We start from the raw sequence: 144,179 nt of genomic DNA on the forward strand, positions 1-144,179 counted from the left end.
GAGGATCGTCTGAAGGCTCTGGGTCTGTACTCGCTGGAATTTAGAAGGATGAGGGGGGATCTCATTTGAACTTTTCAAATGTTGAAAAACCAAGACAGAGTAGATATGGAAAGGCTGTTTCCCATGGTGGGGGAGTCTAGTACAAGAGGGCACAGCCTCAGGATAGAGGGGTGTCCATTTAAAACAGATGCAAGGGTAGTGAATTTGTGGAATTTGTTACCACAGGCAGCTGTGGAGGCCAGGTCATTGACCATAAGGTATAGATGCGGAAGTAGGCCATTCAGCCCATTGAATCTGCTCTGCCAATCATGGGCTGATCCAATTCTTCCAGTCATCCCCACTCTCCTGCCTTCTCCCCATACCCCTTGATGTCCTGGCTAATCAAGAACCTATCTATCTTTGTCTTAAATGCACCCAATGACATGGCCTCCACAACCATCACTGGTATTTAAGGCAGAGATTGAAAGGTGTTTGAGCGGCCACGGTACCAAAGTTTACGGGAAGAAGGCCAGGAAGTGGGGCTGAGGAGGGGGAAATAATAGGATTAGCCATAACTGAATGGTGGAGCAGACTCGATGGGCTAAATGGCCTAATTCTGCTCCTATGTTATATAGTCTTATGGCTTGTCATGTGAAGAGTATTTGATGGCTCTGGGTCTGTATTCACAGTAATTCAGAAGAATGGGAGGTGACCAAATTGAGACCTATTGAATGGAAAAAGATCTTGCTAGAATGGATGTGGAGAGGATGTTGCCTATGCTGGGGGAGTCTAGGACCAGAGGACACAGCGTCAGAATAGAGGGGCGTACTTTTAGAATGGAGTTAAGGAGGAATTCCTTCAGCCAGAGGGTGGTGAATCTGTGGAATTCATTGCCACAGGAAGCTGTGGAGGACAAGTCTTTATGTATTTTTAAGAAACATAGAAAACCTACAGCACAATACAGGCCCCTCGGCCCACAAAGCTGTGCTGAACATGTCTTTACCTTAGAACTACCTTAGCTTGCCTATAGCCCTCTATTTTTCTAAGCTCCATGCATCCATCCAGGAGTCTCTTAAAAGACCCCATCGTTTCCGCCTCCACCACCGCCGCCGGCAGCCCATTCCACACACTCACCACTCTCTGCGTAAAAAACTTACCCCTGACATCTCCTCTGTACCTACTTCCAAGCACCTTAAAACTATGCCCTCTTGTGCTAGCCATTTCAGTCCTGGGAAAAAGCCTCTGACTATCCACATGATCAATGCCTCTCATTATCTTGTACACCTCTATCAAGTCACCTTTCATCCTCTGTCGCTGCAACGAGAAAAGGCCGAGTTCACTCAACTTATTATCCTAAGGCATCCTCCCCAATCCAGGCAATATCCTTGTAAATCTTCTCTACACCCTTTCTCTGGTTTCCACGTCCTTCCTGTAGTGAGGCGACTAGAAATGAGTGCGGTACTCCAAGTGGGGTCTGACCAGGGTCCTATATAGCTGCAACATTATCTCTCGGCTCTTAAACTCAATCCCATGGTTAATGAAGGCCAGTGCTTCGTATGTCTTTTTAACCACAGAGTCAACCTGCATAGCCGTTTTGAGTGTTCTATGGACTCAGACCCCAAGATCCTCCACACTGTCAAGAGTCTTACCATTAATACTATATTTTGCCATCATATTTGACCTACCAAAATGAACCACCTCACACTTATCTGGGTTGAACTCCATCTGCCACTTCTCAGCCCAGATTTGCATCCTATCAATGTCCCACTGTAACCTCTGACAGCCCTCCACACTATCCACAACACCTCCAACCTTTGTGTCATCAGCAAACTTACTAACCCATCCCTCCACTTCCTATCCAGGTCATTTCTGAATCCACAAAGCAAGGTCTAGTTCTGGATCCACAAAGTAAGGACCCCTTGGATCCCATGCCTCCTTACTTTCTCAATAAGCCTTGCATGGGGAACCTTATCACATCCCTTGATAAAATCCATATACACTAAATCCACGGCTCTACCTTCATCAACGTGTTTAGTCACATCCTCAAAAAAATTCAATCAGGCTCATAAGGCATGACCTTCCTTTATAACCATATAACAATTACAGCACGGAAACAGGCCATCTCAGCCCTCCTAGTCTGTGCTGAACTCTTACTCTCACCTAGTCCCACCGACCTGCACTCAGCCCATAACCCTCCATTCCTTTCCTGTCCATATAGCTATCCAATTTAACTTTAAATGACAACATCGAACCTGCCTCAACCACTTCTGCTGGAAGCTCGTTCCACACAGCTACCACTCTCTGAGTAAAGAAATTCTCCCTCATGTTACTCCTAAACTTTTGCCCTTTAACTCTCAACTCATGTCCTCCTGTTTGCATCTCCCCCACTCTCAATGGGAAAAAGTCTATCCATATCAACTCTATCTATCCCCCTAATAATTTTAAACACCTCTATCAAGTCCCCCCTCAACCTTCTACGCTCCAAAGAATAAAGACCCAACTTGTTCAACCTTTCTCTGTAACTTAGATGAAACCCAGGTAACGTTCTAATAAATCTTCTCTGTACTCTCTCAATTTTGTTCACATCTTTCCTATAACTTGGTGACCAGAACTGTACACAATACTCCAAATTTGGCCTTAGCAATGCCTTGTACAAGTTCAATATTACATCCCAACTCCTATACTCAATGCTCTGATTTATAAAGGCCAGCATACCAAAAGCTTTCTTCACCACCCTATCCACATGAGATTCCACCTTCAGGGAACTATGCACCATTATTCCTAGATCCCTCTGTTCCATTGCATTCTTCAATGCCCTACCATTTACCATGTATGTCATATTTTGATTAGTCCTACCAAAATGTAGCACCTCACATTTATCAGCATTAAACTCCATCTGCCATCTTTCAGCCCACTCTTCTAACTGGCCTAAATCTCTCTGCAAGCTTTGAAAACCTACTTCATTATATCTGCATACTTATTAATCCAATTTACCACTCCATCATCCAGATCATTAGTATATATTACAAACAACATTGGACCCAGTACAGATCCCTGAGGCACACCACCAGCCACCGACCTCCAATCTGACAAACTGTTATCCACCACTACTCTCTGGCCATTGCTGAATCCATTTTACTACTTCAATATTAATATCTAACGATTGAACCTTCCTAACTAACCTTCTGTGTGGAACCTTGTCAAAGGCCTTACTGAAGTCCATATAGACAACATCCACCACTTTACCCTCATCAACTTTCCTAGTAACCTCTTCAAAAAATTCAATAAGATTTGTCAAACATGACCTCCCACGCACAAATCCATGTTGGCTGTTCCTAATCAGACCCTGCCTATCCAGATAATTATATATACCAGCTCTAAGAATCCTTTCCATCAATTTCCCACCACTGACATCAAACTCACAGGATGATAATTGATAGGTTTACTCTCAGAACCCTTTTTAAACAATGGAACAACATGAGCAATACGCCAATCCTCCGGCACCATCCCTGTTTCTAATGACATTTAAAATATTTCTGTCAGAGCCCCTGCTATTTCCACACTAACTTCCCTCAAGGTCCTAGGGAATATCCTTTCAGGACCTGGAGACTTATAGTCATAGTCATAGTCATACTTTATTGATCCCAGGGGAAATTGGTTTTCGTTACAGTTGCATCATAAATAATTAAATAGTAATATGTAAATTATGCCAGGAAATAAGTCCAGGTCCAGCCTATTGGCTCAGGGTGTCTGACCCTCCAAGGGAGGAGTTGTAAAGTTTGATGGCCACAGGCAGGAATGACTTCCTATGACGCTCTGTGTTGCATCTTGGTGGAATGAGTCTCTGGCTGAATGTACTCCTGTGCCCAACCAGTACATTATGTAGTGGATGGGGACATTGTCCAAAATGGCATGCAACTTGGACAGCATCCTCTTTTCAGACACCACCGTGAGAGAGTCCAGTTCCATCCCCACAACATCACTGGCCTTACGAATGAATTTGTTGATTCTGTTGGTGTCTGCTACCCTCAGCCCTCTGCCCCAGCACACAACAGCAAACATGATCGCACTGCCCACTACAGACTCGTAGAACATCCTCAGCATCGTCCGGCAGATGTTAAAGGACCTCAGTCTCCTCAGGAAATAGAGATGGCTCTGACCCTTCTTGTAGACAGCCTCAGTGTTCTTTGACCAGTCCAGTTGATTGTCAATTCGTATCCCCAGGTATTTGTAATCCTCCACCATGTCCACACTGACCACCTGGATGGAAACAGGGGTCACCGGTACCTTAGCTCTCCTCAGGTCTACCACCAGCTCCTTATATCCCTTAAAAGCGCCAGTACTTCCTCTTCTTTAATCGTCATAGTTTCCATAACTACCCTACTTGTTTCCCTGACCTTACACAATTCAATATCCTTCTCCTTAGTGAATTCCAAAGAAAAGAAATTGTTCAAAATCTCACCCATCTCTTTTGGCTCCGCACATAGCCATCCACTCTGATTCTCTAAGGGACCAATTTTATCCCTCACTATTCTTTTGCTATTAATATAACTGTAGAACCTCTTTGGATTTATTTTCACCTTACTTGCAAAAGCAACCTCATATCTTCTTTTAGCTTTTCTAATTTCTTTCTTAAGATTCTTTTTACATTCTTTATATTCCTTGAGCACCTCATTTACTCCAAGCTGCCTATATTTATTGTAGATCTCCCTCTTTTTCCAAAGCAAGTTTCCAATATCCCTTGAAAACCATGGCTCTCTCAAACTTCTAACCTTTCCTTTCAACCTAACAGGAACATAAAGATTCTGTGCCCTCAAAATTTCACCTTTAAATGACCTCCATTTCTCTATTATATCCTTCCCATAAAACAAATTGTCCCAATCCACTTCTAAATCCTTTCACATCTCCTCAAAGTTAGCCATTCTCCAGTCAAAACTCTCAACCCTGGGTCCAGTCCATAGAAACCATAGAAAAACTACAGCACGGAAAAAGGCCTTTTGGCCCTTCTTGGCTGTGCCGAACCATTTTCTGCCTAGTCCCACTGACCTGCACATGGACCATATCCCTCCATACACCTCCCATCCATGTATCTGTCCAATTTATTCTCAAATGTTAAAAAAGAACCCACATTTACCACCTTGTCTGGCAGCTCATTCCACACTCCCACCACTCTCTGTGTGAAGAAGCCCCCCCTAATGTTCCCTTTAAACTCTTCCCCCCCTCACCCTTAACCCATGTCCTCTGTTTTTTTTCTCCCCTTGCCTCAGTGGAAAAAGCCTGCTTGCATTCACTCTGTCTATACCCATCATAATTTTATATACCTCTATCAAATCTCCCCTCATTCTTCTACGCTCCAGGGAATAAAGTCCTAACCTATTCAACCTTTCTCTGTAACTGAGTTTCTCAAGTCCCGGCAACGTCCTTGTAAATCTTTTCTGCACTCTTTCAACCTTATTAATATCCTTCCTGTAATTTGGTGACCAAAACTGTGGACGCAGTCCAGAGACCCAGATGGTAGTTTGCCTCCCTGGTGCCAGGGTCCGGGATATTTCTGATCGCGTCCAAGATATCTTGAAGTGGGAGGGTGAGGAGCCAGAGGTCGTGGTACATATAGGTACCAATGACATAGGTAGGAAAAGGGAAGAGGTTCTGAAAGGAGAATGTAGGGAGTTAGGAAGGGAGTTGAGAAAAGGGACTGTGAAGGTAGTAATCTCGGAATTACTGCCTGTGCCACGCGACAGTGACAGTAGGGCTGCAATGAGCTGGAGGATAAATGCATGGCTGAGGAATTGGAGCAGGGGGCAGGGATTCAAGTTTTTGGATCATTGGGACCTCTTTTGGCGCAGGTGTGACCTGTACAAAAAGGACGGGTTACACTTGAATCCTAGGGGGACCAATATCCTGGCGGGGAGATTTGCGGGGGCTACTGAGGTGACATTAAACTAGAATGGTTAGGGGGTGGGAATCAAATTAAAGAGACTAGGAGAGAGGAGGTTAGTTCACAACAGGGGGATGGGAACCAGTGCAGAGAGACAGAGGGGTGTAAGATGAGGGTAGAAGCAAAAAGTAGTAAGGTGAAAAGTAAAAGTGGCAGGCCGGCAAATCCAGGGCAAAAATCAAAAAGGGTCACTTTTCAACATAATTGTATAAAGGCTAAGAGTGTTGTAAAAGAGCACCTGAAGGCTTTGTGTGTCAATGCAAGGAGCATTTGTAACAAGGTGAATGAATTAAAAGTGCAGATTGTTATTAATGAATATGATATAGTTGGGATCACAGAGACATGGCTCCAGGGTGACCAAGGATGAGAGCTCAACATTCAGGGATATTCAATATTCAGGAGGGGTAGACATGAAAGAAAAGGAGGAGGGGTAGCATTGCTGGTTAGAGAGGAGATTAACGCAATAGAAAGGAAGGGCATTAGCTGGGAGGATGTGGAATCGATACGGGTAGAGCTGCATAACACTAAGGGGCAGAAAATGCTGGTGGGAGTTGTGTACAGGCCACCTAACAGTCGTAGTGAGGTTGGGGATGGTATTAAACAGGAAATTAGAAATGTGTGCAATAAAGGAACAGCAGTTATAATGGGTGACTTCAATCTACATATAGATTGGGTGAACCAAATTGGTAAGGGTGCTGAGGAAGAGGATTTCTTGGAATGTATGCGGGATGGTTTTTTGAACCAACATGTCGTGGAACCAACTAGAGAGCAGGCCATTCTAGATTGGGTATTGGCCAATGAGGAAGGGTTAATTAGCAATCTTGTCATGAGAGGCCCCTTGGGTAAGAGTGACCATAATATGGTGGAATTCTTCATCAAGATGGAGAGTGACATAGTTAATTCAGAAACAAAGGTTCTGAACTTAAAGAAGGGTAACTTTGAAGGTATGAGACGTGAATTAGCTAAGATAGACTAGCAAATGACACTTAAAGGATTGACGGTGGATATGCAATGGCAAGCATTTAAAGATCGCATGGATGAACTACAACAATTGTTCATCCCAGTTTGGCAAAAGAATAAATCAAGGAAGGTAGTGCACCCATGGCTGACAAGGGAAATTAGGGATAGTATCAATTCCAAAGAAGAAGTATACAAATTAGCCAGAAAAAGTGGCTCACCTGAGGACTGGGAGAAATTCAGAGTTCAGTAGAGGAGGACAAAGGGCTTAATTAGGAAGGGGAAAAAAGATTATGAGAGTAAACTGGCAGGGAACATAAAATCTGACTGTAAAGCTTTTATAGATCTGTGAAAAGAAAAAGATTGGTTAAGACAAATGTAGGTCCCCTACAGACAGAAACAGGTGAACTGATTATGGGGAGCAATGACATAGCAGACCAATTGAATAACTACTTTGGTTCTGTCTTCACTAAGGAGGACATAGATAATCTTCTGGAAATAGTAGGGGACAGAGGGTCCAGTGAGATGGAGGAACTGAGGGAAATACATGTTAGTAGGGAAGTGGTGTTAGGTAAATTGAAGGGATTAAAGGCAGATAAATCCCCAGGGCCAGATGGATCTGCATCCCAGAGTGCTTAAGGAAGTAGCCCAAGAAATAGTGGATGCATTAGTGATAATTTTTCAAAACTGTTTAGATTCTGGACTAGTTCCTGAGGATTGGAGGGTGGCTAATGTAACCCCACTTTTTAAAAAAGGAGGGAGAGAGAAACCAGGGAATTATAGACCGGTTAGCCTAACATCGGTGGTGGGGAAACTGCTAGAGTCAGTTATCAAAGATGTGATAACAGCACATTTGGGAAGCAGTGAAATCATCGGACAAAGTCAGCATGGATTTGTGAAAGGAAAATCATGTCTGACGAATCTCATAGAATTTTTTGAGGATGTAACTAGTAGAGTGGATAGGGGAGAACCAGTGGATGTGGTATATTTGGATTTTCAAAAGGCTTTTGACAAGGTCCCACACAGGAGATTAGTGTGCAAACTTAAAGCACACGGTATTGAGGGTAAGGTATTGATGTGGGTAGAGAATTGGTTGGCAGACAGGAAGCAAAGAGTGTGAATAAGCGGGACCTTTTCAGAATGGCAGGCAGTGACTAGTGGGGTACCGCAAGGCTCAGTGCTGGGACCCCAGTTGTTTACAATATATATTAATGACTTGGATGAGGGAATTAAATGCAGCATCTCCAAGTTTGCGGATGACACGAAGCTGGGTGGCAGTGTTAGCTGTGAGGAGGGTGCTAAGAGGATGCAGGGTGACTTGGATAGGTTAGGTGAGAGGGCAAATTTATGGCAGATGCAATTTAATGTGGATAAATGTGAAGTTATCCACTTTGGTGGCAAAAACAGGAAAACAGATTATTATCTGAATGGTGGCCGATTAGGAAAAGGAGAGGTGCAACGAGACCTGGGTGTCATTATACACCAGTCATTGAAAGTGGGCATGTAGGTACAGCCATAGAGGGAGTACAAAGAAGGTTCACCAGATTGATTCCTGGGATGGCAGGACTTTCATATGATGAAAGACTGGATGAACTAGGCTTATACTCGTTGGAATTTAGAAGATTGAGTGAGGATCTGATTGAAACGTATAAAATCCTAAAGGGATTGGACAGGCTAGATGCAGGAAGATTGTTCCCGATGTTGGGGAAGTCCAGAACGAGGGGTCACAGTTTGAGGATTAAGGGGAAGCCTTTTAGGACCGAGATTAGGAAAAACTTCTTCACACAGAGAATGGTGAATCTGTGGAATTCTCTGCCACAGGAAACAGTTGAGGCCAGTTCATTGGCTATATTTAAGAGGGAGTTAGATATGGCCCTTGTGGCTAAAGGGATCAGGGGGTATGGAGGGAAGGCTGGTACAGGGTTCTGAGTTGGATGATCAGCCATGATCATACTGAATGGTGGTGCAGGCTCGAAGGGCCAAATGGCCTACTCCTGCACCTATTTTCTATGTTTCTATGTTTCTAATAAGTCCCTGTCTATCCAAATGCTTGTAGATTCTGTCTCTTAGTATTCCCTCCAATAACTTACCCACTACTGATGCCAAACTTACCGGCCTATAATTTCCCGGATTACTTTTCGATCCTTTTTTAAACAATGGAATAACATAAGCCACTCTCCAATCTTCCAGCACCTTACCTGTAGACACCGACATTTTAAATATATCTGCCAGGGCCCCTGCAATTTCAACACTAGTATCCTTCAAGGTCCAAGGGAACACCCTGTCAGGTCCCAGGGATTTATCCACTTTAATTTTCCTCAAGACAGCAAGCACCTCCTCCCCTTCAATCTGTACAGTTTCCATGATCTCACTACTTGTTTCCCTTAATTCCATAGACTTCATGCCAGTTTCCTTAGTAAATACAGACACAAAAAACCCATTTAAGATCTCCCCCATTTCCTTTGGTTCTGCACATAGCCGACCACTCTGATCTTCAGGAGGACCAATTTTATCCCTTACAATCCTTTTGCTCTTAATATACCTGTAAAAGCTCTTTGGATTATCCTTCACTTTGACTGCCAAGGCAACCTCATGTCTTCTTTTAGCCCTCCTGATTTCTTTCTTAAGTATTTTCTTGCACTTCTTATACTCCTCAAGCACCTTATTTACTCCCTGTTTCCTATACATGTCATGCAACTCCCTCTTCTTATCAGAGTTGCAATATGTGAGTTTGTGTATATGTGTGTGTATATGTGTGAGGTATATCTGTGTAGGTATATATGTGTGTGGTGGCGTGTGAGGTATATGTGAGTGTGTCTGTATATGTGTGAGGTATATGTGTGTGCTGTGTACTTATATGTGGGTGTGGTGGAGTGTGAGGTATATGTGAGTGCGTGTATATGTGTGAGGTATATCTGTGTAGGTATATTTAGGTGAGTCGGGGCCAGGTAATCCCAGCATTGTTTTTATTTTGGATGCTGCTGCTTTGAGCGGATGTTGGGCGAAGATTCGCCGTCTCCTCATTCGCTAACGTGGGGAGCTGAGGACAGTTAGTTCCCCTCTCAGAGGCCGGACAGAACGGTGTCCGCCTCCCGGCCGGTTACACAGTAGGTGTAAAGGCGACGCTGTGTCCGGCCTCGGACAGCAGCTGTTGCCTGTCTCTCTCGCACCGCACAGTTGCTCTGCCTGTCGGGACACGAATATCTCCGCCCGCCTCCCTGTCACCACTTGTGCCGTCAATCAGTGCGCTTCGGGGGCCCCGACCAGCCTGTCATCTGTCAGTTCCTCGGTGTCCCGGCAGCGACAGGTTGGTCGGCAGAGTTAGTCCAGCGGCTCTCTGCCTCTCTGCGCTCCTGCCCCGCACCGGGATGTGCCCAGAAGCTCTCCTCGTCCTCTCCGCGCTGGCAGCCCTCCTCCAGGTAAAAGTGTCCGTCTCTGCCTCTGGCAACTCACACAAAGTTGGTGCGGGGACTCGCCGGGTCAGCTAGAACCAAACTAACAGTTTCAGCTGGAACTCTTGGCCTGAAACGTCTACTGCCCGTTCTCTTCCGTAGATACTGCCGAGGGTGTGTGTGCGTATGGGGTTTTGTGTGAGTGTGTGTATGCGTTTGTGTGTGTATAGGTGTGTGAGTGTGCAATGTTGTGAGTGTGAGTGTGGGTGGTGAGTTTGGGCTTGTGAGTGTGAGTTTGGAATTGTGGGTGTGGGTGGTGAGTTTGGGGTTGTGAGTGTAAGTGTGGGTGGTGTGTTTGGGCTTGTGAGTGTGAGTTTGGAGTTATGAGTGTGGGAGGTGTGCTTGGAGTTGTGAGTGTGGGTGGTGTGTTTGGGCTTGTGAGTGTGAGTGTGGGTGGTGTGTTTGGGCTTGTGAGTGTGAGTTTGGAGTTGTGAGTGTGGGTGGTGAGTTTGGGCTTGTGAGTGTGAATTTGGAGTTGTGAGTGTGGGAGGTGTGCTTGGAGTTGTGAGTGTGGGTGGTGAGTTTGGGCTTGTGAGTGTGAGTTTGGAGTTATGAGTGTAAGTCTGGGTGGTGAGTTTGGGCTTGTGAGTGTGAGTTTGAAGGTGTGAGTGTAGATGGTGTGTTTGGGCTTGTGAGTGTGAGTTTGGAGTTGTGATTGTGAGTGTGGGTAGTGAGTTTGGGCTTGTGAATGTGAGTTTGGAGTTGTGAGTGTGGGTGGTGAGTTTGGGCTTGTGAGTGTGAGTTTGGAGTTGTGAGTGTGCATTTGGGTGGTGTATTTGGGTTTGTGAGTGTGAGTGTTGGGTTGTGAGTGTGGGGTTGTGAGTGTGAGTGGTGAGTTTACACTTGGCCCCTCCATGCATTGGACAGTAAAGTTCCCAAGAAGATGTGGCAGGGTCCTGCCAAAGGGTCTCAACCGGAAACATCGACTAGACTCTTTTCCATATATGCTGCCTGGCCTCTGCTGAGTTCCTCCAGCATTTTGTGTGTGTTGCTCGGATTTCCAGAATCTGCAGATCTTTTCTTGTCTGAGATGTGGCAGGGATTGCTGACCTCTGATTTCCACACTCCCCACCCACACTCCACATCCCCACACTCCACTTCCCACATCCCCACATTCCCACATCCCACATCCCCACACCTCACACCCCCACACCCCACATCCCCACTTCCCACACCTCACATCCCACAACACACACACCACACCCCCACACCCCACATTCCCACCCACACCCCACATCCCCACACTCCACTCCCCACATCCCCACATCCCGCATCCCCACATCCCACACCCCACATCCCACACCCCACATCCCCACCTCCCACACCCCACATCCCGCATCCCCACATCCCACATCCCACACCCCGCATCCCCACACCCCACATCCCACACCCCAACACACACCCCACATCCCACATCCCGCAGCCCCACACCCCACATCCCACACCCCGCATCCCCACACCCCACATCCCCACATCCCACACCCCAACACACACCCCACATCCCACATCCCGCAGCCCCACACCCCACATCCCGCAGCCCCACACCCCACACCCCGCGTCCCCACACCCCACACCTCGCATCCCCACACCCCACATCCCACACCCCACATCCCACACCCCACATCCCACATCCCACACCCCGCATCCCCACACCCCGCATCCCCACTCCCCGCATCCCCACACCCCACACACCACATCCCACACCCCACACCCCCACACCCCAACTCCACATCCCCACACCCCACACCCCACATCCCACATCCCCACACCCCATATCCCACATCCCCACACCCCACATCCCACACCCCACATTCCCACCCATACTCCACATCCCCACACCTCACCCATTCTCCCCTCCCTCTCTCCCTACCCCCATACCTCACCCCCACACCCCACCGACTCTCCCCATATCCCCACCTCACAAGGCCACCCACGCCAATGCTCACCTGACAAGTACAATATCTGCTCTGATCTCTCGGTTGTTGTGTTTCCCCGCACAGAGCTGCCTGTCTAGTTCAGCTGCTGAGGTGACCCATGGGTGCTGTCCTGCTGCGGTGTGAGCATGTCCCATGGGTGCAGTCCTGCTGCGGAGTGAGGGTGACCCATGGGTGCTGTCGTGTTGCGGTGTGAGGGTGACCCATGGGTGCTGTTCTGCGGTGTGAGGGTGACCCCTGGGTGCTGTGCTGTTATGGGGTAGGGGTGGTGGGAGGTGGTACTGTGTTCCCCAGGGATAGGGGTGGTGGGAGAGGGTGTCTGTGTTCCATGTTTCCTAGGGGTAGGGGTGGTGGGAGAGGGTGTCTGTGTTCCATGTTCCCCAGGGGTAGAGGTGGTGGGAGGGTGTGCTGTGTTCTGTGTTCCCCAGGGGTAGGGGTGGTGGGAGAGAGTGTCTGTGTTCCATGTTCCCCAGGGGTGGAGCTGGTGGGAGAGGGTGTCTGTGTTCCATGTTCCCCAAGGGTAGGGCTGGTGGGAGGGGTGTCTGTGTACTGTGTTCCCCAGGGGTAGGGCTGGTGGGAGGGTGTGCTGTGTTCTGTGTTCCCCAGGGGTAGGGGTGGTGGGAGGGGGTGCTGTGTTCAGTGTTCTGCGTTGTCCAGGGGTTAGGGGTTGGGGAAGGAGTGTACCCTCTTGCTCAGGGACAGGTGGGTGTGCTGGGACTTTGTGTCTCCCAGCCCCAACTGAGACCAGAGGAACAAACAGCAGATGTTTATCCGTGGTTTTCCATGAATACGTTGTGTTGGCGCGTGGCCAAGTGGTTAAGGCATTGATCTAGTGATCTGAAGGTCGTTGGTTCGAGCCTTGGCTGAGGCAGCATGTTGTGTCCTTGAAGAAGGCACACTTTGGGCTCACTATGAGACTGAGAGGGCTGTGCAGGGCAGACTGAGGTGAGATACAATGTGGGTGTCTGTGATCTGTGGGTCACTGCTCTCGCTCAGGGACTGGACGGCCGCTCCCGAAACCAAGCGTCACTTACCAGGAGAAGCAGTCCGAGCGCTTCCTGAGTCTACGAGGAGAGCTCTTTTCACAACCTCTGCACTCCGCACCAGCCCGCCACTCCCACTGGCTGTGACACCCTGCCCTGAGGGTCCCTGAGGTGACATTCAGCTCCCTGGTGAATCTGAGCCTCAGGACCACTCCCACCTCCTCATCACGCACCCTGTAACTCAGCTGCCCAGGAACTTGGAGCAGGGCATGAAGACATGGGAAATAGGGCAGGAGAGACGTGACCCCTCAATCCTGCTCCACCATTGATGAGGCACAGGGTTGTTTCTTAAATCCGCTTCACTGCTCGTTTGTGGGAATTTCTCTGTCCCTGCCCTGAGCACAATCGGACGGGGACTCACCTCCCGAGTAAGGAAATCCCTGCTTAGCTCACTCCGGAGCAGCCAATTCTTCAGGTTGAGCCGTGACTGCAGGATCCCTCAGATCCCGGAGGTTTACTGCGGTTGGGTCCCATCAACAGTTGCAGGTGAAAGTGATTTACTGGTTGTGTTTCATGAAGTTTCTCCTACCCTCTAGACCCGTTGTGCTCCATTATTTTGGAACTCTGTGTCTTAAATGAAGGCAATCCAGAATATTTGTGCAGTTTACACAGACACCCCCTCCCATCACCCTTACTTCTGGACCGTATTTGCTTTGCCCAATCGATCAGTGATACAAAGTTCCTGTGCATCACTCCATTACCTCTGACTTTATGCTAAGGCCTACATGACAGGGACCATCTGTCAGCCTCTACACGGCTTCCACCACTGTCACTGTCCCGGACATTGCTGATACTGACTCCATCTTCATTCTCTGAGCATTAATCACTCACCCCTCCCTTTCTATCAGGCCAGGAGGTTTGAGGGGCCAACCTGTGTGATCGGTTGAATGGTGCCACTCATTGAGACAGGATTAGAGGTGGAGCATACGAGCAGAATTTGCTCTATCTAGTCAGTCTAGATAGGCCATTCCATCATGGCTGATTTATTATCCCTCTCAAGCCTATTCTTTTGCCTTCTCCCTGTTACCTTTGACGTACTGACTAATCAAGAACCTATCAACCTCTGTTTTATACTCTATTCTTGGTTGGTGCAACTGTAACGAAACCCAATTTCCCTGGGGATCAATAAAGTATGACTATCTGTCTATGTTTCTATCTGAGTACACCAATCTCTTGGCCTCTACAGCTGTCTGTGGCAATGAATTCCACAGATTCAGCAGCCTCTATCTAAAGAAATTCCTCCTCATCCCTGTTCTAAGTGGACATCGCTCTGAAGCTGTGCCCTCTGGTTCTAGACTCTCCAGCTATAGGAAGCTTCTATTGCATGCAGGCCTTTCGATATTTGATAGGTTTCAATGGTAAATATTGCCCAGGGGTAGGGGTGGTGGGAGCCCCTCCCATCCTCTCCATGGCCAACGTCCTCCCTCAACACGGATCAGGCCAATCTCAGCGGCAGATCCCTGGGTACAGAATGTTCACAGTGAGTAAACTCAGCCCTCTTTGAACTACAAGTCACGCTGTTCCAACACCCTTCCTCGCCATTCTACCACACTCGACACAGCCACAGCCCTCACCCCACACCACACACACTGCCAACAGCCCAGCCTGCCAAACATTGCACATTGATTTCACACACGATTCTTTACCCCTCAAAGCTACACCCACTCACCACAGTCCAACACCGCCTCCCTTCACCCTTATACCCACTCACTTCCTAACCAACCCTGCATTCCTCACATCACACCACCCAGACACACCACATCCCCTCTCCCCACCGTCCCCTCTTTCCACCCGACACTCCACCGTCCCCTCTCCCCACATCCCCACCGTCCCCTCTCCCCACATCCCCACCGTCCTCTCTCCCCACATCCCACCGTCCTCACCCCACATCCCACCGTCCTCACCCCACATCCCACCGTCCTCACCCCACATCCCCACTGTCCCCTCCCCACATCCCCACCATCCCCTCTCCCCACATCCCAACCGTCCCCTCTCCCCACATCCCCACTGTCCTCACCCCACGTCCCCACCGTCCTCACCGCACGTCCCCACCATCCCGACTCCCCACGTTCCCACCATTCCGTCTCCCCACGTCCCCATCGTCCCCTCACCCCACGTCCCCACCGTTCCGTCTCCCCACATCCCCACGTCCCGTCTCCCCACATCCCCACGTCCCATCTCCCCACATCCCCACCATCCCCTCTCCCCACATCCCAACCATCCCCTCTCCCCACATCCCACCGTCCCCTCACCCCACATCCCCACTGTCCTCACCCCACATCCCCACTGTCCTCACCCCACATCCCCCCGTCCTCTCTCCCCACACCCCCACCGTCCTCTCTCCCCACACCCCCACCGTCCTCTCTCCTCACACCCCCACCGTCCCCTCACTGCACATCTCACCGTTCCATCTCCCCACATCCCCACTGTCCTCTCTCCCCACATCCCCACTGTCCTCTCTCCCCACATCCCCACTGTCCCCTCACTGCACATCCCACTGTCCTCTCTCCCACACCCCTACCGTCCCCTCACCCCACGTCCCCACCATCCCGTCTCCCCACAGCCCCACTGTCCTCTCTCCCCACACCCCCCACCGTCCTCACCCCACGTCCCCACCATCCCCTCACCGCACATCCCACCGTCCCGTCTCCCCACATCCCCACTGTCCTCTCTCCCCACACCCCCACCGTCCTCTCTCCCCACACCCCCACCATCCTCGTCCCATCTCCCCACATCCCCACTGTCCTCTCTCCCCACATCCCCACCGTTCTCTCTCCCCACATCCCCATTGTCCCCTCACTGCACATCCCACTGTCCTCTCTCCCCACACCCCTACCGTCCCCTCACCCCACGTCCCCACCGTCCCGTCTCCCCACGTCCCCACCGTCCCATCTCCCCACATCCTCACCGTCCCCTCTCCCCACATCCCAATCGTCCCGTCTCCCCACATCCCCACTGTCCCCTCTCCCCACACCCCCACCGTCCTCTCTCCCCACATCCCCACCATCCCCTCACCGCACATCCCCACCGTCCTCTCTTTCCACATCCCCACCGTCCCCTCACCGCACATCCCACTGTCCTCTCTCCCCACACCCCCACTGTCCTCTCTCCCCACACCCCCACCGTCCCCTCACCGCACATCCCACCGTCCCGTCTCCCCACATCCCCACTGTCCTCTCTCCCCACACCCCCACCGTCCTCTCTCCCCACATCCCCACGTCCCCTCACCGCACATCCCACCGTCCCATCTCCCCACATCCCCACTGTCCTCTCTCCCCACACCCCCACCGTCCTCTCTCCCCACATCCCCACGTCCCCTCACCGCACATCCCACCGTCCTCTCTCCCCATACCCCCAATGTCCTCTTTCCCCACACCCCCACTGTCCTCTCTCCCCACACCCCCACCGTCCTCTCTCCCCACACCCCCACCGTCCTCTCTCCCCACATCCCTACCGTCCCCTCACCCCACATCCCTACCGTCCCCTCACCCCATGTCCCCACCGTCCCGTCTCCCCACGTCCCCACCGTCCCCTCTCCCCACGTCCCAACCATCCCGTCTCCCCACATCCCCACCGTCCCCTCTCCCCACACCCCCACCGTCCTCCCTCCCCACTCCCCCCTCCACCTTTCAGATCCCATCTCCTCCCCTCACCTTCTTGTCTGACTGTCACAGTTTCCATTCTCTACCTGGACTGGGTCTTCCTCACGTTCTCTGTCAGCTCCTCACCTTCACCAACTCCTGTCATCTCTCCAACCCATGGACGAGGCTCTGAATGTATCATGGGGCAGAGATATCAGACCTCTGGAATGTCACCTCATAATTTCCATGTGCTGGTTCTCAGTGGACAGATGTTACCTATGGGACAGATGTTCCTCCAAGGGCAGATGTTACCTATGGGACAGATGTTCCTGCAAGGGCGGGTGTTACCTATGGGACAGATGTTTCTCAGGGGACAGATGTTCCTCCAAGGGCTGCTTGGTTGCAGGCAGTCATCCACTGTTTCTGTTAGACAAATTTCTCTCCCTGTAACATTCCCACCTTTCCCTGTGTGGACTCAGAGATGACAACCTGTGGGAATTGGCCTAAATTGAATTTCTAAAAATACAGAACTCTCATCAAAATTGTTATTGAGGCTAATTTTGAAACATTTATTAGATCACAATGTTCTGATCAAAGCTGCAAAATCACCTGATGAGACCACATTCTGACCTTCACACGATCATCTCCCTGGGCTGTCCCTGAGCTCCTCAGTACCACAATCTCCACAACTGATACTGACTTGTACCGAGGGTATGTCTATCATTCCACACACTGACACCTCCTCGTACCGAGGTAACTCACTGAGAGTCCACCCTCCCTCAGTACCACACTCCACACACTCTGGAGTCGAAGCAGTTAGCTGCCTTGAGTCCCGTGGAATTGGCAGCCGCCCAGCAAGACGATCCCCGTATGGGTGCTATTGGGTCATCTGTTGCTAAACAGGATATGGCCCAAGCTGAAAAGTTGAAACACCCTACTATACCCCCACTGATGAGGGATATGGGACAAACTGGAGTTGAGGAACCATGTTTTAGACTAGGATGCGTCTCTTACAGACAGGCCTCAGCTACCCCAGTTGGTTTTACTTGAGAAGCATCGGAGAATTGTGTTAAAGTTACTTCATGATGATTCACGTCCTTTGGTGTTTGACAGGACCTGCAGATTGGCCTGAGATCGGTTCTATTGGCCCCGAATGAAGCTTGAGGCTGAACAGTACTGTAAGTCGTGCATCCAATGTATTGCGAGGAAGGCGCTGCCCATGAGTGATACTCCATTATCTCATTTACAGAGTGCAGGACCACTTGATTTAGTGTGTATGGATTTCCTTTCCATAAGCCTGGGGGGTGACCTCCCAGGGGAATGCCACAGAGACCAGGTTACTGCGTACTGAGCATGGGTCCTTGGTGCAGAAGGGAAAGAGGGAGAAGAGGGGAGTGGTATTGAAAAGGACTCAATAGTCAGAGGAGCAGACAGATTCTGTGGACATGGACGGAACACCCGAATAGTATATCGACTCCCAGAAGTCAGTATCAGCCAAGTCTCAGAACGCATCCACAGCATTTTGGAGAGGGAAGGAGAGCAGCCAGAAGTCTTGATACATACTGGTACCAATGACATAGGAAAGAAAAACAAAGATATTCTGAAGAGAGAATTTAGAGAGCAAGGTAGGAAGCTGAGAAGCAGGAGCTCCAGGGCAGTATTTCTGGATTGCTGCCTGTGCCATGTGCCGGTGAGGGTAGAAACAGGACGAGCTGGCAGATGAATGTGTGGCTGAGAAGCTGGTGCAGAGGGCAGGGCTTCAGATTTTTGGATCATTGGAATCTCTTCTGGGAGAGGCATGACCTGTGCAAAAGTGATGGGTTGCACCTGAACCTGAGGGGGACCAATATTCTCACGGGCAGGTTTGTTAGAGCTGTTGGGGAGGGCTTAAATTAATTTGGCAGGGGGTGGGAATCTGAGTGAAGGGTCTCAGGATAGGACAGATGATAAAAAAGCAAAGATAGCATGCAGTCAGACTGTCAGGAAGGGCAGGCAGATGATAGGACAAAATTGCAGCCAGCAGGGTGAGTATCAGTGACAATGTATCGGAGGGATAGGAAGGTAGACAGAGGGGTTGCCATGGCTCTGTTGGTAAAGAACGGCATCAAATCATTGCAACCATGTGACATAGAATTGGAAAATGTTGAATCCTTGCGGGTTGAGTTAAGAAACAGCAAGGTTAAAGGACCCTGATGGCAAAAATATACTGGCCTCCAAACATTAGTGAGGGTGTGGACGGCAGATTACAACAGGAAATTAAAAAGGACAATGTTATGATAGTCATGGGCGATTTAAACATGCAGGTCCATTGGGAAAATTAGGTTGGTAATGAATCTCAAGAGAGTGAGTTTGTTAAATGCCTGTGAGATGGCTTTTGAGAGCAGCTTGTTGTTGAGCCAACAGCTATACTGGATTGGGTGTTATGTAATGAACTGAAGTCAATTAGAGAGCTTAAAGTAGAGGAACCCTTAGAAGATAGTGATCACAAAATGACTGAGTTCAACTTGAAATTTGATAGGGAGAAAATGAAGTCTGACATTTCAGTGGAGTACGGGAAATTACAGTGGTATGAGAGAGGAACTGGCCAAAGTAAACTGGAAGGAGCTGCCGGCAGGGATGACAGCAGAGCAGCAATAGCGTGAGTTTCTGGGGAAAACGAAGAAGGCGCAGGACATACGTATATCCTCAGGGCCTGACAATGTGTTCCCTTGCACCCTGTGGGGAATATATACCCAGAGTCTGATGTGTTCCCTCGGACCCTGTGAGGACTATATACCCAGAGTCTGATGTGTTCCCTCGGACCCTGTGGGGAATATATACCAGAGTCTGATGTGTTCCCTCGGACCCTGTGGGGAATATATACCCAGAGTCTGATGTGTTCCCTCGGATCCTGTGGGGAATATATACCCAGAGTCTGATGTGTTCTCTGGGACCCTGTGGGGAATATATACCCAGAGTCTGATGTGTTCTCTGGGACCCTGTGGGGAATATATACCCAGAGTCTGATGTGTTCCCTCAGACCCTGTGGGGAATAAATCCCCAGAGTCTGATGTGTTCCCTCGGACCCTGTGGGGAATAAATCCCCAGAGTCTGATGTGTTCCCTCGGACCCTGTGGGGAATAAATCCCCAGAGTCTGATGTGTTCCCTCGGACTCTGAGGGGATTGAGTATATGTGGACTCTTGCGTACTGAGAACAATTTTGGGCTCCTTAACCAAGATGAGATGCTCTGGCATTGAAGAGGAGGTTCACAAGGATGATTCTGTGAATGAAACAGTTATCATATGAGGAAGGTTTGATGGCTCTGGGTCTGTGCTTGCTGGAAATTAGAAGGATGGGGGGGATGTCATTGAAATCTTTCAAATGTTGAAAACCCTAGATAAAGTAGATGTGAAAAGAATGTTCCCAATAGTGGGGGAGTCTAGGACAAGATGTCACAGCCTCAGGGTAGAGGGGCGTCCATTTAAAACAGTGATGCGGTGACATTTCTTTAGCCAGAGGTTGGTGAATTTGTGGAATTTGTTGCCACGTGCTGCTGTGGAGGTCAGGTTTTTGGGTGTATTTAAAGTGGAGATTTGATCAGTTCTTGATTGTACACTGCATCAAAGGTTACCGGGAGAAGGCCAGGGAGTGGGGCTGAGGAGGAGAAAATGGATCAGCCATGATGAAATGGCGGAGCAGACTCGATGGGCCAAATGGCCTAATTCTGCTCCTATATCTCATGGTCTTATGGTCTAATTATTACCTCGGATCTGATGCAGCACAAATAAAAAACACAATAAGATAAAGAACACAATAATAAGCATAATCCCACAAGAAACATACAAATACATAAGGTAGCTTATGTACACATATTGACTGTATTGTCCATAAAGAGACTGGGCACAGGAGTGTCTGGACATAAGGTGACTGACAGGAAATGATAAAGTAGTGTGTCTACGTTGAGTGAGGGTCTTCAGTGAGAGGTACAATGATGGTCGCAGTGAGAAGAGGCTATGCCCTGGATGGGTTCATTAAATAGTGACAGATAAAAGTCTCAGGAAAGAGGCTCGGATGTAATTATCTGACACTTTGGGAGGCAGTGGACACGGGCCAGGCTAATCTGATTTTAATTTCTATGTCCCAGCTGGGAGCTGCTCCCAGAATGGTGCCCAGTCACAGTGACAGATTGAAGTTCAAGGGAGCTGATGCAGCTGGCGAAGCTTTGCCGAGATTATCGAAAGCTTGAACCACACCTCTGGTCACTCATGTGGGATGCTAGAGGTTTACAGGCAGCTCGACCTTTCATCTCGTCTCTGTCTTTGGTGGGCGACTGTTGTTTATATCCGGTAAATCTCTGGTCCGGTCGGACGTCACCTCACGACAGAATCCAGGCCAAGAGTTCACCATCAAAATTGAAGGGACTGCCTATTTGAGGCTGAGGTGAATGAAATGTTCCCATTAGCTTCGGAAGCCTTTGGAACTCTCTGCTCTGTGAGCAGAGGCGGCCGACGTGGGCAGATCTCAGTGAACAGTCAGACCAGCCTTGGAGCTGCTGTGAATCCCCATCAATTGCCTCAGACTAACCCAAATACCCCACCCTATGAGCTGATGGAGTCAGGGGTTGCAGCACTAGAACAGCACCCTTGACCATCCAGCCCTTTTTTCACAACACTGTAAAAGTTTATTTACAACACATAGGCGCAAGACAATCAATATTTACAAGACAGTAGTTACACACAAATCACTACACGATTACTACCGTCTAGACGGCGGGGGATCACCGCTCACGGAAGTACCCTAATGTGCCCGCCGGGACCGCGCGGTCTCTCTCCAAGGACTTACCGGGCACGGTCGTATCCTCGGAAAGGGGGCAGGCAGTCGGCCAGGGCAGCGCCCTCCACCTTCCGCCGTCCATACCCGTGAATAGCCATCTTGGCCAGGTCCGGGACCAAGCCCACCACGTCCGGCCCCCCTTCCGAACTGGTAGATGAGGAGCGCGGTACTAAAGTGCAGCCGGAACGTCAGCAGCAGCCTGAGGGACTGCAACCCCTCACTTCCCGTGTACGCGGGGTTCACGTTCTCCTCCCGCCCGCAGGCGTGTCAGTGAACCTGCTCAGGAACCTGTTGTACGGTCGTCGTGGCTATCCCTCGAGGTCGAGGATGATGGTCTTCGTTCTGAAGAAGTGGCCCACAGAGTGAAGAAGCCTGTGCGTGTATTTGTTTAACGTGTACTTGATGTTGCACTCCAAGAAGCACACGATACTTCACAAATCAGCCAAATGATTCCAATGGCATGGACACCACAACGATGGGAGCTGATGGATTTGTTGCAGCCTTCATCCGCCTTCACAGCTGTTAAGTTCGAAGTAACTTCGTCTGCCTGTTCCACCGTTGAGGTCTTGGTTGGATTGTTCTTTGTCAGGGACCTCACCCTCGACCTTACCGCCATGGGCGACCCTACCAGGAGCATAGCTCCAGACGGCATTGCTCTCAGGATCACAGGACCACACAAGCTTCTCCACCACGACAAGGTGACAATCCACGGAGAAGTGTTGTACGGTACTGCCCGATGCAACACCTTCCACCCCAGGCCCCAATGTACAGGGGAAGCGCCCCCGCATAAAGGGACTTGCACTGGGCTCCTCCTCCGCTGCCAGATGGTAAGGCAAACCGCCAGGGTGAATCTGGCCGGCAGGCGAAGACGAGGAAGTGGAAGGTGTGCAAGAAACGCCTAGGAGGGACACGGAATGTCACGGAGCCATCGAGCCCTCACTCACACCAACCGTATGTTAATTCCACTCTGTTCCCCGGCCCATTATCCATGCTCTCAGCTCTGCTTCCAGATTCTGCCAATCGCCCACACTTGGGAGAACTGTCCCACTAATCTTTACGTAGTTGGGATCTGGCGGGAAACCCCACGGTTTGAGGGGGAATCTGTAGATTCTGTATAAACAATGCCGGAGGTTGGGATCGAACCCGCGTCTCTGCACTGCTGAGTTGCTGGGGAAGATCTTTCACCGGCCACCAGAAGTTAGAAGAAGGATTGGGGGGGGGGGGGAGTCTCGCACAGCTGATGAGCGGATAGAGCTCAGAGCTCTCCACAGCGTCGGGAATGGCACAGCTATACTGACAAGACTTCACAGCTGCCAGATGGTTGAAAGTTGTTTGGAGCTGTCAAGAGATTGGGCATTATTCAACCCATTCTACAGCACTTTAACTCACCCTCTGTCGTATTCTCTCTCTCTCTCTCTCTCTCTCTCTCTCTCTCTCTCTCTCTCTCGCTCTCTCGCTCTCTCGCTCTCTCGCTCTCTCGCTCTCTCGCTCTCTCGCTCTCTCCCTCTCTCTATCTCTATCTCTATCTCTATCTCTATCTCTCTCCCCTCTCTCTCTCTCTCTCTCTCTCTCTCTCTCTCTCTCTCTATATATATATATATATATATATCACTGTCTCTCTCTCTCTCTTTCTCTCTCTCTCTATCTATCTCTATCTCTCTCTGTCTCTCTCTCTCTATATATCTCTATCTCTCTCTTCCCCCTCTAGCTATCTCTATCTCTATCTCTCCCTATCTCTATCTCTCTCTATCTATCTCTATCTCTCTAAATCACTCTGTCTATCTATCTCCATCACTATCTCTATCTCTGTCTCCCTCTCTATCTCTCTCTTTCTCACTCTCGCTCTCACCAACACTTTCTCATTCAGATGTTTCCTATCTCTCTCACCCATAGCCCCCTCCCTTGCTCCCTACATCTCTCCCTCACTCACCCACACCCCCACTTCCTGGATTAACTTGGCAGCTGTTATCCCCTTACCTCATACAGAGGGGAGTTTTGTTGACTGGCTGTTATTTAAGGGGATATTTGTCAGTGTCCTTGCAGGAAAAGTACTGCAGGACTGTTCATGGATGAGACAGACATGTTAATGACCTGTTCAGAATTAGATAACTTAAGACTGCTTGGAATTTCAGGGAAAAACTTCAGAATATTTAACCTGGGAGCAGCTGCCAATTTTCAGCTGCTGGCTGGCCTTCCAAATTCATCTCATCCCAGGGAGAATTGAAGAATTTCAATCCCAACTGTCTGCCAGCAGTCCCTTCATTTCATTCTCAATTCTTACAGAGATCTGGGACCGTCTCCACCTACCTGTCCCCAAACCAACACATTTCCCTCCCCCTCCCCCTCCCCCTCCCCCGTAGCCTCATTCTGCATATACCCTCCGCTCCTGTCCCTCACTCACTGCTGGTGTCCCAAAGAGGTTCCAGAGGCTGACAGGTGAGGAGACTCGGCCTGGAGTGATTTCTGGTATTAAACCCGTAAGGCATAGGAGCAGAATTAGGCCATTCAGCCCATTGAGTCTGCTACACCATTCCATCATTGCTGATCCCAGATGATCCCAGATCCCACTCAACCCCATACACCTGCATCCTTTGATACCCTGACCGATCAGGAAACTATCAACTTCCGACTTAAATATACCCACGGACTGGGCCTCCACTGCAGTCTGTAGCAGAGTATTCCACAGATTCACTACTCTCTGGCTGAAAAAACAATTCCTTCTTACCTCTGTTCTAAAGGGTCACCCCTCGATTTTGAGGCTGTGCCCTCTAGTTCTGGATACCCCCACCATAGGAAACATTCTTTCCACATCCACCCTATCTGGTCCTTTCAGCATCCGGTAGGTTTCAATGAAAACCCACCACAATCCTCTAAACTTCAGTTCTAAATTTACACCACACGCTGCACCCGCAAAGCTAACAGCATTGTGAAGGACCCCAGGCACCCCTCATACAAACTCTTCTCCCTCCTGCCGTCTGGCAAAAGGCACCGAAGCATTCGGGCTCTCACGACCAGACTGTGTAACAGTTTCTTCCCCCAAGCCACCAGACTCCTTAATACCCAGAGTCTAGACTGACATCTACATCATTTATTATTATATTGTAATTTGTCCTCTACTGTGCCTATTGTCTTGTTTATTAATTATTGTCCTGCCCTGCACTGTTTTGTGCACTTTATGCAGTCCTATGCAGGTCTGTAGTCTAGTGCAGTTTTTTAAAACATAAACACGAGGAATTCTGCAGATGCTGGAAATTCAAGCAACACACATCAAAGTTGCCGGTGAACGCAGCAGGTCAGGCAGCATCTCTAGAATGAGGTATAGTCGACGTTTCGGGCCGTCGACTGCACCTCTTCCTAGAGATGCTGCCTGGCCTGCTGCGTTCACCGGCAACTTTGATGTGTGTTGAGTGCAGTTTTTATGTTGTTTTACATAGTCCAGTGTAGCCTTGCGCTGTCTCACATAGTCTAGTGTAGTTCTGTGTTGTTTCCTGCAGCACCAGGGTCCTGGAGGATCCTTGTTTTGTTTTTACTGTGTACTGCACCAGCAGCTTATGGTCGAAATGACAGTAAACTTGACTTGACTGGCGTACAGGCCCAAAGTTGCCAAATGCTCCTCATATGTTAACCCCTTCATTCCTGGAATCATCCTCATGAACCTCCTCTGGGCTCTTTCCAATGACAACACATCCTTTCTGAAATATGGGGCACAAAACTGTTGACAATACTCCAAGTGCAGCCTGACTAGTGACTTATAAAGGCTCAGCATTATCTCCTTGCTTTTATATTCTATTTCCCTTGAAATAAATGCTAACATTGCATTTGCCTTCTTTACTATAGACTTAACCTGTAAATTAACCTTCTGGGAGCCTTGCACGAGTCCCTCTGCACCTCTGATGTTTGAACCTTCTCCCCATTTAGATAATAGTCCACATTATTGTTCCTTTTACCAAAATACATCATTGTACATTTCCCAACACTGTATTCCATCTGCCATTTTTTGCCCATTCTTCTGATTTGTCCAAGTCCTGCTGCAATCACATTACTTCCTCAGCACTACCTACCCCTCTCTTCTTAAAGTGTGGTGTAACATTTGCAATTTTCCAGTCCTCTGCGACCATAAATAAAGCAATAGAGTGTGCAATAAAGAAAGGGAAACTAGATTATGAAAATAAACTAGTACAATATATAAAAATGGATAGTAAAAGTTTTTTATAAAGCAGAAAAGTGTGGCTAAAGTGAATGTAGGTCCCTTGGAGGACGAGAAGGGGGAATTAATATTGGGGAATGAAGAAATGGCTGAGGCTTTGAATGTCTATTTTGTGTCGGTCTTTACAGTGGAGGACACGTCTATCATGCTAAAGAGAGATGTTATGGATGTGATGGGAGGTGAGGACTTCAATACAATAGCTATCATTAAAGAGGTAATGCTGAGCAAACTTGTGGGCCCGAAGATAGACAAGTCCCCTGGTCCTGATGGAATGCATCCCAGGGTACTGAAAGGTATGGCAGAGGTTATAGTTGAGGCTTTGATGTTAATTTACCAAAATTCTCTGGACTCTGGGCAGATCCCGGTAGATTGGAAGATGGCAAATGTCACGTCACTGTTTAAAAAAGGATGTAGGCAAAAGGCAGATAACCATAGGGTGGTTAGTTTAACATCTGTAGTTGGGAAAATGCTTGAAGCTGTCATTAAAGAAGAAATAGTGAGGCATCTGGAAAGAAATGGATCCATCAGGCAGACGCAGCGTGGATTCAGCAAAGGGAGGTCCTGTTTAACAAACTTACTGGAGTTCTTTGAGGATATAATGAGCACAGTGGATAGAGGGGAATGCATAAAAGACTTATCCATAAGATAAGGATGCATAGAGTTGGGGGAGATATATTAGTATGGATAGAGGATTGGTAAACCAATAGAAAGCAGAAAGTTGGGATACATGGGTGTTTTTCTGGTTGGCAGTCAGTGGTGAGCGATGTGCTGCAGGGGTTGATGCTGGGCCCGCAAATGTTCACGATTTACATTAACAATCTGGAAGAGGGGACCGAGTGTAGTGTATCTAAGTTTATTGATGATACTAAATTGAGTGGAAAAGCAAATTGTTCAGAAGATACAGAGAGTCTGCAGAGAGATATAGATAGGTTAAGTGAGTGGGCAAGGGTCTGGCAGATGGAGTACAATGTTGGTAAATGTGAGGTCATCCAGTTTGGAAGGAAAAATGAAAGAGCAGATTATTATTTAAATGGTAAAAAATTGCAGCATGCTGCTGTGCAGAGGGACATGGGAGGCTTGTGCATGAATCACTGAAGGTTGGTTTGCAGGTGCAGCAGGCTATCAAGAAGGCAAATGGAATGTTGGCCTTCCTAGAGGGGTTGAATGTAAGAGCAGGGAGGTTATTCTGTAACTGTACAGGGTACTGGTGAGGCCGCACCTAGAGTACTGTGTGCAGTTCTGGTCTCCTTACTTGAGGAGGGATGTACTGGCTTTGGAGGCGGTGCAGAGGAGGTTCACTAGGTTGATTCCAGAGATGAGGGATTTAGACTATGAGGAGAGGTTGAGTCGCCTGGGTCTGTACTCGCTGGAATTCAGAAGAATGAGAGGAGATATTTTAGAGACATAATAAAATTATGAAAGGGATAGATAAGATAGAGGCAGGAAAGTTGTTTCCACTGGTAGGTGAGACTAGAACTAGGAGACATGGCTTCATGGTTCAGAGGAGTAGTTTTAGGACGGAGATGAGGAGGAACTGCTTTTCCCAGAGAGTGGTGAATCTGTGGAATTCTCTGCCCTAGGAAGCAGTGGAGGCCACCTCAGGAAATATATTTAAGACAAGGTTGGATAGATTTTTGCACAGTAGAGAATTAAAGGTTAAGGGGGAAAGCATGTAGGTGGTGGTGAGTCCATGGCCAGATCAGCCGTGATCTTATTGAACAGTGGAGCAGGCTCGATAGGCCAGATGGCTGACTCCTGCTCCTATTTCTAATGTTTTTATGACCATACCAGAATCAAGTGATTCTTGAAAGATCATGACCAATGCATCCATTATCTCTCCAGCAGCCTCTCTCAGGACTCTGGGATGTTGTCCATCTGGACTAGTGCTTTTCCCTCTCAAACTGCAGTATGAATTCAGACATATTATCATCACTGCCTTCTAAGGGTTCCTTTCCGTTCAGCTCCCTAATAAGATCTGGGTTATTACACAACATTGAATCTAAGATGGCCTTTCACCGAGTAGGCTCAAGCACAAGCTGCTCTAAAACGCCATCTCATAGGCATTCAACAAATTCCCTCTCTTGCCATCCAACATCAGCCTCATTTTCCCAATCCTCTTACATATTGAAGTCCCAGAGGCCTGGACTAGCAATCCAGAGAAAGGAGTTCCGATCTCACCTTAACATGTAGGAACCGGAATTAGAAATAATATGGAAAGCTGTGGTGGTGATGAAAAAAGTGCCAGATTACTGTAAAACCCATTTGGTTCACAACTTTGCTGCGGGGAAGGAAATCAGCCCATGGACAGTGTGTAACTCTGGAATCTGGGCAACATTGGAGTATTGTGAGCAGTTTTGGGCCCCTTATCTAAGAAAAGATATGCTGGCATTGGAGAGGGGAGGTTTACAAGGATGATTCCAGGAATAAAAGCGTTAACATATGAGAGCGTTTGATGACTCTGGGCCTCTACTCACTGGAGCTTCAAAAAATGGTGGGGGGGGGGGGGTGGGATCAATCTCATTGAAACTGATTGAATGTTGAAAGGACTCAATGGAGTGGATGTGGAGAGGACGTTTCCTTTGGTGGAGGAGTCTAGGACCAGAGGGCACATCCTCAGAATAGTGCAGCCTTTCTCAACTTTTTTGCCCTGCAGAAACCCTTGAAATAATTTTCAGATCTCAGGGAACCCCTGCATAAAAATTATTATATCTAGAGCTCACGGTACGTTAGCATGATCAGTAAGTTGTAGATATAATAATCCAAAAATAGTTGTCAATGCTCTTTTGAGTAGAGAATAAATTTTTAGCCAACCTTTCTTGGAAAAAAAAGGGCAGGTAGTTAAGTTTAGCTTACCTTTCTTGAAATCTCTTTCTTTCCCTTTCATAAATTTTAAAAACTCAGCAGGTAAACATAATAAATTTCTCAATTCTGGGTCAAACCTGAGATAAGCACACACAAATTTCACCTTCAACTGAAATGAGATAATTTCTATCCTTGCTTGTTAAACAAGAAAAAGCTTGCTCACACATGTAAGAAGTTGAAAATTGCAGCAAAATGTCCATTGCTTTCCTATGAATGGTAGGATACTCTTCTTTCACAGAAATTCAGAACCTGTCCAGGGGCAGGTCAGTAAATCTCATCTTGAGTGCACGAGCAGAGTGCAGCTCACTAAGTTCTTCCTCTTCTCTTAAAGTCAAGTTCTCAGGCTGAGCAGAAGATTCAGAGAAAGGGTCCCTCACCCAGTTATACACTTGTGTTGAAAGGAAGAAAAAAATACTGTTCAGTTTTGTTCTGCAGATCTTCCAGGAGGTTTTTCAATAAGACTTGAGACCTTCTGATCCTTCCTCACTCTCAAGCCCAAGCAGCAGAGGAAACATTTCAAGATTTCCTCTTGCAACATGATTTTTCCAAAGATTCAACTTCCCTTTAAATCCAAGAATCTTGTCACTTGAAGTCAAACCATTTTCTCTAGGGCCTTGCAGAAGTTTGTTCAACTGGTTCATATGATGAAAAATGTCTGTTTAAGTAGGCTGGATTCTGCAGCCATTCTTCATCTTCAAAGCACTTAGCAAACTATGGCTTACTATTTTCTTGAAAGTTCTCCAGCAGTTCACCTTTCAGCTCAAAAACCCTGTTGAGAACTCTTCCTCTGCTAAGCCACTGGATTTCTGTATGTAGTAGAAGATAGGTGTCCAGATTTTCACACGGGGTTTTAAACATTCTCCAGTGAACTGGTCTTAAAGCTACTAAATTGCTTGCTTCCTGTATCCTTTTACCGACTGTGACTTTATTTTCAAAAGCTTTAATCTGTTTGTTTTGAGATTCCAATAGTCCAATTTCCCTCCAATTTTCCACGACATTAGTAGTTTGTTTGCCCCCATAAGTCAGTCGGCAGGGCGTAAGGAGGATTTGGGGGAGGTAATTCGTTGCTTGGAGTACTGCAACAGGAGCGTTCCCGCGCTGGTCCAACAGAAAATTTGAAGAAGTTTTTCGATGTGAGTTCTTGATTGGAGTACCGCGCAGAGCAACAGTAGCATTTTCATGCAGGTCCGACAAAGATTTTTGATGGGAAATGCAGCCTCCATAAAAGAGAGGTACCACCTAGCGGAGCAGTCATCGTGGGAGTGGTCGTCATCGGAGTAGTCTGAGGCAGAGTAGAAAGGCTTTGGTTCAGCAGGGCTTCAGCAAAAACAGGCGGAGTCTAGGTAGGTTCATTCCTTATTACTTATTTAACTCTAGAGAGAATAGGGGTATGTCTGCACAGCCAGTGTTCTGTTCTGAGTGTCAGATTTGGAATTTCCAGGAGACTCCCAGCCTCGCTGATGGCCACATCTGCGCCAGGTGCATCGAGATGCAGCTCCTTAGAGACCGAGTTAGAGAACTGGAGATGCAGCTTGATGACCTTCGGCTTGTTCGAGAAAGTGAAGCAGTGATCGACAGGAGCTACAGGGAGGTAGTCACCCCGATGGCTACAGGAGACAGACAAATGGGTGACTGTCAGGAGAGGGAAGGGGGAACGTCAGATAGTGGAGAGCACCCCATGGCCGTCCCACTCAACAAAAAGTACTCCATTTTGAGTACTGTTGGGGGGGGGGGTGACCTACCTGGGGGAAACAACAGTAGCCATGCCTTTGGCACTGAGTCCGGCCCTGTCGCTCAGAAGGATAGGGAAAGGAAGAGGATGGCAGCAGTGATAGGGGACTCTATAGTCAGGGGGACAGATAGGTGATTCTGTGGATGCAAAAAGGAAACATGGATGGTAGCCAGGGCCCGCGATGTTTCTGAATGCACCACAATATCCTGAAAAGGGTGGGTGAGCAGCCAGAAGTCATGGTACATAGTGGTACCAATGACATAGGTAGGAAAAGGGAGGAGGTCCTGAAAAAGATGACAGGAAGTTAGGAAGGAAGTTGAGAAGCAGGACCTCAAGGGTAGTAATCTCAGGATTGCTGCCTGTGCCATGCGACAGTGAGGATAGAAATAGAGTGAGGTGGTGGATAAGTATGTGGCTGAAGAATTGGAGCAGGGGGCAGGGATTCAGGTTTCTGGATAGTTGGGACCTCCTCTGAGGCAGGTGGGACCTGCACAAAAGGGACAGGTTGCATTTGAATCCAAGGGGGACCAATATCCTTGTGGGCAGGTTTACTGGAGCTGTTGGAGTGGTTCAAAGTAATATGGCAGGGGGATGGGAACCAGTATAAGGGAGCTGAGGATGAACCAGCAGGTTTACAATTAGATGATGGGTGTGACATGAATGTAAGGAAGGACAAGCCAATGACTGGGTACAAATGAAAACAGAGCAAAGTTAAATTTTCCCACAGAGGCAGAATTCAAAAGGGTAAAGAATGCAGGATTGAAGGTGCTCTATTTAAATGCATATACATTCGGAGTAAGGTGGGTGAACTTGTGGCACAATTAGAGATTAGCCGATATGACATTGTAGGCATCACTGAGGAGGCCATAGTTGGCGTAGGCAGTGGTGTGGCTCTGTTGGCAAGAGGTGAAATTACATCTTTAGAAAGATGTGACATAGGGTCAGAGAATGTTGAATCTCTGTGGGTGGAGTTAAGAAACTGCAAGGGTAAAATAATCATTATGGAAACCATGTGTAGCCCTCCAAATAGTAGCTAAGTTGTGGGGTTGAGATTGCAAAGGGAGCTGGAAAAGGAATGTAATAAGGGTAATGTCACAATTGTAATGGGGGACTTCAATATGCAAGAGGGTTGGGAAAATCGGGCTGGTGTTGGATCGCAAGAGAGGGAAGTTGTTGAATGCCTACAAGGTGACTTTTTAGAGCAGCTTCTGCTTGAGCCTACTCAGGGAAAGACTACCTTAGACTGGGTATAATAACCCAGATCTTGTTAGGGAGCTTAACCTAAAGGAACCCTGAGAAGCCAGTGATCATAATATGACTGAATTCATACAGCAGTTTGAGAGGGAGAAGCATAACTCACATAATGGAATAAAGGGAATCACAGTGGCACGAGAGAGGAGCTTGCCCAGGTGAACTGGTCCCACAGAACATTCTGTTCTCAAATGACAGGGATAGGCAACCGTGGCTGACAAGGGAAGTTAAGGACTGCATAAAAGCCAAGGAAAGGCATATAAGGTGGCAAAAGTGAATGGGGAGTGGATGATTGGGCAGCTTTTAAAATCCAACATATGGCAACACAAAAAAAGCTATAAAAAGGGAAAGGATGAAATATGAGAGCAAATAGTCAATAATATAAAGCAGGATACTCAAAGTTTTTTCAGTTGTATAAAGAGTAAAAGAGAGGTGAGAGTTGATATTGGACCACTGGAAAATGATGCTGGTGAGGTAGTAATGGGGGACAAAGAAATGGCAGATGAACTTAATGAGTACTTTGCATCAGTCTTCACTGTGGAAGACACTAGCAGTGTGCCACAGGTCCGTGAGTGTCAGGGACCAGGAGTGAGTGCCATTGATATTACAAAGGAAAAATGCTAGGCAAGCTCAAATGTCTGAAGGTGGTTAAGTCACCTGAACTAAATCCCAGAGTCCTGAGAGAGGTTGCTGAAGAGATAATGGATGCATTGGTCATGATCTTTCAAAAATCACTTGATTCTGGTATGGTTCTGGAGGTTTGAAAGATTGTGAATGTCACTCCACTCTTTAAGAATGCAGAAAGGCAAAAGAAAGGAAATCGTAGGCCACTTAGCCCAACCTCAGTGTCTGGGAAAGCATTGAGGTCTACTATTAAGGATGATGTTTCAAGGTACTTGGAGACTAATGATAAGTCAAAATCAACATGGTTTCTGTAAAGGGAAATCTTGCCTGACAAATCTGTTAAGAGTTTTTCGAGGAAGTAACAAGCAGGGTGGACCAAGGAGAGAGGGTGGATATCATTTACTTGGATTTTCAGAAGGTATTTGATAAGCTGCCACACATGAGGCTGCTTAACAAGATAAAGTCCTATGGCATTACAGAAAAGATACTGACATGGATAGAGGAATGGCTGACAGGCAGGAGGCAGTGAGTGGGAATAAAAGGGACCTTTTCTGGTTGGCTGGTGGTGTTCCTCAGGGTGAGTATTGGGACTGCTGCTTTTCACATTGTTCGTCAAAGATTTAGATAATGAAATTGATGGCTTTGTGGCAAAGTTTGCGGATGATACGAAGATAGGTGGAGGGGCAGGTCGTGCTGAGGAAGCAATGCAATCGCAGCAGGACTCAGACAAATTGGAAGAATGGACAAAAAAAGTGGCAGATGAAATACAGAGTTGGGAAATGTGTGATAATGCATTTTGGTAAAAGGAACAATAGTGTGGACTATTAACTAAATGGGGAGAAGGTTCAAACATCAAATGTGCAGAGGGACTCGTGCAAAACTCCTAGAAGGTTAATTTACAGGTTGAGTCTGTGGTAAAGAAAGCAAATGCAATGTTGGCATTTATTTCAAGGGGAATAGAATCTAAAAACAAGGAGTCAATGCTGAGCCTTTATAAGACACTAATCTGGCTGCACTTGGAGTACTTTCAACAGTTTTGGGCCCCATATCTCAGAAAGGGTATGTTGTCATTGGAGAGAGTCCAGAGGAGGTTCACAAGGATGATTCTGGGAATGAAGGGGTTAACATATGAGGAGCGTTTGGCAGCTTTGGGCCTGAACTCACTGGAATTAGGAAGAATGTTGGGGAGGGGCGTGCGAGGATCTCATTGAAACCTACCAAATGTCGAAAGGACTAGATAAGATGGATGTGGAGAGGATGTTTCCCATGGTGGGGGTATTCAGAATTAGAGGGCACAGCCTCAAAACTGAGGGCTGTTTATAACACAGGTAAAGAGGGTTTTTTATATCCAGAGAGTAGTGAATCTGTGGAATCCTCTGCCACAGACTGCAGTGGAGGCCAAGTCCGTGGGCATATTTAAGGTGGAAGTTGATCATTTCCTGATCGGTCAGGGCATCAAAGGACATGGTGAGAAGGCAGGTGTACGGGGTTGAGTGAGATCTGGGATCAGCCATGATGGAATGGTGGAGCAGACTCGATGGACTGAATGGCCTAATTCTGCTCCTATGTCTTATGGTTTTATGGTGTTATGGGAGGGAGAGGCTGATGTCACAGGCCATGTTGGGCAAATCCAGTCACTACTCTGAAAATGCACTTCACGCTCCTCATCAGCCTACTGACCTCCCCTCTGTGTAATCAGCACTGACCAATTATCAACAACCTCCCCTATCTCATGTCAAAACCTGTGAATGGACACAAGGAAATAAGCACAGCCCTACTGCACACTGCCACAATTGCTGTTAGATTTCCTAATGGGGCCACTCAGTCACTGCCCACCACTGCAAATGCTGGTGTTGCACCTTGCGTGAGTTCAAAAATGATGTTCGTTTCAAATCAGGATCTCTCGCGGAACCCTGGTTGAGAAACCCTGGAATTGAGGGACGTTGATTTATAACAGAGATGAGGAGGAGTTACCTTAGGCAGACAGCAGTGAATCTGTGAAATTCATTTCCACATGGCTGTGGAGGCTGAGTCATTGAGTATATTTAAAGCGGAGTTTGATAATATCTGGATTAGTCAGGATGTCAAAGGTTGCGGGGAGAAGGCTGGAGAATGAGCTTGAGAGGAAAATAACCCAGCAACAATAGAATGGAGGAACAGATTTAATGGGTTGAATAAACTAATTCTGCTCCAATGCCTTATGGTTTAAGGTGCCTGAGGAACTCACGGGTCAGACAGCGTCTGTAGAGGGTCCATTTGGTCCAAATGCCCTACTTAAAACTTTATATCCATATACTTGTCCAAATATGATATGAGTGTGGCCTCTTCACGACAGTGGAAGAGGCCATGGATGGACATATTGGAAAGGGAATGGGAAGTGGAATTAAAATGGGTGGCCACTGGGAGGGGATGGTGTAATGGGGAAGGGGTGTGAGGGAGAGTGTGCAACAGGGAGGAGGATGACTGGGGAGGGGATGATGTGATGGGGAAGGGGTTGCGAGGGGTATGGGGAGGGTGTGAGGGGTATGAGGGAAGGGTGTGATGGGTATGAGGGGAGTGTGTGAGGGTAGTGGGTGTGACCAGGTGGGGGATGACTGGGGAGGGGATGATGGGATGGGGAAGGGGTTATGAGGGGTATGAGGGGAGGGTGTGAGGGGTATGAGGGGAGGGTTGCGAGTGATATGAATGGAGGGTGTGAGCGTAGTGGGTGCGACATGGAGGGGGGTGACTGGGGAGGGGACGATGTGATGGGGAAGGGGTTATGAGGGGTATGAGGGAAGGGTGTGATGGGTACTGGGTATGACCAGGTGGGGGATAACTGGGGAGGGGATGATGGGATTGGGAAGGGGGTACGAGGGGTATGGGTGTGACAGGGAGGGGATGTGAGGGATGGGCTGGATCAATGAGGGTGGGGGAAGGTGGTGAGGAAGTGGGGAAGTCAGTGTATGGGTTACGGGTCCCACTTCAAGTGTATGGTTCATCTATAGGGTGAACTGGCAAGTGCCCCGGAGCCTGAAGTAGCTATGACACCCATCCTGTACCCTTGGAGGCAGAAGGTCGTAGCAGAGGGACTAGCAAGGGTTCGACGGGCCTGGGTCATCCCTCCCATCGCCGTCTCCGAGAACAGCAGGAAGATCCCATTCCAGCTGGTGCAGGTGCGCAAAATGGAATTAGGGTCCTGGGATCCCCATCAATTCTGGGACAACTCTCCCTCCCCCACCTGGTGCCTGTGGGATGCAGAATCCAATCCAGGGTCCACACTGGGTGCCTGGGTGATTCCAGACACCTTGACAGTGATCTCCAGGTATCAACCCAACATTGCTCCTTTGCCAGCAAGTGGGACGAGTGTAACCTGGTAGCAGAGTCAGCGTGGAGGAGTTGGCCAAGGAGTCTGTCTATTACTAGGCAGTGGCTGGGACATTCCTGGCCCTCAGTTACAGACTCTTGGACAGGCTGCTGTCTGCAAAGGCTTGAACCCCCACCCAGCAAGAGACTCGCACCTGGGCAGGGTCTGTGCCGAGGACGGAGTGGGGACCTGGGCAGGGTCTGTGCCGAGGACGGAGTGGGGATGGATGGGGTGCAGGAGACTCGCACCTGGGCAGGGTCTGTGCCGAGGACGGAGTGGGGATGGATGGGGTGCAGGGGGAGCAGCACCTGGGCAGGGTCTGTGCCGAGGACGGAGTGGGGATGGATGGGGTGCAGGGGGAGCAACACCTGGGCAGGGTCTGTGCCGAGGACAGAGTGGGGATGGAGGGGTGCAGGGGGAGCAGCACCGTGTATGAAGACGGGCCTGGGCCACACTGCCCTGTTGGTCATCGGGCAGTGTCTGATGTCACAACAGCAGGGAAATGCTGGAGTTGCCAGAGAAACAAGGCATTATCAATGCTGAATGATTCTATTTGATTTGCCAACAGATTAAATCAGACAAGCTTTCCAGCAAAGTGATCTACAGTATTAAAGGGCCAGGGGTGGATGAGGAGCCCAGGGGAATCTTCACCATTGAGCCAGACACAGGACTGGTCCTTTTGACCACAGTGCTCGACCGGGAGGAGAAGAGCAGCTACAAGGTAGGGGATGTGAGCGGGTGACTGAGAGAGCAGTCTGTCTGCAGACTGGATGTAATAGTGCTCGTCTATTTCACACAGATCAAAGCTTATGCTGTGGGTGAGACGGGAGCCCCTCTGGAAGATCCCACTGATCTGGAGATCATTGTCATCGACCAGAATGATAACCGGCCCATCTTTGACCAGCAGTACTTTATTGGACATGTGCTCGAGGGATCCGCTCCAGGTCAGTAATGGGGAACTGGTGATCACATAATGAGCGAGTTAAACTGCCTTCATTGGACGGGAAGTTCAGAAAAAGGATTGGGACACAATGGTATAGCTGTGAGACCTTACGTGGAGTACAGTGTGCAGGTCTGGTTGCCATGCCATAGGGAGGATGTGACTAAACTAGAACAGGTGCTGAAAAGCCTCACGAGGATGTTACTGGGACCAGAGGGCTTGGGTTATAAGGAGAGGCTGGGAATGTTTTCCCTGGAGAGAAGGATTATAGAGGATTGTAAAATCATGAGGGGCGGAGATAAGGTGAGATAAAGTTCAGAGTAAATTTATTAACAGAGTACGTATATGTCACCGTATATAACTCTGAGATTCATCTTCTTGTAGACATTCACAATAAATACAGAGAAACAATAATAGTGAATAAATAAGCAATTAATATCAATAGGATGAGATGAAGTGTCCTTGAAGATGAGTCCATTGGTTGTGGGAACAGTTCAGTGATGGGGTGAGTGAAGTTATCCCCTTTGATTCTGGAGCCTGATGATTGAGGAGTGGGTCCTGCTGGCAGCAGTGAGAAGAGAGTGTGGTCTGCGTGATGGAGGGGCCTTGATGATGGATGCTGCTCTCCTGCATTCAGTGTAGGTGTATGCAGTGGTGGGGATGGATTTACCTGTGATGGACTGGGCTGTATCCATTACTCTTTGCAGGTGTAACCCGCTCAGCATGCTTGTATGTCAACTTGGCTCGATAGCTGACTCGGCTAACAGCCATGTGACTGAGCGATGAAAAGGCTTCTGTTCATAAGCAATATACGTCTAGGGTCAGTGTGATTTAGTGTTCAACCAAACAGGTACGTTGGGATGTTCTGATTAACGGAACCACGATTTGAGCAAATGCTTTATAAATACTGCCCATACACAAATACTGGTTGGCAAGAAATAACAGACTGCACACTGCATAAAAATTATAAAGAAAATTATTTCAAATTTCAGCTTTATCACACAGTTATCAAGAGAAAGAAAAGAAAAAAATTAGAAGGCCCCATTACAGTTAAACCAGTCTAAATGACCGGTGGAGCTCATCTCTTCCAGAAGCTGAGTATAACCATTACTCACAGCTCTGAATTCTCATCACCAAACACCAGTAGAGCTTCCCACCTTGGACTCCTTCATCTTGTGAAGCACTCCTTGCAATTTTTTTCTTCCCGTTGGATCAGATCCTACAGGCATCTCTCCCGATCTTCTCGGCATCTCCCACCAAAAGACTGTGAACCCCAGAAGTGTCCATCAGAAATCTCTCTCTGCTCAGCTGTCTCTAGAACCTGATCATAGTGCCACCATTCTGAATGGCTGACACATTATTCCTAAGCTGAGTAACTTACCCTTAGTCAAAACCAAAACATTCTCCCTGCAGGGGACACTGCTTTTACAGAAAACTTCGAAAGGAAATACCCCACAGCATAGCAGCAGAAATCTTAGCCAGGGCATTACACTCCCCCCCCCCGCCCCACCACCACCAAAAATAGGCATGTCCTCATGACTTTGAAATTTATTAAACCGTTATTAATAACACAGTATTCAAATTAATTTTGTGATTTCAGGACCCCCAATCTATTCGTAAATGGCAGTAATATATCTCGCTTTTGAGATAGACACAGCACTCCCCAGTGTGTCACGTGCCAGCCTATCTGGGGGTTTCCTGATTCTCTGAGAGCTTATTATCTCACCTTCAGCTTCTTCAGCCTCAGGCACTCCTTGTGACTCATCCTGTCTACTTGGGGATGCCTCCCCCTGTCTGTTACTCCAGTGACCCAGGTCCTCCTGTCATCTGACTGAGCTCAGCTTCATCTAGTTTCCCCTCACTGTCTATCATCACATCTGCCTGCCAACTGGTAGTCTTCTCCTTTACATCTGGGAGATTCAGGAATCTCTTCATCGAGTCTTGGGGAGTTTGCATTAGGTAACACACGCCACATCCCAATTTCTTCTTCCTCTGAGTCTGTACGGTATTCAATAAAGTTACTTCGAACTCAATGGCTGTGAAGACGGATGAAGGCTGCAACAAATCCATCAGCTCCCATCGTTGTGGTGTCCATGCCATTGGAATCAGTTGGTTGATTTGTGAAGTATCGTGTGCTTCTTGGAGTGCAACATCAAGTACACGTTAAACAAATACACGCACAGGTGTCTTCACTCTGTGGGCCACTTCTTCAGAACGAAGACCATCATCCTCGACCTCGAGGGATAGCCACCACCACAACGATGGTATTCAATGGTTGGGACCTTTTCGGGTCTTTCTGCTATTTGCCTTTCTGTTCTGCTTCTGTGCAGAGTTCTACTTGGTGTAGGTTCCCCGTCAGGCTCTGGGGTAGAAGGTGATTCTGATGGAAATTTTGACACGGCCATTCCCAGCCTCAGAAAACTGGCAAATTTGGCAACTGGCTCTCCACTATGTAAGGTGCACATGCCCAGCAATCGGCTAACTTCTACTTCCCTGGTACCCCAATTTCTTATTGAAGTTCTGTCTCCATACTGAGAGGTCAAGAGAACCTAATCTTTTGATCATATCTCATCTTGTTTCCTTGATTTTCCTTGGTGACAGAAACCACAGCTAGCTCATAAGCCTTTTGCAGTTCTTTCCTCATGTCAGACACACTTGAGATACGTCTTCTGTGGCAAGCCATCACTCCTGGTTCCAAAACAGAGATCTAAAGGCAATCTCGCTTTGAACCCGAGCATCAAATAGTATGGAAAGCAGTCCCATTCTGTGTACAATTGTAGTAGTGTACCAAATGCCTAATATATTGACTCCACTTGTTCTTTTTGCTGATATCCAGGGTTCCAGACATGTCTAACAATGTCCAATTGAAGCTTTCAGTCTGGGGATCACCCAGAGGGTGATAGGGCCTGGTCCTTGACTTCTCGACTCCAAGCATGCCCAGTAACTCATGTATGGTCCGACTCTCAAAATCTCTTCCCTGGTTATGATGTATTCTTCTTGGGGGGTGATAATGAACAAAATACTTCTCCGATAATACTTTGGCAACTGTGGATGGGGAAGGCTTGAGCATATCTGGTGTAGTGATCAGTGATGACCATAGGAGACAAAAAGACACAGGAGTAGAATTAGGCCATTTGGCCTATCGAGTCTGCTTTGCCATTTAATCATGGTTGATCCTTTTTTCTACTCTTCAGCCCCACTCCCCGGCCTTCTCCCCATAACCTTTGATGCTGTAGCCAATCAAGAACCTATTTAATCTCCACCTTAAAAACACACAATGACCTGGCCTCCACAGCTGTCTGTGGTAATAGTTTCCATAAATTCACCACCCTCTGGCTAAAGAAATTTATCTGCATCTCTGTTTTAAACGGACACCCCTCAATCCTGAGGCTGTGTCCTCTTGTCCTAGGCTCTCCCACCATGGGAAACATCCTTTCCACATCTACTCTATCTAGGCCTTTCAGCATTTGAAAGGTTTCAATAAGATCCCCTCTCATCCTTCTGAATTCCAGAGAGTACAGGCCCCAAGCCATCAAACTTTCCTCATATGATAACCCTTTCATTCACAAAACCATCCTTGTGAACCTCCTCTGAACCCTCTCCAATGCCAGCACATCTTTTCTTAGATAAGGAGCCCAAAACTGTTTACAATACTCAAGGTGAGGCCTTAACAGAGTCTTACAAAGCCTCAGCATCACATACAAGAGAGAATCTGCAGATTCTCGCAATCCAAGCAATGCACAGAAAATGCTGGAGGAACTCAGCAAACCAGGCAGCATCTCTGGGAAAAAGTACAGTCGACATATAATTTCTTCAGAGAATTCCAGCAGGTTTGTCAGGCAAGATTCGTTAACACAAGAGGGCACATTTTTAAGTTACTTGGAAGTAGGTACAGAGGAGATGTCAGGGGCAAGTTTTTTACGCAGAGAGTGGTGAGTGCGTGGAATGGGCTGCCAGCAAAGGTAGTGGAGATGGATACGATAGGGTCTTTTAAGAGCTCCTGGATAGGTACATGGAGCTTCAAAAATTAGAGGGCTAAGGCTAACCCTAGGTAATTTCTAAAATAAGTACATGTTTGGCACAGCATCATGGGCCAAAGGGCCTGTATTGTGCTGCAGAGTTTTCTATGTTTCTATGTTTATAAGATTTTCCCTTAAGGAAACCATGCTGACTTTGTCCTATCTTGTCCTCTGTCACCCAATACTCCATAACCTCATCCTTAACAATTGACTGCAACATCTTCCCAACTGCTGAGGTCAGGCTAACTGGTCTATAATTTCCTTTTTGCTGCCTTAAAGAATTGAGTGACATTTTCTATTTTCCATGCCAGGGTCCAGTGATTCTTGAAAGATCATTACTACTGCTTCCACAATCTCTACCATGACCTCTTTCATAACCCCTGGGTGCATTTCATCTGGTCCAGGTGACTTAATCACATGTAGGTCTTTCAGCCTTTTGAGCACCTTCTCCCTTTTAATAGTAACTGCATCCACTTCTCTTCCCTCACACCCTTCAACTTCTGGCACACTGCTAGTGTCTTCCACAGTGAAGACTGATGCAAAATACTCATTTAGTTCATCTGCCATCTCCTTGTCCCCCATTATTATTTACTGTGCCTCATTTTCAAGCGGTTCTATATCCACCCTCATCTCTCTTATATTTTATGTACTTGAAAAAGCTTTTTCTATCCACTTTGAAATTGTTTGCTAGCTTACTTTCTTATCTCATATTTTCCCTCCTTAAGTTTCTTTAAGTGCAGGTTCGATGTTGTCGTTTAAAGTTAAACTGGACAGGAAGGGAATGGAGGGTTATGGGCTGAGTGCAGGTGGGTGGGACTAGGCGAGGGTAAGAGTTCGGCACGGACTAGAAGGGCCGAGATGGCCTGTTTCCGTGCTGTAATTGTTACGTGGTTATATGGTTATAAGTCGCTTTCTGTGGATTTTCATAAGCTTCCCAATTCTCTGTCTTCCTGCTAATTTTTCCTTTGTTGTTTGCCCCCTCTTTCATTTTTACATTAGCTCTGACTTTGCTTGTCAGCCACGGTTGTACTATTTTGCCATTTGATTATTTCTTTGTTTTTGCAATACATCTATCCTGCACCTTCCTCATTTTTCCTAGAAACTCACACCATTGTTGCTCTGCTGTCATGCCTGCCAGTATCTCCTTCCAGTTTACTTTGGCCAACACCTCACTCATACCACTGTAATTTTCTTTACTCCACTGAAATACTGCTACATCAGACTTTACCTTCTCCCTATCAAATTTCAGGTTGAACTCAGCCATATTCTGATCACTGCCTCCTAAGGGTTCTTTTACTTTAAGCTCCCTAATCACCTCTGGTTCATTACATAACATCCCCTGGTAACTCAATGACAAACTGTTCTAAAAAGCCATCTCATAGGCATTCAACAAATTCACTCTCTTGAGATCCATTACCAAACCAAATTTCCCAATCTACCTTCATGTTCGTAGTATTGCCTTTTGACATGCCTTTTCTATTTCCTGTTGTCATCTGTAGACCACATCCCAGCTACTGTTGGGGGGCCTGTATATAACTGCCATCAGGGTCCACTTACATTTGTAGACTCTTAACTCAATGCACAATGATTCAACATCTTCTGATCCTATGACATATCTTACTATTGATTTGATGCCAATTCTTTACCAATAGAGCCACACCACCCTCTCTGCCTATCTTCCTATCCCTCAGATACAACGTGTAACCTTGGACATTCAGCTCCCAACTACAACCATCCTTCAGCCATGATTTAGTGATGGCCACAGCACCATTCCTGACAATCTGCAACAAGATCATCCACTTTATTTCTCATACTCTGTGCATTGAGTATAAAATGCACTTTTACTGTACTCACTACCCTTTTTGATTTTGTTTCCCTGATGCACTGATACTCACCCTGCTGGCTGCAATTATCTACCTGCCCTTCCTAACAGTCTGACTGCACGCTGTCTTTGCTTTCTTACCACCTGTCCTTTCCTGAGTCCCTTCACTCTGGTTCCCACACCACCCCCCACCCCGCCAAATTAATTTAAACCCTTCCCAACAGCTCCAACAAACCTGCCCACAAGGATATTGGTCCCCCTTGGGTTCAGGTGCAACCCGTCACTTTTGAACAGGTCATACCTCCCCCAGAAGAGATCCCAATGAAGCCCTGCCCCTGCACTGGCTTCTCAGCCACGCATTTATCTGCCAAATCACCCAGTTTCTACCCTCACTGGCTCATGGCACACGTCGCAATCCAGAAATTACTACCCGGGAGGTCCTGCTTCTCTACCTTGCTCTCTAAATTCTCTCTTCAGGATCTCTTTGCTTTCCCTTCCTATCTCATACTGCACCACGGACCTATGCTCAGTGCCAGTAACCTGGTCTCCGTGGTCTTCCTCTGGGAGGTCATCCCCCCCACCACAACAGTACCCAAGACGGTAAACTTATTACTGAGGGGAATAGCTCTTCACATTTCCGTTTCTCCTGACAGTTACCCAGCTACTCACCTCCTGCATCTCTGGGGTGACTACTTCCCTGTAACTCTGATCGATGATCTCCTCACTCTCCCATACAAGCCAAAGCTCATCCAGCTGTTGCTCCAGATCCCTAACACGGTCTTCAAGGAGCTGGAGCCGGATGCACTTCACACAGGTGTGGTTCCCCGGGAGACTCTGGGTCTCCCAGGACTCCAGCATCCGGCATCAAGAGCACACAATGGCCAGTTACTAGACTAGGTCCAGTAAGAGAGAGAAAAGGGAACTTTAATAGAAGCTTACTCCGAGCCAACGCCTCTCTCGAGCCAAAGCCTGACACTCCTGCTCCCAAGAATGGCCAACCCACTTGTCCCTTCTGTGCCTTTAAACCAGCATCTCCGACCTCGTTGCTGTGGCCTTCTCCTGCTGCTGATTGGGCCGTCGGAATGAGCCTGAGCCTGAATTTCTAAGGTAGGAGCATGTTCCCACAAAGTTGTGCCGAACATGTCCCTGCCTTAGAAATTACTAGGCTTACCCATAGCCCTCTATTTTTCTAAGCTCCATGTACCTATCCAAAAATCTCTTAAAAGACCCTATTGTATCCCCCTCCACCACTGTGGCCGGCAGCCCATTTCACGCACTCACCACTCTCTGCGTAAAAAACTTACCCCTGACATCTCCCCTGTACCTACTCCCCAGCACCTTAAACCTGTGTTCTCTTGTGGCAACCATTTCAGCCCTGGGAAAAAGCCTCTGACTATCCACATGATCAATGCCCCTCATCATCTTATACACCTCTATCAGATCACCTCTCATCCTCCATCGCTCCAAGGAAAAAAGGCCGAGTTTACTCAACCTGTTTTCATAAGGCATGCTCCCCAATCCAGGCAACATCCTTGTAAATCTCCTCTGCACCCTTTCTATGGTTTCCACGTCCTTCCTGTAGTAAGGTGACCAGAACTGAGCACAGTACTCCAAGTGGGGTCTGATCAGGGTCCTATATAGCTGCAACATTACCTCTCGGCTCTTAAATTCAATTCCACGATTGATGAAGGCCAATACACTGTATGCCTTCTTAACCACGGATTTAACCTGCGCAACAGCTTTGAGTGTCCTATGGACTCGGACCCCAAGATCCCTCTAATCCTCCACACTGCCAAGAGTCTTACCATTAATACCATATTCTGCCATCATATTTGACCTACCAAAATGAACCATTTCACACTTATCTGGGTTGAACTCCATCTGCCACTTCTCAGCCCAGTTTTACATCTTATCAATGTCCTGCTGTAACCTCTGACAGCACTCCACACTATCCACAACACCCCCAACCTTTGTGTCATCAGCAAATTTACTAATCCATCCCTCCACTTCCTCATCCAGGTCATTTATAAAAATCACAAGGAGTAGGGGTCCCAGAACAGATCCCTGAAGCACTCCATTGGTTACTGGCCCCCATGCAGAATATGACCCGTCTACAATCACTCTTTGCCTTCTGTGGGCAAGCCAGTTCTGGATCCACAAAGCAATGTCCCCTTGGATCCCATGCCTCCTTACTTTCTCAATAAGCCTTGCATGGGGTACCTTATCAAATGCCTTGCTGAAATCCATATACACTACATCTACTGCTCTTCCTTCATCAACACACACAAAAAATTGCTGGTGAACGCAGCAGGCCAGGCAGCATCTATAGGAAGAGGTACAGCCGACGTTTCGGGCCAGGACTGTCCTGACGAAGGGTCCCGGCCTGAAATGTCAACTGCACCTCTTCCTATAGATGCTGCCTGGCCTGCTGCGCTCACCAGCATTTTTGTGGGTGTTGCTTGAATTTCCAACATCTGCAGATTTCCTCGTGTCTTCCTTCGGCAATGTGTTTAGTCACACCCTCAAAAAATTCAATCAGGCTCATAAGGCACGACCTGCCCGTGACAAAGCCATGCTGACTATTCCTAATCATATTATGCCTCTCCAAATGTTCATAAATCCTGCCTCTCAGGATCTTCTCCATCAACTTACCAACCACTGAAGTCAGACTCAGTTGCTGTGGCCCGCTCCTGCTGCTGATTGGACCGTCGGAATGAGCCTGAACACCCGTGAAACCCTCCTTTTAAACCAGCGTCTCCGACCTGAAGGAAACCTCGTTGCTGTGGTTTGCTTCTGCCACTGACTGAGCCGTTGGATAATCATCAGTACTAAGGCCCCAGATTTCTAGGCTACTAAGTGACGTCAACATAAATGTGTCAAATACCGGTTATAAAAGGATCTGTGAAGCAGGGTTACCTGAGAACTTGTGTCAAGTATGGCTCTAGCATAAATACCCTCGATCTGTGGGGATACACTGGAGCTTGGCCCGACTAAGCCATCAGGAATAAGGTTTTACACTTTAGTGTTTTCCTTTATCCATTGATAGGGACATGTTCTCTCCAAGATGCCAGAGTCACCGAGTCTCGTTAACAGCAATCTATGCTGGGTAACTCACCGAGTCTCGGTAACAGCAAGCTATGCTGGGTAACTCACCGAGTCTCGTTAACAGCAATCTATGCTGGGTATCTCACCGAGTCTCAGTAACAGCAAACTATGCTGGGTAACTCACCGAGTCTCGGTAACAGCAATCTATGCTGGGTAACTCACCGAGTCTTGGTACAGCAATCTATGCTGGGTAGTGGGATTCACCGAGTCTTGGTAACAGCAATCTATGCTGGGTAACTCACCGAGTCTCGGTACAGCAATCTATGCTGGGTAGTGGGATTCACCGAGTCTTGGTAACAGCAATCTATGCTGGGTAACTGACCGAGTCTCGGTAACAGCAATCTATGCTGGGTAACTCACCGAGTCTCGGTACAGCAATCTATGCTGGGTAGTGGGATTCACCGAGTCTCGGTAACAGCAATCTATGCTGGGTAACTCACCGAGTCTCGGTAACAGCAATCTATGCTGGGTAACTCACCGAGTCTCGTTAACAGCAATCTATGCTGGGTATCTCACCGAGTCTCGGTAACAGTAATCTATGCTGGGTAACTCACCGAGTCTCGGTAACAGCAATCTATGCTGGGTAACTCACCGAGTCTTGGTACAGCAATCTATGCTGGGTAGTGGGATTCACCGAGTCTTGGTAACAGCAATCTATGCTGGGTAACTCACCGAGTCTCGGTACAGCAATCTATGCTGGGTAGTGGGATTCACCGAGTCTTGGTAACAGCAATCTATGCTGGGTAACTGACCGAGTCTTGGTAACGGCAATCTATGCTGGGTAACTCACCGAGTCTCGGTACAGCAATCTATGCTGGGTAGTGGGATTCACCGAGTCTCGGTAACAGCAATCTATGCTGGGTAACTCACCGAGTCTCGGTAACAGCAATCTATGCTGGGTAACTCACCGAGTCTCGTTAACAGCAATCTATGCTGGGTATCTCACCGAGTCTCGATAACAGCAATCTATGCTGGGTAACTCACCGAGTCTCGGTAACAGCAATCTATGCTGGGTAGTGGGATTCATCAAGTCTCGGTAACAGCAATCTATGCTGGGTAACTCAACGAGTCTCGGTAACAGCAATCTATGCTGGGTAATTCACCGAGTCTCGGTAACAGCAATCTATGCTGGGTAACTCAGCGAGTCTCGGTAACAGCAATCTATGCTGGGTAACTCACCAAGTCTCGTTAGCAGCAATCTATGCTGGGTAACTCACCAAGTCTCATTAACAGCAATCTATGCTGGGTAGTGGGATTCACCGAGTCTCGGTAACAGCAATCTATGCTGGGTAACTCACCGAGTCTTGGTACAGCAATCTATGCTGGGTAGTGGGATTCACCGAGTCTTGGTAACAGCAATCTATGCTGGGTAACTCACCGAGTCTCGGTACAGCAATCTATGCTGGGTAATGGGATTCACCGAGTCTTGGTAACAGCAATTTATGCTGGGTAACTCACCGAGTCTCGGTAACAGCAATCTATGCTGGGTAACTCACTGAGTCTCGGTACAGCAATCTATGCTGGGTAGTGGGATTCACCGAGTTTCGTTAACAGCAATCTATGCTGGGTAACTCACCGAGTCTCGGTAACAGCAATCTATGCTGGGTAACTCACCGAGTCTCGGTAACAGCAATCTATGCTGGGTAACTCACCGAGCCTCGGTAACAGCAATCTATGCTGGGTAACTCACCGAGTCTCAGTAACAGCAATCTATGCTGGGTAACTCACCGAGTCTCGTTAACAACAATCTATGCTGGGTATCTCACCGAGTCTCGGTAACAGCAATCTATGCTGGGTAACTCACCGAATCTCGTTAACAGCAATCTATGCTGGGTAGTGGGATTCACCGAGTCTCGGTAACAGCAATCTATGCTGGGTAACTCAACGAGTCTCGTTAACAGCAATCTATGCTGGGTAGTGGGATTCATCGAGTCTCGGTAACAGCAATCTATGCTGGGTAACTCAACGAGTCTCGGTAACAGCAATCTATGCTGGGTAACTCAACGAGTCTCGGTAACAGCAATCTATGCTGGGTAACTCACCAAGTCTCGGTACAGCAATCTATGCTGGGTAGTGGGATTCACCGAGTCTTGGTAACAGCAATCTATGCTGGGTAACTCACCGAGTCTCGGTAACAGCAATCTATGCTGGGTAACTCACCGAGTCTCGGTAACAGTAATCTATGCTGGGTAACTCACCGAGTCTCGTTAACAGCAATCTATGCTGGGTAGTGGGATTCATTGAGTCTCGGTAACAGCAATCTATGCTGGGTAACTCAACGAGTCTCGGTAACAGCAATCTATGCTGGGTAACTCAACGAGTCTCGGTAACAGCAATCTATGCTGGGTAACTCACCGAGTCTTGTTAGCAGCAATCTATGCTGGGTAACTCACCAAGTCTCGTTAACAGCAATCTATGCTGGGTAACTCACCGAGTCTCGGTAACAGCAATCTATGCTGGGTAACTCACCGAGTCTCGGTAACAGCAATCTATGCTGGGTAACTCACCGAGTCTCGTTAGCAGCAATCTATGCTGGGTAACTCACCAAGTCTCGTTAACAGCAATCTATGCTGGGTAGTGGGATTCACCGAGTCTCGGTAACAGCAATCTATGCTGGGTAACTCACCGAGTCTCGGTACAGCAATCTGTGCTGGGTAGTGGGATTCACCGAGTCTTGGTAACAGCAATCTATGCTGGGTAACTCACCGAGTCTCGGTAACAGCAATCTATGCTGGGTAACTCACCGAGTCTCGGTACAGCAATCTATGCTGGGTAGTGGGGTTCACCGAGTTTCGTTAACAGCAATCTATGCTGGGTAACTCACCGAGTCTCGGTAACAGCAATCTATGCTGGGTAACTCACCGAGTCTCGTTAACAGCAATCTATGCTGGGTATCTCACCGAGTCTCAGTAACAGCAATCTATGCTGGGTAACTCACCGAGTCTCGGTAACAGCAATCTATGCTGGGTAACTCACCGAGTCTCGTTAACAGCAATCTATGCTGGGTAGTGGGATTCACCGAGTCTCGGTAACAGCAATCTATGCTGGGTAACTCAACGAGGCTCGTTAACAGCAATCTATGCTGGGTAACTCACCGAGTCTCGGTAACAGCAATCTATGCTGGGTAACTCAACGAGTCTCGGTAACAGCAATCTATGCTGGGTAACTCAACGAGTCTCGGTAACAGCAATCTATGCTGGGTAACTCACCGAGTCTCGGTACAGCAATCTATGCTGGGTAGTGGGATTCACCGAGTCTTGGTAACAGCAATCTATGCTGGGTAACTCACCGAGTCTCGGTAACAGCAATCTATGCTGGGTAACTCACCGAGTCTCGGTAATAGCAATCTATGCTGGGTAGTGGGATTCACCGAGTCTCGTTAACAGCAATCTATGCTTGGTAACTCACTGAGTCTCGTTAACAGCAATCTATGCTGGGTAACTCACCGAGTCTCGGTAACAGCAATCTATGCTGGGTATCTCACCGAGTCTCGGTAACAGCAATCTATGCTGGGTAACTCACCGAGTCTCGGTAACAGCAATCTATGCTGGGTAACTTAACTCAGCGAGTCTCGGTAACAGCAATCTATGCTGGGTAGTGGGATTCACCGAGTCTCGGTAACAGCAATCTATGCTGGGTAAATCACCGAGTCTCGGTAACAGCAATCTATGCTGGGTAACTCACCGAGTCTCGTTAACAGCAATCTATGCTGGGTAACTTAACTCAGCGAGTCTCGGTAACAGCAATCTATGCTGGGTAACTCACCGAGTCTCGGTAACAGCAATCTATGCTGGGTATCTCACCGAGTTTCGTTAACAGCAATCTATGCTGGGTAACTCACCGAGTCTCGTTAACAGCAATCTATGCTGGGTAACTCACCGAGTCTCGTTAACAGCAATCTATGCTAGGTAACTCACCGAGTCTCGTTAACTGCAATCTATGCTGGGTACCTCACCGAGTCTCGTTAACTGCAATCTATGCTGGGTAACTCAGCGAGTCTCGGTAACAGCAATCTATGCTGGGTATCTCACCGAGTCTCGGTAACAGCAATCTATGCTGGGTATCTCACCGAGTCTCGGTAACAGCAATCTATGCTGGGTGACTCATCGAGTCTCGTTAACCATGGTATACGGTGGGCAACTCATGGTGCAGGAGTGGTGAACCCTGCCTGTCAAGAAGTAAAAACGAGCACTCGAAAACCTGTGCCCAAAAAAGAGGGCCTTTCACGCTTCAGAGGCCCAATTGATTGAGCATGTGAACCATCAGCCGCGTACACACCCACAATCAATCCGATACGTTCAGTTCAGGGCACAAGGTGTTTGGAAAAGATAGAAGTGAGAAAGGAGCCTATTCAGCAATTGCATTTTCTATTTGTCCTTAGAGATCAAATAGAAAATCCAATAGCTTACATTCAAAAACAGGGAGGGAGGAATGTTGAAGGGATGGTAGGGATGAGGAACGGGGAAGGGGAGATGTTGAGGAACATGAAGAGAAAGCAGGATATTGAGAACAGGAATGGAGCAACATTAAGGAGTATGAAGGCAGGGATGTTAAGATGGGGAGATAGGGATAATGTTTGTGGAAAAAGATGTTGAGGAGGGAGGAATGAGGAACAGTGAGAGAGATGTTGAGGGGGAGAGAGGGATGAGTGTTGAGAAGAGAGATGTTGAAGGGAAGGTAGGGATGTGGAATGGTGAGGGACTAATATCGATGGAGAAGTAAGGAATAAGGAGAGATATTAAGGGGGAGAGACAGGAGGGATGGTGAAGAATGTAGAGGGAAAGAGGAACATTGAGAATGGAGGAAGGGATGTGGAGTATTGAGGGAGGGTTGTTGAGGAACACTGATGCAGCAATGTTGAGGAGCTGGAGCTGAGAAGGAAGGAGGGTGGGATAGATACACAGCATGAGGGGGCTATGTTGAGGTGTTGAGGTGTGGAGGTGTGCTGAGGGAGAGGGAGGGAGGGATTTCAAGGCATGAAGGTATGCTGAGAGAGAGTTGAAGTATGGAGGTATGCTAAAGAAGAGGGAGGGATGTCGCAGAGCGATGGAGGGGTGTTTGAGGGTGTATTGAAGAAGATTGAGGAGGAGGCACAGAGGGAAGTTGCCCTGCAGGGATGATCTGAAAGAGCAGATGCCCAGCAGCCATGGCGAAGTGTCATAGCACTGATCATCAGAGCATGAATTTTACGTCAATGATGGATACCCAGAGCTTGCAAACTCTTCCCTTTCCCACTTCCTTACTGGTGGGTGTTCGGGGGCTGGAAGCAGAGGGGTGGAGGGAGCAGAGGGTGGAGGGGGGAGAGGGGAGGAGGGAGAAGGGGGGAGGAGGGAGCAGAGGGAGGTGGGAGCAGAGGGTGAAGGGAGTAGAGCAGAGGTGGGAGTAGAGGGGAGGAGGGAGCAGAGGGTGGAGGGAGAAAAGGGGAGGTGGGAACAGAGGGTGGAGGGAGCAGAGGGTGGAGGGAGCAGAGGGGAGGAGGGAGCAGAGGGGTGGAGGGAGTAGAGGGGTGGAGGGAGCAGAGGGGAGGAGGGAGCAGAGGGTGGAGGGAGCAGAGGGGAGGAGGGAGCAGAGCGGTGGAGGGAGAAGAGGGGTGGAGGGAGTAGAGGGGAGGAGGGAGCAGAGCGGTGGAGGGAGTAGAGGGGTGGAGGGAGTAGAGGGGAGGAGGGAGCAGAGCGTGGAGGGAGCAGAGGGGTGGAGGGAGTAGAGGGGTGGAGGGAGTAGAGGGGAGGAGGGAGCAGAGGGGTGGAAGGAGTAGAGGGGAGGAGGGAGTAGAGCGTGGAGGGAGCAGAGGGGAGGAGGGAGCAGAGGGTGGAGGGAGTAGAGGGGAGGAGGGAGCAGAGCGTGGAGGGAGCAGAGGGGAGGAGGGAGCAGAGGGGAGGAGGGTGCAGAGGGGAGGAGGGAACAGAGCATGGAGGGAGCAGAGGGGAGGAGGGAGCAGAGGGTGGAGGGAGCAGAGGGGAGGAGGGAGCAGAGGGGTGGAGGGAGCAGAGGGGTGGAGGGAGTAGAGGGGTGGAGGGAGCAGAGGGTGGAGGGAGCAGAGGGGAGGAGGGAGCAGAGGGGTGGAGGGAGTAGAGGGGTGGAGGGAGCAGAGGGGAGGAGGGAGCAGAGGGTGGAGGGAGCAGAGGGGAGGAGGGAGCAGAGCGGTGGAGGGAGAAGAGGGGTGGAGGGAGTAGAGGGGAGGAGGGAGCAGAGCGTGGAGGGAGCAGAGGGGTGGAGGGAGCAGAGGGGAGGAGGGAGCAGAGCGGTGGAGGGAGTAGAGGGGTGGAGGGAGTAGAGGGGAGGAGGGAGCAGAGCGTGGAGGGAGCAGAGGGGTGGAGGGAGTAGAGGGGTGGAGGGAGTAGAGGGGAGGAGGGAGCAGAGGGGTGGAAGGAGTAGAGGGGAGGAGGGAGCAGAGCGTGGAGGGAGCAGAGGGGAGGAGGGAGCAGAGGGTGGAGGGAGTAGAGGGGAGGAGGGAGCAGAGCGTGGAGGGAGCAGAGGGGAGGAGGGAGCAGAGGGGAGGAGGGTGCAGAGGGGAGGAGGGAACAGAGCATGGAGGGAGCAGAGGGGAGGAGGGAGCAGAGGGTGGAGGGAGCAGAGGGGAGGAGGGAGCAGAGGGGTGGAGGGAGCAGAGGGGTGGAGGGAGTAGAGGGGTGGAGGGAGCAGAGGGTGGAGGGAGCAGAGGGGAGGAGGGAGCAGAGGGGTGGAGGGAGTAGAGGGGTGGAGGGAGTAGAGGGGAGGAGGGAGCAGAGCGTGGAGGGAGCAGAGGGGAGGAGGGAGCAGAAGGGAGGAGGGAGTAGAGGGGAGGAGGGAGCAGAGGGGAGGAGGGTGCAGAGCATGGAGGGAGCAGAGGGGAGGAGGGAGCAGAGGGTGGAGGGAGCAGAGGGGTGGAGGGAGTAGAGGGGTGGAGGGAGTAGAGGGGAGGAGGGAGCAGAGGGTGGAGGGAGCAGAGGGGAGGAGGGAGCAGAGGGGAGGAGGGAGTAGAGGAGTGGAGGGAGCAGAGGGGTGGAGGGAGCAGAGGGGTGGAGGGAGCAGAGGGGAGGAGGGAGCAGAGGGGTGGAGGGAGCAGAGGGGAGGAGGGAGCAGAGGGGTGGAGGGAGCAGAGGGGAGGAGGGAGCAGAGGGGTGAAGGGAGCAGAGGGGAGGAGGGAGCAGAGGGGTGGAGGGAGCAGAGGGGTGGAGGGAGCAGAGGGGAGGAGGGAGCAGAGGGGAGGAGGGAGCAGAGGGTGGAGGGAGCAGAGGGTAGAGGGAGCAGAGGGGAGGAGGGAGCAGAGGGGTGGAGGGAGCAGAGGGGAGGAGGGAGCAGAGGGGAGGAGGGAGCAGAGGGTGGAGGGAGCAGAGGGTAGAGGGAGCAGAGGGGAGGAGGGAGCAGAGGGGTGGAGGGAGCAGAGGGGTGGAGGGAGCAGAGGGGAGGAGGGAGCAGAGGGTGGAGGGAGCAGAGGGGAGGAGGGAGCAGAGGGTGGAGGGAGCAGAGGGGTGGAGGGAGTAGAGGGGTGGAGGGAGCAGAGGGGAGGAGGGAACAGAGGGGAGGAGGGAGCAGAGGGTGGAGGGAGCGCAATAGTTGGTGCAGTAAGGGGTTGGAGCAGCTGATGATAAGGAGCAGAGGGGAGGGCAGAATATCCTTGTTGGCAGGTTGGCTAGAGTTGTTTGGGTGAGTTTAAACTAATTTGGCAGTGGGTTGGGAGCTGGAGTGATCGTGCTGAAGATGAAGTTGTTGGTTTACAGACAAAGGCGAGGTGTAGTAACACTCCTAGCAAGGAGAAGCTGTTGATGGGGCAAAAGTGCATTCAACAGGAAGAGTTGCAACGTAAAAGGCGGACAAAATCTGAAAGGGTTAATACATTACTGAAGGGGTTATATTTGAATGCCCGCAGTATACGGAATAAGACAGATGAATTTGTATCACAGTTGCAGATTGGCAGTATGATGTCGTAGGCATCACTGAATCATGGCTGAAAGAAGATTATAGCTAGAGGGTTAATATTGAAGGCTAGACATTGTATCGATGGACGACTGTACCTAGGTCAGCCCCTGTGTGTAGTGGGTGTGAACGACTGTACCTAGGTCTGCCCCCTGTGTGTAGTGGGTATGAACAACTGTACCTAGGTCAGCTCCCTGTGTGTAGTGGCTATGAATGACTGTACCCAGGTCAGCCCCCTGTGTGTAGTGGGTATGAATGACTGTACCCATGACAGCTCCCTGTGTGTAGTGGGTGTGAACGACTGTACCCAGGTCAGCCCCCTGTGTGTAGTGGGTATGAATGACTGTACCCATGACAGCTCCCTGTGTGTAGTGGGTGTGAACGACTGTACCCAGGTCAGCCCCCTGTGTGTAGTGGGTATGAACGACTGTACCCATGACAGCTCCCTGTGTGTAGTGGGTGTGAACGACTGTACCTAGGTCAGCACCCCCCCCCCCGTGTGTAGTGGCTGTGAACGACTGTACTTAGGTCAGCCTCCTGTGTGTAGTGGGTGTGAATAACTGTACCTAGGTCAGTCCCCTGTGTGTTATGGGTGTGAATGACTGTACCTGGGTCAGTCCCCCGTGTGTAGTGGGTGTGAACAACTGTACCTAGGTCAGCCCCTGTGTGTAGTGGGTGTGAACAACTGTGCTCTGACCAGCAACTATTCAAGAAACCAGAAGCTTGAGAGGATGTAATTTCACTCAAGTTCACTGACCAAGTATAAAAAGCAACAGCTCACAGCAGTGTTTTTGGGGGCTGTGACCAGTGTCCAGTCGTCGTCTGGGATTGATTAGCAAGAGCAAATTAAAGGAAGGGGGGGTGGGCAAGTGGAGCAGGCAAAGTAGAGTGGAGATTTTGAGGTTTTAGCTCTTGGAGGCTTCTGCTGGAAGAGGCCAGTCAGGGAAGGCAAAAAAATAAAATTGTAGATGGATGTGGAGGGCACTTCCTTCCATTTGATCAGTAGAACACTAGAGATGCCAGGCGGGATAGTGGAATGTCCCTCTTGCGGGATGTGGGAAGGCAGGGAGACCTCTCATGTCCTTGCTGACCACTACTGTGAAGCACATCCAGCCGCAGCTTCTAACAATTGGCATTAAGGAGTTAGAGCTGGGACTGGATGAACTCTGGATCATTCGGGAGGTTGAAGCAGTGATGGGACATATGGAGAGGTAGTAACACCCGAGGTGCAGGACACAGGACAGTGGGTGACAGTCAGTAAGGGGAAAGGGGTGAAGGAGCCAGTACAGAGTACCCCTGTGGCCATCCCCCTCAATAACAGGTTACGTTGGATTCTGTTGGGGGTGGGGTGGTGGAAATTACCTAGCAGTGGAAAGGCACAGTATTCAGGTCTCTGGCATCGTGATTCAAAAGGGAAGCGGGAGAAGAGGCAGGCTACAGTGATAGGGGAACGGAAAGGAGGCTCTGTGGGTGAGAATGAGATTCCCGGATGGTATGTTGCCTCCCAGTTGCCAGGGTCCAGCACATCTTGGATCGAATCCTTGTAAGTACCAATGGCATGGGTGGGACGAGTGACGAGGGTCCGCACAGGGAGCTCAAGGAGTTCGGTGCTAAGTTACAGGGCAGGACCTCCAGGGTTGTGATCTCAGGATTGCTACCCATGCCACGTGTTAAGGAGGCCAGAAGGAGGAAGATTATACTGTTTAATACAGCAATCTTTAAATCATCCTGAGCAACAGGAGAGGTACCAGAGGATTGGAGGTTACCAAATGTTGTTCTGCTGTTTAAAAAATGTTCTTAAACAGAAAGCAGGAAATTATTGGCTGGTATGTCTGACATCAGTAATGGAAAAGTTATTGGAAGGTATTCTAATGAAACAGATATATAAGTATTTGGATAGATATGGACTGATTAAGGATAATCAGCATGGCTTTGTGCGTGATAGGTCATGTCTAACCAATCTTACACAGTTTTTTGAGGAAGTTACTGGGAAAGTGGATGGAGACAAGGCAGTAGATGTTTCCACATGGACTTTAGCAAGGCATTTGACAAGGTCCAATATGGGAGGCTGGTTATCAATGTTCAGTCGCTTGGTGTTCAGGATGAGGTAGTAAATTGGATTAGACATTGGCTTTGTGGGAGAAGCCAGAGAGTGGTAGTAGATGGTTGTCTCTGACTGGAGGACTGTGACTAGTGGAGTGCTGCAAGGATCAGTGCTGGGTCTGTTGTTGTTTGTCATCTATATCAACGATCTGGATGATGATGCAGTTAACTGGATCAGCAACTTTGTGGGTGACACCAAGATTCAGATGTACTGGACAGTGAGGATAGCTATCATGTCTTGCAGAGAGATGTGTATCAACTGGAAAAATGGCTGATGAAATTTAAAACAGACAAGAGCGAGGTTTTGCACTTTGGGAGGATCAGCCAGGGTAGGTTTTACACAGTGAACTGTAGGCCACTGAGGTGTGCGGTAGAACAAAGGGATCTGGGAATACAGGTACATAATTCATTGAAGGTGGTGTCACAGGTAGGTAGGGTTGTAAAGAAAGTTTTTGACACATTGGCCTTCATAATTCAATGTATTAAATACAGGAAATGGGATCTTATATTGATAAGGCCTAATTTGGAGTATTGTGGGTAGTTTTGGTCAACTACTAAAGAAGGTTGAAAGAGTGCAGCGAAAATTTACTGGGATGTAGCCAGTTCTGGAGGATCTGAGTTGTAAGGAAAGGTTGAATAGGTTAGGTCTGTATTCCTCAGAATGTAGAAGTTTGAGAGGAGATTTGATAGAGGAATACAAAATTCTGAGGGGTATAGATGGGGTAAGTGCCAGCAAGCTTTTTCCATTGAGATTGGGTGGGACTACAACCAGAGGTCATGGTTAAGGGTGAAAGGTGTAAGGTTTAAGGGGAACTTGGGAAACTTCTTCACTTGTGAGGGTGCGGAATGAGTTGCCAGCAAGTGGTGCATGTGAGCTCGATTTCAACTTTTAAGAGAAGTTGGATAAGCACATGGATCGTAGGGGTATGGAGAGTTATGGTCCTGGTGCAGGTCAATGGGAGTAGGCCATTTAAATGGTTTTGGCATGAACTAGATGGGCTGAAGGGCCTGTTTCTGTGCTGAACTGCTCAATGACTGTACCCAGTTCTGTGCAACACCATGTAAACAACTGTATCTAGGTCAGCTGACCACTGTGTGAAACCATAGCATATACATGCAGAATTACGTCATTTGGCTGATTGGATCTGCTCCGCCATTTCATCAAGGCTGATCCATTCCCCCTCGGTCCCAATCTCCTGCCTTCTCCCTGTATCCTACTATAGCCTGACCGATCAAAAATCTATTAACTTCTGCCTTAAGTATACGGAAAGACTTTGCCTTCACATCTGTCTGTGGCAATGAATTCCACAAATTCACCACTCTCTGGCTAAAAATGTTCCTCCTTATCTCCATTCTACAAGGACACCCCTCTATTCTAGGGCTGACTCCTCTGGTATTAGACTCTCCCACCATAGGAAACATGCTCTTCACATCCACTTTATTGAGCCTTCTCAACATTCGATAGATTTCGATTAGGTCACCCCTCATTCTTCTAAATTCCAGTGTATACAGGTCCAGAGCCATTAAACGCTCTTCACATGACAAGCCATTCAATCCTGGAATAATGGAATTTTCACTCCAGTCAGAAAATCGTCTACCCTTTTATTTCTTCTACCAAAGTGCATTATCATTCACTTCCCAACACTTCCCATCTGCCATTTCTTTGCCCATTCTCTTAATCTATCTCAGTCCTTCTGTAGCTGTTCTATCTCCTCAAAACTACCTGCTCCTCCAACTATCTTTGTATCATCCATGAACTTCACAACAAAGCCATCAATTCTGTCGATCCAAGTCATTGACATGTAATGTAAAAACACAGACCGCTGTGGAACAACACTAGTCACTGGCAGCTATCCAGAACAGGATCCTTTTATTTCCACTCGCTGCCTCCTGCCATTCAGCAACTGCCCTATCTGTCCTAGTATCTTTCCTGTAGCACCATGGGCTCTGAACTTGTGAAGCTACCTCACGTGTAGCACCTTGTCAAAGGCCTTCTGAAAATCCAAGTACACAACATCAACTGATTCTCCTTTGTCTATCCTGCTTGCTACTTACTCAAAGAATTCCAACAGGTTTGTCCGGCAAGATTTTTCCTTGAGGAAACCATGCTGACTGCAGCCTATTTTATCATGTGCCTCCAAGTGCCCTGAGACCTCACCCTTAATAATCAACCCCAATATCTTTCCAACCACTGAGGTCAGACTAACTGGCTTATAGTTTCCTTTCTGCTGCCTCTCTCCCTTCTTGAAGAGTGGAGTGACATTTGTAATTTTCCAATCTTCCAGAACCATTCCAGAATCTAGTGATTCTTGAAAGATCATTACTAATGCCTCCACAATCTCTTCAGCCACCTCCTTCAGAACTCTGGGGTGTACATGATCTGGTCCAGGTGTGGTGGGTGTGAACAACTGTGCCCAGGAATGGTGTGCTGTGCTCGGGTAGGACGGGCTGTCTGCTAACAGGAATGTTTGGGATGTTGCAGGCACACTGGTGATGCGAGTCTCTGCATCGGATGCTGACGACCCTCAGACTGACAACGCTGCTCTGGGTTACTCTATCGTGGGTGATGGGAAAGGAATTTTCCGCATTGATCCAGTGACTGGGGAGATCCGCACGGTTGGAATAGGATTGGATCGGGAGGTGAGGAATCTCAGAACATAGAAATCTACAGCACATTACAGGCCCTAAGGCTTACAATGTTGTGCCGACCATGTACCCTACTCTAGAAACTGCCAAGAGTTTCCCTACTGCACAGCCCTCTATTTTTCTAAGCTCCAAGTACCTATCTAAGAGGTTCTTAAAAGGCCCTATTGTATCCACCTCTACCACCATCGCTGGCAGTACATTCTACACACCCACCACAGGGGTGTGGGAAATTTACCCCCGACATCACCTCAGTACCTATTTCCAAGCACCTTAAAACTTTACCCCTTGTATTAGCCTTTTCAGCCCTGGGAAAAAGCCTCTGACTATCCACACAATCAATGCCTCTCATCATCTTATACACCTCTATCAGGTCACCTCTCATCCTCCGTCACTCTACGGAGAAAAGGCCAAGTTCACTCAATCTATTCTCATAAGGCACACTTTCCAATCCAGGCAACATCCTTGTAAATCTCCTCCGCACTCTCTCTATAGTATCCACATCCTTCCTGTAGTGAGGTGACCAGAACGGAACACAATACTCCAAGTGGGGTCTGACCAAGTCTTGTACAGCTGTAACGTTACCTCACGGCTCTTGAACTCAATTCCACGGGTGATGAATGCCACCACACCGTACGCCTTCTTAACAACACTGTCAAGCTGTGCAGCAGCTTTGAGTGACCTATGGACACAGACCCCAATATCTCACTGATCCTCCACACTGCCAAGAGTCTTACCATTAATATTATATTCTGTCTTCAAATTTGACCAACTGAAATGAACCACTTCACACTTATCTGGGTTGAACTCCATCTGCCACTTCTCAGCCCAGTTTTGCATCCTATCAATGTCCCGCTGTAACCTCTGTCAACCCTCCAGACTATCCACAACACCCCCAACCTTTGTGTCATAGCAAACTTACTAACCCACCCTTCTACTTCTCCATCCAGGTCATTTATAAAAATCACAAAGGGGTGGGGGGATTATCATCCTCCAAGCAGAATATGAACCACCTACAACCACCCTTTGCCTTCTGTGAACAAGCCAGTTCTGGATCCACAAAGCAAGGTCTCCTTGGATCCCATGCCTCCTTACTTTCTGAATGAGCTTTGCATGGGGAACCTTATCAAATGCCTTACTGAAATCCATTACATCCATCTTCATCAATGTGTTTTGTTACATCCTCAAAGAAGTTAATCAGGCTCATAAGGCATGACATACCTTTGACAAAGCCATGCTGACTATCCCTAATCAGATAATGTCTCTCCAAATGCTCATAAATTTTGCCTCTCAGGATCTTCTCCAACAACTTGCCCACCATTGAAGTCAGGCTCACTGGTCTATAATTTCCTGGGTTTTCTCTACTCCCCTTCTTGAACAAGGGAACAACATTTGGAACCTTCCAATCCTCTGGTACTTCTCCCATCCCCATTGATGATGCAAAGATCATCACCAGAGGCTCAGCGATCTCCTCCCTCACTTCCCACAGTAGCCTGGAGTATACCTCGTCTGGTCCCAGCAACTTATCTGACTTAATACCTTTCAACAGCTCCAGCACATCCTCTTTCTTAATGTCGGTACACTCAAGCACTTCAGTCTGCTGTAATTCATCCCCACAACTGCCAAGGTCCTTTTCCCTGGTGAATACTGAAGCAAAGTATTCATTAAGTACCTCTGCTATCTCCTCCGACTCCATGCACGTTTCCACTATTGCTCCTGATTGGTCCGATTCTCACACGGCTCATCCACTTGCTCTTCACATACTTGTAGAATGCCTTGAGGTTTTCCTTAATCCTGCTCACCAAGGCCTTCTCATGGCCCCTTCTGGCTCTCCTAATTTCATTTTTAAACTCCTTCCTGGCAGCCTTGTAATTTTCTGGAACTCTAACAGTACCTAGTTCCTTGAACCTTTTGTAAGCTCTTCTTTTCTTCTTAACTAGATTTTCTACATACTTTGTACACCATGGCTCTACTACCCTGCCTCAATGGAACATACCTATGCAGAATGTCGTGCAAATGTTCCCTGAATATTTGCCACATTTCTGTCATGCTTTTCCTTGAGAACATCTGCTCCCACTTGATGTTCCCAAGATCCTGCCTAACAGCATCATATTTCCACCTGCCCCAATTAAATGTTTTCCCAAATTGTCTGTCCTATACCTCTCCAATGCTATGGTATAGAAGGTAGAGTTGTGGTCACTACCTGCAAAATGCTCTCCCACCAAGAGATCTGACACCTGACTAGGTTCATTTCCCCATACCAGATCAAGTACAGTCTCTCCTCTAGTTGGTTTATCTACATACTGTGTCAGGAAACCCTTCTGACAAGCTTCACCCCATCTGAACTCCTTGCACTAAGGAGAAGCCAATCAATATTCTTCTTCTTCATGTGCCTTGCGCATTACACACTTGAGCGATCAATATTAGGGAAGTTAAATTCACCCATTACAACAACCCTATTATTATTGTACCATTCCAGAATCTGCCTCCTTATCTGCTCCTTGATGCCTCTGTTATTATTGGGGGTCTATAAAAACACCAAGTGGAGTTATTGCCCACTTCCTGTTTCTGACTTCCACCCACAGAGACTCAGTAGACAATCCCTCCATGACTTCCCCTTTTCTGCAGCCGTGATACTATCTCTGATTAGCAGTGCCACTCCCCCACCTCTTGCCCTCTCGCTGTCCCTTTTGAAACATCCAAAGCCCGGCACATTCAGCAGCCATTTTTGCCCCTGAGACATCCAAGTCTCTGTAATGGCCACAACATCATAGTTCCACATATTGATCCATGCTCTGTTCATCCTCCTTGCTTATGATACTCCTTGCATTAAAATAGACACATCTCAAATCATTCAGCTGAGTGGATCTTTGCTCTATCATCTGTTTATCCTTCTTCACAAACTCCCTACAAGCTCTCTTCCTGTGTGCCAACTGCTCCATCCTCTGCCTCTTCACTTCAGTTTCCAGCCCCCCTTCAAATCTAGTTTAAACCCTCCCAAATAGCATCAGCAAACCTCCCTCCCAGGATAGTGGAACCCCTCCAGTTCAGGTGCAACCCATCCCACTTGTACAGGTCACTCCTTCCCCAGCGAAGGTTCCAATGATCCAAGAACTTGAAACCCTGCCCCCTGCCCCATCTGCTCAGCTGCACTATCTTCCTGTTCTGACCTTCCCTAGCTCGTAGCACTGGGTGTAATTCGACAATTACCACCTTGGACATCCTGCTCTTCAAGCTCCTTCCTAACTCCGTAAACTTACTGGGCAGGATCTCTACCCCTCTCCTGCCCATTTCATTGGTAGCAATATCTAGCACGGCCTCTGGCTGCCCACCCTGCCCTTCAAGAATATTCTGCAACCACTCAGAGACATCCTGGACCCTAGCACCCGGGAGGCAACACACTATCTGGCATCTCTTTTGCTGCCGCAGAATCTCCTGTCTGTCGCTCAAGTCCCCTATGACTGTTGCTCCACCTAACTTCACCCTACCCTTCTGAGGCTCAGAGCCGACCACAGTGCTATAGGTCTGGTTGCTGCTGCCTTGCCCAGATAGATCATCCCCCTCAGCAGTATCCAAAGGGGTAAACCTGTTGCTGAGGGGAATGGCCACAGGGGACCCTGCATTGACTTCTTTTTCCCTTTACCTCTCTCAGTGTTCACCCATCTACTCCCCGAATTCTGCACTCTGGGTGTAAACGCCTACTCAAATGCTCTGCCTCCCGGATGATCCTAAGTTCATGCAACCGCAGCTCCATATCCTCAATGCGGTCTTTCATGTCTGGAGTTGGCTTCACTTCCTGCAGGTGTAGTCATCAGGGTTCCATGCATTCCCACGCCCCTCAGGAGGAGCATACCACTGCCATATCTGCCGTCCTGCCTGCCCTGTACCATGGGCAACCAAGACCAAATCTTCTAACCTGTGTCTCTGGCCTCAGCCTCTTCTCGTCGAAACTCTGGAGTCAAAGCCTGACACTCCCACTCTCACCCCAGGGCCACTCCCAACAATGGCCACTCCACTTGTCCCTTCTGTACTTTTATTTACTTCCAAGAGCTCTCTTCCTGCCGCTGATGGGCCTCCAAAATATCCAACTGCTCGCAAAGCTCTGCTTTTATTCAAGCTTCGCCAACCTGAGAGGAGCCTCCTCAAAGTGCTCTGTTCCCGTCGCCGACTGGGCCTCCAGAAAGAGTTCATAAGAGCCTGGTTTGTACAAGAGCTGACAGGAGCCCTGTGTGATGGGCTGTGTAGGGGTGGTGCTCGGTGAAGATGGTGATCTGGTGCTGTGGTTGGTGGTTTAAGGTTGTTGGTGATTTTGGTGACAGTCAGAGGTAGTACTGGGAATGATGGTGCGGTTGTGGTTGGTGGTGGTGTTGGGATTTATTGGGATTGGTTTGGGGTGGCGGTGATCTGGTTGGTGTTGGCGATGGGGACAGGGTCCATGGTGGTATCGGGATTGTGGTTTGCGATGGGATTGGTTTGGGGTGGCGGTGATCTGCTTGGTGTTGGCGATGGGGACAGGGGTCCATGGTGGTATCGGGATTGTGGTTTGCGATGGGATTGGTTTGGGGTGGCGGTGATCTGGTTGGTGTTGGCGATGGGGACAGGGTTCCATGGTGGTATCGGGATTGTGGTTTGCGATGGGATTGGTTTGGGGTGGCGGTGATCTGGTTGGTGTTGGCGATGGGGACAGGGTTCCGTGGTGGTATCGGGATTGTGGTTTGCGATGGGATTGGTTTGGGGTGGCGGTGATCTGCTTGGTGTCGGCGATGGGGACAGGGGTCCATGGTGGTATCGGGATTGTGGTTTGCGATGGGATTGGTTTGGGGTGGCGGTGATCTGGTTGGTGTCGGCGATGGGGACAGGGGTCCATGGTGGTATCGGGATTGTGGTTTGCGATGGGATTGGTTTGGGGTGGCGGTGATCTGGTTGGTGTCGGCGATGGGGACAGGGGTCCATGGTGGTATCGGGATTGTGGTTTGCGATGGGATTGGTTTGGGGTGGCGGTGATCTGGTTGGTGTTGGCGATGGGGACAGGGGTCCATGGTGGTATCGGGATTGTGGTTTGCGATGGGATTGGTTTGGGGTGGCGGTGATCTGGTTGGTGTTGGCGATGGGGACAGGGGTCCATGGTGGTATCGGGATTGTGGTTTGCGATGGGATTGTTTGGGGTGGCGGTGATCTGGTTGGTGTTGGCGATGGGGACAGGGGTCCATGGTGGTATCGGGATTGTGGTTTGCGATGGGATTGTTTGGGGTGGCGGTGATCTGGTTGGTGTTGGCGATGGGGACAGGGGTCCATGGTGGTATCGGGATTGTGGTTTGCGATGGGATTGCTTTGGGGTGGCGGTGATCTGGTTGGTGTTGGCGATGGGGACAGGGGTCCATGGTGGTATCGGGATTGTGGTTTGCGATGGGATTGCTTTGGGGTGGCGGTGATCTGGTTGGTGTTGGCGATGGGGACAGGGGTCCATGGTGGTATCGGGATTGTGGTTTGCGATGGGATTGCTTTGGGGTGGCGGTGATCTGGTTGGTGTTGGCGATGGGGACAGGGGTCCATGGTGCTATCGGGATTGTGGTTTGCGATGGGATTGGTTTGGGGTGGTGGTGATCTGCTTGGTGTTGGCGATGTGGACAGGGGTCCATGGTGGTATCGGGATTGTGGTTTGCGATGGGATTGGTTTGGGGTGGCGGTGATCTGCTTGGTGTTGGCGATGGGGACAGGGGTCCATGGTGGTATCGGGATTGTGGTTTGCGATGGGATTGGTTTGGGGTGGCGGTGATCTGCTTGGTGTTGGCGATGGGGACAGGGGTCCATGGTGGTATCGGGATTGTGGTTTGCGATGGGATTGGTTTGGGGTGGCGGTGATCTGCTTGGTGTTGGCGATGGGGACAGGGGTCCATGGTGGTATCGGGATTGTGGTTTGCGATGGGATTGGTTTGGGGTGGCGGTGATCTGCTTGGTGTTGGCGATGGGGACAGGGGTCCATGGTGGTATCGGGATTGTGGTTTGCGATGGGATTGGTTTGGGGTGGCGGTGATCTGCTTGGTGTTGGCGATGGGGACAGGGGTCCATGGTGGTATCGGGATTGTGGTTTGCGATGGGATTGGTTTGGGGTGGCGGTGATCTGCTTGGTGTTGGCGATGGGGACAGGGGTCCATGGTGGTATCGGGATTGTGGTTTGCGATGGGATTGGTTTGGGGTGGTGGTGATCTGGTTGAGGTTGGCGATGGGGACAGGTGTCCATGGTGGTATCGGGATTGTGGTTTGCGATGGGATTGGTTTGGGTTGGTGGAGATCTGGTTGGTGTTGGCGATGGGGACAGGGGTCCATGGTGGTATTGGGATTGTGGTTTGGGATGGGGTTGATGGTGGTGTTGGGATTAATTGGACGTGGAGTTGATGGTGGTGTAGATGTTGGGGTTGGTGGGTAGAGTTACTGATGGCACTTAGACGAGAGAGTGGGCAGTCTAAGACAGAGCAGAGACCTGACTGATGAAAGCTGTGGATAGTTGGATTTGTTCACTTTGACAGAAAAGGACAGTGAAGAGTAACATGGAGCGGGTGGTCAGTGTCTGAAGGTGCGCCGGAGGCAGCTTCCTCTGTGCCAGGAGCGAACTGGATAAATACAGGGTGCAGAACAGATGATAAGATGAGGGAGACGATGGCGGGGTACAGAAGTAGAGAGCTGACATGGACGCGATGGGCCAAGGGTACTCTTCTGTCTTGTAATCAATATGGAGAGACAGGAATTGAGGAAAAGGACAGACCCATTCAGGGAAGTTAAAATGCTGCGATTGGTGAGTTGAGAGAAATAGATTGTGTAGAGCAGAGGGCCTGGGAGTTTGTGAATTTAAGTATTGAGCAATGAAACTGGGATGATAACTCAAAGTTCGAAGTACATTTATTATCAACGTTTTATGCATTATCCAACTTTTGAGATTAGTCTCCTAACAGGCCGCCACAAAACAAAGACACCCAAAAAATCCATATATGTCCAAATACGTATGTATTGTGTGTATTGTGTGTGTGTGTGTGTCTGTCTCTGTGTTTGTGTGTATTGTATGTGTGTGTCTGTATGTATGTATTGTGCGTGTGTGTGTGTGTGTGTGTGTGTGTCTGTGTGTGTCTGTGTGTGTATTGTGTGTGTGTGTGTCTGTGAGTGTGTGTGTGTGTGTGTGTGTCTATGTCTCTGTGTGTATATATTACATATATAGTTATATATAAACTCTCTAAAACCCAAGGTGCAGAGTATAAAAACCACATCATCCCCATGTGTGTGTGTGTGTTACATATATAGTTATATTTAAGACTGTCTAACACCCAAGGTGCAGAGAATAAAAACCACATCATGCCCATTAAAAAGAATCCCTAAAAAAAGAGTAAAATATCCCATAGAAAAGACGGTTGAAGACCCAATATGCAATGAGAAAGAATCGTCATGCAAACAGTAACCGCAAATGAATAGTGTTTCTGAACTAAATTCTGCAAAGAGCATCCCTTTGATCAGCACAGAGCCAAGTAAACGCCATGGAGCAGCAACGATCTGAACTGCCCTGTACCTCGCCTCAGGCCCTGACGCCCTGACCTTTTCAATATTGCCGGGCAGTTAACTCTCCCCGTTAACATGAGGTTCTGCTGCTCCGAGCAGCAGACTGAACCAGCCTGTACCTCGTCTTGGACACTGACACCCTTACCTTTTCAATCTGGCTGACCTGGCGCTTAAATCTCTGTCCAAACAACGGGTTCTGCCATTTGGATACGGGGAACTTCACCACCTCGATTCAGCCTGTAAATCTCCATCCGAGCATTGTGTTCACGCGTGTCGATACACTCTGGGACCTGGGCCCTGCATCTTCGATTCAGTCTGTGCCCGACCTTTCACACTCTTTCATGCTTTCGGCAACGGACCCGCTGCCTTTCCTTGCCTCGGTTCTGCCTCCAAGGTCAACGGGAAGTTACAGACTATTACTTCTGATGAACATTTGCTAGAAAAAGTGTGTTAACAAAATATTTTGTTGCCATCCTTGATTCATTAGCTACCAGCCTGAAGTTGCTGAAGTTCACCAGTGCCATCTTAAATGGGAAATTTAAGCTGCAGAGGTTGTAGGGATAGGATTGAGATGTTGGAAGATCAGGAAATGGCATGTTTGGAGATGGGAAATGGGGAGCTCAAGAGGCAGGAACAGGGAGGTCAGAGAGGAAAGATCATTAGTATGAGAGAGGTGGGATCAGGGAGTCAGGCAAGAAGAGAACTGGAGAGTTTACAGATACTGGGAGTTTGGAGTTTGAAGAGATGGAACTAGGGGTTTCCAGAGGTGGAATGGGGAGAAGATGGTGGGCAGATATTATTATCTAGGGCCCATTGAGTCTATTGGGTTTTTCAGCTCTTGAAGTCTCTCGACCTGTTCCTGTAATAACGTAAGGAAAATGACGGACACATTCAGTAAGTGGGTCAGGCAGCATCTCTGGAGAGAGAGTCTAAGTTAACATTGCAGGTCCGTGATCTTTGGACAGTTCAGAGAATGTTGTTTCTGTGTCTGCAGAACATTTCGGTGTACAACCTGACTCTGCAAGTGGCAGACCTGGCTGGTGAAGGACTCTCCACCACAGCTACAGCCTCAATCTTCATCGACGATGTCAACGACAACCCCCCAGAGTTCACCCAGACTGAGGTTGGTGGAATTAGTGTCTGTCACTGTGGTGATCATTCAGAAATTTGGGCAGAATCACTGTGAAAGTCAAGGTGGAAGTCAACTGTTCCAGGATGTGATCAGGCTGGGTTTGGAACAGGATGGTGCTCCCGGATGCTCTGGACTGTCTGAGGCGCTTGGCATCATCACTGGGCCCCATGCTGGGTGCTGATCCTGGCAAATCTCACAGTGCTAGCTTAACTACAGGGCCTGAACCTTGACCCAGTCAATGCCCAGGGATGGCTGGGTCTGACCCAGTAAATCCATAGGGACACTGGGTCTGTCTAAGTTGATGTGGCTGGGTCTCCTTGAAGAAGCTTCAATCCAATGTCCAGCCCTTGTTCCTTCTCTGGGTCTAGTCCCAGGAGACTGGTGCCGGACCAGGTGTGGGACTGGGCTATAGGTATGCTGCCATCTCACCTTCAGACAGAGTGATCCCTGTCCCCGGCAGCCATGATGTTTGGAACAACACACAGAAAATGCTGGGGATCTCAGCAGAGCAGACAGCTTCAATGGTGGGGAACAGTCAATGTCATGACCTGAGTTCTTTCAGCAGTTTTCGGCAGGGTCTTGGCCCGTAACATCACTGGCTGCTTATTCCCCTCCAGAGATGCTGTCAAGCACCTTCACTGTCTGCGACAAAAAGTAGGATTTCCTCCTGGCCACCCACTTCAGTTCAGTTTCCCATTTCCAATCTGGCGTGGTGGTCCTCTGCTGCTACGATGAGGCCACACTCAGACTGCAGAAGCAACATCTAATATTGTATCTGTCTATCCTCCGGCTTGATGGCATAAACTTTGATTTCTCTAACTCCTGGTAATTTCTACCCCTTCCCCCTTCTCCTTTTTCTGCTCCTTATTCTGGCTTCCTGCTCACCCCTTCCCTTCTCTCCGCAGCCCACGTTCACCCAACCCCACTCTACAGCCCACAGCTGGAGTCACTTCCCTTTGGTGCCTTCCTCCTTCCTTTTCTCCCATGGTCCACCCTTCTTCTTCACCCTTTATCTTTTCCACCAATCACCTCCCAGCTCCGTACTTCATTCCCCCTACTCCCCACCCACCTTTCCCCTCGCTTGGTCTCACCTATCACCTGTGAGATTGTACTCCCCCCCTCCCCATTGTTAAGGCTTCTGTCCCCTTCCTTTCCAGTCAGTCTCGGCCCGAAACATCAACTGTTTATTCATTTCTGTCAATGCTGCCTGACCTGCTGAGTTCCTCCAGCATTTGCTATGTGTTTTCCATATTTCTGGTATCTGCAGTATCTCATGTTCAGAGCCACTCTTTGCAGACCCGCGCCCTCAATGCAAAATCCCATCAGGGCGGCTGTTGACTGTGACGTTTTCACCCTCGCAGTTCACTGTGGAAGTGCCGGAGGATGTGATGGGAGTGGAGATTGCGGAGCTGACGGTGGAGGACAGGGACCAGCCTGGGACCCCCAACTGGAGAGTGAACTATACCATCACGCAGGGCAATGTCCAGGGACTCTTCAGTATCCGCACCCAGCCCAACACCAACACAGGCATCCTGTTGGTGGAAAAGGTAATGGAAACAGCCAGTCACAAGTTGCCTAGCATTGAGACTTTGGGTAGGTGGTTTTGGGGAGTGCTGCACCCATGCTCACCAGCTATAGTGTTCGGCCCTTTCGACACATGTTGATCCAACTGAAATTGCCCAAAAATAAAAGACTGGGTTCAAAATTTAGGTTCTCTAGATGTGGGTCAATTTCCCTCTGGATTTAGATCAAAGGTCAAATTCCTAGTGGTGAGATGTCAGTGGGGAAGGGTGCAGAGAGCAGTATGGGATGTGATGAGTAGGGGACAGTGGGAAGGGTGCAATGTAGGGTGTGGGGGAGTGTGTATGGATGGGGAAGGGCAGGGAGTGTTGTATACTTTTTGCTAGGTCTTATAACTAAGAACTGAAAAGCACAGAGTGGATCTGTTCAGAGACATGTTTATTTCTAGCAATAATGAGAAGCATCTCCACTCAATGGCTGAAGGCAGCTTCTGATTTGCAGCTTACAAAGTTTGTTTTTTTATACAAGTTTTCAGGCTTTGCTTTGGCTGTTATCTGTTCTGCAGGCAGCTCCTCTGCTTCAATAAGCTGCACTTCCCAAGGTCGGCAGTAGATTAGTTACACAATTAACAGTGGTCAAGGACATTACATGGCTCCTGCTATGTACCAGCATGTAGCAAAGCACCATGGGGTTTTACAGGTTCCATTTTATAACATTACAAAATTAAAAACATAAACATTTCAAAGTTTCAAATATATTTTCACATTTCCTCCTTTTTGTCAATACATGACAACCCCAAAATTTAATAAGCTTCTGTTTTAGAATACAGTAATCAAAGTGATTTCAGAAATTCATATAATTATACAATCTTAGAGCCTTAGTCAAGCAAAATGTCCTTATCCTATTCCGGACCAACAGGTACCCATTTTCTAATACTGTCTTCTTCCTGATCCAAATACCTTGCACAGAAATTGCAGAGGATGACTGACAATATTGTAATATCAATAATCTCTGCATAATGCAGAGCAGTAGTCCACAATCCTCCCAACATTCCAAGTGGCGACAAGCTTCCTGTGGGCTTATAATTGTGGATCTAGTCTCCTGCTTCCTTAATCTTCCTTGTGGCCTCTCAGATGTGATCTGTCAAGAGAGTTATATTCTCTTGATTTATCTAATAAGTGCAACATTCTTGTCCAATCAGGGCACACGTGCTTCCTTTCTCAGATAAAACAAAGTCCGAAGCTATTTAGATTTGCGCTGGCACTATACGACCGCCACCAATTCTGCCAACAACTTAGACATTGCTTATTGAGTTGATGGAGAGTATGGACGGTTTCATTTACAAACAAGAGAAAATCTGCAGTTGCTGGAAATCTGAGTAACACACACAAAATACTGGAGGAACTCAACAGGCCAGGCAGCATCTGTGGAAAAGAGTATTGCCCAAAACTTTACTCTGTTTTCATTTGCTAACTTTTCCAATGTTGATACCATGTTAATTAGTTTCTGTGCTGCTTTGTTGGTTCTCTAGGCAAATGTTTCCTGGAACAACGCTAAATCCTTTTAATCCTGGGTTAGCATTGTTGTATGGGGGTATACAATATTGTGTTGGCGCGTGGCCAAGTGGTTAAGGCATCGGTCTAATGATCTGAAGGTCGCTAGTTTGAGCCTCAGCTGAAGCAGCGTGTTGTGTCCTTGAGCAAGGTACTTAACTACGCATTGATCTACGACACCAGTGCCAAGCTGTATCGGCCCTAGTGCCCTTCCCTTGGACAACATTGGTGGCGTGGAGAGGGGAGACTTGCAGCATGGGCAACTGCCGGTCTTCCATACAACCTTGCCCAGGTCCGTGGCCCGGAAACCTTCCAAGGCGCAAATCCATGGTCTCACGAGACTTAACGGATGCCTATTATTATGGGGGTATACCATCCTCTGAACACTCGCTGTTTCCAAATTAATATCCCTATCATCCCCAAATGACATTCTGGCTATACCGATAAGGGGAGGGCAATGTCTATGTTTCTGAGTCCCAAGTGTCATTCTGAGTTATAATGGAAATGAAACACATCTTGGGCTGAGGACTTTGACCTATTAAAGTAAGACATAAGACCATAAGGCATAGCAGAATTAGGTCATTCAGCTCATCAAGTCTGCTCTGCTAATCCATCATGGCTAATCCACTCCGCCCCTTCTTGCCATAACCTTGATGCTCCGACCAATCAGGATATCAATTTTTGCTTTACATATACCCACAGACATGGCCTCCACAACTCTCTGTGGCAGAGCATTCCACAGATTCACTACCCTCTGGCTAAAAAGAAATCCCCCTTACCTGTTCTAAAGGGTCACCCCTCAATTTTGAGGCTATACCTTCTAGTTCTGGATACCCCCACCACAGGAAACATCCTCTCCACATCCACCCTACCTAGTCCTTTCAACATTTGGTAGGTTTCAATGAGATACCCCCCCCGCCCGCAAGCTTTCTTCTAAATTCCAGACCCGAAGCTGCCAAATGTTCCTCAGATGTTAACCCCTTCTTTTCTGGAATCATCCTCGTAAACCTCCTCTGGACTCTCTCTAATGACAACAAACCCCTTCTGAGACATGGGTCCCAAAACTGTTGACAATACTTCAAGTGCAGCCTGACTAGTGTTTCATAAAGGCTCAGCATTATCTCCTTGTTTTTATATTCTATTCCCCTTGAAAAGGATGTCAACATCACATTTGCCTTCTTTACCACAGACTCAACCTACAAATAACCTTCTGGGAGTCTTGCACAAGGACTCCTAAGTCCCTTTCCACCTCTGGTGTTTGAATTTTCTCCCCATTTAGATAATAGTCTGCACTTTTGTTCCTTTTACCAAAATGCATTATCGTGCATTTCCCAACACTGCAGTCCATCTGCCACTTTTTTGCCCATTTGTCTAAGTCCTGCTGCAATGGCTTTGCTTCCTCAGCACTACGTATCCCTGACTTATGCTTCTCCCTTTCAAATTGTGGCATGAATTCAATCATATTCTGATCACTATCTCCTGAGGGTACCTTTACATTAAGCTCCCTATCAAAATCTGGATTATTACACAAGCCCCAATCTAAGATAACCTTTTCCTGAGTTGGCTGCTCTAAAAGCTACCTCATAGGCATTCAACACATTCCCCCTTTTGCGATCTGACACCAACATGATTGTCCCAATCCCTCTCTCCATCTGTTACCAACAGAGCCACACCACCGCCCATGCCTCCTGCCTGTCCTTTAGATACAAAGTATATTCTTTGATATTAAGCACCCAAGGATGACCTTCTTTCAGCCACGACTCAGTGATGCCTACAAAGCCATACCGACCAATCTCTAGTTGAGTCATGAGTTCATCCACCTTGATCCATGCTACATGCATTTGAATACAGCATCTTCAATCCTGCATTCTTTGCCCTTTTGAATTTTGACTCTGTGGTACAATTTAAGTCTTTGCACTGTCTGTATTTGTATCCAATCATTGGCTTGTCTCTCCTTACATTCATATGACACCCATCATCTACTTGTAAACCTGCTGGCTCATCCTAAGCTCTATCATACTGGTTCCCATCCTCCTGTCATAGCAGTTGAATCCAGTCCCAACAGCTCTGGGAAAACTGCCTACGAGGATATTGGTCCCCCTCGGATTCAAGTGAAACCCTATTGTACAAGTCCCTCCTGCCCCAGAAGTAACAGTTCATCTCTGTTTCATTGAAGGGCATTGATGGGTAAAAGGGGCACTCCCATCTCTACATGTGCTGGGACAGCCATTCAAACCCAGCAGCTTGAGTGTTCATGGCAGTCACATCTTTTGGGGACAGGACACAAGCTAATTCAACCATCAGCATTTGGACTCTCAGTGGTTTTCCTTCCATCATTGGCCATCTTCTTACAGTGAGAGGCGTGAATCCACGTTGCCTTTTCTCTTACCTTGATGGCTGTATCAGCGACCAGCAATACCTGAAATGGTACTTCAAATTGAGGTTCCAAACAGTTCTTTCTTCTAAATGCTGTTACGTACCCCGTAACTGGGTTGCCAAACCAGCAGAAATGGATCACTCAGTTGGAGTCTGGATTACTAGAACTAAGGAAGTTTTATTAAAGAAACAAGCAACATAGTAATCGAAAGGATAATAAATGCAACAGTTCAGCAATAATAAACACACATGCGCACAGAATTAGGATAACAGCATCAATCAAGCTCTATCGGTAAATGACCAATTTCAAAGTGACACAAAGTTCAGTTCGCAGTAATCGTTGCCATGGCGATGGACAACGTGGGGGGAGGGAGAGAGAGAACGACTGATCATTCAGAAACGGCTTCCACTCACAGACCGGCGATATTGCTCACAAGCAGCTTTCGGGCGGGTCCTTTGTGATGTCACCTGAGGTCACCGACTGTGACCCCTCCTCCAGATGCGGTCGATCCTCTGCAGTGAACCCGGCACCCAAGCGAGGGCGGACACACACCGGGTTCCTGCTGATCGTACCTTTCCACCCTGTGCGTTTATGGCCCGGTACTTCCCACCGACTTGTGAGAGGTGCACCGCTTCCAGGGTCTCGTTACCTCGGGTGTCGTGTGTGTGCTGCCTTAGCGAACCTGTCCCTTTTTATCCCCCTGCTGGGGTATCGCCTGTCCATCACTTCAATCAGTTCAGGGTTCAAAGGGGGAGCCGCTCTAGACAGCTCTCTCTCCCGTCCCTTCATTACACATCTCCAGATCGCCCGTCCATCACTCCAAACAGTTCAGGGTTCAAAGGGGAGCCGATCTTGACAATACCCAGACTGATGGCTCCTTCATTAACATCTCCAAATGCTGCTTCATTGTTCCTTATCTCTCCCTCCCCTGAGGACAGGTGGCAGACCAACTGCTGATGCCACTGGTGCTAACCCAGGCCAGCAAACATCTTAATTTATGTGTATTCTCGTCACACTTCCCCCCTTTAAGGATTTTTACCAGGAGGTAAAAATTACAAACATGAATACATTATTTGATACACACACAAATATACATCTTTATCAGCTATTTGGCTAACACAGCGAGTTTGAAGTTGTCAACACCTTGACAGACAGTCAGCCATCACATTTTATGTTTCTTTTATATGTATTATTAATAATCCCTTGACCAGGCTCCAATTTAGCAAACTTCATAGTGGCCAAAAACACTGATGAATTGTGATCAATGTAACCTCTCATTTGGTTTTGTCCCGGACCACAATAAAAAGGGTCGTCCCATTCCGACTCAGTTTTCTCTCACAAGGGTTTAGTAGGAGGGGGAGGGGTAGTGACCGCAGAGTTATTGCAAAACTTCCTACAGTACCCCACCAGCTCCAAGAGCCTTCTGAGGGCCCTCTTGTCTGTTGGGGTTGGGAGGTCAGCGATAGCCTGCACTGTAGCTTGCATCACTGCCAGCTGCCCCTGTGTCACCACAATTCCCAGGTAAGTGACCTTCGCATGGCCGAACTCATTTTTTCAAGGTTCACTATCAAGCTGGCTTCAGACAGCTGTATTAAATTGCCAATACACACCTCTGTTTTCGTCAGCCCTTTAGTCACTGAATTACTCATTCTATATGGATGTTGTTTGCTAGGCGGACCTATTGTAACAGACACCCCCCAACGTCCCAGTTCTTTGCATCGCCTCAGGACAATCAAACACACGGATGCGAGTCCTTTAATTACTTCTCCTAAAGAGCCGCTTTGTTCGGGGATTAAGGGAGAGACCTTATCAGTAGACCTGGCCAAAACAATAGCCTTCTCCCATCTGATCGATCCCATACTAATCTTTTCAAAATGTTTTTTTTCTCTTATCGGGGGGACCCTAGTTTCATTGATTTCCACGCTAACACCGACTAGGTTTGTTAGCATATCAAAAGCCTGTGACCATCTCAGTTCGCGTCGGTCATGATCAATAACATCCTTCCCCCTGGGCAGCCGGTAAACCTCTTTCATGATTCCACCAACTGTTTCCTCCAGCACCGCAAAATGTCCACCGGGGGGGTACCTCGTGGGCCATGTTAAAAACCTCATTCCCATAACCCTTTTGCACCACCCCCCACTCCTCATCTGCGGGCACGGTACCTGGTCTCCCTTGCTTCCTTAGCACTTCCTCCCCCACACAATAGCCTACTAGTTCCCTTGTCGAGTCTGTGTCAGAGAGAGCTGTCTCTGCCGAAACCATCAGCCCCTCGTCTCGCTCCCGCGTCTGCACAGATTCTTTCCTGGCTACTGCTACGTCTATCCCAGCTCCCTCACTACCTCTTGCCTCACCACACTCCTTCTTTTCATTTTCTACCCCCTTCTCGTACAAGGCTGGCAGAAACGTTTCAGCTAAATTTACTACCGCAGTCCCGTGATGAACCTGTGAGTCCATGGGCGGGGCCTCAATGTTGGCAGGCTGACCTGTCAATCTCACTGCTTCGAACACGATTCCCCCGGCGAGGTCATTACTGAGCAAGACTTCCACGCCTTTCATCGGTAATTCGGACCTCACCCCGATCGTGACTAGCCCAGAGACCAGGTTGCTTTGTAAGTGTATCTGGTGCAAAGGGACTGCCTCTGTCCCTTCCCCAATACCTTTGACCTCTACCTCCCCAGTCTGGGTCTCTGAGCTAAACTCTAATACACTCTTCAGTATTAGTAACTGACATGCCCCCGTGTCTCTCCAGATCCGCACTGGAACTGGTTTTAACCCCTCCTTCACTGACACCAATCCGGCCGAGATAAACCTCTCGCACCCTTCCTGAACTTTGGCAGACCTGTCCTTCCCTAGCGGTTCGCTTAACAGCTCGATACAGCCATTCAAAATCGCTGTCTTCCCTTTTCCCGTCTCCTTCTTTGGGGCAAAGCACCTGGACGCAAAGTGTCCGACTTTCCCGCAATTATAACAGACGACCCCAGGAGACTTCCTACCAGACTGCTCCTGGTCTACCTTATCCTTCTCACTAGTGCCCGGCTTACTTTCTGACTTTTCCGGCGGATCTCCCCGCCGTCCTGACTACCCTTCTGGTAGCCTTTACTCGGGGCAAACTTCATTTTATGCGTCAACGCATACTCATCCGCTAACTTAGCAGTTGCGGCTAACGTGGCTGCCTCTTTCTCATCTAGGTAGGGTCTCATACCCTCAGGGACACAACCTTTAAACTGCTCAATCAGGATCAGCTGTAGCAGTCTGTCATAATCCCCCTCTACCCCCTTTGAGGCGCACCAACGCTCACAATATGTCTGCATCTCACGGGTAAACTCTAAATACGTGCGGTCCCACTGCTTCCTCGCATTCCGGAACCTCTGCCGGTATGCCTCCGGGACCAACTCATAAATCCTGAGGATGGCCTCTTTCACCACCTCATACCTCTGGGCATCTTCCGCAGACAAAGCTGAGTAAGCTTGTTGGGCTTTTCCTTTCAGTACACTCTGAAGTAACACAGCCCACTTATCCCTCGGCCAGTCCTGATTTATAGCCACTTTTTCGAAATGGAGGAAGTACTGATCCACGTCGGTATCGTCAAATGGGGGAACCAGCCTAACCTCCTGGGTCGCCCGGAACCCTCCACCTTGGTTCGGCACGAGCCCCTGCTCTGCCCTTATCTTTAACTTCTCCAGCTCAAATTCCCTTTCCCTCTGTTTCTCCAACTGCTGCAACTGTCTCTCTCTCTCTTTCTCTTCTCTTTCCAACTGTCTCTCTCTCTCTTGCTTTTCTACCTCTCTCTCCTGCTCTTCTCGCTGTAACTGTCTGTCCCTCTCTTTCTCTTCTCGCTCCAACTGCCATACCCGGAACTCGTGCTCGAGTCTCAGTTTTTCAAGCTGCACCTGTACCGCGTCTCCAGCAGGTTTTTCAATAGACACCACCTCCAGCTCCCCTTGGGGAAACACACCTTTAGATACATAGTGCTCTACGATAGCTCTGTGTATCTCCTCTCTCCTCATTGTCGACTTCCCCTTAGCAAGATTCAACCGTTTGGCCACAGCTACCAATTCCGATTTCCTGGCATCCTCTAATGCCTCCAAGGTCGGCGCCTTTATAATTTCCTCAGCCTCCATTTCTGCTGTTTGTCTTTTCTTTCTTTCGGGAATTTTAACCCAATCAATTTACTCCGTCCCAAATTTAGCGTTCAAAATCACGGACGAGAATCCCACTTATGTTACGTACCCCGTAACTGGGTTGCCAAACCAGCAGAAATGGATCACTCAGTTGGAGTCTGGATTACTAGAACTAAGAAAGTTTTATTAAAGAAACAAGCATCTCAGTACTCTAATCAAAAGGATAATAAATGCAACAGTTCAGCAATGATAAACACACATGTACACAGAATTAAGATAACAGGATCAATCAAGCTCTATCGTCGTCTAGGGGTAAATGACCAGTTTCAAAGTGACGCAAAGTTCAGTTCAGTTCGCAGTAATCACTGCCATGGGAGATGGATGGTGGGGGGGAGAGGGAGGAGAGAGAGAGCAAAAACGAATGAATATTCAAACGGCTTCCACACAGACCTTCGATATTCTTTGTAGTCAGCTTTCGGGCGGGTCCTTTGTGATGTCACCTGAGGCCACCGACTGTGACCCCTCCTCCAGATGCGGTCGATCCTCTGCAGTGAACTCAGCACTCAAGCGAGGGTGGACACACACCGGGTTCCCGCTGATCGTACCTTTCCACCCTGTGCGTTTATGGCCCAGTACTTCCCACCGACTCGTGAGAGGCGCACCGCTTCCAGGGTCTCGTTACCTCGGGTGTCGTGTGTGTCCTGCCTTAGCGAACCTGTCCCTTTTTATCCCCCTGCTGGGGTATCGCCTGTCCATCACTTCAAACAGTTCAGGGTTCAAAGGGGGAGCCGCTCTAGACAGCTCTCTCTCCCGTCCCTTCATTACACATCTCCAGATCGCCGGTCCATCACTTCAAACACTTCAGGGTTCAAAGGGGGAGCCGATCTTGACAATACCCAGACTGATGGCTCCTTCATTAACATCTCCAAATGCTGCTTCATTGTGCCTTATCTCTCCCTCCCCTGAGGACAGGTGGCAGACCAACTGCTGATGCCACTGGTGCTAGCCCAGGCCAGCAAACATCTTAATTTATGTGTATTCTCGTCACAATGCCCACACCACCTACAGCACTGCATAGCTTACAGTTTCAGCGTCTTGGCATTTAAGGTCCGCTGCTGGTTGCTGGGCTTCTTTTACCCAATACTGTCGTGATATTCCGTGATGCTTTGTGTCAAGGCGATGCAAGAATTCCACATGCTCCCACCCAGGTTGTGGATGTCCATTTGTCTGGTTCCCAGTGCTGCATCAGGTGGCAGGCACAGGGACTGTCATCTTATGGTTCATGTGGGGACACCCCAGTGGTTTGAATGGTAGCACCTGCTTCCACTTTAGTCCACTTCCTTCACACATTCTGCTATGTTTATTCTTAACACTGTGTCCTTTCCACTTGGCCCACTGACTGAGAATGGAAATGTTGATCCACCTATAAGGCTTTACAATTCTTTAATTATGTCACCAGTAAAATGGATGCCATTGTCACGAGGAAGTCTCCCCAGGACCCCACATTGTGGGAGGATTATTTCCTTTAACAAACATTTTGCTACTGTAACTGCATCATTCTTTCTACAAGGAACCCATCGTGAAAACACATCAATAATGACTGACACATACTTAGACCCTTCACATGGAGGTAATTCAGTGAAGCCCATCTGTAAGTATACAAAGGCTATCTCATGGCAGGGTATGAGCCTCTGTTACTTGTACCAGTTTTCCCAGACTCTGTAAGGCACAGATCATACATTGTCTACAGATTTGTTCTGCAACTTGAGGACTGAAAGGGCATACCAAGTTTGGGTTACTCCCCTCTTGCCCACATGTGTGAACTTGTGAACACATTGGACAATCCACGGTATCAGTTTACCTGGGATCACAGTGCGACCATCGGCACACTATCGTGGTGCTTACGACCCTTTTGGAAGATGGAGCCATGGACAGGTATGCTCGTGCATCCTCTGAAGTGGCAAGTGTCATCAGGGCCGACTGCGTGGGGTGCTTGCTTCTGGCACAACAAGGACGGCCTTAGTTGTTGATGTTTTGCAGTACAATCTCTGCTTTAGAGATTTCATCCATGCCCTGCGCGTGGTTTTCCCATATCGTTACGCAAAGCCGAGCAATCAGCAAAGGAAATGAAATCGGCTTTGACAACAGAAATATCAGTAAGGTCCTGCTGGCGTTTTGTTACTTCAGGGTGAGGGGGTGGGGGGAGGAGAGGAAGAAATACCAGGTAGTAGGTGATTGGTAAAACTGGGAGGGCGGAGGGGTGAAGTAAAGAGTTGGCTGATAGAGATAGAGGGCTGGAGAAGGGGGAATCTGATAGAAGAGGAGAGTAAGTCATGGAAGAAAGGGAATGGAGAAGAGCACCTGTCCCTTTGTCTGACTCACAATAATAGTGCACTGTTTACTTTTTGCATGTTACTTCTCTGACTCTTCCCAATCTCTGAACACTGGCTATCTCACATGCCTATGTCCTTTCCTAAATGGGTCCCTCTTTTCCAATACAGCCTTTAGCAACTAAATTCTATCCCTATTAAAGGACTCATCTGGGGGAAGTGGCTTGTCAGCATCTCTGGTTCACATTACCCATCTGAGTAGTTCCTCCACAGACCTCCTCCCATAATTATTAAACATATACAATGCAGGAGTTCCTTTTACCAGATCTGGGAATGATGTACTCTGACCCATCACTCACTTACCCTTCACTTCATTTACCATTGTCCTTAATCAGTGCAGTCTATTCCTGCCTCACTACAAAATCCTGTAGAGTTCAAACCTTATGGAATGTTACTTGACCATTATTGTAATTTTTAATGTACTTTTGTTGGTTTAGAGGCAATCAATTACTACTGCTATTTGACTAACAATAATTTAGTGCTTTCCAAATGCTGGATCAACCCTTCCCAGTGTCCCTGACACTAACCTTTAACTTTTACCGACTTTGAGCTATGCGTCCCAGACGTGGGGTCAATCCCTCAAAGTATCCTTTACATAGAAACGTAGGAAACCTACAGCACAGTACAGGCCCTTCAGCCCTCAAAGCTGTACCGAATATGTCCTTACCTTAGAAATTACCTAGGGTTACCCATAGCCCTCTATTTTTCTGAGCTCCATGTACCTGTCCAGGAGTCTCTTACCCCTGACATCTCCTCTGTACCTACTACCAAGCACCTTAAAACTGTGCCCTCTTGAGCTAGCTATTTCATCTCTGGGAAAAAGCCTCTGACTATCCACATGATCAATGCCTCTCATCATCTTATACACCTCTATCAGGTCACCTCTCATCCTCTGTTGCTCCAAGGAAAAAAGGCCAAGTTCACTCAACCTATTCGCATAAGGCATGCTCCCCAATCCAGGCAACATCCTTGTAAATCTCCTCTGCATCCTTTCTATGGTTTCCACATCCTTCCTGTAGTGAGATGACCGGAACTGAGCACAGTACTCGAAGTGAGGTCTGACCAGGGTCCTATAGAGCTGTAACAGTACCTCTCAGCTCCTAAACTCAATCCCACCATTGATGAAGGCCAATGCTCCGTATGCTTTCTTCCATTTTCAAAATATTTTTTATTAATTATTATTAAAGATCAACAAAAAATACATTAAGGTAATCAAGTCAATATGTCAATATGTGCAATGAAGAATTAAATTAGCAAATGACTGATTAACAAAGCTAAGCAATATATCAATAACAATAAGAAAAAATAAACTGTAAAGAATATTTTTTGAAAGAAAGAAAAAAAAAGAACCTCTACTAACTAAGAAAAAAAACCCTACTAACTTTAAAAAACTGGGAAAAAAACCCATTGGGAGCACAACCCCGGAGCTATACATCATACAAGCTTCCATAAAAGAAAAACATCAATCTGCCAACTCAAATCCATTTAAACAAAAATCAGAAGGAAACCATATTAATTAACTCAAATCAGATGATAGTAGCGGGCAAATGAACCCCACCTTTTCTCAAAGTCAAATTGAGGATCAAAAGTTTGACTTCTGATTTTCTCCAAACTAAGACATAGCATCACCTGAGAGAACCATTGTATCAAAGTGGGAGCAGAAGCGTCTTTCCATTTCAATAAAATAACTCTCCTGGCCAATAATGTAACGAATGCAATTACATATTGATCAGACAGAGAAATACCATGAATATATTGAGGGATTATCCCAAACAAAACTGTCAATTTATTAGGTTGTAGATTAATTTTTAAAACTTTAGAAATTGTAGAGAAAATAGATTCCCAAAAATGTTTCAATATAGAACATGACCAAAACATGTGTGTCAATGTAGCTGTCTCGGTTTTACATCTATCACACTGACTATCAACATTAGCAAACATTTTAGACAGTCTCTCCTTTGTCAAATAGTAATTGATATACAATTTTAAATTGAATTAAAGAGTGGCTGCCACAGGTCGAAGAAGAGTTAACCAACTTCAAAATCAGCAACCAATCCACTGTTATCAGGGTCACGTTAAGCTCTCTCTCCCAATCTTGCTTAATCTTAAGTGAAGGGTAATTGTGCTGTTGTAACAATAAATTATAAATTTTCCCAATAAAACCTTCCACTAAAGGGTTCATTTTAAAATAATATCTAACAGGTCAGAATCCTGTATATATGGAAAATTACTTAAATATTCTTGTAAGAAGTGTCTGACCTGAAGATATTGCAGGAAATGTGAATACGAGAGAGAGAGAGTATTTAGTTACTAATTTCTCAAAAGACATCAATCAGCCATCTTGGAACATATCCATGAAGGAATAAACTCCTTTATTCCTCCAAAGAAGAAAGGTAGGAACACGTAATGAAGGTTTAAATAAATAATTTTGATAAATTAAACTAAAAAGTTAAAATTTTTTGAGATTAAAAAAATTACGAAACTGGAACCAAATTTGTAATGACTGCTTAATCACAGGATATAAATTTAAATTAGCAATTTTGGCCAGTTGTACAAGTAGAGAAGCTCCTAATAACGAGGTTAAGTGAAACTGTTTCACAGCTTTCAATTACAAATCAGCCCAAGGTGGTCTTTCATTTTTAACAGCCCAATATAACCAAAAACACATATAATGTATATTAACAGCCCAATAATACATTCTCAAATTAGGCAGAGCAAGACCTCCATCCTTTTTTTAATTTTTGTAAATAATATTTACCAATTCTTGGTCTTCTATTATTCCAAACAAAAGATGAAGTAATAGAGTCAACCTGATCAAAAAACTTCTTAGTTAAAAAAATAGGGATATTTTGAAATACATATCAAAATTTTGGTAAAATCATCATTTTAACTGCATGAATTCGGCCGGCTAACAAAAGTGTAAGTGGATTCCATCTACAAAATATTTGCTTTATAAAATCCACTAAAGGAACCAAATTAGCTTTATAAAGGTCTTAATGAATTTTAGTAATAATAATACCTAAATATTTAAAAGAGTCCGTAACTCTAAAAGGAATGTCATCATATATAGAAGCAGAATCATTTAGGGGAAATACAAATGTAATTCACTTTTATGAAGGTTTAGTTTATATCCCGAAAACTTTCCAAATTCTTGTAATAGTTTCAATAAACTAGGAATAGATTCTTCAGGATTTGAAATATAAACTAAGAGATCATCAGCATAAAGGGAGATCTTATGAATCGTCCCATTTATGAAAATTCCATGGATATCTTTAGCTTCACGAAGTGTAATAGCCAAGGGTTCCAGCACCAAATTAAATAACAAGGGACTTAATGGACATCCTTTTTTTTCAATTTTTTTTAATGAAATCCTACAGAATAACCATCCAGTCCAGGAGCTTTACCAGATTGCATTGAAAAAATAGCTTTCTGAATTTCGTTTTCAGGAATAAAAGCACCAAGAGTTTGTTGATCTTCAACAGCAATTCGAGGAAATTCGATCTGTTGTAAAAAGGCATTCATTTTAGAAGGATCAACTGGAAACTGAGATTTATAAAGTTCAATGTAAAAGTCTTGAAAAATTTTATTAATGTCTTCATAATTACATGCTAAACTACCATCTCCCTTACGAATTTTCAAAATTTGTCTTCTGGCTTTAGCTGCTTTTAATTGAGATGCTAACAGCTTATTATTTTTATCTCCAAACACACACAAAACTGACTTTTCAATTTAAGCAAATTTCTTTCAATAGGATAAGTTAATAATAAATTATATTGTGATTGGAGTACAACCCTTAACGACAGAGTCAACCTGAGCAGCAGCTTTGAGTGTCCTATGGACTCGGACTCCAAGATCCTTCTGACCCTCCACACTGCCAAGAGTCTTACCATTAATACTATATTCTGCATATTTGATCTACCAAAATGAACCACCTCACACTTATCTGGGTTGAACTCCATCTGCCACTTCTCAGCCCAGTTTTGCATCCTGTCAATGTCCCGCTGTAACCTCTGACCGCCTTCGACACTATCCACAACACCTCCAAACTTTGTGTCATCAGCAAATTTACTAACTTGTCCCTCCAATTCTTCATCCAGGTCATTTATAAAAATCACAAAGAGTAGGGGTCCCAGAACAGATTCCTGAGGCACACCACTGGTCACTGACCTCCATGCAGAATATGACCTGTCTACAACCACTCTTTGCCTTCGGTGTGCAAGCCAAAGCAATGTCCCTTTGGATCCCATGCCTCCTTACTTTCTCAATAAGTCTTGCATGGGGTACCTTATCAAGTGCCTTGCTGAAATCCATATACACTACATCTACGACTCTACCTTCATCAATGTGTCTAGTCACATCCTCTAAAAAATCAATCAGGCTCGTAAGGCATGACCTGCCTTTGCCAAAGCCATGCTGACTATTCCTAATCATATTATGCCTCTCCAAATGTTCATAAATCCTGCCTGTCAGGATCTTTTCCATCAACTTACCAACCACTGAAGTAAGACTCACTGGTCTATAATTTCCTGGGCTATCTCTACTCCCTTTCTTGAATAAGGGAACAACATCTGCAACCCTCTAATCCTCCAGAACCTCTCCTGTCCTCATTGATGATACAAAGACCATTGCCAGAGGCTCAGCAATCTCCTCCCTCCCCTCCCACAGTAGCCTGGGGTACATCTCATCCGGTCCTGGTGACTTATCCAACTTGATGCTTTCCAAAAGCTCCAGCACATCCTCTATCTTAATGCCTACATGCTCAAGCTTTTCAGTCCGCTATAAATCATCCCTAAAATCAGCAAGGTCCTTGTACACTGAATTATACAATTCATTTGCTCACCTCTTTCACTTGAACCTTTTTACTGTGCCATTCCTTTTTAACATTTTTGTCATCGTGCAAAATGCATTGGAGAAACTAATCCACTCAAGACCATAACGTAGACCACAGTGTAGAGGGCGATAGTGAAACAGAAACCTAACATCCAATTCTGAGAGAGAAAATCTCTAGAAGCAAAACGACACTTATTTTTTGGCGATCGCTACTACTTGGGAATGGCTCTCAGGCAGCCCAGTCACTAGGATTCTCCCACACTGCTGCTGCGGTGATCTCAGTGAAACCTCCAGATTCTGTCATGCATCTTTTGCTAGGTCTTATAACTTACTTATTCCTTTCCACGCCTTGCAGTGCATTGGGTGGTAACGTGTTCTTTAACATCTTGTCTGTTTTTTACGAGGCTGAGTTGCTAGCTTGACACTTAACCCGGCACGGATGGAAAGCATGCAAGGAGTTGGCTGGATTCGAACTTGGGACTACTTGCCTCAAAGTCCAGTACTGATGCAATTACGCCACCAGCTGGCAAAGGTCTTATAACAAAAAACTGAAAAACACTGAGTGGATCTGTTCAGAGACATGTTTATTGCTAGAAATAATGAGAAGCAACTCCACTCCTCAATGGCTGGAGGCTGCTTTGGATTTGCAACTTAAAAAATTTTATTTTTTTATACTGTATAAGTTTTCAGCTATGCTTTGGCTTTTATCTGTTCTGCATACCACTCATCTGCTTCAATAAGCTGCACTTCCCAAGGCTGGCAGTAGATCAACGTCTCCTTAATTATATAGTGAACAATAATCAAGGACATTACATGGCTCCTGTAGCATACCAACATATAACAAAACACTGTGGGATTTTACAGGTTCCATTTTGTTACATTACAAGATTAAGTACATAAAAACTCAAAGTTTTGAATATACTTCCGCAGGAGAGTGTGTGAGGGTGGGAAGGGTGCAGTAGGGGAATGGGTGGATGGGGAGTGCTGGGTGGGGGAGTATGCATTCTGGGACTGACTGGTTTGGAGGGTGACCGGTTGAGGACAGGGTTGGAGAGATGGGCTGCTGGACTGGCTCTGCAGGAGTGTGGAGTGTGGGTGGTGCTTGAGTTTAATGTGTTGTGATTAGGGTTGGAGAAGTGAGAGTGGGTGGGGTGAGGTATGTGGATGAGGAAGTCCAGTATGGACTGACGGAGAGGCTGACTCTGTTGTTCTCTGTGTCCTGTGTCAGAGGCTGGACTATGAAACAACAGACAGACACATGCTGACAGTGGAGGCATGGAACTGGGCACCGCTGAGTCCTGCGGCTCGAAACTCTCTCCTCTCCACTGCTCAAGTCACCATCATACTCACTGACGTGAATGAAGCCCCCCGCTTTGAGGAAGACCCCCGTGTGCTGCGTGTGCCCGAGGGGATGAGGGAAGACAGGGTGCTGACCGTGTACACTGTGACTGACCCGGACATCACCCAACCCCAGAACATAAGGTCAGTACCACCTTCCATAACCCACACCAGTAGAAACCCCTGGTGGACTTTCACTCCAGCCCCTGAAAGTTACCCCAGCCCCCACACAGAGTGACCTCCTCGTGCAACAAACTGCTCAACCAATTCAGCGACTTGCCACCATCACCGGAGGGAAATGGTCCGTCGACCAGGAGAAGGTCCATAACATCAACCACCCTTCTGCCTCCACAGATGCTGCCTGACTGCTGACACACTGAGTTCCCCCACTCATCATACCTCACACTGCCCTCCCTCCTGTATTGTGATTGTCGTCTGGGATCAACTGATTATTCACAAAGTCAGATTAACACAGCAACGAAAGAGGCCCAGTACCAACCGCAGCACCCTCCCTGCTAGTCTCAGTTGCCAATGTTTTGCCCATAACTCACCGAGCCTTGATCTCCATGTAACATGCTTAAATGTTGCAAAGGTACCTGCCTCAGCCACTTCCTGGCAGCTCATTCTAGGTACTCAATACCCTGTGTGTAAAGGGGTTACCTCTTGAGTTTCTTTTAAATCTGTCCCCTCCTGTATCTATGCCCTCCAGTTCTGGATGCCATGACCCATGGGAAAAAGACTATGGCCATCCAACTTATCCATACCTCACGAGATTTTATAAATATCCGTGTGATCCAAGGAATAAATATCTAGTGTGACCAATCTCTCCCTATAACTCAGGCTCTCCAGTCCAGACAGCATAAATCTCTCTTGCACTCTCTCCAGCTTGACAATGTCTTTCCTATAACAGGGTGACCAAAATTGTACACAATACTCTAACTGCAGTCTCACCAACAACCTGTATAATTGCAACAAAATGTTCCAACTCCTAAACTCAATGTCCCGACTGATGAAGGATAGCATGCTAACCGCCTTCTTCACCACACTGTCTACTTGTATGGCTATTTTCAGTGAACTATGCATCTGTAGTCCTAAGACCCCATGTTGCACAACATTTGTCAGTGCCCAGGCACTCACTGTACAAGTCTTACACTGGTTTGAATATCCAAAATGCATCACCTTACACTTAACTAAGTTGAAATTCATTTGTCATTTCTCAACTCCTCTTCCTGACTGATCAAAATCTCTTTGTACCCTACTTCACTATCAACTAAGTCAAAGAAGGAGTTTTCACTCTTTAAGAAAGGAGGAAGGCAGCAGAAAGGAAATTATAGACAAGTTAGCCTGACCTCAATGGTTGGAAAAATGTTGAAGTCAATTGTTAAGGATAAGGTTATGGAATACCTGGTGACACAAGACAAGATAGGACAAAGTCAACATGGATTCCTCAAGGGAGAACCCTGCCTGATGAACCTGCTGGAATTCTTTGAGGAGATTACAAGTAGGATAGAGAAAGAGATTGCAGTGGATGTTGTATATTGCTACTTTCAGAAGACCTTTGACAAGGTGCCACACATGAGGCTGCTTACCAAGTTAAGAGCCCATGGTATTACAGGAAAATTACTGGCATGGTTAGAGCATTGGCTGATTGGTAGGAGGCAGCAAGTGGGAATAAAAGGCTCTCTTTCTGGTTGGCTGTCAGTGACCAGTGGTGTTCCGCAGGGGTCGGTGTTAGTACCGCTCCTTTTTATGCTGCATATCAATGACTTAGATGATGGAATAGATGGATTTGTTGCCAAGTTTTCAGATGATACAAAGATTGGTGGAGGGGCAGGTAGGATGCAGAAGGACTTAGTATAGGAGAATGGGCAAGAGAGTGGCAAATGAAATACAGCGTTGGAAATGCATGGTCATGCACTTTGGTAGTAGAAATAAATGTGCAAACAATTTTCTAAAGGGGGAGAAAATCCAAAAATCTGAGATGCAAAGGGACTTGAGGGTCCTTGTGCAGAACACCCTAAAGGTTAACTTGCAGGTCAGTGGTAAGGAAAGCAAATGCAATGTTAGCATTCATTTCAAGAGGTCTAGAACACAAGAGCAGGAATGTGATGCTGAGGCTTTATAAGGCACTGGTGAGGCCTCACCTTGAGTATTGTGAACAGTTTTGGGCTCCTCATCTGAAAAAAGATGTGCTGGCATTGGAGAGGGTCCAGAGGAGGTTCACAAGGATTACTGCGGGAATGAAAGGGTTATCATACTGGGAACATCTGATAGTTCTGAGTCTGTACTCACTGGAATTTAGAAGGATGAGCAGGGGGAAATCTCATTGAAACCTTTTGAATGTTGAAAGGCCTAGAAAAAGTAGATATAGAAAGGATGTTTCCCATGGTGGGGGAGTCTAGGACAAGAGGGCACAGCCTCAGGATAGAGGGGTGTCCATTTAAAACGGAGATGCGGAGAATTTTTTTTAGCCAGAGGGTGGTGAATTTGTGGTATTTCTTACCACAGGCAGCTGTGGAGGCCACGTCGTTGGGTATACTTAAGGCAGAGCCTTTCTAAAAACCATCTCATAGGCATTCAATAAACTTACTCACTTGCGATTTTCCCAAACAATCTGCATATCGACATCTCACATGACTATCATAACATTGCCCTTTTGACACACCTTTTAGAAACATAGAAAATCTACAGCACAATACAGGCCCTTCAGCCCACAAAGCTGTGCTGAACATGTCCCTACCTTAGAAATTACTAGGGTTACCCATAGCCCTCTATTTTTCTGAGCTCCATATACCTGTCCAGGAGTCTCTTAAAAGACCCTATCATATCTGCCTCCACCACTGTCACTGGCAGCCCATTCCACGCACTCACCGCTCTGCGTAAAAAAATTTACCCCTGACATCTCCTCTGTACCTACTTCCAAGCACCTTAAACCTGTGTCCTCTTGTGCAAGCCATTTCAGCCCTGGGAAAAAGCCTCTGACTATCCACACGATCAATGCCTTATATTATCTTGTACACCTCAATCAGGTCACCTCTCATCCTCCGTCGCTCCAACGAGAAAAGGCCGAGTTCACTCACCCATTCATAAAAGCCACGCTCCCCAATCCAGGCAACATCCTTGAAAATCCCCTCTGCACCCTTTCTATGGTTTCCACATCCTCCCTATAGTGAGGTGACCAGAACTGAGCACAATATTCCAAGTGGGGTCTGACCAGGGTCCTATATAGCTGCAACATTACCTCTCGGCTCTTAAACTCAATCCCATGGTTGATGAAGGCCAATACAACATATGCCTTCTTAACCAAACAGTCAACCTGCGTAGCAGCTTTGAGTGTCCTATGGACTCAGACCCCAAGATCCCTCTGATCCTCCACACTGCCAAGAGACAGGTTTTTTATCACCGGCATATGACGTGAAATTTGTTAACTTAGCAGCAGCAGTTCAATGCAAAACATAATATAGCAGAGAGAAAGAAAAAAATAATAAATAAAGTAAAACATAATAATAAATAAACAAGTAAATCAATTACATATATTGAATAGATGATTAAAATGTGCAAAAACAGAAATACTGTATATTAAAGAAAGTGAGGTCATGTCCAAAGCTTCAAAGTCTATTTATAAATCGGATGGCAGAGGGGAAGAAGCTGTTCCTGAATTGCTGAGTGTGTGCCTTCAGGCTTCTGTACCTCCTACCTGATGGTAACAGTGAGAAAAGGGCATGCCCTGGGTGCTGGAGGTCTTTAATAATGGACGCTGCCTTTCTGAGACACCGCTCCCTAAGATGTCCTGGGTACTTTGTAGGCTAGTGCCCAAGATGGAGCTGACTAGATTTACAACCTTCTGCAGCTTCTTTTGGTCCTGTGCATACCAGACAGTGATGCAGCCTGTCAGAATGCTCTCCACAGTACATCTATAGAAGTTTTTGAGTGTATTTGTTGACATGCCAAATCACTTCAAACTCCTAATAAAGTATAGCCGCTGTCTTGCCTTCTTTATGACTACATCTCTATGTTGGGACCAGGTTAGATTCTCAAAGATCTTGACACCCAGGAACTTGAAGCTGCTCACTCTCTCCACTTCTGATCCTCTGTGAGGATTAGTATGTGTTCCTTCGTCTTACCGTTCCTGAAGTCCACAATCAGCTCTTTTGTCTTACTCACGTTGAGTGCCAGGTTATTCTGCCATCATATTTGACCTACCAAAATAAACCCCCTCACACTTATCTGGGTTGAACTCCATCTGCCATTTCTCAGCCCAGTTTTGCTTTCTATCAATGTCCCACTGTAACCTCTGACAGCCCTCCACATGATCCACAACACCCCCAACTTTTGTGTCATCAGCAAATTTACTAACCCATCCCTCCACTTCCTCATCCAGGTCGTTTATAAAAATCACGAGGAGCAGGGGTCCCAGAACAGATCCCTGAGGCACACCACTGGTCACCGACCTCCATGCAGAATATGACCCATCCACAACCATTCTTTGCCTTCTGTGGGCACAAACCAATGTCCCCTTGGATCCCATGCCTCCTTACTTTCTCAATAAGCCTTGCATGGGGTACCTTGTCAAATGCCTTGCTGAAATCCATATACACTACATAACTCAACTCACAAAGATTCAACATCTTCCAATCCTATGACACATCTTTCTACTGATTTAATGCCATTCTTTACCAGCAGAGGCACACCACCCCTTCTGCCTACCTTCCTAACCCTCCGATACAACGTGTAACCTTGGACATTCAGCTCCCAGCTGTAACCATCCTTCAGCCACGATGGCCACAACATCATACCTGACAATCTGTAATAGTGCAATAACATCATCCACCTTATTTCTTATACTCCGTGCATTGAGATAGAACCCTTTGAGTACTGTATCTGCTGTTTTTTTGATTCTGCATCCTTAATGCACTGATATTCACCCAGCTGGCTGCAATTATGTCCTATCATCTGCCTGCCCTTCCTGACAGTCTGACTGCACGCTATCTTTGCTTTTTTACCATCCAATCTACTGAGTCCCTTCACTCTGGTTCCCACTCCCTGCCAAATTAGTTTAAACCCTCCCCAACAGCTTTAACAAACCTGCCCACGAGAATAATGGTTCCCATTGGGTTCGGGTGCAACCCGTCACTTTTGAACAGGTCATACCTGTTGTTTGCCCCATCTCTGTGAGTTCTTCGCCCCATCCCTGTGCGCTCCCCCCCCCATCTCTATGCATTTCCACGTCTCTATACATTTCCCTTGTTTCTGCGAGTTTCCCCTGTCTCTGTGTGTTCGCTGTCTCTGTATGTCCCCCATCTCTGTGCGTTTCCCCGTCTCTGTGAGTTTCCCCATCTCTGTGAGTTTCCCATCTCTGTGAGTTTCCCATCTCTGTGAGTTTCCCCCGTCTCTGTGTGCTTCCCCCGTCTCTGTGTGTTTCCCCATCTCTGCGCGTTTCCCCGTCTCTGTGTGCTTCCCCCGTCTCTGTGTGTTTCCCCGTCTCTGTGTGTTTCCCCATCTCTGCGCGTTTCCCCGTCTCTGTGCGTTTCCCCGTCTCTGTGTGTTTCCCCGTCTCTGTGTGCTTCCCCCGTCTCTGTGTGTTTCCCCGTCTCTGTGTTTCCCCATCTCTGCGCGTTTCCCCATCTCTGTGCGTTTCCCCATCTCTGTGCGTTTCCCCATCTCTGTGTGTTTCCCCGTCTCTGTGTGCTTCCCCCATCTCTGTGCGTTTCCCCGTCTCTGTGTGTTTCTGTCTCTGTGAGTTTCCCATTTCTATGCATTCCCCCATATGTTTTTCCCCTGTCTCTGTGGAATTTCCCTGTCTGTGTGTTTCCCCGGTCTCTGTGTTTCCCCCATCCCTGTACATTCCCCCATCCCCATGTGGTTTGTCGCCTGACCCTGTGCATTTCCTCCCCCACCCCCCTCCATTTCTGTATGTTTGTCCCCGTCTCTGTGTGTTGTCTCTCCCTTCAGGAATTCTGCTACACTTTCTGTTGCCTCGGCCCGTTAACCCTGTGCGTCCTGTGTTGCAGTTACCATATCCAGTACGATCCCGCAGACTGGCTGACAGTTGATGTTAACAGCGGTGAGGTTGTTCTGCAGCAGAACATCAGGCGGCAGTCACCATTCCTGATCAACCACCAGTACATCGCCCTGATCACTGCCACCGATGACGGTGAGAGGGTAGTGCGGGCAACAGGGAGGGAGGTTACCATCACAGGGCGGGTGAGGATACAGCTTTGTATTTGTACAGCCGTTTGCAAGGCCCGTGTCTACCACCCATTCCTGCCCACACAAAGCTGGGGGACAGGCACCTCTTGAACCGCTGCAGTCCTGCTGAGCAGAGAGTTCCGGTGTTTAGACCGAGTGAACATGAAGAAGCAGTGATATACTGTATGAAGGTTTGGCACCACACTACGGGATGCAAGAGGGAGTGCAGAAGGGATTCAGCAGGATGTTGCTAGGAAGGGAGGGCTGTTGTTAGAAGGAGAGGTTGGGTAGGCTGGGTTTGTTTTCACTGGGATGTAGAAGGTTTATAAAATGACGAGGGGCATCGATCCTTTTCCCAGGCAAGAGAAGCCTAGAACAAGAGGGCACAGGGTTATACTCAGAGATCTGAGGGATAAACTTCTCACACAGAAGCTGCTGGGCATCTCTAATGATGGAGGAGGAGGGTATAATTACTATGTATGTGGACAAAAAGCATGTATACAGAGGATATGGACCTAATGCAAGCAAAAACTCCAAGTTCAAAGTTAATTTATTACCAAAGTACATAAATGTCACCATATACTACTCTGAGATTCATTTTCTTACGGGCATACTCAGTAAATACAAAAAAAAACACAACAGAATCAATAGAAACAATAAAAAGATGGGCAAACAACTAATGTGCATAAGGCCAAAAGATGTAGGAGCAGAATTAGGCCATTTGGCCCATCAAGTCTGCTCTGCCATTTCATCATGTCCCATCCAATTTTCCTCTCAGCCCCAATCTCCTGCCTTCTCACCATATCCCTTCATGCCCTGATCAATCAAGAATCTATCTGTCCTAAATATATATAAAGCTTTGGCCTCCACAGCTGCCTGTGGCAAAGAATTCCACAGATTCACCACACTTTGGCTAAAGAAATTCCTCATCTCTGTTCTAAAAGGACACCCCTCTATTCCTGTGTCCTCTTGTCTTTGAAACATCTTCTTCGTATCCACTCCATCAAGGCCTTTCATAATTTGATAGGTTTCAATGAAGTCACCCCTTATTCTTTGAATTCCAGTGAATACAGGCCCAGGGCCATCAAACACTGTTCATATGACAAGCCGTTCAATCCTGGGATTATTTTCATGAACCTTCTTTGAACCCTCTCCGGTTTCAGCACATCCTCTCTGAGGTAAAGGTCTGTGCTGCAGAGGGGAAAGAGAAGAGTGGAGGAGTAGTGACAGGGGACTCAACAGTCAGACAGGAGATTCTGTGGACGTGAACGGGACACCCAGACGGTATGTTGCCTCCCGGGCGCCAGGGTCAGGAATGTCTTGGATCACGTCCGCAGCATTTTGGAGGGGGAGGGAGAGCAGCCAGATGTCTTGGTACAGATTGGTGCCAATGACATAGGAAGGAAAAGCAAAGAGGTTCTGAAGAGAGAATTTAGAGAGTTAGGTAGAAAGCTGAGAAGCAGGACCTCCAGGGTAGTAATTTCTGGATTGCCACCAGTGAGGGTAGAAACAGGATGGTTTCGCAGATAAATGTGTGGCTGAGAAACTGGTGCAGGGGGCAGGGCTTCAGATTCTTGGATCACTGGGATCTCTTCTGGGGGAGGTGTGACCTGTACAAAAGGGACGGGTTGCATCTGAACCCACGGGGGAACGATATTCTCACAGACAGGTTTGTTGGAGATCTTGAGGAGGGTTTAAACTAATTTGGTAGGGGATGGGAACAGGAGTGAAGGGACTCAGGATAGGATGGATGGAGAAAAAGCAAGGACAGCATGCAGTCAGACTGTCAAGAAGGGCAGGCAGGTGATAGAACATGACTGCAGCCAGCAGGGTGAGTATCAATGCCTTAGGAATGCAGAATCAAAAAGGGTGGGAAATGTAGCACTCAGAGTGTTACATCTCAATGTACGGAGTATAAGGAATAAGGTGGATGATCTTGTTGCACTCTTATAGATTGTTGAGTATGATATTTTGACCATCACCAAATCATGGCTGAAGGATGGTTGTAGTTGGGAGCTGAATGTCCAAGGTCACACACTATATTGGAGGGATAGGAAGGTAGGCAGAGGGGGTGGTGTGGCTCTGCTAGTAGAGAATGGCATCAAATCATCAGAAAGATGTGACATAGGATCAGAAGATGTTGAATCCTTGTTGGTTGAGTTAAGAAAATGCAAGGGTAAAAGTACCCTGATGGCAGTTATATACAGTCCTCCAAACAATAGCATAGCTGGGATGTGGACTACAGATTACAGTGAGAAATAGAAAATGCATGTCAAAAGGGCAATGTTATACATAGAAACATACATAGAAAATGGGTGCAGGAGTAGGCCATTTGGCCCTTCGAGCCTGCACCGCCATTTATTATGATCATGGCTGATCATCCAACTCAGAACCCCGCCCCAGCCTTCCCTCCATACCGTCTGATCCCCGTAGCCACAAGGGCCATATCTAACTCCCTCTTAAATATAGCCAATGAACTGGCCTCAACTGTTTCCTGTGGCAGAGAATTCCACAGATTCACCACTCTCTGTGTGAAGAAGTTTTTCCTAATCTCGGTCCTAAAAGGCTTCCCCTCTATCCTCAAACTGTGGCCCCTCGTTCTGGACTTCCCCAACATCGGGAACAATCTTCCTACATCTAGCCTGTCCAATCCCTTTAGGATCTTATACGTTTCAATCAGATCCCCCCTTAATCTTCTAAATTCCAACGAGTACAAGCCCAGTTCATCCAGTCTTTCTTCATATGAAAGTCCTGCCATCCCAGGAATCAATCTGGTGAACCTTCTTTGTACTCCCTCTATGGCAAGGATGTCTTTCCTCAGATTAGGGGACCAAAACTGCACACAATACTCCAGGTGTGGTCTCACCAAGGCCTTGTACAACTGCAGTAGTACCTCCCTGCTCCTGTACTCGAATCCTCTCGCTATAAATGCCAGCATACCATTCGCCTTTTTCACCGCCTGCTGTACCTGCATGCCCACTTTCAATGACTGGTGTATAATGACACCCAGGTCTCGTTGCACCTCCCCTTTTCCTAATCGGCCACCATTCAGATAATAATCTGTTTTCCTATTTTTGCCACCAAAGTGGACAACTTCACATTTATCCACATTAAATTGCATCTGCCATGAACTTGCCCACTCACCCAACCTATCCAAGTCACCCTGCATCCTCTTAGCACCTCCTCACAGCTAACACTGCCACCCAGCTTCGTGTCATCCGCAAACTTGGAGATGCTGCATTTAATTCCCTCATCCAAGTCATTAATATATATTGTAAACAACTGGGGTCCCAGCACTGAGCCTTGCGGTACCCCACCAGTCACCGCCTGCCATTCTGAAAAGGTCCCGCTTATTCCCACTCTTTGCTTCCTGTCTGCTAACCAATTCTTCACCCACACCAATACCTTACCCCCAATACCGTGTGCTTTAAGTTTGCACACTAATCTCCTGTGTGGGACCTTGTCAAAAGCCTTTTGAAAATCCAAATATACCACATCCACTGGTTCTCCCCTATCCACTCTACTAGTTACATCCTCAAAAAATTCTATGAGATTCGTCAGACATGATTTTCCTTTCACAAATCCATGCTGACTTTGTCCGATCATTTCACCGCTTTCCAAATGTGCTGTTATCACATCCTTGATAACTGACTCCAGCAATTTCCCCACCACCGACATTAAGCTAACCGGTCTATAATTCCCCGGTTTCTCTCTCCCTCCTTTTTTAAAAAGTGGAGTTACATTAGCCACCCTCCAATCCTCAGGAACTAGTCCAGAATCTAACGAGTTTTGAAAAATTATCACTAATGCATCCACTATTTCTTGGGCTACTTCCTTAAGCACTCTAGGATGCGGACCATCTGGCCCTGGTGATTTATCTGCCTTCAATCCCTTCAATTTACCTAACACCACTTCCCTACTAACATGTATTTCGCTCAGTTCCTCCATCTCACTGGACCCTCTGTCCCCTACTATTTCTGGAAGATTATTTATGTCCTCCTTAGTGAAGACAGAACCAAAGTAATTATTCAATTGGTCTGCCATGTCCTTGCTCCCCATAATCAATTCACCTGTTTCTGTCTGCAGGGGACCTACATTTGTCTTTACCAGTCTTCTCCCTTTTACATATCTATAAAAGCTTTTACAGTCCGTTTTTATGTTCCCTGCCAGTTTTCTCTCATAATCTTTTTTCCCCTTCCTAATTAAGCCCTTTGTCCTCCTCTGCTGAACTCTGAATTTCTCCCAGTCCTCAGGTGAGCCACTTTCTCTGGCTAATTTGTATGCTTCTTCTTTGGAATTGATACTATCCCTAATTTCCCTTGTCAGCCACGGGTGCACTACCTTCCTTGATTTATTCTTTTGCCAAACTGGGATGAACAATTGTTGTAGTTCATCCATGCAATCTTTAAATGCTTGCCATTGCATATCCACCGTCAATCCTTTAAGTGTCATTTGCCAGTCTATCTTAGCTAATTCACGTCTCATACCTTCAAAGTTACCCCTCTTTAAGTTCAGAACCTTTGTTTCTGAATTAACTATGTCACTCTCCATCTTGATGAAGAATTCCACCATATTATGGTCACTCTTACCCAAGGGCCTCTCACGACAAGATTGCTAATTAACCCTTCCTCATTGCTCAAAACCCAGTCCAGAATAGCCTGCTCTCTAGTTGGTTCCTCGACATGTTGGTTCAAAAAACCATCCTGCATACATTCCAAGAAATCCTCTTCCTCAGCACCTTTACCAATTTGGTTCACCCAATCTACATGTAGATTGAAGTCACCCATTATAACTGCTGTTCCTTTATTGCACACATTTCTAATTTCCTGTTTAATACCATCTCCGACCTCACCACTACTGTTGGGTGGCCTGTACACAACTCCCACCAGCGTCTTCTGCCCCTTAGTGTTACGCAGCTCTACCCATATCGATTCCACATCTTCGCAGCTTATGTCCTTACTTTCTATTGCGTTAATCTCTTCTTTAACCAGCAACACCACCCCACCTCCCCTTCCTTCATGTCTATCCCTCCTGAATATTGAATATCCCTGAACGTTGAGCTCCCATCCCTGGTCACCCTGGAGCCATGTCTCTGTGATCCCAACTATATCATAATCATTAATAACAATCTGCACTTTCAATTCATCCACCTTATTACGAATGCTCCTTGCATTGACACACAAAGCCTTCATGCGCTCTTTTACAACTCTCTTAGCCCTTATACAATTATGCTGAAAAGTGGCCTTTTTTAATGCTTGCCCTGGATTTGTCAGCCTGCCACTTTTACTTTTCTCCTTAGTACTTTTTGCTTCTACCCTCACTTTACACCCCTCTGTCTCTCTGCACTGGTTCCCATTCCCCTGTTGTGAACTAACCTCCTCACGCCTAGCCTCTTTAATTTGATTCCCACCCCCCAACCATTCTAGTTTAAAGTCACCTCAGTAGCCCCCGCTAATCTCCCTGCCAGGATATTGGTCCCCCTAGGATTCAAGTGTAACCCGTCCTTTTTGTACAGGTCACGCCTGCGCCAACAGAGGTCCCAATGATCCAAAAACTTGAATCCCTGCCCCCTGCTCCAATCCCTCAGCCACGCATTTATCCTCCACCTCGTCGCATTCCTACTGTCACTGTCGCGTGGCACAGGCAGTAATCCCGAGATTACTACCTTTGCGGTCCTTTTTCTCAACTCCCTTCCTAGCTCCCTATATTCTCCTTTCAGGACCTCATCCCTTTTCCTACTTATGTCATTGGTACCTATATGTACCACGACCTCTGGCTCCTCACCCTCCCACTTCAGGATATCTTGGACACGATCAGAAATATCCCGGACCCTGGCACCAGGGAGGCAAACTACCATCCGGGTCTCTGGACTGCATCCACAGAATCGCCTATCTGACCCCCTTACTATCGAGTCCCCTATCACAACTGCCCTCCTCTTCCTTGCCCTACCCTTCTGAGCTACAGGGCCAGACCCTGTGCCGGAGGCACGGCCACTGTCGCTTCCCCCGGGTAAACTGTCCCCCCCAACAGTACTCAAACAGGAGTACCTGCTGTTAAGGGACACAGCCACCGGGGTACTCCCTATTACCTGACTTTTCCCCTTCCCCCTCCTAACCGTGACCCACTTGTCTGCCTCCTGTGGCCCCGGCGTGACCACCTGCCTGCAACTCCTCTCTATCACCTCCTCACTCTCCCTGACCAGACGAAGGTCATTGAGCTGCAGCTCCAGTTCCGTAACGCGGTCCCTTAGGAGCTGCATCTCGATGCACTTGGCGCAGATGTAGACGTCCAGGAGGCTTGGAGACTCCAGGGCCTCCCACATCCGACACCGAGAACAGCAAACTGCCCTCACACTCATACTGCCCCTCTCCTCAAATAACAACAGAAAATGAATGCCAAACCTTCCTTGCCTGTTTCCGCCTAAGCCCGTTGAGCCGAAGCCCTTAAGTCTTCACTCTGCTCCCGGCTCACTCCGCAGCCCGCAAACTACACTGCCCGCTCTATGAGGCTATAATAGTCACAGAAATTTCAAAATATATGTAGGTTGGGAAAATCAGGTTGGTAAAGGACCTTAAGAGAGTGAATTTGTTGAATGCCTATGAGACGGCTTTTTGGAGCAGTTTGTCATTGAGCCTACTACGGGATCAGCTATACTGGATTGGGTGTTATGTAATGAACTGGAGGCTATTAGGGAGCTTAAGGTTAAAGAACCCTTAGAAGCCAGTGATCACAGTATGAATGAGTTCAACTTGAAATTTGATAGGGAGAAAGTAAAGTCTGATGTAGTGGTATTTCAGTGGAGTAAAGGGAATTACAGTGATATGAGAGAGGAGTTGGCCAAAGTAGATTGGAAGAAGCTGCTGGCAAGGATGTGAGCAGAGCAGCATTGGCTTCAATTTCTGGAAGAAATGAGGAAGGTGCAGGACAGATCTATTCCAAGCACAAAGAAATACTCAAATGGCAAAATAGTACAACCGCGGCTGACAAGGGAAGTCAAAACTAATGTAAAAACAAAAGAGACGACACATAACAAAGTAAAAATTAGTGGGAAGGTAGAGGATTGTGAAGCTTTTTAAAACCTAGGGGGCAAGTAAAAGAATCATTAGAAGTGAAAAGATTAAATATGAAAGCAATCTAGCAAACAATATCAAAGTGGACAGTAAAAGCTTTTTCAAGTATATAAAAAAATAAAAGAGAAATGAGAATAGATATAGGACCACTAGAAAATGAGACTGGAGAAGTAATAATGAGGGACAAGGAGAAAGCAGATGAACTAACTCAGTATTTTGCATCAGCCATCACTGTGGAAGACACTAGCAGTGTGCCAGGCTTGAAGGGTGTGAGAGAAGAGAAGTGAGTGCAGTTACAAGGGAGAAAGTGCTCAAAAAGCTGAAAACCTGAACATAAGTCATCTGAACAAGATGAACTGCACCCTAAGGTTCTGAAAGAGGTAGGGGTAGAGGTTGTGGTGTCATTAGTAATGATCTTTGAAGAATCATTGGACTCTGGCATGGTTCTGGAGGACTGGAAAATTGCAAATGTTACTTCCACTCTTTAAGAAAGGAGGGAGGCAGCAGAAAGGAATTTATAGGCCAGTTAGCCTGACCTCAGTATTTGGAAATATGTTGGAGTCAATTGTTAAGTATGAGCTTATGGAGTACTTGGTGACACAGGACAAGATTGGACAAAGTTGGCATGGTTTCCTTAAGGGAAAAATTTGTCTGATGAACCTGTTGGAATTCTTTGAGGAGATTACAAGTAGGATAGGAGAGGTGTATGCAGTGGATATGGTGTATTTCGTAAGGCCTTTGACAAGGTGCCACACAATAGGCTGCTTACCAAGTTAAGAGCCACATGGTATTACAGGAAAGTTACTAACATGGTTAGAGCATGGGCTGACTGGTAGGAGGCAGCGAGTGGGAATAAAAGGATCCTTTTCTGGTTGGCTGCCAATGACTATTGGTGTTCCACAGGGTCAGTGTTGGGATTACTTCTTTTTATGCTGTATATCAGTGATTTAGATGATGGAATAGACGGCTTTGTTACCAAGTTTGTAGTTGATACGAAGATTGGTGGAGGAGCAGGTACTGTTGAGGAAACAGGAAGACTACAGAAGGACTTGGACAGATTAGGAGAACGGGCAAGAAAGTGGCAAATGAAATACAATGTTTGAAAATGGATGGTCATGCATATTGGTAGAAGAAATAAGTGTGCAGATTATTTTTAAAACAGGGAGAAAATCCAGATATCTGAGATGCAAGGGGACTTGGGAGTCCTTGTACAGAAAATCCTAAAAGTTAACTTACAAGTTGAGTTGGTGTTGAGGAAGGCAAATGCAATGTTAGAATTCATTTCAAGAGTTCTGGAATATAAGAGAAGGAATGTGATGCTGAGGCTGTATAAGGCACCTGGTGAGGCCTCACCTTGAGTATTATAAACAGTTTGGGCCCCTCATCAAAGAAAAAATATGCTGGCATTGGAGACGGTTCAGAGGAGGTTCACAAGGTCCACCAACAGGTCAACAGAGGATGCCATCTCCACGGCACTTCACTCTGCCCTGACCCACCTGGATAGCCCCAACTCTTACGTCAGAATGCTGTTCATTGACTTTAGTTCAGCATTCAATACTGTGATCCCCTCCAAGCTGATCACCAAACTTCACCAGCTTGGTATCAGCATATCCCTCTGCAATTGGACCTTGGACTTTCTGACTAACAGACCCCAATCAGTTAAGTTAGACAACCTCTCCCCTTCCACTCTCACCCTGAACACCGGCGTGCCTCAAGGCTGTGTGCTGAGCCCTCTTCTGTACTCCCTTTTCACCTATGACTGCGTTCCTGTACATGGTTCTAACTCCATAATCAAGTTCGCAGATGACACCACGGTGGTTGGTCTGATCAGAGGGAATGACTAGACGGCCTACAGGGACGAGGTCCAGCACCTGGCCGCGTGGTGTGCCGACAACAACCTGGCCCTTAACACCCAGAAGACCAAGGAGGTCATTGTGGTTTTCAGGCATGCCAGGAGTCACACTCATGTCCCCATCTACATCAACGGAACTGCAGTGGAGCGTGTATCAAGCTTCAAATTCCTTGGTGTCCACATTTCCGAGGATCTCACCTGGTCCCTGAACTCCTCCATCCTGATCAAAAAGGTGCAACAGCACCTTTATTTCCTGCGGAGCATGAAGAAAGCTCACCTCTGTCCCAGGATACTGACTGACTTTTACTGCTGTACCATTGAGAGCATACTCACCAAATGCACCTCAGTGTGGTATGGCAATTGTCCCGTATCGGACCGCAAAGCACTCCAGTGTGTGGTAAAAACTGCCCAGCAGATTATCGGCACCCAATTGCCCACCTTTGAGAACATCTACCATAAACGCTGCCTGGGCAAGGCGAAAAGCATTATCAGGGATGCATTTCACCCTAACCATGGACTTTTTACTCTCCTCCCATCTGGTAGGCGCTACAGGAGCCTCCGCTCCCGCACCAGCAGGCACAGGAAGAGCTTCTTCCCTGAGGCTGTGACCCTGCTGAACCTCACATCACAGCGCTAAGCAGTATTGCACCCATATTGTACTGTCTCAGTACTTTTATATTTGTGTGCTGTAGCACTTACTTTTTATTCACAGTTACTTTGTAAATAACACTATTCTTTGTACTTCTGGTTAGATGCTAACTGCATTTCATTGGCTTTGTATCTGTACTTGGCACAATGACAATAAAGTTGAATCTAATCTAATCTAATCTAAACAAGGATGATTCCAGGAATGAGAAGCGGAACAAGTGCTACACATGCCCTTACACTTCCTCCCTTACCACCATTCAGGGCCCCAAACAGTCCTTCCAGGTGAGGCAACACTTCACCTGTGAGTCGGCTGGGGTGATATACTGCGTCCGGTGCTCCCGATGTGGCCTTTTATATATTGGCGAGACCCGACGCAGACTGGGAGACCGCTTTGCTGAACACCTATGCTCTGTCCACCAGAGAAAGCAGGATCTCCCAGTGGCCACACATTTTAATTCCACATCTCATTCCCATTCTGACATGTCTATCCACGGCCTCCTCCACTGTAAAGATGAAGCCACACTCAGGTTGGAGGAACAACACCTTATATTCCATCTGGGTAGCCTCCAACCTGATGGCATGAACATCGACTTCTCTAACTTCCGCTAAGGCCCCACCTCCCCCTCATACCCCATCTGTTACTTATTTTTGTGCACACATTCTTTCTCTCACTCTCCTTTTTCTCCCTCTGTCCCTCTGAATATACCTCTTGCCCATCCTCTGGGTCCCCACCCCCCCCCGTCTTTCTCCCCGGACCTCCTATCCCATGATCCTCTCGTATCCCTTTTGCCAATCACCTGTCCAGCTCTTGGCTCCATCCCTCCCCCTCCTGGCTTCTCCTATCATTTTGGATCTCCCCCTCCCCCTCCAACTTTCAAATCCCTTACTAACCCTTCCTTCAGTTAGTCCTGACGAAGGGTCTCGGCCTGAAACGTTGACTGCACCTCTTCCTAGAGATGCTGCCTGGCCTGCTGCGTTCACCAGCAACTTTGATGTGAGTTGCTTGATTCCAGGAATGAAAGTTTTCATAGGAAGAACTATTGATGGCCCTTGGGTCTGTACTCACTGGAATTTAGAAGGATGTGGGATGGGATCTGATTGAATGCTTTCAAATATTGAAAGGCCAAGACAGAGTAGATGTGGAAAGGATGTTTCCCATGGTGGAGGAGTCTAGCAAGAGGGCATTGCCTCAGGGTAGCAGGGCGCCCATTTAAAACAGAGATGCAGAGAAATTTCTTTCACCAGGTGGTGGTGAATTTGTGGAATTTGTTACCACAGGCAGCTGTGGAGGCCAGGTCGTTGGTAATATTGAAGGCAGAGATTATTCATTGGCCATGGCATTAAAGGTTACAGGGAGAATGCCGGAGAGTGGAGCTGAGAAGGAAAAAAAAGGAAAAAAAGCAGATATAAAGAAGAGAAGGAAAACTCTTGAGCTTTTCTTTCCTTTGCTTTCTCTGAGTGAAACTTCTCAAATGGTAGATGAAATACAGTGTCGGGAAGTGTATGGTCATGCACTTTGGTAGAAGAAATGAAAAGGTTGACTATTTACTAAATGGATAGAAAATACAAAAAAACTGAGGTCAAAGGGACTTGGGAGTCCTTGTGCAGGATTCCCTACAGGTTAATTTGCAGGTTGAGTCTGTATTGAGGAAGGCAAATACAATGTTAGCATTCATTTCAAGAGGACTAGAATATAAAGCTAGGATGTAATGTTGGGACTTTATAAAGCACTGGTGAGACCTCATTTGGAGAATTGTGAGCAGTTTTGGGCCCCTTATCTTTGAAAGAATGTACTGAAACTGGAGAGTTCAAAGCAGGTTCATGAAAATGATTCCAGGATTGAATGGCTTGTCACATGAAGAGTATTTGATGGCTCTGGGCCTGTATTCACTACAATTCTGAAGAATGAGGTGTGACCTCATTGAAACCTAGTGAATGGTGAAAGTCCTTGATAGAGTAGATGTGGAGAGGATGCTTCCTCTGATGGGAGAGTCTAAGACCAGAGGACACAGCCTCAGAATAGAAGGGCATCCTTTTAGAATGGAGATAGGGAGGAAATTCTTTAGCCAGAGAGTGGTGAATCTGTGGAATTCTGTGCCAGGGGCAGCTGTGGAGGCCAAGTCTATCTATATTTAAGGCAGAGGTTGATAGCTTCTTGAATGGTCAGGGTATGAAGGGATACAAGGAGAAGGCAGGAGATAGGGTCTGAGTGGAAAATTGGATCAGCTATGATGAAATGGTGGAGCACAGACTCGATGGGCCAAATGGCCTAATTCTGCTCCTATATCTTATGCCTTACGGTCCGAGGTAAAGTTTCCCAGGGGTTAAACCCATGGCTAATATCGGTTGTACCATCTTGGTGAAGCAGAGCTGAACGTTAGACTGTAGTCGTGTTTCAGGCAACTGTGTTTCTGTCCACAGGCAAACCACCGCACACGGCAACAGGAACCCTGGAGATACATATCACCGAGGTGAACGATTATGCACCAGTCCTGCACCCGCAGGTGGCTTTTGTCTGCAGTCAGTCAGCAGGGATGGGGGGAGTCATCGTTTGGGCAGATGATGCTGACCTGGACCCACATGCCAAGCCCTTTCATTTTGAGATTGTTCCTGAAAATTCCCAGATTTCCCAGAACTGGACAGTACAGCTCCTCAATGGTACGTGCTTGACAAACTACAGAGGTGGGTGACAGGTCCATCCCTCAGTAATGAACACCCACTTGGCTGAGAGCAGCCGTCACTGCAAGAAAGGGAAGCAATCAGATTAACTTCTACCTCAGCACAGGAGTCCACCACTGTTCAGTACAGAAACAAGCCCCACCCTCAGTCAACTTGTGCTGCTCCTGCAGTGGGAATGTGAGACGGGACGGTGTAAGGGAGCTTCCACTCTGTGTCTGACCCCGGGAGTGTGTGATGGGACAGTGTAGAGGGAGCTTCACTCTGTGTCTGACCCTGGGAGTGTGTGATGGGACGATGTGGAGGGAGCTTCACTCTGTGTCTGACCCCGGGAGTGTGTGATGGGACAGTGTGGAGGGAGCTTCCACTCAACATCTGACCCCGGGAGTGTGTGATGGGACAGTGTGGAGGGAGCTTCACTGTGTCTGACCCTGGAGTGTGTGATGGGACAGTGTGGAGGGAGATTCACTATATCTGACCCCGGGAGTGTGTGATGGGACGGTGCAGAGGGAGTTTCAAATCTATATTTGACTCCAGGAGTGTATGATGGGATGGTGTAGAGGGAGCTTCACTCTGTGTCTGACCCTGGGAGTGTGTGATGGGATGGTGTGGAGGGAGCTTCACTCTGTGTCTGACCCTGGAGTGTGTGATGGGATGGTGTAGAGGGAGTTTCACTCTGTGTCTGACCCTGGGAGTGTGTGATGGGATGGTGTGGAGGGAGTTTCACTCTGTGTCTGACCCTGGGAGTGTGTGATGGGACGGTGTGGAGGGAGCTTCACTTGACGCCTAACTCTGGGAGTATGTGGCGGGACGGTGTGGAGGGAGCTTCACTCTATATCTGACCCTGGGAGTGTGTCATATAGTCACAATGGTTACAGTGGGTGATTTCTGGGGATGGTGGATCCTCCTCCCCCAGGGAATTGACTGTTTTATAGACAGTAATAATCATATTTTAATTTGAATTTGTTCACTGTGTTGTAAATATTTAATGTTTGTATTTTGTGTATTATTGTGTAAATAAACTTTTGTAGCTTTGTAAAAGAAAAATGGACAAGTCCAGGCTGACCACATTGTCCAGCTTGTCAGTGCCAATTCCTTGCATTCAGCCCATATTCCTCACGCTCCTCAACTCCATGTACATAGAGATGACTCTGTTGTACCTGCCTCAGCTACTTCCTCTGGCAGTTCGTTCCATGTAGTCACCACCCTCTGAATGAAAAGGTTGCCCATCAGGTTAATCTTTTCCCTATATCCTAAGGTGTTGCACTTTGGGAGGACAAACCAGGGTAGGACTTACACAGTGAGCGGTGGAACACTGAGGAATGTGGTAGGATAGAGGGAACTAGGAGTATAGATCCATAGTTCCTTGAAAGTGGCCCCCAGGTATATAGAGTTGTAAAGGAAGCTTTTGCCACTTTGGCCTTCATAAGTCAAAGTACTGAGTATAGGTGTTGGGGTTGTATGTTGAAGTTGTACAAGACATTGGTGAAGCCTAACATGGAGCATTGCGTGCAGTTTTGGTCACCTACCTGCTGGAAAAATGTCAATAAGATTGAAAGAGTGCAGGGAATTTACATGGATGTTCCCAGGACTTGAGGATCTGAGTTTTAGGGAAAGGTTGAATAGGTTAGGACTTTATTCTCTACAGCAAGGGTTCCCAACCTTTCTTTTTATGCCATGGACCCCTACCATTAACCAAAGGGTCTGTAAACCCCAGGTTGGGAACCCCTGCCCTAGGCCATAGGAGAAGGAGGAGGAGAGATTTAATAGAGGTACGCAAAATGATGAAGGGTAGGGTAAATGCAAACATGCTTTTTCCACTGAGGTTGGGTGAGAATAGAACTAGAGGTCATGGTTTACGGGTGAAAGGTGAAATGTTTAAGGGGAACATGGGGGGATCTTCTTCACTCAGAGGGTGGTGAGAGTGGAACGAGCTGCTGGTGCAAGTGGTGGATGCAGGTTTGATTTCAATATTTAAGAGAACTTTGGATAGGTACATGATGGGAGGGGTGTGGAGGGCTTTGGTACAGGTGTAGGTTGATGGGACTGGCATGGACTAGAAGGACCTGTTTCTATTCTGTGACTTTGTGAGCTATGCCCCCTAGTTTTCATCTCCCCTACACTGGGTCAAAGACTGTGACTGTGCACCTTATCCCTGCCTCTCGTCATTTTAAAATTTCTATAAAGTTGCCCTTCATTCTTCTGTGTTCCCAGGCTGACTAACCTCTCCCTCACTCGATTAAAATCTATTTGCCACGCCTCAGCCTAATTCCCCAAATGATCAAGATGCCCTTGTAATGTATGAAACCTTCTTCACTATCAACAACACCTCTCAATTTTGTGTAATTCACATCCACATCATTTATATAAATAGAAATAACAAGGGTCCTAACACTGCTCCCACCCTGTTTCTTGGAATGGAGACACTGGCCTCCATTCCAAGAAACAAGCTTCAACCACCACTCTCTGCTTCCTACCTCCAAGCAATTGGGAATCCACCTAACCAGCTCGTTCTGGATTCCATAGAACCTATCCTACCATGCGAGACCTTGTCAAAGGCCTTGCTAAAGTCCAAATAGACAACCGACTGCCTTACTCTCATCTTCTTGTTTACTTTTTCAAAAAACCCTAACAGGTTCTTCGAGCACAATTTCACACACACAAAACCATGCTGGTTGCTCCTAATCAGACGCTGTCTATCCAAATGCTGGGTGATCCTGTCCCTCAGAATTCCATCCAGTAACTGATGTCAGGCTGATCATCCTGTAGTTAGCTGGCTTGTCCTCGCAACCCGTTTTCATACATTGGCATGACATTAGCCACCTTCATATCTTTGTGACCTTCACCAGTGACTAACAATGAAGTGACGCAACTATCCCCACAATTTCCTCTCTAGCCTCCCACAAATCGCTCAGGTCCCGGGGACTATCCATCGTAATGTGCAGTAAGGCTGCAATTATTACCTCCTTGAACACATCTGTTTGTTTACTACATCTCTTCAGCAAACTCCTCAGTAAACTTCGAAGAGAAATATTCAGTAAAATTCTCCCCAAAAGCCTGCAGTTCGAGCCTTAGGCGACCCAGCTAATCTCTAAGGGAACCAACTGTCTCCCGAGCCACCCTCTTACTCTTAATATTGCTATAGAACCTCAGGATTTGACCCATTTGGACTTGTCTTCCAGATCCACCTCATATCCTCTCTTCGCCCTCTCTCTCCTGATACCCCCTCTCTCCAGTTCAATACTCTGCCTTTCTATTTTATTCTGCAAAGTATACGATCTAACATATTTCATGTTATATTCCACCTGGCCTAGTCTTGCCTTTTCACTCCCCATCCTCTCACCCTCCTCACAGCCACACCCTCACTGACATCAATGAATATACCATCCTCCTCCAACTTGTGATCTGGTTTGTCCCAGTGCAAATCCTTGACACAGCCTGATGACCCACAAATGGCTGGTTTATTCCAGCTTTCTGTCCAGTAGCCAGTGCTCAGCCTGTCCAGGATATTACCATCAATACTGTGTGTCTTAATGCTCTTTCATAATCATAGACCTTACTGCAGGCTTCTGAAAGTCCACTGCTCTTTGTAAGGCCTGCATATGCAGGCTGCTCCCAGTTTCCCCCCAGCTAACAGGAGTCACCTGTCACTTGTTTCCAACTCATCACCACAGCCTATTTAAACCCAGCTCTCATCCACAATCTTTGTTCATTCATATCTTCCAACTAACCTCAATCAGTTGCTCCTAGCCTTCAGTTATCTTGTTCCAACCTGTTCCGCTTCTGCCCACAGACAAAACCGCTCACCTCCTTACCCAGTGAACCCTCTCTGAACCACCTCTGACATCCAATGGGGATTGGGGGGTGTAGTCTCACAGCTTCCCTACCTCCATACTCCAGCCCTCGAGTAGGCCAGCAATCCATTCGCCTCCCTTCTGTGTCGAGCATTAGGACCCCAAATCGCTTGGTGCTGCAGCTTTCTGTATTTTTCTCATTGCCCGTTAGCAACAGGGTATCAGGTGAGAGGTGATCTGACGAGTAACTTAACCCAGAGGGTGGTTTGTCTGTGAATGAGCTGCCAGGTGAAGTGGCTGAGGCAAGTACACTGGGGTGGGCTGAAGGGCCTGTATGACTAAGGAAACAAGCTACTTACCCTGCTTAAGACTGGTCCACCCCAGGTGTCCAGACACAGCTGCCCTGCTGGGGTAAAGCCGAGAGGCCTCTGAGCTCGGAGCCGGACGGGGCAGACTGGCAGTGCCAATGTGCCAGTACCAGGTTGCAGCTCACTCCCAGGTTTGGGTTCAGAGTTTCATCAGCAAGAGTTTCCACCTAGCAACAGCAGCACCTCTCCCCTGTCGGACTGCCGGGAATCACTGAGGGAATATCCCTCGTTGTCATTGCTGTTTCTCCACAGACACCCATGCCAGGCTGGGAATGCACTGGGACGTTTCTGAAGGGACTTACAGTGTGCTGATTCAAGTCAGTGACTCTGGAGAGCCACGGATGAGCCAGGAGCACAGCCTGAATGTGACAGTATGTCGCTGCGCCGGCGATGAGGAGTGTTCGCCAGGAGCAGCTGCTGTGCTTGGATCCCGTGCGGGCCTGAGTTTTGGGGCCTGGATGGTGATTCTCAGCAGCGTCCTGCTCTTATTGTGTGAGTATCACCTCGCTCATCTTCCCCCGTCTCCCTCTCATTATACCAGATATCTTCCCTCTCCACTCTGTAGTCTCGACTCGAAGCATTGATACTTTCTCTGTACTCACAGATGCTGTTTGACCTGCTGAGCTCCTCCAGTAGTTTGCATTATTGCTCCATCAATAGTCTGTTGTAGCAGTTTTTACTTTTCCAGGCTGGTGGGATTGCCCATGGACTGTATCCTGCTGCCTTCCTATTGGTAAATCTTTGTCAATGTATCCACAGTGTTGTAGGGGTGAAAGGGCAGGCCAACTCTGAGTGGAGACATGATCTTACTTGAGGTGGGAGAAACAAGGCAGCTTCGTGTCCTGGCGCCTGATTGTGGATCAGAGGGCTGCCGCGATGGGAGCCTTCCTCAGGCCACCTATCACTGCTGGTCCATCCTGGTCATAGTGTTGACGTCTCTCCTTTCTCACACTTCCAGTTCTTATCCTGCTGGTGGTGGTCACAGACTGGCTTCACCGGCAACTCCATCGCAAGGGACTCCTGACGGTGTCTGAAGATGATATCCGGGACAATATTTTGAACTACGATGAACAGGGAGGAGGAGAGGAAGATCAGGTTAGTGGACAGTTCCAACACACCACAGTCCAGTATCCACAGTCATTACCCAGTATGACCCGTGAGTTACTGAACACATCAACTAGTAAAACTCTCAGGTAGATCAATGTCAGTGACATCCCTGAACTCATAAATGAAAGTGTGGAACAGTGGCTGAGGAGAAAAGTGATTTCAAACCCCCCCACCCCCTTCACAGGAGCAGGAAATGCCTTCAAGCCCCTGCAACCCACTATACCATTGAAACATCCAACCACATCATTTTAGCTCCTGCTTGATGCTGAAGAAAGAAACACGGCCCAAAATGTTGACTCTTTATTCCTCTCCATTAATGATGCCTGACCTGCTGAATTCCTGCACCATTTCCGTGTGCCGCTGCTCTAGTTCCCTGTTCTCCAACTAACCCCCCCCCCCGCCCGTGGCCTTGGAACATATCTAGTGACTCTTCTGGTCTCTGAGCACAGAATTCCAAAGATTCCCCTCATTCCTGTCTGAAATTACATCAGCATAGATGCCCTCTGTCATCAGCTCTGAATCTAACAATGAAGTCATCCCTCAGTTTTCAGACTTCTTTGTCCTAACACTCCCTTTCGAGGAATGCAGAACACCACCACAATGAGGGGCCACCATAAACAGGGGGGTTAAGATAAGAGATAAGGTCAGTGGTAACAGGCTTTCCCCCAGGGTAGGGGAAACCAAAACTAGGGGGACATAGATTTAGGGTGGGAGCGGAAAGATCGAAAACGGGTCTGAGGAGCAATGATTCCACACACAGGATAGTGAATATAGGAAACAAGCTGCCACAGGAAGTGTTTGGGGCAGGTAAATAAGAAGCCCTTGGATGGGTGCAAGAAGCAGAGGGCTTGAAGGGCTGTGGAGTGAACGCAGGAGATTAGACTAGCTGGGTGGCTGCCATGGTTGGCATGGACCCATTGGGTTAAGGGCCTGTCTGCAAAGTGTCTCTATGACTCTATAAACCCTCCCATAGAAAGAGACGAGAAACATCTGCAGCACTGACAAATCCTCCAAACTGTTAAAGCCCATTTTCCGCACCACAATGGCCACTGATCTGCCTCACAAGACACCATGTGACCCAGTGATTCCTGTGACCTGGTAAAGACAAATCCCTGTGACTCAGTGATTCCTGTGACCTGGTAAAGACAAATCCCTGTGACCCAGCGATTCCTGTGAACTTGGTAAAGTTCCATCACTCTGACCCAGTGATTCCTGGAAACTTGCTAAAGTTCCATCCCTGTGATCCAGTGATTCCTGTGAACTTGCTAAAGTTCCATCCCTGTAACCCAGTGATTCCTGTGAACTTGGTCTTTCAATCCCTGTGACCCAGTGATTCCTGTGAACTTGCTAAAGTTCCATCCCTGTAACCCAGTGATTCCTGTGAACTTGGTCTTTCAATCCCCGTGACCCAGTGATTCCTGTGAACTTGCTAAAGTTCCATCCCTGTATCTAGTGATTCCTGTGAACTTGCTAAAGTTCCATCCCTGTAACCCAGTGATTCCTGTGAACTTGCTAAAGTTCCATCCCTGTAACCCAGTGATTCCTGTGAACTTGGTCTTTCAATCCCTGTGACCCAGTGATTCCTGTGAACTTGCTAAAGTTCCATCCCTGTAACCCAGTGATTCCTGTGAACTTGGTCTTTCAATCCCTGTGACCCAGTGATTCCTGTGAACTTGCTAAAGTTCCATCCCTGTAACCCAGTGATTCCTGTGAACTTGGTCTTTCAATCCCCGTGACCCAGTGATTCCTGTGAACTTGCTAAAGTTCCATCCCTGTATCTAGTGATTCCTGTGAACTTGCTAAAGTTCCATCCCTGTAACCCAGTGATTCCTGTGAACTTGCTAAAGTTCCATCCCTGTAACCCAGTGATTCCTGTGAACTTGGTCTTTCAATCCCTGTGACCCAGTGATTCCTGTGAACTTGGTTGTTCCATCCCTGTGACCCAGTGATTCCTGTGCACTTGGTCATTCTATCCAGTGACCCAGTGATTCCTGTGATCTTGGTCTTTCAATCCCTGTGACCCAGTGATTCCTATGAACTTGCTAAAGTTCCATCACTCTGACCCAGTGACTCCTGTAAACTTGGTCTTTCAATCCCTGTGACCCAGTGATTAACATAAGAATATAAGCAATAGGAGCAGGAGTAGGCCATCCGGCCCATCTAGCCTGCCCTGCCATTCAATAAGATCATGGCTGATCTGTCCATAAACTCAGCTACATATACCTGCTTTTTCCCTGTAACCCTTAATTCCCTTACTATGTAAAAACCTGTCTCACTCTTTCTTAAATTTATTTAGTGAAGAAGCCTCAACTGCTTCCCTGGGTAGAGAATTCCACAGATTCACCACTCTCTGGGAAAAACAGTTTCTCCTCATCTCCGTCCTAAATCTTCTCCCCTGAAACTTGAAGCAATGTCCCTGTGAACTTGGTAAAGTTCCATCACTCTGACCCAGTGATTCCTGAGAACTTGGTAAAGTTCCATCCCTCTGACCCAGTGATTCCTGAGAACTTGGTAAAGTTCCATCACTCTGACCCAGTGATTCCTGTGAACTTGGTAAAGTTCCATCCCTGTGACCCAGTGATTCCTGAGAACTTGGTAAAGTTCCATCCCTCTGACCTAGTGATTCCTGTGAACTTGATAAAGTTCCATCCCTCTGACCCAGCGTTTCCTGAGAACTTGGTAAAGTTCCATCACTCTGACCCAGCGTTTCCTGTGAACTTGGTAAAGTTCCATCCCTCTGACCCAGTGATTCCTGAGAACTTGGCAAAGTTCCATCCCTCTGACCCAGTGATTCCTGTGAACTTGGTAAAGTTCCATCACTCTGACCCAGCGATTCCTGAGAACTTGGTAAAGTTCCATCCCTCTGACCCAGTGATTCCTGTGAACTTGGTAAAGTTCCATCACTCTGACCCAGCGATTCCTGAGAACTTGGTAAAGTTCCATCACTCTGACCCAGCGTTTCCTGAGAACTTGGTAAAGTTCCATCCCTCTGACCCAGTGATTCCTGTGAACTTGGTAAAGTTCCATCACTCTGACCCAGCGATTCCTGAGAACTTGGTAAAGTTCCATCACTCTGACCCAGCGATTCCTGAGAACTTGGTAAAGTTCCATCACTCTGACCCAGCGATTCCTGAGAACTTGGTAAAGTTCCATCACTCTGACCCAGCGTTTCCTGAGAACTTGGTAAAGTTCCATCACTCTGACCCAGCGTTTCCTGAGAACTTGGTAAAGTTCCATCACTCTGACCCAGCGATTCCTGAGAACTTGGTAAAGTTCCATCACTCTGACCCAGCGATTCCTGAGAACTTGGTAAAGTTCCATCACTCTGACCCAGCGTTTCCTGAGAACTTGGTAAAGTTCCATCCCTCTGACCCAATGATTCCTGTGAACTTGGTAAAGTTCCATCACTCTGACCCAGCGATTCCTGAGAACTTGGTAAAGTTCAATCCCTCTGACCCAGTGATTCCTGTGAACTTGGTCAATTCCCATCATCGCATGGACCTCAATCCTGAGAACAAACTTGCTCTTTGCAAGTTCATGTGGAGCCTTATCTTTTTATTTTGCTCATTGACTACCCACGCCCAACAAATGCATGCAGGCTTTTTATGATAATTCTTATCCAAGTTCCTGCTAATTTTGTGTCTGCTCATTGTTTCTAGAATATTCCCACTGCTGAGGTTAAATTGACTTCTTTCATTTACTGAATTAATCTCTGCAGGCTTTCACTCTGGGCAGTGGGTAGGGATAAATCTCCCAGTTCCCAGGCACCTCCCCTGAATCTGGATTTGGATATCTGGGAAAATGTTGAGTCTGAGGAGGGGTATTGGAAAGAGACAGGGACCGAGGGAGAGAGAGAGGAGGAAACAGGGAGTTCAGAGAGAGGATGATAATGAGGTACTTTTAGTAACAGTACCAAATACTCCATGATCTTGTGTATATTGAAGACCGAGGAAAAGTGAACTCGTAAATTCTGCGTCTCTGGTGGAACTATTTCTCATCACCTATCCTCTTCCTGATCAACTGCAGTTCTAATGAAGTGAAATTGGCCTAAAACGTTAACTCTGATTTCTCCCCACAGATGCAACCCAAAACTTGCTTTATAAAAGTGAAACAGGAAAGAGTATCAGTATTCAGATGGTCAGGCCGGCTGGTGGCGTAGCGGCATCAGCGCCAGACTTTGGAGCAAAGGCCCCCGAGTTCGAATCCAGCCAGCTCCCTTGCACGCTTTCCATCCGTGCTGGGTTGAGCGTTGAGCTAGCAACTCAGCCTCAGAAAAAAAATAAGAAAGCCTGCTAAAAAAAAAATACCGTCATGACGGCGTCCTGATGACTCCACTCGGAGTTAAGGGCTTAAAATAAAAATAAAAAATACTCAGATTGTCAGGCTCCAACTGCGGAAAAGCAGATAACATTTCAGTCTAGACCATAAGACATAAGAGCAGAATTAGGCCATTTGGCCCATCGTGTCTGCTCTGCCATTCCATCATAGCTGATTTATTATCCCTCTCAATCCCATTCTCCTGTCTCCTCCCTCTCTTGATGTCCTTACTAATTAAGAACCCTTCAGCCTTTGGTATAAATATATCCAATGGCTTGGTCTCCACATCCATCTGTGACAACAAATTCCACAGATTCACCAACCTCTGACTAAAGAAATTCTAAATACTAAAGGGACCTCCCTCTACTCTGAGGTTGTACCCACTGGTCCAAGACTCCATCCACTTTAGGAAACACCGTCTTCATGTTCATTCTAGACTTTTCAATATTCAATAGGTTTCAATGAGACCCCCCCCCCATTCCTTTCATTCAGACTCGTGCTGATTAGAAGGTTGCTCCACTGAAATGCATGTATTAATTATGCCTGATGTAACTGATGTCTGAACACTGAGCCTGGAGTTCCCTGGGTATGATTCCGTGTGCCGGGGGAGCTACAGAGGGATACAGGTTTCCTGTGAACACAGTGTTAGCAGTGCAGTCTCTAGTAACTGTTGGTCCCTCCTAGGATGCCTATAACATCGACCAGTTGAGAAACCCGGATGAAATTCTGCCCCAGACCCCAAACAGAGGAAAGGAACCGATCAGAAGAGATGCCCCCTTCACTTACGGGCAGCCTCGCTATCCCAGGAAGCCTCCGACTGACCCGTATAACATTGCGGACTTCATCAATGAGGTGGGTGACCCTGTGGCCCAATCGGTAGGGCTGAGTTACTTTCTACAAGCTGTAGATACACCAGCTCCGGAGGAATCTCCATTGTTCCATCAAGAAAGAAATCTTCTCAGCCGAAATTAAGGAATTTATTCCAATTAAAGTATTCAGACCGTGTAGCACTGCTCAGATCTGCGTATGACTAGGTGTTCCTGCATACCACTGTTTCAGACCCGTGTATCAATCCAGTCCACGTATCACCAGGTGTTCCAACATTTCACTGCACCAGCTCGTGTATCACTGCACCAGTCCACGTATTATCACATCTGACCCGTGTATCACTGCACCAGTCCACGTATTATCACATCAGACCCGTGTATCACTGCACCAGTCCACGTATTATCACATCTGACCCGTGTATCACTGCACCAGTCCACGTATTATCACATCTGACCCGTGTATCACTGCACCAGTCCACGTATTATCACATCAGACCCGTGTATCACTGCACCAGTCCACGTATTATCACATCTGACCCGTGTATCACTGCACCAGTCCACGTATTATCACATCTGACCCGTGTATCACTGCACCAGTCCACGTATTATCACATCAGACCCGTGTATCACTGCACCAGTCCACGTATTATCACATCTGACCCGTGTATCACTGCACCAGTCCACGTATTATCACATCTGACCCGTGTATCACTGCACCAGTCCACGTATTATCACATCTGACCCGGGTATCACTGCACCAGTCCACGTATTATCACATCTGACCCGTGTATCACTGCACCAGTCCACGTATTATCACATCTGACCCGTGTATCACTGCACCAGTCCACGTATTATCACATCTGACCCGTGTATCACTGCACCAGTCCACGTATTATCACATCTGACCCGTGTATCACTGCACCAGTCCACGTATTATCTCATCGGACCCGTGTATCACTGCACCAGTCCACGTATTATCACATCTGACCCGTGTATCACTGCACCAGTCCACGTATTATCACATCTGACCCGTGTATCACTGCACCAGTCCACGTATTATCACATCTGACCCGTGTATCACTGCACCAGTCCACGTATTATCACATCAGACCCGGGTATCACTGCACCAGTCCACGTATTATCACATCAGACCCGTGTATCACTGCACCAGTCCACGTATTATCACATCTGACCCGTGTATCACTGCACCAGTCCACGTATTATCACATCTGACCCGTGTATCACTGCAGCAGTACACGTATTATCACATCTGACCCGTGTATCACTGCACCAGTCCACGTATTATCACATTTGACCCGTGTATCACTGCACCAGTCCACGTATTATCACATCTGACCCGTGTATCACTGCACCAGTCCACGTATAATCACATCTGACCCGTGTATCACTGCACCAGTCCACGTATTATCACATCTGACCCGTGTATCACTGCACCAGTCCACGTATTATCACATCAGACCCGTGTATCACTGCACCAGTCCACGTATTATCACATCTGACCCGTGTATCACTGCACCAGTCCACGTATTATCACATCTGACCCGTGTATCACTGCACCAGTCCACGTATTATCACATCTGACCCGGGTATCACTGCACCAGTCCACGTATTATCACATCTGACCCGTGTATCACTGCACCAGTCCACGTATTATCACATCTGACCCGTGTATCACTGCACCAGTCCACGTATTATCACATCTGACCCGTGTATCACTGCACCAGTCCACGTATTATCACATCTGACCCGTGTATCACTGCACCAGTCCACGTATTATCACATCTGACCCGTGTATCACTGCACCAGTCCACGTATTATCACTTCGGACCCGTGTATCACTGCACCAGTCCACGTATTATCACATCGGACCCGTGTATCACTGCACCAGTCCACGTATTATCACATCGGACCCGTGTATCACTGCACCAGTCCACGTATTATCACATCTGACCCGTGTATCACTGCACCAGTCCACGTATTATCACATCTGACCCGTGTATCACTGCACCAGTCCACGTATTATCTCATCGGACCCGTGTATCACTGCACCAGTCCACGTATTATCACATCTGACCCGTGTATCACTGCACCAGTCCACGTATTATCACATCTGACCCGTGTATCACTGCACCAGTCCACGTATTATCACATCTGACCCGTGTATCACTGCACCAGTCCACGTATTATCACATCAGACCCGGGTATCACTGCACCAGTCCACGTATTATCACATCAGACCCGTGTATCACTGCACCAGTCCACGTATTATCACATCTGACCCGTGTATCACTGCACCAGTCCACGTATTATCACATCTGACCCGTGTATCACTGCAGCAGTACACGTATTATCACATCTGACCCGTGTATCACTGCACCAGTCCACGTATTATCACATTTGACCCGTGTATCACTGCACCAGTCCACGTATTATCACATCTGACCCGTGTATCACTGCACCAGTCCACGTATAATCACATCTGACCCGTGTATCACTGCACCAGTCCACGTATTATCACATCTGACCCGTGTATCACTGCACCAGCCAACGTATTATCACACCTGACCCGTGTATCACTGCACCAGTCCACGTATTATCACATCTGACCCGGGTATCACTGCACCAGTCCACGTATTATCACACCTGACCCGGGTATCACTGCACCAGCCAACGTATTATCACACCTGACCCGTGTATCACTGCACCAGCCAACGTATTATCACATCAGACCCGTGTATCACTGCACCAGTCCACGTATTATCACACCTGACCCGTGTATCACTGCACCAGTCCACGTATTATCACATCAGACCCGTGTATCACTGCACCAGTCCACGTATTATCACATCAGACCCGTGTATCACTGCACCAGTCCACGTATTATCACATCTGACCCGTGTATCACTGCACCAGTCCACGTATTATCACATCTGACCCGGGTATCACTGCACCAGTCCACGTATTATCACATCTGACCCGTGTATCACTGCACCAGTCCACGTATTATCACATCTGACCCGTGTATCACTGCACCAGTCCACGTATTATCACATCTGACCCGTGTATCACTGCACCAGTCCACGTATTATCACATCTGACCCGTGTATCACTGCACCAGTCCACGTATTATCACTTCGGACCCGTGTATCACTGCACCAGTCCACGTATTATCACATCTGACCCGTGTATCACTGCACCAGTCCACGTATTATCACTTCGGACCCGTGTATCACTGCACCAGTCCACGTATTATCACATCTGACCCGTGTATCACTGCACCAGTCCACGTATTATCACATCTGACCCGTGTATCACTGCACCAGTCCACGTATTATCACATCTGACCCGTGTATCACTGCACCAGTCCACGTATTATCACATCTGACCCGGGTATCACTGCACCAGTCCACGTATTATCACATCTGACCCGTGTATCACTGCACCAGTCCACGTATTGTCACATCTGACCCGGGTATCACTGCACCAGTCCACGTATTATCACATCAGACCCGTGTATCACTGCACCAGTCCACGTATTGTCACATCTGACCCGTGTATCACTGCACCAGTCCACGTATTATCACATCAGACCCGTGTATCACTGCACCAGTCCACGTATTGTCACATCTGACCCGTGTATCACTGCACCAGTCCACGTATTATCACATCTGACCCGTGTATCACTGCACCAGTCCACGTATTATCACATCTGACCCGTGTATCACTGCACCAGTCCACGTATTATCACATCTGACCCGTGTATCACTGCACCAGTCCACGTATTATCACACCTGACCCGTGTATCACTGCACCAGTCCACGTATTATCACTTCAGACCCGTGTATCACTGCACCAGTCCACGTATTATCACACCTGACCCGTGTATCACTGCACCAGTCCACGTATTATCACATCAGACCCGTGTATCACTGCACCAGTCCACGTATTATCACATCTGACCCGTGTATCACTGCACCAGTCCACGTATTATCACATCAGACCCGTGTATCACTGCACCAGTCCACGTATTATCACATCTGACCCGTGTATCACTGCACCAGTCCACGTATTATCACATCAGACCCGTGTATCACTGCACCAGTCCACGTATTATCACATCAGACCCGTGTATCACTGCACCAGTCCACGTATTATCACACCTGACCCGTGTATCACTGCACCAGTCCACGTATTATCACATCTGACCCGTGTATCACTGCACCAGTCCACGTATTATCACACCTGACCCGTGTATCACTGCACCAGTCCACGTATTATCACATCAGACCCGTGTATCACTGCACCAGTCCACGTATTATCACATCTGACCCGGGTATCACTGCACCAGCCAACGTATTATCACATCTGACCCGTGTATCACTGCACCAGTCCACGTATTATCACATCTGACCCGTGTATCACTGCACCAGTCCACGTATTATCACACCTGACCCGTGTATCACTGCACCAGTCCACGTATTATCACATCTGACCCGGGTATCACTGCACCAGTCCACGTATTATCACACCTGACCCGTGTATCACTGCACCAGTCCACGTATTATCACATCTGACCCGTGTATCACTGCACCAGTCCACGTATTATCACATCTGACCCGTGTATCACTGCACCAGTCCACGTATTATCACATCAGACCCGTGTATCACTGCACCAGTCCACGTATTATCACATCTGATCCGGGTATCACTGCACCAGTCCACGTATTATCACATCAGACCCGTGTATCACTGCACCAGTCCACGTATTATCACATCTGACCCGGGTATCACTGCACCAGCCAACGTATTATCACATCTGACCCGTGTATCACTGCACCAGTCCACGTATTATCACATCTGACCCGTGTATCACTGCACCAGTCCACGTATTATCACATCTGACCCGTGTATCACTGCACCAGTCCACGTATTATCACATCTGACCCGTGTATCACTGCACCAGTCCACGTATTATCACATCTGACCCGTGTATCACTGCACCAGTCCACGTATTATCACATCAGACCCGGGTATCACTGCACCAGTCCACGTATTATCACACCTGACCCGTGTATCACTGCACCAGTCCACGTATTATCACATCAGACCCGGGTATCACTGCACCAGTCCACGTATTATCACATCTGACCCGTGTATCACTGCACCAGTCCACGTATTATCACATCTGACCCATGTATCACTGCACCAGTCCTGTATGTCGCTCTGCGTGGTCTCACATGTCGCCCCACCAGTCTCGCATATCACCAGGTGTTCCTGCACATCACTGTACCAGTCCTGCATGTCATCTGTGTAGTCTTGCGTATCACTCCGCTGATACTTCGTATCGCACTACCAGTCCACTGGAGCATGCGTTGCTCTGGGCTCTGCTCTCGTGCTCACCAACACCTCTGTTTTGTGCAGGGACTGGATGCAGCTGACAATGACCCAAATGCTCCTCCATACGACACGGCACTGATCTATGACTACGAAGGCGAGGGCTCTCTGGCTGACACATTGAGCTCCATCACATCCCGGGCCTCGGACTCTGACCAGGATTATGACTACCTTAGTGACTGGGGCCCTCGGTTCAAGAAACTGGCGGACATGTATGGTGGTGTTTAGCTCAGAGCCTCAGACCCACTGAGATACACAAAACCACCAAAACACAAACCTACCAAGAAACACAGACCCACCAAGAACCACAGACCCAGACTCACTGAGAATCACAGACCCAGACCACACCAAGAACCACAGACCCAAGACCACTGGGGAACACAGACACAGCCCCACAGCCACAGAGAAACAGGGTCCCCAAACCACACTGCTCCTTGGGGCTCTAAGTAACAGTGTTGTCGGCAACACAAATGTCATGCCTTTCCAAGTCGCTACTTTTCCGATGCTTCCGCTCTGATAACACGTGCCCTCCCTCCAGCACGAGACCAGGTCGAAAGGGATGTCAGTGGGCAGAAATCTGCGATCACCGGGACCTCTGCGGCAGGGAGAGATGGGAAGAGACGGAGAGATGAGTGAGGGGGTAGGTGGCAGTAAGAGAGACTGGAACAGCGTGGACGGAGAGAGAGAAACAGTGAACAGGGTGTCAGAGATGGATTCCGAGCAGAGAGGGAGGAAGATCAAAAGCATTTTAGTAAGTTGTTGAGGCTGGTGGAGCACAACGGCTGAGGAGGTGACTGCAGGTTAGAAGGTATGTGGTTCACGCCTGCGGTTCAGAGTGTGAGTGTGGGGTTCAGTGTGTGAGACGTGGGGTTCAGAGTGTGGGTGTGGGGTTCAGTGTGTGAGTGTGGGGTTCAGTGTGTGAGGTGTGGGGTTCAGTGTGTGGATGTGGGGTTCAGTGTGTGAGTGTGGGGTTCAGTTTGTGAGATGTGGGGTTCAGTGTGTGGATGTGGGGTTCAGTGTGTGAGACGTGGGGTTCAGTGTGTGAGTGTGGAGTTCAGTGTGTGAGTGTGGGGTTCAGTGTGTGGGTGTGGGGTTCAGTGTGTGAGATGTGGGGTTCAGTGTGTGAGTGTGGGGTTCAGTTTGTGAGATGTGGGGTTCAGTGTGTGGATGTGGGGTTCAGTGTGTGAGATGTGGGGTTCAGTGTGTGAGTGTGGAGTTCAGTGTGTGAGTGTGGGGTTCATTGTGTGAGTGTGGAGTTCAGTGTGTGAGTGTGGGGTTCACTGTGTGGGATGTGGAGTTCAGTGTGTGAGTGTGGGGTTCACTGTGTGGGATGTGGGGTTCAGTGTGTGAGTGTGGGGTTCAGTTTGTGAGATGTGGGGTTCAGTGTGTGGATGTGGGGTTCAGTGTGTGAGGCGTGGGGTTCAGTGTGTGAGTGTGGAGTTCAGTGTGTGAGTGTGGGGTTCAGTGTGTGAGTGTGGGGTTCAGTGTGTGAGATGTGGGGTTCAGTTTGTGAGATGTGGGGTTCAGTGTGTGGATGTGGGGTTCAGTGTGTGAGACGTGGGGTTCAGTGTGTGAGTGTGGAGTTCAGTGTGTGAGTGTGGAGTTCAGTGTGTGAGTGTGGGGTTCACTGTGTGGGATGTGGGGTTCAGTGTGTGAGTGTGGGGTTCAGTGTGTGAGGCGTGGGGTTCAGTGTGTGAGTGTGGGGTTCAGTGTGTGAGGCGTGGGGTTCAGTGTGTGAGTGTGGGGTTCAGTGTGTGGGTGTGGGGTTCAGTGTGTGAGGCGTGGGGTTCAGTGTGTGAGTGTGGAGTTCAGTGTGTGAGTGTGGGGTTCAGTGTGTGAGGCGTGGGGTTCAGTGTGTGAGTGTGGGGTTCAGTGTGTGGGTGTGGAGTTCAGTGTGTGAGTGTGGGGTTCAGTGTGTGAGGCGTGGGGTTCAGTGTGTAAGTGTGGGGTACAGTGTGTGGGTGTGGGGTTCAGTGTGTGTGGGGGGGGTTCAGTGTGTAGGTGTGGGGTTCAGTGTGTGGATGTGGGTTTCAGTGTGTGAGATGTGGGTTTCAGTGTGTGAGGTGTGGGGTTCAGTGTGTGAGTGTGGGGTTCAGTGTGCGTGTGTGGGGTTCAGTGTGTGAGAGGTGGGGTTCAGTGTGTGGGATGAGGGGTTCAGTGTGTGAGATGTGGGGTTCAGTGTGTGGATGTGGGGTTCAGTGTGTGAGTGTGGGGTTCAGTGTGTGAGTGTGGAGTTCAGTGTGTGAGATGTGGGATTCAGTGTGTGAGATGTGGGGTTCAGTGTGTGAGATGTGGGGTTGTGTGTGGTTGATGGGTTTTGTGTGTGAGATGTGGGGTTCAGTGTGTGGGATGGTTCAGTGTGTGAGTGTGGGGTTCAGTATGTGAGATGTGGGGTTCAGTGTGTGTATGTGGGGTTCACTGTGTGAGTGTGGGGTTCACTGTGTGGGATGTGGAGTTCAGTGTGTGAGTGTGGGGTTCACTGTGTGGGATGTGGGGTTCAGTGTGTGAGTGTGGGGTTCAGTGTGTGAGGCGTGGGGTTCAGTGTGTGAGTGTGGGGTTCAGTGTGTGGGTGTGGGGTTCAGTGTGTGAGTGTGGGGTTCAGTGTGTGAGATGTGGGGTTCAGTGTGTGGATGTGGGGTTCAGTGTGTGAGACGTGGGGTTCAGTGTGTGGATGTGGGGTTCAGTGTGTGAGACGTGGGGTTCAGTGTGTGAGTGTGGAGTTCAGTGTGTGAGTGTGGGGTTCAGTGTGTGAGATGTGGGGTTCAGTGTGTGAGTTTGGGGTTCAGTGTGTGAGATGTGGGGTTCATTGTGTGGGTGTGGGGTTCAGTATGTGAGATGTGGGGTTCGGTGTGTGAAATGTGGGGTTCAGTGTGTGGGTGTGGGGTTCAGTGTGTGAACTTGGTGTTCAATGTGTGGGTGTGGGGTTTAGTGTGTGAGATGTGGGGTTCGGTGTGTGAGTGTGGGGTTCAGTGTGTGAACTTGGCGTTCAATGTGTGGGTGTGGGGTTTAGTGTGTGAGATGTGGGGTTCGGTGTGTGAGTGTGGGGTTCAGTGTGTGGATGATGGGTTCAGTATGTGAGATGTGGGGTTCAGTGTGTGGGTGTGGGGTTCAGTGTGTGAGATGTGGGGTTCAGTGTGTGGGCGAGGGGTTCAGAGTGTGAGTGTGGGGTTCAGTGTGTGTGGGGGGTTCAGTGTGTGGATGTGGGGTTCAGTGTGTGGGTGTGTGGTTCAGTGTGTGAGATGTGGGGTTCAGTGTGTGAGTGGGGTTCAGTGTGTGAGTGTGGGGTTCAGTGTGTGGGATGAGGGGTTCAGTGTCTGGGATGAGGGGTTCAGTACGTGAGATGTGGGGTTCAGTGTGTGAGATGTGGGGTTCATTGTGTGGGTGAGGGGTTCAGTGTGTGAAGTGTGGGGTTCAGTGTGTGGATGAGGGGTTCAGTGTGTGAGATGAGGGGTTCAGTGTGTGGGTGTGGGGTTTAGTGTGTGGATGTGGGGTTCAGTGTCTGGGATGAGGAGTTCAGTACGTGAGATGTGGGGTTCCGTGTGTGAAATGTGGGGTTCAGTGTGTGGGTGAGGGGTTCAGTGTGTGAAATGTGGGGTTCAGTGTGTGGATGAGGGGTTCAGTGTGTGAGGTGAAGATTTCAGTGTGTGGGTGTGGGGTTCAGTGTCTGGGATGTGGGGTTCAGTGTCTGGGATGAGGGGTTCAGTATGTGAGATGTGGGGTTCCGTGTGCGGGTGTGGGGTTCAGTGTGTGAGATGTGGGGTTCCATGTGCGGGTGTGGGGTTCAGTGTGTGAGATGTGGGGTTCCATGTGCGGGTGTGGGGTTCAGTGTGTGAGATGAGGGGTTCAGTGTGTGGGTGTGGGGTTCAGTGTGTGGATGTGGGGTTCAGTGGGATGAGGGGTTCAGTACGTGAGATGTGGGGTTCAGTGTGTGGGATGAGGGGTTTAGTGTGTGATATGTGGGGTTCAGTGTGTGAGATGAGGGGTTCAGTGTGTGAAATGTGGGGTTCAGTGTGTGGATGAGGGGTTCAGTTTGTGGAGTAACGGGATCAGTGTGTGGATGATGGGTTCTTTCTTTTTAAATCTTTTTATTGAATTAGTACAGAAAAGGTAAAACATATAGCAACCAACACAATGTTACGATATAAATATACAAGTAATATTAATACAAAGAAAAACAATGCAAACAACGTAAGTTAGTTATAAAATAACAAGGTAATATAGTTGTATACTAATTTTCCACGTATATCAATAAACGAGAAAAAAAAACAGAAAAAAAAGCCCCCCAAAAAACCACCGTGCAACTAACCTACAAAGCAAAGCAATGGGCTGACTAGATAAATAGTGGACTTGAACAAATTAAACAATCATGTCCTCAAATCCGGCCTCCACTAATAGGAGATAAAATCCACGAAGGGACTGCATATATGATCAGAGAAAAAAAATTAGTTACATTAAATGAAAATATTGAATAAAAGATCTCCATGTCTGTTCAAATTTAACTGAAGTATTATAAAGATTACTTCTGGTTTTTTCCAAATTTAGACACAGTATTGTTTGTGAGAACCAAAAAAAAACGTAGTTGGGGTATTAATCTCCTTCCAATGTTGTAGAATACATCTTTTCGCCATTAAAGTAAGAAATACAATCATTCTACGCGCTGAGGGAGGTAAATTACTAGAAGTTTTAGGTAATCCAAAGATAGCAGTAACAGGATGGGGAGAAATATCACTATTCAAATCCTTTGAGATAATATTAAAAATGTCTTTCCAAAAAGTTTCCAGAGTAGGACAAGACCAAAACATGTGGGTCAAGGAAGCTATCTCCCCATGACATCTGTCACAAAGAGGGTTAATATGAGAGTAAAAACGAGCTAATTTATCTTTAGACATATGTGCTCTATGGACAACTTTAAATTGAATTAAGGAGTGTTTGGAACAGATAGAGGAAGTATTAATAAGTTGTAAAATATGAGCCCAGTCATCCACCGGGATAATCAGGCCCAATTCCTTTTCCCAGTCAGACCTAATCTTATCGAAAAGAGCTTTCATAAATATCATGATAGTATTTTAAATAGTAGCCGTTACACCTTTCTGACAGGGCTTGAGGTTAATGATAGTGTCTAAAATATTTGTAGGGGGTAACACCGGAAAGGAAGAAAGTATGGTATTTAGGAAATTTCTAACTTGCAAATATCTAAAAAAAAATGTGTTCTTGGTAAATTATATTTGTTAGATAACTGTTCAAAAGACATAAGGGAACCATCTGAAAATAAGTCCAAAAACAGTGATATACCATTAGTCTGCCAAGTTTGAAAGGTGCGGTCCGTAGAGGAGGGGAGAAAAAATATATTGCCAATAATAGGAATCGCTAGCACAAATTGATTAAGATCGAAAAATTTTCGGAATTGAAACCAGATGCGCAAGGTATGTTTAACTAACGGGTTGCAAACCTGCTTATAGTGTTTCAAATTGGAAGGAAGAGAAGATCCTAATATAGAGCCAAGTGCATAACCTTGAACAATAATACCCATTTAGGAATGGATAGTGTATCTTGGTCAAGTAACCAAAATTTCATGTGTCGAATATTAATTGCCCAATAATAGAATCTAAAGTTAGGTAATGCCAAGCCTCCATCTCTCTTAGCTTTCTGTAGACATATTCTACCCAATCTCGGGTTTTTATTTTGCCAAATAAATGAAGAGATTTTAGAGTCTACTTTATCAAAAAAGGATTTTGGAACAAAAATCGGTAATGCCTGAAATATATATAAAAATTTTGGCAAAATAAACATCTTAACAGCATTAATACGACCAATCAAAGTTAAATAAAGCGGAGACCATTTAAAGGAAAGTTGTGTAATGTGGTCAATTAAGGGTAAGTAATTAGTCTTAAATAGATCCTTACATTTACAGGTAATTTTAATCCCAAGATATGAAAAATGATTATTAACCAATCTAAACGGCAGGTTCTGATATAAGGGAACTTGCTTATTAATAGGGAAAAGTTCACTCTTATTAAGATTTAATTTGTATCCTGAAAAAAGACTAAATTGTGCTCATAAATCTAAAGCTGCTGGAATAGATTTTTGAGGATTGGAAATATACCATCAGCATAAAGTGATATTTTATGAGACTTTAACCCACGAGTTATACCAATAATGTTAGGAGATTCTCGAATAGCAATTGCAAGAGGTTCTAATGCAATATCAAATAATAAAGGGCTGAGAGGACAACCTTGTCTGGTACCTCGAAAAAGGAAAAAAAGGTGAGTTTAGAGTGTTAGTACGAACTGAGGCCATAGGAGGATGGTATAACAATTTGATCCAGGATATAAATTTCGGACTGAAGTTAAACATTTCAAGCTTTTTCAGCATCTAGGGAAATGACGAGTTCAGGATTGTTTTGTGACGGGGTATAGACAAAATTTAAAAGTTTACATTCAGGGGTTCAGTGTGTGAGATGTGGGGTTCAGTGTGTGGGATGTGGGGTTCAGTGTGTGAGGTGTGGGGTTCAGTGTGTGGATGTGGGGTTCAGTGTGTGAGATGTGGGGTTCAGTGTGTGAGGTGTGGGGTTCAGTGTGTGGGATGTGGGGTTCAGTGTGTGGGATGTGGGGTTCAGTGTGTGAGGTGAGGGGTTCAGTGTGTGGCTGTGGGGTTCAGTGTGTGAGATGTGGGGTTCAGTGTGTGGATGTGGGGTTCAGTGTGCGGGCCTGGGGTCCAGTGTGTGAGATGTGGGGTTCAGTGTGTGAGATGTGGGGTTCAGTGTGTGCGGTGTGGGGTTCACTGTGTGAGTTGTGGGGTTCAGTGTGTGGGTGTGGGGTTCAGTATGTGAGTGTGGGGTTCAGTGTGTGGGATGTGGTGTTCAGTGTGTGGGTGTGGGGTTCAGTGTGTGAGGTGTGGGGTTCAGTGTGTGGGTGTGGGGTTCAGTTTGTGAGTGTGGGGTTCAGTGTGTGGATGTGAGGTCCAGTGTGTGGATGTGGGGTTCAGTGTGTGAGTGTGGGGTTCAGTGTGTGGATGTGGGGTTCAGTGTGTGGATGTGGGGTTCAGTGTGTGGGATGTTTGGTTCCGTGTGTGGATGTGGGGTTCAGTGTGTGAGTTGTGGGGTTCAGTGTGTGGGATGTTTGGTTCCGTGTGTGGATGTGGGGTTCAGTGTGTGAGTTGTGGGGTTCAGTGTGTGGGATGTGGGGTTCAGTGTGTGGATGTGGGGTTCAGTGTGTGGATGTGGGGTTCAGTGTGTGAGTTGTGGGGTTCAGTGTGTGGGATGTGGGGTTCAGTGTGTGGGATGTGGGGTTCGGTGTGTGGATGTGGGGTTCAGTGTGTGAGATGTGGAGTTCAGTGTGTGGGATGTGGGGTTCGGTGTGTGGATGTGGGGTTCAGTGTGTGAGACGTGGGTTCAGTGTGTGAGTGTGGAGTTCAGTGTGTGAGTGTGGAGTTCAGTGTGTGAGTGTGGGGTTCAGTGTGTGAGTGTGGAGTTCAGTGTGTGAGCGTGGGGTTCACTGTGTGGGATGTGGAGTTCAGTGTGTGAGTGTGGGGTTCACTGTGTGGGATGTGGGGTTCAGTGTGTGAGTGTGGGGTTCAGTGTGTGGGTGTGGGGTTCAGTGTGTGAGGCGTGGGGTTCAGTGTGTGAGTGTGGAGTTCAGTGTGTGAGTGTGGGGTTCAGTGTGTGAGTGTGGAGTTCAGTGTGTGAGTGTGGGGTTCAGTGTGTGAGTTGTGGGGTTCAGTGTGTGAGATGTTGGGTTCAGTGTGTGGGTGTGGGGTTCAGTGTGTGAGATGTGGGGTTCAGTGTGTGTGTGTGGGATTCAGTGTGTGGATGTGGGGTTCAGTGTGTGAGTGTGGGGTTCAATTTGTGGGATGTGGGGTTCAGTGTGTGTATGTGGGGTTCAGTGTGTGGGATGTGGGGTTCAGTGTGTGAATGTGGGGTTCAGTGTGTGGGATGTGGGGTTCAGTGTGTGAGATGTGGTGTTCAGTGTGTGGGATGAGGGGTTCAGTGTGTGGGATGTGTGTTCAGTGTGTGAGATGAGGGGTTCACTGTTTGGGTGTGGGGTTCAGTGTGTGGTTGTGGGGTTCAGTGTGTGGGTTCAGTGTGTGAGTTGTGGGGTTCAGTGTGTGGATTCAATGAATGAGTTGTGGGGTTCAGTGTGTGGATTCAGTGAGTGAGTGTGGGGTTCAGTGTGTGGATGTGGGGTTCAGTGTGTGGGATGTGGGGTTCAGTGTGTGGATGTGGGTTCAGTGTGTTGGAGTGGGGTTCAGTATGTGGATGTGGGGTTCAGTGTGTGGGATGTGGGGTTCAGTGTGTGGATGTGGGGTTCAGTGTGTGGGATGTGGGGTTCAGTGTGTGGGATGTGGGGTTCAGTGTGTGGGTGTGGGGTTCAGTGTGTGAGATGTGGGGTTCAGTATGTGGATGTGGGGTTCAGTGTGTGGGATGTGGGGTTCAGTGTGTGGATGTGGGGTTCTGTGTGTGGATGTGGGGTTCAGTGTGTGGGTGTGGGGTTCAGTGTGTGAGATGTGGGGTTCAGTATGTGGATGTGGGGTTCAGTGTGTGGGATGTGGGGTTCAGTGTGTGGATGTGGGGTTCTGTGTGTGGATGTGGGGTTCAGTGTGTGGGTGTTGGGTTCAGTGTGTGGGTGTGGGTTCAGTGTGCGGATGTGGGGTTCAGTGTGCAGGTGAGGGGTTCAGTGTGTGAGATGTGGGGTTCGGTGTGTGGGTGTGGGGGTCGGTGTGTGAGTGAGGGGTTCGGTATGTGAGTTGTGGGGTTCACTGTGTGGGTGTGGGGTTCAGTGTGTGAGATGTGGGGTTCAGTGTGTGGATATGGGGTTCAGTGTGCGTGTGTGGTGTTCAGTGTGCGGGTGTGGGGTTCAGTGTGCGGGTGTGGGGTTCAGTGTGTGGGTGTGGTGTTCAGTGTGTGAGATGTGGGGTTCAGTGTGCGGGTGTGGGGCTCAGTGTGTGAGTTGTGGGGTTCAGTTTGTGAGTTATGGGGTTCAGTGTGTGAGTTGTGGGGTTCAGTGTGCGAGATATGGGGTGTAGGGTGTCGGGGCCAGAGTGCAGTAAATGCTGGCTTGCCACAAGGAGCAGTCACCTCAGGCAAAAATTCAACTGTGTGTCAGCAGCCTTGTGATCCTGGTTCCCTGTCACTGACTGCTCCAAATCACATCGGGATTCGCTGGGCACTTGGAGGTTCGGGCAGGATCTGTGGATGGAGGAGAACCATCTTAGCCCATCACTGCAACTGCGATTGAATCACTAACTCTGCTGCCACGATGCTGTCTGATCTCCGGAAGTCTGCCAGCGCTGGCAACGGCTTCGTTCAGTTCCTTCAAGGGGAAAGGGTGGCCATGCCAGGTCTTTATTCCCTGCAGCATAGGAGAGCACGGGGTGACCTCGTAGTTTATAACATCAGGAGGGGTTATGATAAGGTGGTTGGTGATAGTCTTTTCCCCAGGGTTGGAGAGTTCAAAACTAGGGGGAATGGAGGACTGGAAATGAGGGGTTAAGACATCCAAAGCTGTCAGAAAATAGTGACTAGTCCTGAGGATTGGGAGCAGTTTGGAATTCAGCAAAAGATTCAGAAAGCAAAGAATAAACATGCAAAGAAAATAAAATAATTGCAAAACCTTCTACAAGTCTGTATATAGACAAAAAAAACAGTGACGACAAACATAGTTCTCCTACAGTCAGGAGCAGGAGGTCTGTGATAGGGAATAAAGAAACAGCACAGTTTTAGCTCCAGAAAGGGCACAGAATGTGAAGGAACAACAACTGAAGAAAAGGAAGAATTAAAGGGAAGTGGTATTAATAAGTAAGTAAACCGAAAGAAATGAATGGCATTGAAAGGTGATAAATCCCCAGGGTCTTACCATTTGCAGTCCAGAACACCGAAAGAGGCAGCCACTGATTTTCCATTTGACATGTGCCTGCTCCACCTTCGATATGTTCACAAGCTGATCTATCTCAACAATGTGTTCATCCCCGAATCCAACACCACCCACTTCTCTTTATGCATTAGGAGGGATATCTTCTGTACTAAATACCACCTGATTCGCTTTATGTATTAAGAGGGATATCTTCTGTACTAAATACCACTTGATTCTCTTAATACGTAGATAAGTATGTTTGGGAGAGTGTGCAAGCCTTTTCACTGATGCGCTTATCAATGAAGGAGATGATGAGACTGGTTACAGAGGGTGTGGCAATGGAAATGAAATAAATATGGAAACTGTTTCCGGAGGGAGTAAAACCCCCAGTCCAAAGGCCGAAGCTGCTGCCTCTGGCTACCGTTTTTCACTCAACCCCAGCTGTGGGACACCTCAGAGATTTCTAGTACTGTACTATTCACTAAAGCTGCAATGAACGAAGTCGATGATTAGCTTCACTGGTGTATAAGTGACTTGAATGAATTAAAAACTACATTATAAACCTTCATTTGCAAAGGCAGACTTTACCCAGTTGCTGTTCATAAGGATTGTCAGAGGAAATGTCATCTCTGACCAAAACGTGGATCTGACGGAGAGGCCACTAAGTTTGGAAGGACCTGTAACAAAGTTAAAGGCTTCAGACCTAACCTGGGTGACTGGGATTGGGGGCAGTGGGTAGGTACAACTGACAGTTTTCTCATCTGCTCACACTCACACCCTAACCCTCTCTGTAAAGTTGTCTGCCAGGGTTGGAACCTTGCCTACTACCTATAGGCATCCGTTAGTCTCATTAGACCATGGATTTGCGCCTTGGAAGGTTTCCAGGGCGCAGGCCTGGGCAAGGTTGTATGGAAAACTGGCAGTTGCCCATGCTGCAAGTCTCCCCTCTCAATGCCACCGATGTTGTCCAAGAGAAGGGCACTAGGACCCATGCAGCTTGGCACCGGTGTTGTCGCAGAGCAACGTGTGGTCAAGGACACAACACGCTGCCTCAGCCAAGGCTCGAACTAGCGACCTTCAAATCACTAGACGAATGCCTTAACCACTTGACCACGCACCAACTACCACAGCCTGGTTTAACAGAACAGTTTATTAGGACAAACAAAAACCTCTCGAGTTCTCTGTAACCTGTGTCCATTGTGATTCTGGTGCTTCAGACAAGATGCTGACCAGCTGAGTCAGTGGGAGGGAGTGAACACACAGGGCAGGACCCTGTTCTCACTGTGCTCAGTGTCACAGTGAGTGATTGAGTTATTCCCGTAAATGTCCCAGAATGTGGAAGTGGAATGTCATGGTCTGTTTCATCCCACTCTGTTGAATATAATCGGCCCACATTATCTGTGCCCAGTGCCACAGTGCTGTTAGGACAGAAAAGAGTATTGGTGCTGGAATCTACACCTTACCTTAAGACCATAAGATACAGGAGCAGAATTAGGCCATTTGGCCCTTTGAGTCTGCTCCACCATTTCATCCTGGCTGATCCTTTTTCCCTCTCAGTCCCAATCCCCTGCCTTCTCCCCATATCCCTTCATGCCCCAACTAATCAAGAATCTATCAACATCTGCCTCCACAGTTACATGTGGGAAAGAATTCCCCAGATTCACCACTCTCTGGCTAAAGAAATTTCTCCTCATTTCTGTTCTAAATGGACATCCCTCAATTCTGAGGCTGTTCCCCACCCCCCCCCCCACGGTCTTGGGCTCCCCCACCATAGGAAACATCCTCTCCATATCCACTCTGTTGAGGTTTTACAACATTCAATAGGTTTCAATGAGATCCCCCCTCATTCTTCTGAATTCCAGTGAGTAGAGGCCCAAAGCCAAACATTCCTCATAGGATAAACCTTTCAATCCCGGGATCATTTTCGTGAACCTCCTCTGAACCTTCTCCAATGTTAGCACATCCTTTCTAAGATAAGGGGCCCAAAACTGCTCACAATACTCCAAGTGAGGCCTCATCAGTGTCTTATAAAGCTTCAGCATTACCTCCTTGCTTTTATATTCTAACCCTCTCGAGTGGTGGTGTGTGGGGAGGTGTTAGTGGGTAGAGATGTTGATCAGCCTTGCTGCTTGAGGAAAGTAACTGTTTTTAGTCTGGTGGTCCCGGCATGTATGCTTTGTAGCCTCCCCCTTGATGGAAATAGGGCAAGCAGTCCATGAGCAGGGAGTGTGGGATCCTTTATAATGTTAGTGGCCCTTTCTGTACATATGCCCTTGACAGCAGGTAGGTTAGTGCTGATGATGCATTGGACAGTTTTGACTACCCATTGTAGAGCGTTCCTGTCCGCCACAGTGCAGTTACTGTACCAAGCAGTGTGTATAGATTTAAAATATAAACCCGATATTGCATTGTCCTCAGTCATGGTGTTGTCCAGCACAGAAACAGGCCCTTCAAGCCACTGTGTGCAAACCAGCATGTCCAACTATCCTACTTAAAGTTGCCTACATTCATTCCATCTCCCTCTATGTCATCTGAGTACAAGTACTGTCCAGATCTGATGTACAGTTTCTGCCTCTACTATTTCCTCTGGCAGCTCATTCCAGGTTCCAATTTCTCTGAGATTTCTGAACTAAGTGCCCATTTCACTAGTGCCATTATCCCATCCTTTATTACTTTGGATGCCAAGAGTACAAATACAGAAGTAGGTGGAAGAATGGCTGCAGAGAGAATGCACAAGGGTAGGGTTCAAGCTTCTGAGAAGTTGATATGTTTCTCAACCCCATTCTCCTGCCTTCTCCCTGTAAGCTCTCACACCCTGACTAATAAAGAACCTATCAACCTCCATTTTAAATATACCAGTGAGCTGGCCTTCATAACCATCTTGGGTAATGAATTCCACAAATTCACCACCCTCGGGCTAAAGAACTTGCTACTCATCTAAATGTCTAAATGGACATTCATCTTTTGTGAGGCTTTGCTGTTTGTTTCTAGACTCTCCACTCCTCTCCACGTCCACTCAATCTAGGCCTTTCGATATTTGATAGACTTAAATGAGATTCCCCCTCATTCTTCTGAATGCCAGCAAGTACAGGCCCAGAGCCATCAAATACTCCTCACATGTTAACCTCTTCATTCCTGGGACATTCTCGTGAACCTCCTCTGGACCCTCTCCATGGAAGCACACATTTTCATAGATAAAGAGCCCAAAACTGCTCACAATACTCCAGATGTGGTGTGACCAATGCCTTATAAAACCTCAGCATTACAGCCTTGCTCTTATATTTTAGTCCTCTCAAAATGAATGCTAATGTTGCATTTGCCTTCCTTTCCACCAAATCAGCCTGCAAGTCAACCTTTAGGGAATCCTGCACAAGGACTCCCTAGTTCCTTTGCACATCTGATGTTCGAACTTTCTCCCTGTTTAAAAAATAGTCTACACCTTTATTCCTTCTACTAAAGTGCAAGAGCATACACATTCCTACACTATATTCCTTTTGCCACCTCTTTGCCTATTATCTTAATCTGTCTAAATCCTTCTGCAGAATCTCTGTTTCCTCAACATTAGCTGCTCCTCCACCTATCTTTGTATTGTCTGCAAACTTGGCCACAAAGCCATCAATTCAAATATATCCAAATCATTGATATATAACGTAAAAGGAAATAGTCCCAACACTGACCCTTGCAGAACACCACGAGTTACTGGCAGCCAATCAGAATTTACTCTGACTTTGCTTGCTGCCTTTCCTGTAATACCATGGACTCATATGCAGCACCTTGTTAAAGGCCTTCTGAAAATCCAGGTAAACAACATCCACTGATTCTCCTTTGTCTAACTGGCCTGTTATCCTCAACAAAATTCCAACAGATTCATTAGTTAAGATTTCCCCTAAAGGAAAACATGCATATTTTATCATGTTTTTCGAAGTATCTCAAAACCTCATTCTTAATAATGGACTTCATTAGCTTCCCAACCATTGAAGTCAGGCTAACTTTTATGTAATTCCTGATGAAGGGTCTCAGCCCAAAACATCAACTGTTTACTCGTTTCCATAGATGCTGCCTGGCCTGCTGAGTTTCTCTAGCATTTTGTGTGTGGGCTATAATTTCCTTTTTTCTGTCTCTTTCCCTTCTTAAAGAGTGGAATGGCATTTGTAATTCTCCAATCCTTCAGAACAATTCCAGAATCTAGTGATTCTTGAAAGATTATTACTAATTCCTCCCCGATTTCCTCAGCTGTCTCTTTCAGAATCTTGGGGTGTAGCCCATCAGGACCGCGTGACTTATCTACCTGCAGGCCTTTCAGCTCCCCTCGCATTTTTACTATTTCTTCAAAGAGCTTAGTAAGTTGGTCCACCATGACTTCCCTTTCACAAATTTAAACTGACTTTTTCTGATTGTATTGATTTTTCCTGTACTGTCAGATCAATTGCAAGAATGTGGCGATTGAGCAATGAATCAGTTGAGCCTCATGCGGGAGCCTCTCACTCTTTACACGGTTTTCACAAGCGGGTGCATTTGCCTTGGCAGACATGGTTTGCCACTGCTGCGTTGTGTACCATTATTAACATAACTCAGTAAAAAAGTTTAATCGAATTCTCCATTGTTGCTCTTGCTCCGCGCATATGTCCTGCTGTAATATCTTCAATAATACCTTGTGTCTCCCTCTGACATAGGCTAAGCCTGCAGTTTACTCTCTCATCCCCCACCCACCTTTTTAAATAACATTGGAAACTTCCTCAGATCTACGGAGATTTATTCAATTAAATCAAAGCAACAAAGATTTCATGAGCTGCTCCTTTGCATATGGAAGGATGAAAGTGCACGGTGGTGTTGGTGAACATGGCAACATCCTGCAGGCTACCTGCAGTACCTCGACATATACTGTACCTCCTTTGAATCGCTCTCACTGCAATCTGCAGCATGTAATTCAGCATATCATACCACCAACAAGCACTGGCAAAACTGCACAATGTTGTCTGTAAGCAAAAAAAGGCTCGTCCCGACACATTTGAAATTGTAGGTATGAGTGAGGAGTTGGCCAGAGTAAATTGGAAGGAGATGCTAACAGCGATGACAAAAGAGTAGCAAAGGTATGAGTTTCTGGAGAAACTGCATGCAGAACAGATGTATTCCAAACAAAGGAATACTCAAGTGGCAAAATAGTACAGTCCTGGCTGACAAGGGAAGTCAAAGCTAAAGACAGGGTTCCCAACCAAGCACGAACAAGTGGGAAGACAGAGGAGTGGGAAACTTTTAAAAATCTACAGAGAATAACTATAAGAGTCACGAGGAGGCAAGAGATGCAATATGAGAGCAAGCTAGCAAGCAATATCAAAGTGGATAGTAAAAGCTTTTTCAAGTATGTGAAAAATAAAAGAGATGAGAGTGGATATAGGACTGCTAGAAAATGAGGCCGGAGAAATGATAACAAGGGATAAGGAGAGGGCAGATGAGTATTTTGCATCAGTCTTCACTGTGGAAGACAGTAGCAGTGTGCCAGGTGTTGAAGGGTGTGAGGGAAGAGAAGTGAGTGCAGTAACTATTACAAAGGAGGGGGTTCAAAGGTGCAATTTAATGTCAGAGAAATGTATACAATATACATCCTGAAATGCTTTTTCTTCACAAACATCCACGAAAACAGAGGAGTGCCCCAAAGAATGAATGACAGCCAAACGTGAGAACCCCAAAGTCCACCCCCCAGCTCCCCCCTCCCACATGTAAAGGGCAGCAAGCAGCAATCCCCCCTCCCCCCACCGGCAAAAAAAAGCAAGCATCACACTCAAGCGTGAGCAAAGCAACAGCAAAGAAACAGACTTGCAGTTACCCCAAAGACTTTGAGAGTGGTGGATATATGGAATGCTCTGCCCCAGAAGGCTGTGGAGGCCAAGTCTCTGGATGCTTTCAAAAAAGAGATGGATAGCACTCTTAAAGATAGTGGAATCAAAGGTTATGGGGATAAGGCAGGAACTGGATACTGATAGTGGATGATCAGCCATGATCACAGTGAATCGCGGTGCTGGCTCGAAGGGCCGAATAGCCTACTCCTGCACCTATTGTCTATTGTCTAAGACTGCGTTTCACCCGGTATACGACATACCACAGACTCGCTCTCTCTCTCTCTCTGTCTAATAAGGGAGAGGGAGGTGTCTCTGTTTTCCCAGCGAGCGGGGAGACATAACAAACAACTCGTTGGTTTACGACGTTAAAAGTCAGTTACATCACTTTTTTCGAGCTATGTGCCCGAAGATCGCAAAGAACTCGGGTCTTCAGGGCCACAGCAGATATCCGGACTCCCCCAACGACACACAGGTCTCCTGCTGTGACACTGACCCTTGATCCACCCTTCTCCAGAGCCCCGAGATCCTAGACTTCCAATTACGAGCCGGACTCTCAGGCCAAACCCTTGTCGTGCCGAACAACGGCCAGACCTGAAACCTCAAGAACAGGTCCCATTCCCGTTACAACAAAGTCAGCGTGTAACTCCAGGTCAGGGTCTTCAAAAGAACCCTGAAAAGGGAAAAATAAAGATATTAAAGATGGAAAAGAGCTGCTTCCGACGATGCAAGCAAAGGAGTTGCCGTTTAGCGCCCTTAACTCTGCCTCAAGGTGCTCACAAAGCTGAAAGACCTAAGAGTACATAAATCACCCAGACCAGATGAACTACAGCCGAGCGTTCTAAGAGGTAGTGGTAGAGATCATGGAGGCATTGGTAATGAAATTTCAAAAATCATTGGACTCTGGCATGGTGCTAGAGGACTGGAAATTTGCAAATGTTCCTCCTATCTTTAACAAAGAGAGAAGGTAGCAGAAAGGAAATTATAGATCAGTTAGCCTGACCTCAATGATTGGGAAGCTGTTGGAGTCAATTGTGGCTTTGAAGACCTTGGTGACACAGGACAAGATAGGACAAAGTCAGCAGGTTTCCTTACAGAAAATCTTGCCTGACAAATCTGTTGGAGTTCTTTGAGGATATTACAAATAGGATAGATAATGGGGATGCAGTGGATGTTGTATATTTGGACTTTCAGAAGGCCTTTGACAAGACATCGCTCAAGAGGCTGCTTACCAAGGTAAGAGCCCATGGTATTACAGGAAAGTTGCTGACATGGTTAGAGCATTGGCTGATTGGTAGGAGGCAGCGAGGGGGAATAAAAGGATCCTTCTCTGGTTGGCTGCCAGTGAGTAGTGGTGGTCCGCAGGGGTCGGTGTTGGGACCACTTCTTTTTATGCTCTATATCAATGATTTAGGTAATAAATAGATGGCTTTCTTGCCAAGTTTGCAGATGATATGAAGATTGGTGGAGGGCAAGGTAGTGTTGAGGAAACAGGTAGGCTGCAGAAGGACTTAGACAGATTAGGAGAATGGGCAAGGAAGTGGCAAATGAAATACAATACACTCAAAAACTTCTATAGTTGTACTGTGGAGAGCATTCTGACAGGCTGCATCACTGTATGGAGGGGCTACTGCACAGGACCAAAAGAAGCTGCAGAAGGTTGTAAATCTAGTCAGCTCCATCTTGGGCACAAGCCTACAAAGTACCCAGGACATCTTAGGGAGCAGTGTCTCAGAAAGGCAGCGTCCATTATTAAAGACCTCCAGCACCCAGGGCATGCCCTTTTCTCACTGTTACCGTCAGGTAGGAGGTTCAGGAGCAGCTTCTTCCCCTCTGCCATCCAATTCCTAAATGGCCATTGAAGCTTTGGACACTACCTCACTTTTTTAATATACAGTATTAATGTTTTTGCACACTTTTAAAAATCTATTCAATATACGTAATTGATTTATTTGTTTATTTATTATTATGTTTTACTTTATTTATTATCTTTTTCTCTCTCTGCTAGTTTATGTATTGCATTGAACTGCTGCTGCTAAGTTAACAAATTTCACGTCACATGCCGGTGAGAATAAACCTGATTCTGATTCAATGTTGGAAAATGCATGGGTGTGCGCTTTGGCAGAAGAAATAAATGTGCAGACTATTTCTTTAATACAGAGAAAATCCAAAAATATGAAATGTAAAGGGACTTGGGAGTCCTTGTGCAGAACATCCTAAATGTTAACTTGCAGTAGAGTCAATGGTGATGAAGCCAATTGCAATGTTAGCATTCATTTCAAGAGGTCTAGAATACAAGAGCAGGGATGTGATGCTGAGGCTTTATAAGGCACTGGTGAGGTCTCACCTTGAGCATTGTGAACAGTTTTGGGCTCCTCATAAGAAAAGATGTGCTGGCATTGGAGAGGGTTCAGAGAAGGTTCACAAGGATATTTCCGGGAATGAAAGGGTTAGCATACGAGGAACGTTTGATAGCTCTGGGTCCGTACTTGGTGGAATTTAGAAGGATGGGAGGTGTGTGATCTCATTGAAACCTTTCGAACGTTGAAAGGCAGAGACGTGGTAGATGTGGAAAGGATGTTTCCATGGTGGAAGAGTCTGGGACAAGACGGCACAACCTCAGGATACAGGGGTCGTCTATTTAAAACAGAGATGTAGAGATATTTCTTTAACCAGAGGGTGGTGAATTTGTGGAATTTATCACCACAGGCAGCTGTGGTGGTCAGGTCATTGGGTGTACTTAAGGCAGAGCTTGATAGGTTCTTGATTGGACATGGCAAATGTTCTGGGGAGAAGGCCGGAGAGTGGGGCTGAGGAGGGGAAGAAAGGGTCAGCTATGATTGAATGGCGGAGCAGACTCGATGGGCCAAATGTCCTAATTCTACACCTATGTCTTATGGTCGGCGACTTTAAACAGGCCTGTTTGAAGAAAACCCTGCCCAGTTGTCATCAGCACGTAACCTGTTGCACTAGAGGCAGCATCTATGGAAAAGGGTATAGTCGACATTTTGGGCTGAAACGTCAACTGTACTCTTTTCCATAGATGCCGCCTGACCTGCTGAGTTCCTCCAGCATTTTGTGTGTGTTGTTCGGATTTCCAGCACCTGCAGGTTTCCTTTTGCTTGTGAGAGGTCTCAACACACCAGATCACTGCTACACTACGATAAGGAATGCCTTTTGTTTCTTCCCAAAACCGCATTTTGGCAAGTCGGATCATTTGGTTGCATACAGCAAGGCTCCAGAGATCAAGACAACTAAGAGGTTGTCATGGGGGTACAGGCACAGTTACAGGATTACCTTGAGTCAGTGGACCGGGCCATGTTCAAGAACTCATTTGAGGACCTTAATAACTATACCAGGGTTGTTACAGAATTACTAAAACACCTGTGAATGAGTGTCCCTACAAAACTGTTCAGGATTTTCCCCAATCAGCAGCCCTGCATGAACAATGAAATACAGAATTTGCTGACAGCCAGATCAGAGGCATTCAAGTCTGGAGATGAAGAATGCTGCAAGAGGTGCAGGTATGATCTCCAGAAAGCCACCTCATGGGTGAAGTGGAGATTCCAGACTGGACTGGAATCAACAAGGGATGCTCGATAGGGATGCCATAACCTCCACAAGGTTAAATCTTGTGACATGAGGGACAGCAGAGCTTCACTCCCAGATGAACTCCATGCTTGTTTTGATCACCAGAACAGGGAGGAACCATCACACACCCCTTTGGTCACAGTATCTGAAGATGGCATGCATGCTGCCTTCAACAGAGTGAATGCAAGGAAAGCATCTGGTCCGAAGTACCAGGCTGAGTACTGAGGTCCTGTGCCAACCGATTGACGGGTGTATTTGTGGATATCTTCAACCTCCTTCTCCAGCAGTACCCACCCGCTTCAAGCAGGCTTCGATCATCCCGGTGCCCAAGAAGAGTGTGGTAACCTGTCTAAGTGACTATCTCCCAGTGGCACTTCCATCCATGGTGATGAAGTGTTTTGAGAGGCTGGTGTTGAAGCACATCAGCTCCTGTCTGAGTGGCTACTTCGATCAGCTCCAGTTCACCTTTCAAAACAACAGATGCTTTCTCATCGGCTCTTCACACAACACTGGAACATTTGGACAGCAAAGATGCATATCTTGTAAAAAAAAACACTACTTCTACTTATAACGATGCTTAGTGAGGCACAGAGAGATCTGTATTTACTGACAAGTACCTTTGTTGTTTAAAGCAATAAGTATGTGAGTTCATACACTAAATACCTGTGTGCACACTCGCTAGGTATCCCTGACTCTCCTGAATAGTCAAAGACTAGCGAAGGTATGACCCGGGCAAGGGAGTTTACGCTGGCCAGGCATTCCTCGTTGACCCGACTCGCTCGCCACGTGTTTCACACAGGGTTGCTCACACTTGTATCTGTGATGGTTACTTTGGCTCTGCTCCAAGCCAACATCCATTTATTGTCCTCTTCCCATCAAGTGACAGTCGATAATTTATGGCTCTTTGATCTCAATCAGCAATGAGCTCGAATCACTCCAGGCAGGCATCAACCCCAACATTCACAAACCCGCATATTATAGCCAACCAAAGAATATCTCACAAATAACTTCTTATTTGGAAATGATCTCCAGTCCAGCGGATTACCTAAAGAATCATTGTGTCTTCTTTGAAACATTGATCAAGCCCAGCATGTCAAGCTCTCAAAATGGAGAATAGAGTGTCTTCACAAAATGGCAGCCTCCATCCCGAAGCATGCGACAAGAACAAAGACTGCTTCCACTGGCCTTGATTCATTTGAATTCACTGATTTGTAGATTGTCATTCTTTCTGGCCAACACATACATTATCCCCTCAAAACTAATCAGTAAACTCCAAGACCTGAGCCTCAATAACCCCTTGTGCGATTGGATCCTGGATTTAAGACAAAAAGAAATGGGAGCAGAATTAGGCCATTTGGCCCATTGAGTCTGCTCTAACATTCAATCATGACTGACCCTTTTTTCCCTCCTAAGTCCCACACCACGGCCTTCTCCCCATAACCTTTGATGTTGTGTCCAATCAAGAACCTATCAAGCTCTGCCTTAAGTACATCCAATGACCTGGCCTCCACAGCTGCCTGTAGTAATAAATTCCACAAATTCACCAGCCTCTGGCTAAAGAAATTTCTCTACATCCTTGTTTTAAATGGACACCCCTCTAACCTGAGGCTGTGCCCCATGCCTTAGACTTCCCCACCATGGGAAACATCCTTTCCACATCTACTCTGTCTAGGCCTTTTAACATTTGAAAGGTTTCAGTGAGATCCCCCCTCATCCTTCTAAATTCCAGCAAGTACGGACCCAGAGCTATCAAATGTTCGTCATATGATAACCCTTTCATTCCTGGAACCATCCTTGTGAACCTCCTCTGGACCCTCTCCAATGCCAGCACATCTTTTCTAAGATGAGGGGCCCAAAACTGTTCACAGTACTCGAGGTCAGGCCTCACCAGTGCCTTATAAAGCCTCAGCATCACATCCCTGCTCTTGTGTTCTAGACCTCTTGAAATGAATGCCAACATGGTATTTGCCTTCCTCACCACCTGCAAGTTAGCTTTTAGGGTGTTCTGCACAAGGACTCCCAACTCTCTTTGCATCTCAGATTTTTGGATTTTCTCCCCATTTAGAAAATAGTCTGCATATTTATTCCTACTACCAAAGTGCATGACCATGCATTTTCCAACATTGCATTTCATTTGCCACTCTCTTGCCCATTCTCCTAATCTGTCTAGGTCCTTCTGCAGCCTTCCTGTTTCCTCAACACTACCTGCCCCTCCACCAATCTTCGTATCATCTGCAAACTTGGCATGAAAGCCATCTATTCCATCATCTAAATCATCGGTATACAGCATAAAAAGAAGCAGTCCCAACACTGACCCTTGCAAACACCACTAGTCAGTGGCAGCCAACCAGAAAAGGATCCTTTTATTCCCACTTGCTGCCTTCTACCAATCAGCCAATGCTCTAAATATGTCAGTAACTTTCCTATAATACCATGCGCTTTTAACTTGGTAAGTAGCCTCATGTGTGGCACCTTGTCAAAGGTCTTCTGAAAGTCCAAATACCACCTTATCCTCGTTATATGCGGGGGGTTCACTCCTCGCAGTCGACGTATAAAGTGAAAACGCATAATGTGAATAATTATTTAAATGGAGAAAATAAGGATGCGTTCTGGGGGGCTTCGTAAATATGTTTTATCTGTAATTTATTTACATTTTCATACCAATACGACACAAAAGCAGTACCACAAGGCAACATTCGTATTATATTTCATCAACTTAAGGTAATATTCAACATAATAAATCATAGAAAGTTAACATACTAGGGTGTACAGTACTCACCAACAGTGGCAGGTGTGTTGGCTCCGGGAGATGAGTGGTGGTTGTGGTGTTGAGCAACTTTACATGGATGAGGTGGATGGTTGTGTGTCGTCAGGATCATCAAGGACAGCAAGGGGTGAAGGAAGATTCACAGAACTCTCAGTACTGCCGGCAGCAGGAGATGACACCGGTTTGAAGAAAGTGGTGAGGGTTGTTTGCTTGGCAGCATTTTGTTTTTCAGCATAAATTTGTTTGTAGGGAAGAAGGGTTGACTGCAGGGAACGACTGAAATGCTGACTCCGTTCTAAACTTGGGTCCATGTTCATCGCCATTTGTGCCAAGTGTTCCGCAGCCTTAAAAAATTCTTCACCGTAAAATCCTTCACGTGCAACTCGACACTTTCTTCTTCATCATTATTACCTTCAGTCTGAGTTAAACGCAGAAGGTCATCCACACTTAATTCTTCATCATGAGAATCCAGGAGTTCTACCACGTCATCAGTTTCAAGATCTGAGAATCCTTCCTCACCAATTTTACGGCTCAGGGCCACACAATCCTGGACAGCTGCAGTGAAGACAGGAAACCCCTTGAGGGTGCGCACACACTCTGCCCAAACTGATTTCCACGCTCCATTGAGAGTGGAAGACCTGACCTCTTCCTGGGATTCATCAGTGTTGTTGATGGCATGTCTGCTGTTGAAGGACTTCCACCATTCCCTCACCGTTGGTAAACTCCCGGGATTTTCAAAATCATCTGTTGCTTGCAGCATCTGAGAGACAGTTCGCCGTAAAAAATACGCTGTGAATGTGGATATCACACCTTGGTCGAGTGGTTGAATCAGCGATGTTGTGTTAGGCGGCAGGAAAGGCACTTTTATGTTAGGATGAATGCTGTCCAAATGTTTAGGGTGGGCTGGTGCATTGTCAAGCAACAAAAGAACTTTAAAGGCAAGATTCTGTTCCCAGCAGTAGCGTTCAGCCTCAACAGCAAAATGATTAGCAAACCAATCTTCAAAGATTTGACCAGTGACCCATGAATTCTTGTTAGCTGCCCAGTGGACAGGAAGCATATTCTTACTCAAACCCTTAAGAGCACGGGGGTTTAGTGAATGGTACACTAAGAGAGGCTTCATCTTACAGTCCCCTTCGGCATTAGAACGCATAAGCAAAGTCAAACAATCCTTTGCTGCCTTGAAACCTGACGCAATCTTTTCATCCTTACTTATGTAAGTGCGTTTCAGTATATGCTTCCAAAAAAGCCTGGTGTTGTCTGCATTAAACACCTGCTTTGGTGTGATGCCTAACTCAGCTATCAAAGCCCACAACTGCACAGGGTAGAGTTCAGCACCAGCTTGCTCACCACGCACAGCTAAGTTGTGAAGCCTGTGATGATAAACACATCCCCTACTTGCATTAAAGCTAATAACATCACTTGATATTTCCTCATTAGCCTCTGAACAAAGGCGACCATGAATTTCCAAGAAAGGGAGTTGTGGAATGCCTCAGAGATGGATTCTTAGAGCAGCTTGTATTACAGCCTACCAGGGAGAAGGCAATTCTGGATTTAGTGTTGTGCAATGAGCCAGATTTGATAAGAGAACTCGAGGTAAAGGAGCCATTAGGAGGTACTGACCATAATATGATAAGTTTTAATCTACAATTTGAGAGGGAGAAGGGAAAATCGGAAGTGTCAGTATTACAGTTGAACAAAGGGGACTATGGACCCATGAGGGAGGAGCTGGCCAAAGTTGACTGGAAAGATACCCTAGCGCGGATGACAGTGGAACAACACTGGCAGGTATTTCTGGGAATAATACAGAAGGTGCACGATCAGTTCATTCCAAAGAGGAAGAAAGATTCTAAGGGGAGTAAGGGGCGACTGTGGATGACAAGGGAAGTCAAGGACAGTATAAAAATAAAAGAGAGGAAGTATAACATAGCAAGGATGAGCGGGAAGCCAGAGGATTGGGAGACTTTTAAGGAGCAACAGAAGATAACTAAAAAGGCAATACGGAGGGAAAAGATGAGGTACGAAGGTAAGCTAGCCGAGAACATAAAGGAGGATAGTAAAAGCTTCTTTAGGTATGTGAAGAGGAAAAAACTAGTTAAGATCAAAGTTGGGCCCTTGAAGACAGAAACGGGTGAAATTATTATGGGGAACAAGGAAATGGCAGACAAGCTAAACAGGTACTTTGGATCTGCCTTCACGAGGGAAGACACAAACAATCTCCCAGATGTAATAGTGGCCGGAGGACCTAGGGTAACAGAGGAACTTAAGGAAATTCGCATTAGGCAGAAAATGGTGTTTTGTAAACTGATGGGACTGAAGGTTGATAAATTCCCAGGGCCTGATGGTCTACATCCCAGGGTAGTTAAGGAGGTGGCTCTAGAAATCGTGGATGCATTAGTAATCATTTTCCAATGTTCTATAGATTCAGGATCAGTTCCTGCGGATTGGAGGGTAGCTAATGTTATCCCACTTTTTAAGAAAGGAGGGAGAGAGAAAACAGGCAATTATAGACCAGTTGGTCTGACATCAGTGGTGGGGAAGATGCTGGAGTCAATTATAAAAGATGAAATAGTGGCATATTTGGATAGCAGTAGCAGGATAGGTCCGAGTCAGCATGGATTTACGAAGGGGAAGTCATGCTTGACTAATCTTCTGGAATTTTTTGAGGATGTAACTGTGAAAATGGACATGGGAAAGCCAGTGGATGTAGTGTACCTGGATTTTCAGAAAGCCTTTGATAAGGTCCCACATAGGAGGTTAGTGGGCAAAATTAGAGCAAATGGTATTGGGGGTAGGGTACTGACATGGATAGAAAATTGGT

At 47.3% G+C, this 144,179-nt stretch overlaps 1 protein-coding gene across 2 annotated transcripts; it reads left to right on the plus strand.

Moving 5' to 3' along the window:
• Positions 1-10,123: 10,123 nt before the first annotated feature.
• cdh15 (cadherin 15, type 1, M-cadherin (myotubule)) lies at positions 10,124-120,183 on the plus strand. Of its 2 annotated transcripts, none has more exons than XM_072280056.1 (14): positions 10,124-10,293; positions 35,362-35,529; positions 36,289-36,441; positions 36,520-36,664; positions 58,088-58,245; positions 66,788-66,916; positions 68,287-68,472; positions 84,946-85,199; positions 91,067-91,209; positions 103,236-103,472; positions 107,905-108,144; positions 108,611-108,747; positions 113,761-113,928; positions 119,346-120,183. In XM_072280056.1, the coding sequence occupies exons 1-14, from the start codon at positions 10,243-10,245 to the stop codon at positions 119,544-119,546; spliced, it is 2,370 nt and encodes a 789-aa protein (XP_072136157.1). In that variant the 5' UTR covers positions 10,124-10,242; the 3' UTR covers positions 119,547-120,183. The 2 variants fall into 2 exon arrangements, with proteins under 2 accessions (XP_072136157.1, XP_072136156.1); XM_072280055.1 differs by lacking the exon at positions 10,124-10,293 and adding an exon at positions 21,880-22,396.
• Positions 120,184-144,179: the final 23,996 nt, after the last annotated feature.

The sequence above is a fragment of the Mobula birostris genome, chromosome 15, assembly GCF_030028105.1.
Source record: "Mobula birostris isolate sMobBir1 chromosome 15, sMobBir1.hap1, whole genome shotgun sequence".
NCBI classification, from domain to species: domain Eukaryota; kingdom Metazoa; phylum Chordata; class Chondrichthyes; order Myliobatiformes; family Myliobatidae; genus Mobula; species Mobula birostris.

Bases quoted from the DNA above. Each gene is read 5' to 3' on its own strand.
- cdh15 (XM_072280055.1), top strand. From the start codon at position 22,145: ATGATTCCAATGGCATGGACACCACAACGATGGGAGCTGATGGATTTG. The intron at 103,473-107,904 runs GTACGTGCTTGA...GTTTCTCCACAG, and splicing joins GACAGTACAGCTCCTCAATG to ACACCCATGCCAGGCTGGGA. The intron at 108,748-113,760 runs GTTAGTGGACAG...GGTCCCTCCTAG, and splicing joins GAGGAGGAGAGGAAGATCAG to GATGCCTATAACATCGACCA.